This window comes from Anolis sagrei, chromosome Y (genome assembly GCF_037176765.1).
Source record: "Anolis sagrei isolate rAnoSag1 chromosome Y, rAnoSag1.mat, whole genome shotgun sequence".
Lineage (NCBI taxonomy): Eukaryota > Metazoa > Chordata > Lepidosauria > Squamata > Dactyloidae > Anolis > Anolis sagrei.
The window spans coordinates 72476668-72592903 of NC_090035.1; the positions used below are offsets into that span (position 1 = coordinate 72476668).

Genomic DNA, 116236 nt, shown 5'->3' on the forward strand with positions numbered 1-116236 from the left:
TACTCATGTTGCTGTTTTCGAACTGCTAGGTAGGCGGAAGCTGGGCTAAAGGCCAGGAGCTCACCTTGACCCAAGCTTCAAACTGTCAACCTTTTGATTGGCAAGATTTACTGCAGCTGGCGGTTAACCCAGCCATATACCAGTCACCATCTGCTTACGCATAGAAAATCATGATACCTATATCTAAGAAATTAGAGTGGTTGCTGTCTATCCAATGCAATTTTCCAAATCAGTGCCCCAAATAACCCCAGAAGCGGGCCTAAAAACCAAGAAAAAGGTGATTGTTGGGCTGTGTTTTCAAACTTTGGCAGACTGATCAGAGATGATGGAATATGTCGTTCAAAATCAGCTGAAGGCCCATCATTGTGCATCTGTGTCTTAAACTGCATGGGACAAATAAAGTAGACTCACACGTCGGACACTTCCTAGGTGTCTAGGACTGTGTGATGTATTGGCAAATAATGCATGCAGATCCCAATAAGGTGGCCTTCTGCAGCTGGTGGATGGTAATTTTGTCAGTGCCAATTGTGTTTAAGTGCAGGCCAAGGTCTTGAGGCACTGCACCCAGTGTGCCGATCACCATTGGGGCCACCTTGAGTGGCTTGTGCCATAGTCTTTGCAGTTCGATCTTTAAATCCTCATATCGTGTCAACTTTTCCAGTTGCAACACTGACTATCCATACTTTGTTTTTTAACATGATTATGAGGTCAGGAGTATATTATTATTATTATTATTATTATTATTATTATTGGGACTAAAAAGAGTATTCCAGCGGAAATGTATTCATTTTTAAAATAAAATATAATTATAGATAACCACAAAAGCATTTTTTGCAGGTCCATGCTACACATACCTATAAAAATATGCTCTTACTTTTTGCACCATCAAATGTACATGGACTCCAATAAGAGCTGTCTTTATTACTGAATTATAACGATGCTTTGAAACGCGTGGTTTCACCTGTATGCACTATAACCACACGCTGTTCTTTCTGGTGCTAGCATTTTATTGTAGTCACTGGTTTTGCTAAATTTTGTGGTATTTTAGATACAATATTGTGATTGGTCTGGTATGGGAGGAGGTCCATTGGAGTGGCATCATGAATTACTACTCTGACCACAACGCTAGACTGGTTGTATCATTTCCATAGAAATACATCCTGAGAAATATGACTAGACTGCTCAGAGTAACCAAAGTATTTCCTGAAGAAGAAGGGCAACCTCATATTTCCCCACACACTTCCTCAATTCTGAAATGTTTCCATATATATGCATAATGGGATATCTTGGAGGTGGGATCGACTCCAACCACAAAACTCATTTATGTTTCATAGTCATCGTACACATTTCCTAAAGGCAATTGTATACAATAAATAATTATTTTGTGTGCGAAACAACGTGTATGTACATTGAACCATCAAAAAGCAAACATGTCTCTCGCTCAACTACTCATGTGGACAATTAAGGATTTTAGAATATTTCATATTTCTGAACACTTAACTTGGGAAGCTGTTCAGGATCTCAGTTGTATTGTTTTATTCTCTTTGTTGTTGTTGTTGTTGTTTTGGTCTCCCCATTAGTCAGTACTTTATGACCATTGCTTTTTGGGAGCCACCCTACCCCTTCAGGGCTTTCCCTCCACCTATATTTCTGCAAACCTAGAAGTTCCCGTATCTGTCTTGTGCATTCATGTGAATGGATAATATAATTTATATTCACATCCTAAAGAATGGATAAATCATGGAAGAATTACATACTTACTTAGGCGATCTCTCATTGTCCCAAGTATGATGTCCTTCCAAACATAGCGTCTTGGCGGTGAATACGTGGGTGACTCTGGAGCCCTATTCTAGACCCAACATGTTTTTCCACAGTGAGGGCATCAGTTTCCAAGTGGAAGTTGATCATGGTCAAGATTGGCTTGACACGCCTTCCTCTTGGCACGTTTCTCCCTTTTGCCTTCCATTTGTGCCTCTTTCAATTCTGCAGCAGTGCTGGTCACAGCTGACCTCCAGTTTGAGTGCTCAAGGTCCAGGGCTTCCCAGTTCTCTGTGTCTATGCCACAGATTTTAAAATTGGCTTTAATTACTTACTAGGTGATCCCTCGTTGTCCAAGTAGGATTCAGACAACGTGGCCAGTCCAGCAGAGTTGATGGCGTAAGAGCATCACTTCAATGCTGGTGGTCTTTGATTCTTCCAGCACGCTGACATTTGTCCGCCTGTCTTCCCAAGAGATTTGCAGGATTTTTCAGAGGCAATGATGATGGAATCATTCCAGGAGTTGAGTGTAACATCTGTAGATGGAGAAACGCAACCAAGGATGACCTGAATATTTAAGATCTATTGAGAATGAGTTGACTTGGAGGTTGAGCGTGATGTCTGTAGACAGTGCATGTTTCGCAGGCATTGTTGCACTCCAGGACAGGAAAAGCTCTCTGATTTTAGAAACACTATACCGTTGGAAAACAATCCTTTTATTGAAGATAATTAGAAATCATCAAGTAAAAAGCACTTAAAAGAGATAGGTAAATCCAATTAGGTAAGAAGATAAGCAGGAGCAAAAATAGTCCAGGGTAAAGTTCAGCAAAGTCTATAAAAACAAAGTCTACACTTCTCTAATATAATTCAGAAAAACAGGAAACATTAATCCAAGGCATGAGTAGGCATTCATACCTTCCAAGAGTCCAAACCATGAACAAGAAATACTTAGACAAGAATCCGCCAAGCAAAGCTTCCATGAAACAAAGGACGAGAACTTCACTTGATTCCAACAATGCTTCATCTGTATTGTCGAAGGCTTTCATGGCTGGAATCACTGGGTTGTTGTAGGTTTTTTCGGGCTATATGGCCATGTTCTAGAGGCATTATCTCCTGACGTTTCGCCTGCATCTATGGCAAGCATCCTCAGAGGTTGTGAGGTCTGATGCTTCATCTGACCATATTTCCCAAACATTGAACTTTTATCCCCTCGTTAAGCTATTCCACGCACTCAGGAATTGTTTTTGTTTTACTTGAAATCCCCTTATCTTTTTCTGTCGAAGTCTGGCAGACCGCCGAAGGCACTGTTCGACCTGTCTGTTTTGACTAATTTCCTCTCGCCTATCTATTTGCTCATTAAGTCTCACAGCTTGGCCAGGTGCTCAGTTGTTTTCAAGCCCCAAATCCTGGGACCCCTCTGGTAGCAATTCAGGGAGTATATTATCTGTTGCACTCCCTTCAGGGACATTCTCATAGGAAACTACACTTTGCACAGGGGTCTCCTGGTCCTTCTCTGCATCCGTATCATTGACCAAACCATTACCATCTTGAAATTCATTGACATCAGTTCCCACATCCAAAGCACCCTGTTCCTGAAACACAATCACAGGCTGAACTCCAACAGGTGTATAACAAGATTCGGAAGACAATAGCTTTAACAACAAGCACCTTGTTGTCTCTACCAATGTCCTGATCCGCAAGCACTCCGTGCTTCATTTGGAAGAATGCTGCACTCGCAGAGCTCAGGCGCTGTTGTATTTCAGTGTCAATGGTGACTTTTGTGGGAGGTGGCTGCCAAGGGAGTGGAAATGGTCAACATTTTCTAACGTTACACCATCAAGCTGTATTTCTGGCATTGCAAAGGGATTGGCTGGATGGAATGATTAATTATAATGAATTAGAATAGATCCCAGTCAGCAGATTGACTGTCTTATCCCAAGACAATGGAATAAACAAAACTGTTAATGGTAATGGTCACTAAAATATTTTTTAAATCCATATTAGCCTTGCCAAAGAAATACCTTCAATATCTAAGTAATTTTGCCCTTGAGAAGCTGGTATAACATCGAAAAGCTACATCAGGATTGGGAACTTGTGAACCTCTAGAAATTGTTAAACTAAAACTTAGATAGTTAATCTCTATTGGCTATATATCTATATACGGTAGATATGCTATATTTGTACCTGAGTGCAATTTCTGCAATTCTCAGATTCTATAATCAACATGATTCTGGAGGCAATAGATAGAAAGAGCAACATTTCCAAGTTCAGAACGTCTGCATCGAAAAGTCAACTCTATGTTAATTCTATTCAGTGCAAATTACATACTTGCAGGCATTATAATGCTTCTCTCTAGGCATTACAAATAATAATTAGAGTCTCGCTGTAATCCATAATGTATTCACAGAGGAAAAGTGGTGGCCCCAGGTGGGGATAAACATCTCCTGCTTTGTATCAGAAGAGAGATCAAACTAACCACAAACAAGCTTAAGTCAGCATCACTATATGGATGTGAATTCATATTCGCAGCCAAAGCAGCAACATGAGTACAAAGCTGATTTATACATACAAATCTCTTTTGATGGATCAGCACTGCATACCATCCAATTGTCCTGATTTGGCAGGGACAGACCCAATTCAATGTGTTGTTGGAGGCTTTCGTGGCTGGAATCACTGGGTTGCTGTGAGTTTTCCAGGCTGTATAGCCATGTTCCAGAAGCATTCTCTCCTGATATTTCACCCACACCTATGGCAGTCATCCTCAGAGGTTGTGAGGTCTGTTGAAAACTAGGTAAGTGTATTCCCCATCAGACAGGAAGCAGCCAGGCTTTGAAGTTGCAAGGCTATTCAATGCTAATTAAGGTGGCTAATTGTGTGGGAATTTATAAGAAGGCACCATGATGAAATGGGTTTTTTTGTTTTGTTTTTGTTTGTTTGTTTTTTGGTCATGTCAGGAGCGACTTGAGAAACTGCAAGTCACTTCTGGTGTGAGAGAATTGGCCGTCTGCAAGGACGTTGCCCAGGGGATGCCCAGATGTTTTGATGTTTTATCATCCTCGTGAAAAGCTCATGTCCCCACATGAGGAGCTGGAGCTGATAGAGGGAGCTCATCCCACTGTCCCCGGATTCAAACCTGTGACCTGTCGGTCTTCAGTCCTGCCGGCACAGGGCTTTAACCCACTGTAATGCTGGGGGCTCCTATGAAAGAGTTTGACTGGAAAGGTATGTGTTGGCAGCTGATTGGCTGATCATGCCAGGAGTCAGAATTCTGATTGGCTACTGTCTCTGGTTTGCTTATGAGACAAATGGTTTTAACTGCCACTTTCACCTCGGAGAGTGAAGAGAGCGCTGACTGAAAACAGTCGTAAAGGAAATGGCTGCCAACTCTCCGAAGCCTGGTTATTTATAAAGCAAATGAAGAATATTTCAAGACTGTTAAAAGGGACTACTTATTCCCTCTGTTCTCTGTGTGAACTCAGAGAAAATGCTGTATATATTGTTGCCCTGTTTGAAATAGAAAATATGTTAGCACCCAAGAAATGTGCACAGTCCTATATAGAATGGAGTGTGCATTTACTATTTGCAAAAAGAACAAAAAGAAAAAAATGTTGGTAGTAATATATGCATTTACAAACAGAAATCATTTATCTCCATTGGAAACAGTATGTCCTTTCTTTTTGGATTTTTAAAGTAGAAAGTAAAGATACTGTTAAAGTAGAAAGTAAAGATACTGTTACTTGTTGCACAAGCCCGAGTGAGACTTTTATTATACTGCAGGGTATATTTTGGTTCAGAAACTGTGGTAAAGCTTCTATTTATTTACATTTACAACTTCCAACAAATTGCAGCATTCGCACTTGCCGCCAGCAGCCAAGAGCTCTTTCTCCCACCCTGGACATCATTCCACAGATATATAAACCTCACTTGCCTAGTTTCCAACAGACCTCACAACCTCCGAGGATACCTGCCATAGATGTGGGCAAAACGTCAGGAGAGAATGCTTCTGGAACATGGCCATACAGTATGGAAAACTCACAGGAACCCAAACAAAGACCTGTTTATTTTGACTTTTCATTAGTTGTGGCAAAAAGGATTCCATGGGATATTTATCCTTACTGTTTTAAACATGTTTTTAATGGCTCTATATTCATTTTGGATGGGATTATTTCATTTTTTTTTAAAAAAATCCATACTATGTAATTGAGTTTTGCTTTAAGCTACACAGTGAGCAACTTTGAGCATCCTATTGGATGAAAAGTAGGATATGACAGGTAAATAAATACATATGGACTGGGCTGTGTCTGAGTCCACAGTCATATATTCCAGTTCAAAGCAAATAATGTGGTTAGTTAAATAAAGCTAGTTAGGAGCTGCATTAAATCACTACTGACCGAGAGGTCATGAGTTCAAAGCCAGCCTGGGTCGGAGTGAGCTCCTGACCATTAATAGTCTAGCTTGCTGTTGACCTATGCAATCTGAAAGACAGTTGCATCTGACCTCTGCCATCCCACCTTTTCAGCTGCTTTACAAATGTCCCGGTGTCTCTTTCCTCCTTCCACTTTCTGTCTTTATCTTCAGTCTACTTCAATTGCTGCAAATGGGGCAATTACTGAAGAAAGTCACTGAAGAAAGTGCAAAGGCAGGTTTGCAGTTGAAGGTTAAGAAAACAAAAATAATGATAACGGATGGGTTACATAACTTTAAAGTAGGTGATTAAGACATTAAGATTTCCCATTCTTTGACTCAGTCATTAATTAGAATGATGACTGCAATCAAGGGCTGGGGAGGACACCACTGGAGGAACCAGACAAGCTCTTGATATGTAAAGAAGATAAATCATTGAACACTACAGTTAGGATTGTCCGTGTCATTGTATTTCCCATCCCTATATATGGTTGTGAAAGCTGGTCAGTAAAGAAAGTAAATAGAATGGAAATTAAATTTATAATATTATAATGTAATGCAATATACTAATAATAATAATAATAATAATAATAATAATAATAATAATAATAATACATTATAATTATATATTTATATTACACTAGCCGTCCTCTGCCACGCGCTGCTGTGGCCCATATGGGGGTTCTGTGTGGGAGGTTTGGCCCAATTCTATCGTTGGTGGGGTTTAGAATGCTCTGTGATTGTAGGTGAACTATAAATCCCAGCAACTACCACTACCAAATGTCAAGATTCTATTTTCCCCAGACTCCACCAGTGTTCACATTTGGGCATATTGAGTATTCGTGTAGAGTTTGGTCCAGATCCATCATTGTTTGAGTCCACAGTGATCTCTCAATGTAGGTGAACTACAACTCCAAAACCAAAGGACACTGCCCACCAAACCCTTCCAGTATTTTCTGTTGGTCATGGGAGAACTGTGTGCCAAGTTTGGTTCAATTCCATCGTTGGTGGGGTTCAGAATGTAGGTGATTGTAGGTGAACTATAAATCCCAGCAACTACAACTCCCAAATGAGAAAATCATTTTTTTTTAGTGAAGGACATACATTGGGTTGTTAGGTGTCTTGTGTCCAAATTTGGTGTTAATTCGTCTAGTGGTTTCTGAGTTTTGTTAATCCCACAAACGAACATTATACTTTATTTATATAGATAGATGTAATATTACTAATAATATTACAATATAATGTTATGGTACACTATAGTAATATTTAATACTGATATTGTACTATGCTAATAATATAATATATTGTATGTATATATATCTCGTAAGCCACTCGGAGTCCCCTTCGGGGTGAGAAGGGCAGCATATAAATGCCACAAATAAATAAATAAATAAATAGTTAATTAACTGGAGAAGAGTAGTTTGTTAAAAAGACCAACACATGGGCCTTGGGACAAATGGCGCCTGAGCTCTCCCTAAAATCCAATGTGATGAAACTGAGCTGTTGTAGGGTTGCTGTAAGTTTTTTGGGCTGTATGGCCATGTTCCAGAAGCATTCTCTCCTGACCTTTGACCTGCATCTATGGCAGGGATCCTTGGAGGTTGATCCAGATAACCTCACAACCTCTGAAGAAGCCTGCCATAGATGCAGGCGAAACATCAGGAGAGAATGCTTCTGGAACATGGCCATACAGCCCAGAAAACTTACAGCAACCCAGTGATCCCGGCAATGAAAGCCTTCAACAATACATTGACATGTTGTACAATGTACTTTGGCCATATAAGAAGACAGGTTCACTAGCAAAGACAATGACAAAGGTAGAAGGAAAAGAGGAAGATCTCATCCCAGATGAAGAGACTCCACCAAGGAGGACCTGAATATTTAAGATCTTACTAACTTAATTAGACGATCCCTCATTGTCCGAGTATGATGGCCTTCCAAGTGTAGTATCTTGGTGATGGGTTCATAGGTGACTGTGGAGCCCTATTCTTGATTCACATGTTCTTCCACAATGAGGACATCGGTTTCCAGATGGAAGGTGGTCCCGGTCAGGGTTGGCATGACATGCCATCCCCTTGACACATTTCTTCCTTTCATCCTCCATTCAAGCCTCTTCGAATTCTGCAGCACTGCTGGTCACAGCTGACCTCCAGTTAGAGCGCTCGAAGACCAGGGCTTCTGAGAGGTGTCTATGCCACAATTTTTAAGGTTGGCTTTCAGACCATCTTTAAATCTCTTTTCCTGTCCACCAACATTACCTTTCCCATTCTTGAGTTGGGAATATAATAACTGCTTTGGGGGATGGTGATTGAGCATTCAGACAACATGGTCAGTCCAGCGGAGTTGGTGACGGAGGAGCATTGCTTCAATGCTGGTGGTTTTTGCTTCTTCCAGCGCGCTAACATTTGTCTGCCTGTTCTCCCAAGAGATTTGTAGGATTTTTTGGAGGCAATGCTGTTGGAATCATTCCAAGAGTTGAGTGTGATATCTGTAGATGGAGAAACTCAACCAAGGATGACCTGAATATTTAAGATCTATTGAGAACAAGTTGACTTGGAGGTTGAGTGCGATGTCTGTAGACAGTCCACGTTTCGCAGGGTTGGGAGGAAAATAGCTTTACCAACAAGCACCTTGGTTTCCCTATCCTCAAACACTCTCTGCTTCATTCGGAAAAAATGCTACCCTCGCAGAGCTCCGACGGTGTTGTATTTCAGTGTCAATGTTGACTTTTGTGGAGAAGTGATTGCCAAGGGAACAGAAATGGTCAACATTTTCTAAAGCTACACCATTAAGCTGTATTTCTGGGATTGCAGAGGGATTGCCTGGTGACTGCCAGAAGAGCACTTTGGTTTTCTCGATGTTCAATGAGAAGCTGAGCTTCTTGTATTCTTCTGCAATGATGTTTAGAGTGGCTCGTAGGCCTTTTTCGGAATGTGCACAGACTACGTTATCACCAGCATATTGGAGTTCTATAAAAAATAAAAAAATAAAAGTTTATTTATATACCGCTCTATTTCTCCGGTGGGATTCAGGGCGGTTTCAAAACATCCAGGCGTCCTTTGGGCAACATCCTTGCAGACGGCCAATTCTCTCACACCAGAAGCGACTTGCAGTTTCTCAAGTCACTCCTGACATGAAAAAAAAAGACCTCTACTAAATTGTGCATTGCCGCAATTCTGTTTCCAACATACATAAGAAGCCCAGGGTTCAACCAAGATGTGGATGACTTTCAATGTTTCACTCTTTGGAATGGTACAAATGGGATGCAAAGGAAAATGTGATTAGGAAGGGAAGACTTCTTATTTGGGGGGTGGATAACAAGTTCATTGTTTACTCCAGCAGCTTCACCTCTTGCAGCATTTAGCAAAGCCTGGCTTTCTGTTTCCTGATATTCTGACTTCATGGGATTCAAATGAGCCTCGTGTTTTCTGACTTGCAAAGATGAGGTGCCTGTAATGTCCGCCTCCACGTTCCCCTTCTCTTTCGCAACCCCGTCTAAGAAAACAGGTCAGGGGAGCTCATGTAATGTTCAGTAGCGATAGAAGAGGGGTGGAGGCCCTGGAGCAGGAATGTTCCCCAACTGCCTCCTTCAACAGCAAAAGGAGCGATCCTGGGAGAAATAAAGCACGTTGGGTCCCTCCCAGAACGGGAAAGGTAATATCTGGGACAGAGATACCAAGTTGGGCGATGGTTTGCAAACCATTTGGTGCCAGAGTGGGATGCAGAAGGAATTGTGTCACAAGGAAGTTGTTGGCTCAGTCTGTTCCAAAGGGCTACTTATTTGACCTGCGGTAAGTGCCTTTATCTTTTGGGGCTTTGGTGATTGGGAAAGACTGAATATATCAACTCGAAGCTACATGTATCCTTCCCAAGTTTGAAACACTGGGGTTTTTTGGTTCTAGAACTCACAGAAACTCTAAGTCCAAATGACCTGTGACCACATTGGCTACAGGATTTCGTGGCATGTCCAAAAAAAGTTGCAGAAATAAGATGCAGAAATGGCCAGTGATCGCAATGGCTGATGGATTAGGGGAGTTGCATTTACAAAAAAGTAACTTTTTCCAAGTTCTGTCTCTGCAAGTGGATCTCTTCCAAAGCATAGGTTTGGTACATGGTGAATATTACTATTTGGTAGCTGGCTTTGGAGTACCATTCAAGAGCATCATTGTATAATTATTGTGTTTATTATTCATAGGTAGACTAGATAAATGGATGGATGGATGAATGGATGGATGGATGGATGGATGGATGGATGGATGGATGGATGGATGGATAAATGTACGCACAGGCAGACAGATTGTGGATAGATGGATGGATAAATGTACGGAAAAACAGACAAATGGTGGATGGATGGATGGATGGATGGATGGATGGACAGACAGACAAATGGTGGATGGATGGATGGCTGGATGCATGGATGGATGGATAAATGTACGGACAGACAGACAAATCGTGGACGGATGGATAAATGTACGGACAGACAGACAAATGGTGGGTGGGTGGATGCATGGATGGATAAATGTATGGACAGACAGACAAATGGTGGATGATGGATGGATGGATAAATGTATGGACAGAAAGACAGATGATGGAAGGATAGATGGATGGATAAATGTACAGATAGACAGACTGATAGTGGATGGATAAATGTATGGGCAGACAGACAAATGGTGGATGGATGGATAAATGTATGGGCAGACAGACAAATAGTGGATGGATGGATAAATGTACGGACAGACAGACAAATGGTGGATGGATGGATGGATGGATGGATAAATGTATGGACAGACAGACAAATGGTGGATGGATAGATGGATAAATGTATGGACAAACAGACAAATGGTGGATGGATGGATGGATGGATGGATGGATAAATGTACGGACAGAAAGACAGATGATGGATTGATTGATCCGTTGCAACGAATTTTGATGACTAAAGGATTGGTAATCATGGACGACGAATTTTGGATTGCGATTCCAGTTACGAGATGCATAGGATTATTATTGGTGGCCCAATAATTTGTATTGTATATGTGTTTTATATTTTTAAATTGAATACTGTTTTTTAAGTGTTGTAAACCGCAATGAGTCACCGACTTAGGCTGAGATATTAGCGGTATACAAGCGTATAAATAAATAAATAAATAAATGATAGATGGATGGATAAATGTACAGATAGACAGACTGATGGTGGATGGATAAATGTATGGACAGACAGACAAATAGTGGATGGATGGATGGATGGATGGATGGATGGATGGATGGATGGATGGATAAATGTACGGACAGACAAACAAATGGTGGATGGATGGATGGATGGATGGATGGATGGATGGATGGATAAATGTATGGACAGACGGATGGACAGAGGGACTGATGATAAATGAATGGAAAGATAGATAGATAGATAGATAGATAGATAGATAGATAGGCAGAAAGACAGACAGATGTTAGCACACTATCTTTGACTCTTAGGATGAGCACCAAAATGTCTTAGGCAAGCTAGTTGTTTGGCCATCTTGTCTTGGCAAGCTTTGGCCACGGGCCTGTTCACACTACAGAATTATAGTGTTAAGATTCCACTTTAATTGCCACAACTATGGAATCCTGTGACTTGTAGTTTGTTGGGGACGTAGAACTCATCACCCAAGAATTCCAAATGCCTCTCCCTAAATTGCAAATCCCAAAATCCGATAGGAGATTGCCATGACAGTTAAAGTGCCGGCTTTGTACTTGGCTATCCATATTATCTTCTCATTTTGCGGTGACCTCCTTCCTCGCCAGGTGAGGGAGTTGTTATAGGCAAAATGACACCTTGTACGGGCTGCTCATTGTGAGAATAGCATATTCTTTCAATTGCAGTTATACTGGAGAGGAGGAGCACAAATGAATAAAGAACTTGCAGAATGATGTTGAGATATTCTCCCACCACGTTGGTCTCTTCATATCAGGGGTAGAGTTACCTCAGGGAGTAAATGAGAACGTTGCCCCATCAAATGGGAATTCTATTTCCTAATCAATTTTTCTGTAGTGTCCCCATTATTATCATTGGAGAGAGTAAGACATGGAAAATAGTTCACACTTGTTACTCTTCTTTTTACTATGTGTTAATATTCCTTTTGTCCCTTTCCTTTGGGTGCCTAAACTGCATTTTGAGATGCTTAACTAAACTTTTAAGTGACTGCAATGCTAAAAACATTATCATAGGAAGACAGAATTCTTATCTAAGAGGGCAATGTTAGGCGTTGTGCCTGTAATTTGAGAAACAGCAAGTTGCTTCTGATGTGAAAGAATTGGCCGTCTGCAGGGACATTGCCCAGAGGACACCCAGTTGGAAGCTGGAGCTGACAGATGGGAGCTCACCCTGCTCCCCGGATTCGAACTGATGACCTTTCAGTCAGCAGTCCTGCTGGCATTACCATTTAACCCATTGTGCCACTGGAGGCTCCTAACGTTTTCAACAGAAAGAACACTTAAACTTCTCCAGGAATCTCTAGGTCAACATTTCTCAACCTTGGGGTCGGGACCCCTGGGAGGGTCACAAGGGAAGTGTCTGAGGGGTCACCAAAGACCATCGGAAAACACAGCATTTCCTGTTGGTCATGGGGGTTCTATGAGGGAAGTTTGGCCCAATTCTATCATTGGTGGGGTTCAGAAAGCTCTTTGAGTGTAGGTGAACTATAAATCCCAGCAACTACAACTCCCAAATGTCAAGGTCTATTTTTCCCAAACTCCACCAGTGTTCGCATTTGGGCATATTGAATATTTGTGCCAAGTTTGGTCCAGATCCATCATTGTTTGAGTCCACAGTGCTCTCTGGATGTAGGTGAACTACAATTCCCAAACTCAAGGTCAACACCCACCAAACTCTTCCAGTATTTCATGTTAATCAAATATTAACATTAAACAAATCAATGAATAATTAAATCCACAGCAGCTAAATCCACAAATGTGGAGGTCCAACAGTACAGAGCTGGTTGGACCAGAGATTGGGAAGAGAGATCATGAGCATAGATGAGATAAGAGATTAGAATTACAGAGAAAGCCTGTATTTATTAATGTTACCCAAGTTCTTTGCATGTCCTGTTCGGACAAAGCTAGTATATGTTATCACTATTAAAATGAGATCACTATGGGAGGGAACTAACCACAACAAATTACAGGCATCCTACAGTTTGGAATTGTTCTTTCTGTGGAATATTACTTGCACAATCCCACAGAAAAGCAATGAGAGCTGTAGTCCCCAAAAGGAACGTTTCCAAAGCTCCGATTCCAGGCTCCGAAAGTCATAAAGAACATGTCTCTATTTGTTTCCAAGTTTACAAACAGGACAGCATTATCTCTCCCTGTGTTTATGTATTTTGGAAGGCTCCTTCCTATATCAAACACAACAATGTTTCTTCTTGGGTTTCTCAAACCGCTGGGCCAGGAGCCAGAAATTGTGTGGTTTGGCAAGACATGCAGAGCCTTCTGAGAAAATAAACAGTGCTCACCCCACACCTGCATTTCCTTCTAACCAGATACCTTACTGTCTTAAATGGAACAGTACTTAGAGCAGCATTTCTCAACCTGGAGGTGACAAGGGGGTGCCAGAGGGATCACCAAAAACCATCAGAAAACACTATTTTCCGTTGGTCGTGGGGGTTCTCTATGGGAAGTTTGGCCCAATTCTATCGTTGATGGGGTTCAGAATGCTCTTTGATTGTAGGTGAACTATAAATCCCAGCAACTACAACTCCCAAATGTCAAGGTCTATTTTCCCCAAACTCCACCAGTGTTCACACTTCGGCATATTGATTATTCATTTCAAATTTGGGCCAGATCCATCATTGTTGGAGTCTACAGTTCTCTCTGGATGTAGGTGAACTAAAACTCCAGAACTCAAGGTCAGTGCCCACCAAACCCTTTCAGTATTTTCTGTTGGTCATGGGACAACTGTGTGCCAAGTTTGGTAAAATTCCATCATTGGTGGAGTTCAGAATGGTCTTTGATTGTAGGTGAACTATAAATCCCAGTGACTACAACTCTCAAATGACAAAAGCAATCCTCCCCCACAACCACACCAGTATTCAAATTTGAGTGTATCAAGTATTAGTGCCAAATTTGTTCCAGAGAATGAAAATACATCCTGCATATCAGATATTTACATTATGATTCATAACAGTAGCAAAATTACAGTTATGAAGTAGCAACAAAAATATTTTTTTCCATTAGAGACCCCGGTGGCGCAATGCGTTAAACTCTTGTACTGGCAGGACTCCTACAGGTCAGAGGTTTGAATCCGAGGATGAGCTGCAGATGAGCTCCCTCTGTCAGCTCCAGCTCCCCATGCAGGGACATGAGAGAAGCCTTCCACAAGGATGGAAAAACATCAAAACATCTAGGTGTCCCCTGGGCAACGTTCTTGCAGACGGCCAATTCTCTCACACCAGAAGCAACCTGCAGTTTCTCAAGTCACCCCTGACACAAAAAAGTTCTTTAATATCTTCATTTCACCAAATATCCCTTATTCAAGTTTCAATTGAGAGGATAAACAATAGTAGGAAAAGTGAGCAGCCTTGTCTTGTTCCTGTCTGGATTTTGCACGAGTTTGTTAAATCTCACTTTACTATGATTTTTGCATATTGAATGTTGTAAATTGAAATCCATCTTTTGTATTATGGACATAAAGATTTCCCAATTCAATTTATCAAAAGCTTTTTCAGCATCCAGGGAGATTGACATTGGATGCTTTGGTGTTCTAAATATTCTAAGACTATTACTCAGCCAAATCTATAATAGTAGTAGTAATAATAATAATAATAATAATAATAACAACAACAACAACAACAACACAAACAATAATAAACATTTTATATACTGCCCTATCTCCTCAAGAGGACTCAGTGCAGTTTCCAACATAAGGGAAAACATTCAATTGCCAGAAAGGAAAAGCATACAAACAAATCAAAATAACATCATAAAACATAAACATAAAATCCTGCTAAAACAAACACAAAAATTTAAAAACCAGTTTCATTATAACTCCATTAGGCGGGTTTGAAATACCAATGGCCAGAATTACAAAATGGACATGACCAACTATGAAAAGGCTGGGCAAGGCAAGGCTGGACAAATCTATTTCAGTGTTGCTTTCCTCCTCTGTTAGATCAAGACTGGGAATTATATAGCCCTCGAAGTATTTTTTGGACTGCCGCTCCTATCATTCCCTGACTGTTCACTGCACTAGCTTAGGCTGATGGGCACTACAGTCCAATAACACCATCATCCATTGCATTTTTGCCTGTCCTCTTGCTTCTGTTTAGAAGTGCAAGGAATCTGTGCAAGTAACGGAGCAAGTCCCATCAGATGTTTAAATAAACTGTTTTATGTATAGATCCACAGCCTTTTAAAATTGCTTTTGAACTACATTGTAAGTAGAATAGGTCGGGAGGATATATAATAACCGGAAATTCCTTCGTAATCAATAATCATAATGAGTATCTTGGCAGCACTTACTGGCTGTCAAAACAAAGCTGTCTCCTCTATAGTCTTAGTCACGCTCTGCTTTTCAAGGCTGGCTTGCTTCTTGCTTTTCCTAGTATTGTGCTCCTGGGCGGGAACATTTTCATCTGGCTGAATTGCCATTGTGACGTTGCATCCATTTACATTTCCAGAAGCTGTTTGGGCTTGCTTGTAACAGTATATTGTGTACGCATTAGAAGAACCCGGCTGGATCAGACAGAAGCTGTTAAACCCTGTATCCTGTTTCCAACCGTGGCCAGCAAGTTTATTATCATGATTGATTTTTCAACTTAAAGAATATGGAGCCATGGAGGTGCAATGGGTTAAATCCTTGTGTTGGCTGGACTGCTGACCTGAAGGTTGCCGGTTCAAATCTGAGAGACGGGGTGAGCTCCCGTCTGTCAGCTCTAGCTTGCAGGGACATGAGAGAAGTCTCCCAGCAGGATGGTAACACATCCGGGCATCTCCTGGGTAACGTCTCTGTAGGTGGCTAATTCTCTCACACCAGAAGCAACTTTCAGTATGTTCTGAAGTCGCTTCTGACACAATAAAGAGTTTTATCAATCTTGCCTTTGCTAAAGAAAATGCACAAAAAGGGTTACAGTTAACTTGAGAAAGAATGCTACCAATAAACAAGTGCAAGCTACTGATGGAAACGAGGAGGAAGTCATAAATCAAATCCAATATATATCAAATTAATGCAGTTTGACACCTCTTGAACTACCGTTGCTCAGTGCTATGGAATCCTGGAAGTTGTAGTTTTACAAGAATTTTTGTCTTCTTTGCCAAAGAGTACTAGTGCTATGTATTGTCGAAGGCTTTCATGGCCGGAATCACTGGGTTGTTGTAGGTTTTTTCGGGCTGTATGGCCATGGTCTAGAGGCATTCTCTCCTGACGTTTCGCCTGCATCTATGGCAAGCATCCTCAGAGGTAGTGAGGTCTGTTGGAACTATGAAAAAGGGTTTATATATCTGTGGAATGACCAGGGTGGGACAAAGGACTCTTGTCTGCTGGAGCTAGGTGTGAATGTTTCAACTGACCACCTTGATTAGCATATGATGGTCTGACAGTGCCTGGAGCAATATTTTGTTGAGAGGTGATTAGATGTCCCTGACTAGGAAAAAGGGTTTATATATCTGTGGAATGACCAGGATGAGACAAAGGACCCTTTTTCCTAGTTCCAACAGACCTCACTACCTCTGAGGATTCTTGCCATAGATGCAGGCGAAACATCAAGAGAGAATGCCTCTAGACCATGGCCATACAGCTCACCAAACTACATTTCCCATTATTCCATAGCTTTGACTCACAGTAGCAAAAGCAGTGTCACTAATTCTACTGAGTAGATGCACCAAGAATGGTAGATAAGGTGACATCTCAACATCCTTTTGGAGGGCTACCACCAAAATGCCATGGAGAGACACATTCCACCCCAGTTTTTTTATTTAGCCTTTGCTTGTTTCCATATGCTGCCCATCGTCTTTCTCAAAAGAACTATGTGCCTTTGTGAATAAACAGATCTCCGCAAAACTCCGTAAGACTCGAAGGCCTGGAAAGGAAGCCAGCCCTAGGAAGAAGAGCCTGGGGAAAGGGGAAGACCAGAACTCCAGAAGTTTGCAGACTTGGCCATTAGTAGGCAAGGCTTGGGCTCACATTGCCATACTATATGCAGTATACTATCCTATCCTTCCCTGAAATTCAGGTATATCATGTCTTCTCACTCAAGCATTCCATGGTTTCTGACTTGTTTTTTGAATCATACTGTAGGTTCATCTTCATGATGGTGTTTGTACTTCACTGGTGACAACACGAAGAACAAAATGCTATTTTCTAAAGCAATGTTTACCAAACTTTGGGCTCCCTGGTGTTTTGGACTTCAGCTCCCAGAATCCCAGATCATTGTCCAAGGCAGATGAATCTTCTGGGACCTGAAGTCCCCAAAACCTAGAGCAGTGGTTCCCAGCCTGTGGTCTGAGGACCACCAGTGGTCTGCAAAAATGAAAATAGCCTCTCCATTACTACACCTCAAAACCACATGGTAATGAGAGCAACCGATCTCACGAAACCTTCTCAACGGGGATTTCGGGAAGGGAGAAGCTGACTATCCACAAAGCATTACTACTACCACATCAGCTCTAGATTATAAATATGGTTTTCTGTGGGCAAGCAGATGGCAACTACTGGATGGCATATGTTCTGTGTCAGAAACTAGAGCTGATGTGGTCTATCCAATGCAGTTTCATGAATCAGCACCCCAAATAACCAAACTGAATCTAAAGTTTACCAAAAACTGATTCGTAACCCTTTTGGTACTAATGTTGAAAAGTGGTGCCTGGTCAAAGTGGTCCCTATTCAAGTGGTCCTTGGTCTAAGTAGTCCCTGGTCAATGGTTCCTGGTCAAAAAAAAAGGTTGGCAACCACTGACCTAGAGGATTAGAGTTTGGGAATCACTGGTCTAAAGAAAAGGTTAGGAACGTCATGTGCTCCAGATGTTTAGACTACAACTCCAACCATGCCTTATAACTGACTTGGTCAACTGGGACTTCTAGAAGTTGAAGGCCAAAACATCTGGTGGCTGAGAGAGTGACATCTTTGCTTTCTGATGGTTTCATATCCACAAGTATTATTTGTGAGACAGAAAATCATAAAAATATATAATGACCTTCGGGCGATGTGTATGAGTTGTATATGAAACATAAATGGGTTTAAACTTCAGTCCTATCTCCCAAACATCTCATTATGTATATTCAAATATTTAAAACTTTTTTAAAATCCCAAATCCAATGGTCTTAAGTATTCTGGAGAAGAAAAGCTCAACCTGTATCCATAGAGCCGTTGTCAAAGGCTTTCAAGGCCGGAATCACTGGATAGCTGTGAGTTTTCCGGGCTGTATGGCCATGTTCCAGAAGCATTCTCTCCTGACATTTCAGCCACATATATGACAGGCATCCTCAGAGATTGTGAGGTCTGTCGGAAACTAGGAAAGTGGGGTTGTCACAGATATATAAACCCCACTTGCCTAGTTTCCAACAAACCTCACAACCTTTGAGGATGCCTGCCATAGATGTGGGTGAAGAGTCAGGAGAGAATGCTTCTGGACCATGGACATACAGCCCAGAAAACTCACAGCAACCCAATAGAGGTGTTGGAAAGAAATAATGATCCCAACCTTCCAAGTAGCTTTACAAACATTAGCAATCTCTCATTTTCCAAATCATTTCCCGCTCTGCTGTTTCTGTTGTTAAAGCAACACTGACATAGTTTTGTTGCAGTTTCTCAGAATGTGCCAGAGTTCCTCTTTGTTCTTTTGGCTTTTCAGTGAATGCCTGGGCAGATTTGGATAAGTTATTACAGGAATGCAAATTCAGGCCTTGGCTTCTCCCAAGTTCCTGCCTGGAACAATTCACCTCAAACTTCCCCAAGGAATTTCCATCATGCAAAGCTATACCATAGAAATGTCTTTATTCAAACACCGTTTTCCTCAAATTATTATTATTATTTAAATTCCTAATATTTCAGTCACGTTACGCAGGTTTTTCCCCTTGAAAGTTAAAGTGCCATGATTTCCCAGCCTTTGGTCCTCCATATGCATTGAACACTAATTCATAGAAAACCTAGAAGTGCATCCAATTGTTTAAAATCATTAGACCTGAAGTCAAGGATATCTAGAGGACCAAAAGTAGAGAAACAGTACTTAAAAAATAAAGGTTTCCCCTTGACATTAAGTCTAGTTGGGTCCGACTCTGGCGAGTGGTGCTCATCTCCAATTCTAAGCCAAAGAACCGGCATTATCCATAGACACCTCCAAGGTCATGTGGCCAGCATGACTGCATGGAGCACTGTTACCTTGCTGGCCAAAGATTCCTTGGACAAGTGCTGGTGGCTCTCAGCCAGACACTCCACCTCGCCAAAGCGGAACCTATTGTTCTACTCACATTTGCATGTTTTTGAACTACAAGGTTGACAGAAGCTGGAGCTAACAACGGGAGCTCACTCTGTCTTGCGGATTCGAACTGCCAACGTTCCAGTCAGCAAGTTCAGCAGCTTAGCGGTTTAACCCGCTGCTCCAAGGCGGCCCCAACAGTGCTTTAGTATATTACAAAAATAACATTTTCCCTCAACTTCAGAGCTAGGCAAAATAGGGAAGAATTATTGACCCCTAGAACTGCTACTAAAAATTAAAATAAATGAATGTAGAACTCCATCAATTGCATTGAAAAAGATACATTAAGCATTTAATGGTGCAAGAAGGGCTTGCAGCCTATTTAAAATGTGAATCACAGAGCCTTGGTACATGGTCCAGGCTGCCAAAGTAATTAATGCTGAACAGCTCACAAAGCTGAAGAGGGTACAGCTGTTTACTTTTGCCAGATTCCCTTCCTCTCCTTTTGCTGAGTTCCAAAATTGCTTTGGCATTTAGAACTCGGTTTGCAAGGAGTCCCCAGTGGCATAATGGGTTAAACTCTTGTGCCGGCAGGACTGAAGACTGACAGGTCAGAGGTTCGAATATGAAGACAGCGTGAATGAGCTCCCTCTGTCAGCTCCAGCTCCCCAAGCGGGGACATGAGAGAAGCCTCTCACAAGGATGGTAAAATATCAAAAACATCCAGGCGTCCTGTGGGCAACGTCCTTACAGACAGCCGATTCTCTCACACCAGAAGCGACTTGTAGTTTCTCAAGTCGCAACTGACACAAAAAAACCCACCTCATTTTCCAGTGTTTTAAACTTTTTAATCCTTGCTACCGGCCCTGCCCACTGTGATTTATTTTCTGTGTTTAAGTTATTGTGATTTTAGATTGTTTGATGTGCTTATTTACCGTATATACTCGAGTATAAGCCGATCCGAATATAAGCCGAGTTACTTAATTTTACCACAAAAACTAGGAAAATGGATTGACTCAAGTATAAGCCGAGGGTGAGAAATTCAGAAGCTACTGGTACATTTCAAAATGAAAATAGATACCAATAAAATTACATTAATTGAGGCATCAGTAGGTTAAATGTTTTGGAATATTTATATAAAATTGTAATTTAAGATAAGACTGCCCTAACCTTCAATGTAAATGTGCTTATGTATCCTTCCAATAATAATAAAGTAAAATAAGAAATGGAATAATAATAATATAGAGTGAAATAATAAATGTAATAATAACAATCATAGAGTAAAATAACAAATTTAATGATAAAACTTATAAAATAAAATAATAAATGTAATAATAATAAAGTAAAATGGTAACTATAATAATAATAATAATAATAATAATAATGACAGAGTAAAATAATAAATGACCTTGACTCGAGTATAAGCTGAGGGGGACTTTTTCAGCCTAAAACAAGGGTTGAAAAATTAGGCTTATACTTGAGTATATACGGGGGTCCCCGGTGGTGCAGTGGGTTAAAGCACTGAGCTGCTGAGCTTGTTGACCAAAAGGTCACAGGGAGCGGCGTGAGCTTCCCCTGTCAGCCCTAGCTTCTGCCAACCTAGCAGTTCGAAAACATGCAAATGTGAGTAGATCAATAGGTACCGCTCCGGCGGGAAGGTAACGGCACTCCATGCGGTCATGCTGGCCACATGACCTTGGAGGTGTCTATGGACAACGCTGGCTCTTCGGCTTAGAAATGATGAGCACCTCACCCCAGAGTCAGACATGACTGGACTTAATGTCAGGGGACTACCTTTACCTTTACCTGAGTATATATAGTATATTGTTTCTTGTATTTTATTTTTATATTTTATTGTCATTGTATGTTGTTTATTTACATGGCTGTATTGTTGGGCTTGGCCTCATGTAAGCTGCCCCGAGTCCCTTTGGGGAGATGGTGGCAGGGTATAAATAAAGTTGTTATTATTATTATTATTATTATTGATATAAGCCAAGGACAAGTGGTAGAAAGAGAGAGAAATTGGGATAGTTGTAAAACTTTTTGGGACAGCAGAGGATTAATCACACCATGTAATTCAACTCGCACTCAAGGTGCAGAAAGACTTTCAGCCTCTCTGATTCAGCCCGCCTTTGTAGCATTCCCGGCTCTTTAAGATCCAGGCAACACCCATTCGATACGCCACCGAGTCATTATCTTCCTCAAGTGGTTGAAATATTTGTCCTGCATATTACTCACGTTGGTATGCAGACCCAGATTTCAAACTCGTTTGAATTTGCCACACCTCTCAGGTTTGGGATGTTTTCGTTTTTACCTTGGCTCGGCCGAGGATGTTTGGTTGTCACTTCTGTTTCTTCGCCACTCGAGAAAAAAGGTACCTGTTTTGTTTGGCTCTCTGACAGCATGATATGAAGTTTGAGATGGGGAACAGGGGGTGGGTTACAGCCGTACGGAGATGTCTATGAAATACAAATTTGGTGTCATGGGAAGTTGAGCTGTCAAATCTCAAACGTGATGGAAAAGACTGTGCTTGTTTATGTGTTTTCTCTTCTTGTAGGGTCCCACCTGCTTGGGAACTCTTGTCGAAGGTGGCCCGGTGCCGGTGCTGATGACTCCTACCGATGAGGAGATCACTCGGTTGCATTCCAGCGAGGAAAACCATGACGCCCGGTGCATATGCTCAAGAGAGTTTGACCGCATCCCAAATGAGGAAGGCCTCAATAGAAACGGTAAGATTGGTCGCACGGATCCAAGACCACAAATTCGTAAATGCGGAGGCCTGAAAACAAGACATGGTGTTTTGTTGTGAGACAGCGAAATCGTACAATAGCGCAACACCGGGAGAGAATTTTGAAAGAGATTAGGGACGAAGAGGTTTGGAGAAGTAAATCTGGTTAGGGATGAAGTGGTTCGGAGGAGTAGCCACCCTGACTCCCCCCTCCCCCAGGGTTGAGATGGGTGAGGTAGAAATATCTGAAAAAAATAAATAAATCCGTGGCAGTGCGGTAAGATATACAGTGTTCCCCCTCACTTATCGTGGGTGTTACGTTCCAGGACCACCCGCGAAAAGTGAAAATCCGCAAAGTAGGGACACTTGGTCAGACCCAGGGGCGGCTCAACCCATTACGCAAAGTAAGCATTTGCAGTATAGTTGATTTTGCCCAGGGGCGCTCTTGAGGCACTCTTGGGGGAAAATAGAACTTGACATATGCGAGTTGTAGTTACTGGGATGTATAGTTCACCTACAATCAAAGAGGATTTTGAACTCCACCAATGATGGAATTGAACCAAATATGGCACACAGAACTTCCACGACGAACAGAAAATATATATCAGTGATTGGTTTGGGGGGGTGGGGCAAAATACTGTTTGCTTACCATTGAAAATTACCTAGGGCCGCTTCTGGTCAGACCACACCTGGAATATTGTTTCCAGTTCTGGGCACCACAATTGAAGAGAGATATTGACAAGCTGGAATGTGTTCAGAGGAGGGTGACTAAAATGATTAAGAGTATGGAGAAGAAGCCCTATGAGGAGCGGCTTAAAGAGCTGGGCATGTTTACCTTCAGAAGAGAAAGCTGAGAGGAGACATGATAGCCATGTATAAATATGTGAGAGGAAGTCATAGGGAGGAGGGAGTAAGATTGTTCTCTGCTGCCCTGGAGACTAGGACGCGGAACAATGGCTTCAAACTACAAGAAAGGAGATTCCATCTGAACATAAGGAAGAACTTCCTGACTGTGAGAGTTGTTCAGCAGTGGAACTCTCTGCCCCGGAGTGTGGTAGAGGCTCCTTCTTTGGAAGCTTTTAAACAGAGGCTGGACAGATGGCCATCTGTCGGGGGTGCTTTGAATGCAATATTCCTGATTCTTGGCAGGGGGTTGGACTGGATGGCCCATGAGCTCTCTTCCAACTCTATGATTCTATATATGTATATCAAGTTCTGAGGGTGAGGCAGAAGTGAGGAGAGATTGAAAGGAACTGTGCACCTTTTTATTTTTTGCTAGCTATCTCTGCTTTGCTTTACAATCTCTCTTGATTGGCTGCCTCTCTTCTGAGAGGGGTGTGAATCCCCTTTCCACATTCCATCATTCTCAGAAGGCGGTATTAGAACACCATTCTGGGCAACAGCAACCATTCATAAACTGGGAGGCAAAAACCCGCGAAACAGTGAGTCTGCAAAAAGCGAACCGCAAAGTAGTGATAGAACACTGTACATGCGAAAGATCATTGAATACAGTCATACAATGAGGAGAGTGGCTATTCAGCCCTCCTCTAGAGCTGTATTATGACAGATTTGCAAGAACTCGTTTTCAGAGCTATCTGGACAAAAAAGAGAAAAGAAAGGCTTTCACAACCAGTCTTTAAAAAAAAACTATACAGTACAATTCCTACATTCATATGGGATATGTTTCAAGACCACCACCATCCTATGGATACCTGGAAACATGGATAATAACAAACCTTATATTTTGACTATGCTTGGACTAAAACATATGATAGGATCACACTCGAGCAGCGTTTCCTAACCTTTTCCGAATCGCAACCCTATTTGATTAAGGCAAAGTGACTCCCTACCCCAATACATTACAAATAGGCTTTTAATAAGGTCAAGTGAAACACATTGAAAGTAGATTTTTCAGTATAACACAACATATGTAATGTGATGGTTAAAATAGCACTAATTAAGAAGCTTAAAAATTCACGGTTGAGTTTTCGTTAATGCCGTCTCCATGTCATTCTCAAGATTTAATCTGTTTCTTGTTTTGGTTTGCAATTGAAGAAGCGTTTAAAATCTGCTCTCACTGAGATATGTAGAAACAAAGGGGTGTGAAACTCGAAATGCCAAGTATGGTGACATTTGGATACGACCGATACATAACACGTCAGAATAGTTCCGCGGATCCTGTGCAAAGACACGATGGGGTGATTTTTTTTTGTTTTCCCTTAAAAAAAAAATCATCATTTCAACTGCTGCCTGGTGACCCCACAGAAAACCTTTCATGACCCATGGGTTGGGAACCACTGCACTGGAGGATCTAGAGAGGGCCACAAACATTTCGAGTGGTGGGATTTTTTTTAGAGTAAGTCAATGAAAGCAGAAATATTAAGTGCGTGGATCAGAGGGCCATACTATAGCAGCTCCCAGTGGTGCAGAGGGTTAAACCCTTGTGCTGGCAGGACTGATGACTGACAGGTCAAAGGTTCGAATCCGGGGATAGCGCAGATGAGCTCCCTCTGTCAGCTTCAGCTCCCCATGCGGGGACATGAGAGAAGCCTCCCTCAAGGATGGTAAAACATCAAAACATCCGGGTATCCCCTGGGCAACATCCTTGAAGACAGCCAATTCTCTCACACCAGAAGCGGCTTGCAGTTTCTCAAGTCGCTCCTGACACACACAAAAATTGATTTTTGGAATTTGTGTAATACAAGAATGCAAAACATACCAAATATTCAAGGAAGGAAGGAAGGAAGGAAGGAAGGAAGGAAGGAAAGAAGGAAGGAAGGAAGGAAGGAAGGAAGGAAGGAAGGAAGGAGAGAGGAAAGAAAGAAAGAAAGAAAGAAAGAAGAGGAAGGAAGGAAGGAAGGAAGGAAGGAAGGAAGGAACGAAGGAGAGAGGAAAGAAAGAAAGGAAGAAAGAAAGGAAGAAAGCAAAAGAGGAAGGAAGGAAGAAGAGAGGAAAGAAAAAAGGAAGGAAGGAAGGAAGGAAGGAGGAAGGAAGGAAGGAAGAAGGAAGGAAGGAGGAAGGAAGGAAGGAAGGAGGAAAGGAAGGAGGAAAGGAAGGAAGGAAGGAAGGAGAGAGGAAAAAAGAAAGAAAGAAAGAAAGAAAGGAAAGAAAGAGGAAGGAAGGAAGGAAGGAAGGAAGGAAGGAAGGAAGGAAGGAAGGAAGGAGAGAGGAAAGAAAGAAAGAAAGAAAGAAAGAAAGAAAGAAAGAAGAAAAGAAAGAAAGGAGGAAGGAAGGAAGGAAGGAAGGAAGGAAGGAAGGAAGGAAGGAAGGAAGGAAGGTGAAACAAGGGAAAGTGAAAGAAAGAAAATAAAACATTTTTAAAAATGGAAACACATATAGTAATATACTTTGTTTATATTCCGCTCTGTCTCCCCGGGGTGACTCAGGGAGGATTACAGAACGCATATATGGCAAACATTCAATGCCGTTATACAATTAACAAGGACAGACAATACATAAACAGAGGTATATAGGCTTTCTCATCTTTTCCCATCTTCGGCATCTGGGGGCTGTGCTCGACTCCGGCCACGAGGTTTGCTGTCTCTCCATCTTCCATGCGGGGGAGGCTTCTTTGTCCATAGATGTCTTTCCAATTGAATCTCCAGCACATGGGTGCCTTTTTATTACCTTCCTGCTAAAAGTGGTACCTATTTATCTACCGGCTGTTAGGAATTGTGGGAGTTGAAGTCCAAAACACCTGGAGGGCTGAAGTTTGCCCATGCCCGTCTTAGACTATCACTAGTTACGACGTATTCTTAGGAGACTATGCAAGAATAGTTTCCCATATTATTTTCTCTATCTCGTTATTGAATGGGAAAATAATGAGACTGTTTTCACTGGATTGAGAAAAAGGGATGTGACCTAAATACTTCCTTCAGCTCCGTAGAAAGAATAAAGCATACATTATACAAAGTAATGAGGTTTAACTGTAAGGTATAATAATTTTTATTACATCTCATAAACAGTGCCTGTAAGTGGGAAACTAATTGGCTCCTTCCAGCCCTTGTTTAAATAATACATAGTTCTTTCATTCATTTGAAAGTCTTGCCACCCTGTACTAATCGGTCCTTTGTGTTACAACTTTTCCCTTTTTCATCTCCTTTGCGACTTATAATTAAAGTCCATGTCCTAATTGATACGTTTCCATCTCTCAGGTTCCTTAAGACTATTTGTTTTCGCCGTAACAGAGTGGAAACTGTAATTGTTATCAAGTTACAGGCTGAATTGTTGTTTTGATTACTGATGTCACTGTTTATGTTACTCAAGAAAGGAACTTAAGGACTGATTACTCAATCTAGCTGTGTTGTCATCAATAATGAATTTATTTTTTTGGAGAACTTGGGAATGACTTTTATACTACCTCATTACTTGGGATTTTCAATAATTTCTCGTGCATTGGCCAAATTATTATTTGATCTAACAAGGAAATTTATCATCACTCTGTGTCAGAGAATATTGCTCTGAGTTTTCCGGGCTGTATGGCCATGTTCCAGAAGCATTCTCTCCTGACGTGTCACCCACATCTATGGCAGGCATACTCAGAGGTTGTGAGGTCTGTTGGAAACTAGGCAAGTGGGGTTTATATATATAGGCGGGGGAAAGAACTCATATCTGTTTGAGGTAGGTGTGAACATTGCACTACTGTTCACCTCAATTAGTATTTAATGGTCTAGCAGTTTCAAGGTCTGGCTTCTTACTGCCTCGCTCTAACAACTACCATTTCAGACTACAGAAAGAAGCCATTGTAATTGGCCACCTTAATTAGCATGGAATGGCCTTGTAGCGCTGAAGCCTGGCTGCTTCCTGCCTGGGGAAATCTTTTATTGGGAGGTGTTGGCAGGCCTGATTTCTGGCCCAGAAAGGAGGAAGCCATGAAAATGAACAAAATCTGGCTATCAGAAGCCTACTATGTCAGCCACTCATGGAGAAGATTTAGGATTTCCGGAGAAGGGATGCTCAACCTGTATTGCCACTGGATTTTGAACTCCACGTCACCTGCCCACATCCTACGCTCAATCATTCCTTCATTGTTTGTTTGCTTTGGATGAATGTTCAACTCCACCCACCTTATCTCAACCTAATTATTATGTTATTCTTCATGCTGTCTTACTGCAAGGAAAAACAAAGACGGGGACTTTCCCCCTCCCTTTGAAGCTCACCTCAGCCCTTGAATATATAAACAGAGTGACTGATGGTGTTGCCTGCTCTTCTTTGACCCAGCTGTCAGGAGTCGTCCCCGTTAATCCTCTGTCATCCCACTTTTCCAGCTGCTTTTAAAGTTTCCCGGTTTCATTTTCATCCATTCACCTTTTTATTCTATTTTACTTCAATGGCTGTAAACTGAGTTCAAAGTATTGTCGATGGCTTTCAAGGCCGGAATCACTGGGTTGTTGTAGGTTTTTTCGGGCTGAACCACCTCAACTGGGCTCTCCAGGCCAATGGAGACTCCACCTCAGACATCAGAAGAGCTGCAAGACTGAGAACAAGCCACGAGAATAAAGACGAAGATCCACCCAGAGGAAAAGTGTTCTTGCCAGACATCTGACTGCACAGGGAAGCTGATGAAGAAACACAATCTACAAACTATCTACAGACCCACCAAGAAAATCCAACAAATTCTTTGTTCAGCAAAGGACAAGAGGGATCCTCTCGCTTCTGCAGGAGTCTACCATATACCATGCAGCTGTGGACAAGAAGTCTACAGAGGGACCACCAAACGCAGCAGCATTGCCCAAACACGAATCAAGGAACATGAAAGGCACTGCAGACTACTTCAGCCAGAGAAATCAGCCATAGCAGAGCACCTGAGGAACCAACCTGGACACAGCATATTATTTGAGAACACAGAAATGCTGGACCACACCAACAACCACCATGTCAGACTACACAGAGAAGCCATTGAAATACCCAAGCATGTGGACAATTTCAACAGAAAGGAAGAGACCATGAAAATGAACAAAATCTGGCTACCAGTATTTAAAAAATTCTAAAATTAAAACAAATCAGCAGAGAGGAAACAAACAAGGACATCTCATCACCTCTCAACAAAATATTGCTCCAGGCACTGTCAAGCCATTATATGCTAATCAACATGGTCAGTTGAAACATTCACACATAGCTCCAGCGGACAAGAGTCCTTTGTCCCACCCTGGTCATTCCACAGATATATAAACCCTTTTTCCTAGTTCCAACAGACCTCACTACCTCTGAGTATGCTTGCCATAGATGCAGGCGAAACGTCAGGGGAGAATGCCTCTAGAGCATGGCCATGTAGCCCAAAAAAACCTACAACAACCCTGAGTTCAAAGTGCCAAAGATGCAGTCAAAGTAAGTAGGATTCCCAGTATGCTCGAGCAAAAGCAAACTGCTGCATCCTCTCCTATTTTGTTTCTCCTTTCGAATAACTCTGATGTTGCTTGGCCATGTGTCCTAGTTGTCATATGTGAAATATGAAAATATATGATGCGGTGGCAAAAAACAAGCCAATGAGATTTTGGCCTGCATAAATAGGAGTGTAGTGTCCAGATCCAGGGAAGTCATGCTACCCCTCTATTCTGCCTTGGTCAGAACACACCTAGAATATTGTCTCCAATTCTGGGCACCACAACTGAAGAGTGCAATTTACAAGCTGGAATGTGTCCAGAGGAGGGCAACTAAAACAATCAAGGGTCTGGAGAACAAGCCCTATAAGGAGCCTTGGTCCTTTCATTATTGGCTGCTACTTCCCGGCGGATGTCAGTTGGTGCGAAAACAGCTAAACAATAAAATTTCCCCAGTGGTGTACATCCTCTGATAATCATAGAATCATAGAATCAAAGAGTTGGAAGAGACCTCATGGGCCATCCAGTCCAACCCCCTGCCAAGAAGCAGGAATGTTGCATTCAAATCACCCCTGATAGATGGCCATCCAGCCTCTGTTTAAAAACTTCCAAAGAAGGAGCCTCCACCACACTCCGGGGCAGAGAGTTCCACTGCTGAACGGCTCTCACACTCAGGAAGTTCTTCCTCATGTTCAGATGGAATCTCCTCTCTTGTAGTTTGAAGCCATTGTTCCGTGTCCTAGTCTCCAAGGAAGCAGAAAACAAGCTTGCTCCCTCCTCCTTGTGGCTTCCTCTCACATATTTATACATGGCTATCATATCTCCTCTCAGCCTTCTCTTCTTCAGGCTAAACATGCCCAGCTTCTTAAGCCGCTCCTCATAGGTCTTGTTCTCCAGACCTTTTATCATTTTAGTCGCTCTCCTCTGGACACATTCCAGCTTGTCAATATCTCTCTTGAATTGTGGTGCCCAGAATTGGACACAATATTCCAGGTGTGGTCTAACCAAAGTGGAATAGAGGGGTAGCATGACTTCCCTAGATCTAGACACTATGCTCCTATTGATGCAGGCCAAAATCCCATTGGCTTTTTTTGCCACCACATCACATTGTTGGCTCATGTTTAACTTGTTGTCCACGAAGACTCCAAGATCTTTTTCACACGTACTGCTCTCGAGCCAGGTCTTGTCCCCCATTCTGTACCTTTGCATTTCGTTTTTCCTGCCAAAGTGGAGTATCTTGCATTTGTCTCTGTTGAACTTCATTTTGTTAATTTTGGCCCATCTCTCTAATGCGACATGTCTCATTAGAATGGTGAGATGTGTTCCATACTGGGCATGTGTACCCAGCAGTAATAATGGATAGTGTGTAATTGTGTAGTTTTGGAAACTTTATATAGCTAAAGAAACTCGCTTGTATGTTTTATTCTGCCTTTTTCTTTAATATTTTTAAAGCCCACCATAGCTGAATAAAAGCTTTACATTCTATTAGACCCGGGGTCCTCAAACTCTTTAAACAGAAGGCCAGGTCACAATCTCTCAAACTGTTGGAGGGCCGGATTATAATTGAAAAAAACATGAATGAATTCCTATGCACGCTGCACATATCTTATTTGTAGTTCAAAAAACACTTAAAAACAATACAATAATTAAAATGGAGAAAGATTTGAACAAAAATAAAACTATTAGTATTTCAATGGGAAGTGTGGGCCTACTTTTGGCTGATGAGATAGGATTGTTGTTATTGTTGTGTGCTTTCAAGTCATTTCAGACTTAGGTTGACCCTGAGCGAGGGCCGGGTAAATTACCTTGGAGGGTCGTATCCAGCCCCCGGGCCTTAGTTTGAGGACCCCTGGATTAGACAATTGAAAACATCTTTCTTATACACAATGAGAGTTACAGCTCAACATATTTGGAAGATGCTTCTAACAGGTCACTGAACTGTGTATTTCTCCATTTGCAACTAAATTGGGCTTTGGTTTATGGAATGTCTTTTCCTTTCCCCAGATATCTTGACAGAAGACGACATTTACTGCTGCAGCCTCTCCAAGACATTATGCCATACTTCCACCCCGGTCACAGTGGGCTTCTATTCGCCCTGTGGAGCCCGTGCCCATTCACTACTTGATCAGATCGCAGGTCAGTCTGGAGCAGAAGGGATTGACTGGGTCAGGCCTCCGGGAAAAGTGGGAGAACCTAAATAAAAATGGCTATATTTTTAACCTGAAAGAAAACTTCTGTAGGAATTTCTAGTCTGGGGGTTGGGATCCTGGGGGGGGGGGGGGTCATGAGGGGATGTCAGAGGGGTCGCCAAAGACCATTACAAAATACAGTATTTTCTGTTGGTCATGGGAGTTCCGTGTGGGAAGTTTGGCCCAATTCTATCGTTGGTGGGGTTCAGAATGCTCCTTGACTGTAGGTGAACCATAAATCCCAGCAACTACAACTCCCAAATATCAAGGTCTATTTTCCCCAAACTCCACCAGTGTTCACATTTGGGCATATTGAGTATTCACGCCAAGTTTGGTCCTGATCCATCATTGTTTGAGTCCACAGTGCTCTCTGGATGTAAGAGAACTACAACTCCAAAATTCAAGGTCAATGCCCACCAAACCCTTCCAGTATTTTCTCTTGGTCATGGGAGTTCAGTGTGCCAAGTTTGATTCAGTTCCATTGATGGTGGAGTTCAGAATGCTCTTTGATGGTAGGTGAACTATAAATCCCAGCAACTACAACTCCCAAATGACAAATCCAGTCCCCCTCCCAACTCCACCAGTATTCAAATTTGGGCTTATGGGGTATTTTTGCCAAATTTGGTCCAGTGAATGAAAATACATCCTACATATCAGATATTTACATTATGATAACAGTAGCAAAATGGCAGTTATGAAGTAGCAATGAAAATAATTTTATGGTTGAAGGGTCACCACAACATGAGGAACTGTGTTAAGGGGTCATGGCATTAGGAAAGTTGAGAACCACTGGTCTAACGAATCTTTCTTCTGCCATCTCTTTTGATGGCCATTTTGTTAATTATTTAATTATTTTGGAAAACTGCGCACTGCATTCCAATAGGGAAACACGTATATCATCATCAAACACAAAATAGAAAATGGTAATGAGTGAAATACAGGGGACAAAGGGCTGGGAACTTGAGAACAGGAGACAAAGGATCCTATTTTCATATTGTCAATCCTTCACTACTTTTGTTTTTGAAGGAATCAAAACGTCATTCTGGTGGTTTTCTTCTTTCTGCAAGGAACTCACAGTGTGTAATTCAAGAATAGTTTGATGCAAAATTAGGACACGATTTTGTGCAAAAAAAAAACAACACTTTCATTGCAAAGAGCAGCTCTGTTTTCTGCTCAAAAACTACTGTTTTCTGCAACGAAAATGCTCTTTTCCATGCAACTGTGTGCAAATTTTGCATGGCGTAAGTTCTGAACTGTGAAGATTCACTTCATACCAGTATTTTTGTTAGGATTTCTCAACAAATACCTTTTAAAGCATATTTTCAAATTCCTTCCATATGTAATCCTCCCTTTTTGTGAGCAGTGAAAAGTTGGCATATTTGCACCTGATGTTGCTGCTTTTTCCTCTTTTTGCAGAATGCATGCATAAAGAATCCGTGCGGAGAGAAGAGAATGAGTTCCGGAAGACTCACCAGAGGCCTAGGCAGCCAGAAGGCTGGAACTACTTCACCCTCCTTTGGTACTTGGTCTTCTATGAACCGATCATCACAGAGGTCCACCTCAGGAGAAAGAACATCGAATTCCTCTTCGTAAGATTCAGTGCCTGGCAGTATGCAGGCAGCGACAAGCTCTGGGCTGGCCTAGTTACCACTTTGTGCGACCATATCCGCCACCACTTCGGTCCTCTGCCTCTCAGCTTCTATCAAGTGGTGGGGAACGCACCACGATATGCCTCTGGGTTCAGCCAAGATGAGTGGCGGGTCAAAAAGAAGGTAGTCTATGGCGCTGGTGGACTAGGGGTCATCTTGATGGCAGGTGCGGCCCTGACTGCCACTGCATTTCTTGTGCCCGGGATCAGAGATGGCAGCTTCTTGAAGATCTTTGGAAGCATCCTCACTGCCATTTCTGGCTCTGGGGCCATAGTGGCCTTGACTCCTGTGATCAAACACCTCCTTGTGAGCCAAAAGAAGAAAATTGAGAGCATGACCAGTGATGGAAAATTCACCAGCCATTTGGGATTCATGAGTGCGGTGAAGAAAGAGATCGAAGTCCTAACTCACTTCGTGTATTACATGGAGATCTTTGAACGGCGGCGGCTGAGAATCGTCTTTGAGATCACCAGTTTGGACATGTGTTACCCGGAAAGGGTGGTCGGGGTCCTGAATGTCATCAATACGCTCCTTTCGGACACGAATGCTCCCTTCATCTTCCTTCTGGTGGTGGACCCTTGCGTCATTGTCTCGTGCTTAGAGCAAGCTGGCTGCATGAAGGGAATGGCTGACAACGGCTACCTCTACCTCAACCGTACCGTGACACTGCCTTTCTCCATCCCGGAGATCAGCACCCGTTGCAAAATGCGGTTCTTGCACGAGGCCTTCCAGACTCGGGAAGATTTGATGTATAGAATCATCACAAGGAATTTGGAACAGGGAGTCCGAAAGGCCAAAAGAAAAGAAGTGGCAGCCTTGACAGATATAGAAGCGTCCATAGAGGTAGACCAACATCAGATCGATTCTCAGGCTGTGCAGTATATTCATGACGCTTTCCACTGCCTCCACAATGAGTACGACTGCCTTTACAAATATGTTCCAGACAGTATTGTCCAGATGAGAAGGATTGTCAATACCATCCCTATCACCCTCAGGTTGATGACCCAACAACATCTCCTACGGCACAACATCTGTCCTCGTTCAGTAGCCGGTTGGGTGGTCCTAGCCAACCAGTGGCCCTGCCGTCTGAGTTGGATTCTGCAATGCATGCAGGACAAGCTGCAGTGTGAACAGCAACTTGACTACAGCAAGGAACTTATGTGGAATGTCTTCACAGAGAATTGCAAGGAATTCTTCTCCAAGCACAAGGACATTGGGAAAATCCTGGCTTTGGACGGTGACCCAGAACTCTTTGAGAAGTTCCTTTCACAGGACTTTCCTTTCACGGTGGAGGAAGGAGAACAGTACCTTAGGTACACAGTCAACCTGGACCATTCCCTCAGGTGTCAAATGGGGCAGCTACGCTCGCTAGATTCCTTGGAAAAGTACTGCAGCAAAAAGGAAGAACCAGCTGAAAAGGATCAAGATGGTTGATTTCCATTTGTGCTTTTGGGGAGGGTGAAATGAGGAGTATCATAGTAATGTTGGACAGTTTCAAATCTTTTGTGTTACCCCATAAAAAGCTGTGTTGGGCACATTCCAGGGCATTCTCTCTGCACAGTGGTGGTATGTGAAAGCTCAAGAAATATCTATGTGAATTGAGAATGCACTTTGAATACTTCTCAGAATCCTCTGGAAAACCAGGTTCCATAACATGCAAGGGAATATGGGGTGGGTTACCTGAATTCTGGACAAAGTCTGTAAAACATTTCCTCCAAATGGGGAACACGCCACAATTTGCACCAAGGAATGGATGATAATAGATGTGGGGCATTTTAATGATTGGTTTTAAATTGCACGTTTTGACCTTTTTTTTGTTAGATGTTTAATTTATCAATGCTGTGAATATGAGAAAGCGAGGGAGAGGATGAGATACTGAAAGAGATACTGAAATTGCACACTATTGCCAAAGTAGGTTTTGTGTTGGGAAATGAGAGAGGGGAAGGAAAAATGAAGTCGGGGAAATGGGAGAAAAGAGTCAGTATTAGTAGAACCAATTGCACAAACAGAATGTTGGCTTTTGTCTGCTCCATTATGTCTCTTATGTTTTGATGTTCTTAATTCTGTGATAGCTGACCAAGAAAATGATGCTGATTTTTTAAAAAATCCACCAATGAAGAAGAAAAGGTGTGCCTAAAAAGACTTTGCAAAAGGAGCTTGTTTGTCAAAATAAGCCTGTGTGTACACCACTTTTAAGAAAAACTAGCTGTCCCCTGCCACGTGTTGCTGTGGCCGTCTGTTGATATGGAAAATAAAGGGAATGAGAAAATCCTTCTTTATGGGTCCTTTTCAAATCTATGATACTATATCTGTGTGTGCGTGAATCATATCTGTCTGTCTGTCTGTCTGTCTATATCTATGGCTGGATGGCTCTTTGTCAGGAGGGCTTTGATTACGTTTTCTTGCCCTGATGAAGGGAGTTGGATAGGATGGTCTTAAGTATTTTCTGTTGGTCATGGGGGTTCTGTGTGGAAAGTTTGCCCCGACTGTCATTCGTGGCATTCTGAATGCTCTTTGATTGTAGGTGAACTGTGAATCCCAGCGATTACAACTCCCAAATGTCAAGGTCTATTTCCCCCAAACTCCATCCGTGTTCATATTTGGGCGTATTGAGTGCTTGTGCCAAGTTTGGTCCAGATCCATCATTGTTTGAGTCCACAGTGCTCTCTGGATGTAGGTGCACTACAACTTCCAAACTCAAGATCAATGCCCACCAAACCCTTCCAATATTTTCTGTTGGTCATGGCAGTTCTGTGTGCCAAGTTTGGTTCAATTCCATCATTGATGGAGTTCAGAATGCTCTTTGATTGTAGGTGAACTATAAATCCCAGCAACTACAACTCCCAAATGACTAATTCATAATTTTTTTTAGTGATGGTCACTCCTTGTGTTGTGAGACGTTTTGTTACCAAATTCGGTGTGATTTCATTCATTGGTTCTTTTGTTTTTAAGGCACCATTATGCACAGAGCATTTATACATATATAGATAGATAAGATTCTCTATGTGGCATTTGTTTATTAGCCGAAAGCAAAGGCCCATCAGATCTCACAAGGGAAGAGTGTTTGAATCCTCTTTCCAACATTACTGTAAGGAAAGACCGGCAGAAAGGTTTGCCCTAAGGAATGTGAAGAGGTAAAGAAACTAACAGGCAAAACAATTCCTAACAGTAGTGGCACCGATTTAGTAATATGGTAGAAAGAATTAGACAGAAGCTGTTGAGAACTTAGCCTGCCTCATTGTTTATCTTGTTTCAAGACTCTATGATGATCATAATGTGAAAAGAAGCTGTAACAAAATTTGTGCAACAAAACGAAGTCTTGACATAAAGGGACACTGTTGTTGCTTTTGCACTAACACTGTGACAGTGTATTATTGGTCCTAATAAAAGTGTTGCCTACCTTTGATATTGTCTTACAAATCTGTTAAGTGTTCAAACATCCCAGGTATCATACTATAGTAGAGTCTTGCTTATCCAACATAAATGGGCCGGCAGAATGATGGATAAGCGAAAACGTTGGATAATAAGGATTAAGGAAAAGCCTATTAAGCGTCAAATTACGTTATGATTTTACAAATTAAGCACCAAAACATGTTTTTCAAGAAATCAACATAAAAGTTCAATACACTATGTTATGTAGCAATTACTGTATTTACGGATTTTGCACCAAAATATTGCAATGTATTGAAACAGGTGTGGATCCAAGTGGGAGGTGGACTGTGTTGGATAATAGAGAACGTTGGATGAGCGAAGGTTGGATAAGCGAGACTATGCTGTATCTACTGTTTCATAAAGGTCTTCCTGCCAAAGAATCCACTGCTGCCATCCAGTGGATTCCTACAGAATTGTTTCTTCTTAAAGGCTCTTAAGCAGTGGTTACCAATCTGTTTTTGACCAGGGACCACTTGACCAGGAACCACACACCAACATTAGTCACAAATCAGTTTTTTGACTTCAGATTCAACTTGGTTATTTGGGGTGATCAGAAAAGTGCATTGAATAGACCACATCAGCTCTGATTTCTGATACATAACATATGCCATCCAGTAGTCGCCATCTGCTTACCCACAGAAAACCATATTTAATAAGCTTCAGCACTAGAAGAGGGCTTCGCGAGACCAGTTACTCTTGTTGCAACAGTGTAGTAATGGTGAGACCACAGACCATGTTTTAGTTCTTGCGGACCACTGGTGGTCCACGGACCACGGGTTGTGAACCACTGCTTTTAAGGCAGTGGTTCCCAACCTTTATTTGACCAGGGACCATTTTGACCAGGGACCACTCTCCAACATTAGCACCAAAAGGGTTACAAAGCAGGTTTTGGTCAACTTTAGATTTTGTTTAGGTGCTGATTCAGAAAATTGCATTGGATAGACCACATCAGCTCTAGTTTCTGATACAGAACATATGTCATGGTCAGCAACAGGGAAGGAGTGGCAGGTGGTGCAAAAGGAACAGAAATAAAATAAACATATAATAAAAAGGAGGCTCGCAGCGCAGATTTTCATCCTCGTGGCCCACTGGTTGTCCATGGCCCACAGTTAAAGAACCACTGTCTTAAGGGTATACCTATACTAGAAGTCATGCAGTTTAACATGTTTAAATGCCATGGCTCATTTTCCATTTTGCCAAGTCCGTGAGGAAGGGGTTTCCAGGATGTGTATGAGAAGGAACACAATTTCAGATCCATCCGATTGATACATGTAAGGTGCCCACTCTTCTCTGTCTTGGGAAGAATACTGGATATCGTATTGTCGAAGGCTTTCATGGCTGGAATAACTGGGTTGTTGTAGGTTTTTTCGGGCTATATGGCCATGGTCTAGAGGCAGGAGAGAATGCCTCTAGACCCGTGATGGTGAACCTATGACATGCGTGTCAGCACTGACACGCATGGCTATTTTTGATGACATGTGGCCACATGCGGCCGCATACAGAGAAGTACACCTTATAAGAGCCAATCTAATTCCATCCTTAAATTTGTAAAAGTCTGCACGTTTGAGCATTGTTCACTCCATAACTCAGCATGGAATATACATTTTTCTTATTTAAACTATAAATATTGCAAGATTATGGGGTTTTTTTTCTCAAAGTTGACACCCCACCCAAGTTATGCTCAGATTTTTGGCAAATTTTGACACACCAAGCTCAAAAGGTTGCCCATCACTGCTCTAGACCATGGCCATATAGCCCGAAAAAACCTACAACAACCCAATACTGGATATTCTTCCAACCCAGCCTAACCCTCCAAAAAGAGATGGGAAGAAGCCATGTAATGAATGCAGCTTTTCATTTAATAGAAGACAGTTTCTCAACAAAAATAAAACTCCACACACAACAGAAAGGAATGACAAACGTTAGCTCAAAAAAAAGGGGGAAAGGAAAAAAAAAGAACACAAAATCAAACTGGCGCCATCTTTTCTTTTCTGTAAATGTAGTGTTCACGCAGCAGAAACTCTTTGTATCAGTATGTGTGTATATATCTCAATTGGTTGTGTTATGTGTGTTTTTGTGTGTTGAAAGAGAGAATCATGGATAAGCAAGATGAAGGGCACACTGTTGTGTTCCTGCCTCTCCAGCCTGAAATCTCCATGCAGCGAAAAGTGCCCTCTCCAGCTCCCTGATAAAAGATTTTATTGCACTTAAGAAAAAAAATTAATAAAGTAAAAAGCTCTGAAATTCTACATCTACCCAACAGCCGACTCCCCCTACTTTTTTGTTGTTTTTTTTGGGGGGGGGGAGGGGAGGAGAGGCCTTTCCCTCTGTCCATGGAGGGAAAAAAGAGACTCCTCGTTCTTTATTCAATGACGGGATTAGTACCATAAATCTCCCGCTGAGATTTTGCTTTATATAGAGAGGGGCAATGAAGTCAGTCGCAGACTACAAGTTGGAGTATTGTGATGGGAGAAGAAACAAAGGGAGGAGACTGCAAAGGGATTTCAAGAGCTCAAAGAGCACCTGTGTTTCCTGTCATTTGTTTAGAATCAAAGGGGTGGTCCTTTCCTTGAAACCCCTTCAGCTAACACAGGCCTCACTCTTCTGCCCTAAGTCCCTCCCTGGTGAGATTTCACTCCCACACATTTTGGGGGGGAAATATTTTAGCCTCTGCTGCTGCTACCCGAGAGGTCATTTGGACCTAGGCTTTCCAAGCTTTCTGTAACAAACCTCTCTTATTGAGCCCAAATGTATCACAGAAGTGAAAGAGGGAAAGGAGAGACCTCGCAGGCAAGCTCCACCAACTATGCTCACAGTCCTTGGTATTTTGGCTTATCTCTTGAGGGCAAGAGCACGACACCCCAGGGAAGTGGGGCTGCTGCAAAAAGCCCTTCCCTGAGAAATTAAAAAAGGATCCACCCCACCCCTGTACGCCGCATACACTTTTTGGCAGAAGCTGCATCTTCCATCTTCCAAACACGGCTGATGGAGCCTACCTTGCAGTCACTAATCTTGGAGCCTCTCCCCATGAGGAACAAAATGGGGGTAGGGAGAGTTCATGTTTTAAACTGGGGACACAATGCTCCTTTCCCTCCCATCCTAACCCCTGCCCCAGATTCCCAAAGGAAGGACAACCAATTTTGGTAGTGAAAGATTTCAGCCTGGTTCCAGGACAGTTGTAATCTGTGGCCAAGTGAAGGGAGAGCCGGCTGCCTGTCGCTGAAGCTACATTCTCACTCACTGTTGCTACAGACATGGTGCAACATGGTGTTCGGATCAGAAACAGTGGGGAGACTCCCAGACCAGCAGCATCCTCATGTTTTTCATGTCGGTTTTATGGCAAAGGGGAGGGATGAAGACCCAAACAACCTTGGCCTCTCCTGCTACGACAGCTTTACCGTCAGTTTTACTGTATTTGCAAATGCCCCATATGCACTTTCTCCCCCATTGTCCAAACGTTAGTCATGGTATGGCTTTGCAGGGGGCGGGAGAGAGCTTTTCCTTGGAAGTGCAGGAACTTGCCTTGTTTTCCCCGCCCACTAAAAATGAAGAGAAGCCAAAGCGGCTTAAACGACAGCAGCTTGCCCGTTCATAGGCAAAAGTCACCCGTCAATGCAGAAGAAGGCTTCCCTACCCATTCCTCACTCCCGCTGCTGCCCTCTCTCTCCATGTCCCATCACCGGCCCCCCACTATGCCCACAGTTTCCCTCCCATTAATGTTATTCCTTTTTTTGCAAAGTAAAAACAGTTCTTTTTCCCCATGGAAAGAGGCAAGTGGCTCTCCAAAAACGTGGACGAAGGCCCCGTCAGTCTGAAAGGATTGCCGTTCAAAGGTAAAACTGTTCCCATTCCATTATAAATAGACACCAAATCAAAGACGAACAAACAAGGAGGTGCCACTAAGAAGGAGGGAAACTTGGGGGAGGGAATGAAAATGAAAATAAATAGTAGTCTGTGCTGTGGGCCGGCAGCCTCAGTAGTCTTTGCCTGGTTGAGAGATCTCTCTCCACGAGGTGGGCTGCGAACGCAATAATGCTTTATCGTCTTGATCCAGGAAAGTTGCCCTTCTCTCTTAGTGTTTGTGGGAAACGGTTGCACGTCTAATGCAGAGACAGCTGAAACACAGGCCCGGTCCACATCTTGGGTTTCCTCTCCTTTTAAGCTGGAAAGAGGATTCCAGCCTGTCAAACCAAAGTCTGGAAGTCTCCTCGTGGCTACCTTTGGAAGAGTCATCCCAGCAATAAAAAAACATGCCACAAGTGCTCCAGCTTGCGTTTTGGAGCGAGAAACCCAAAGCAGGTGAAGTGTCAAGAGTCTGTAGGACAATTCTTCTCAATCCTTTCGAATCCTGATCAGCTGGGCTGTACAGCCTCTCTTCTCAGTGGGAAGACATCAAGAATGTGAAGGTGAGGGAGGGAATGAAGTCTGGAAAGTGGGTTGCATTGCCTCTGTGTTGCAGAGTCAGTTTTTTTTTTATCCTCAGAGTCACATGGTGCAGGGAGGGAATAAAGCTAGACAGTCACTTCCCAAACCGAACCTATTTGACACAGAAGGGCCCAGAACTGGAAGAAAAGGAGAAAAGGGGAAAAAAGAGTTATTATTATTATTATTATTATTATTATTATTATTATTGTTTACAGTATTTATATTCCGCTCTTCTCACCCCACAGGGGACTCAGGGCGGATCACAATGTACACATATATGGCAAACATTCAATGCCAAAGACACACAACAGATATAGACAGACAGACAGAGGCTATTTAACTTTTTCTGGTCACCAGGGGAGGTGTCACTTTCATCGTCCATCTGCGACACTGATGAAGTACTTCCGCATTCCCCACATGCTTTTGCTGGAGTGCTTTGCTGGAGTCTTTTATATGGCCTTGTAAATTTTGTTAAATTAGCCTCCCCACACATAGGTGGTACCTAATTTTCCTACTTGACAGATGCAACTGTCTTTCGGGTTGCAAAGGTCGAAAACAAGCTACACAATTGGTCGGAAGCTCACTCCGACCTGGGCTGGCTTCGAACTCATGACCTTGTGGTCAGAAGTTATCTTAATGCAACTGACACTCAGACAGCTGCGCCACAGTCCCGGTGCAGAGGATCACAGCCACCAAATTGGCAAGTCATCTGCTTTGCAGCAATATATGTTTGCACAATACCTATATACAGTGGAGTCTGGCTTATCCAACATAAACAGTCCAGCAAAACAATGGATATGCAAGAAGGTTAGATAACAAAGAGGGATTAAGGAAAAGCCTATTAAATGTCAAATTACACTATGGTTTTTACAAATTAAGCACCAAAACAGGTTTTACAACAAATCGTCAGAAAAAGCAGTTCAATACATGGCAACATTTTGTAGTAATTAATGTAGTTACGAATTTAGCACCAAAACATCGCAATGTATTGAAACAGCTGTGGCTCCGGATGGGAGGTAGACTGCATTGGATAATACAGAACATTGGATGAGCAAAGGTTGGATAAGCGAAATTCTACTGTATGTGTATGTTGCCCCAAGTATAGAGCTATTTGCATTTATAATCTACTCGCTTTGAAAATATATCCCAAACTACACATTTTTCATTTATTGTTTATTTACTACTTATATACAGTAGTCTTGGTTATCCAACATAAATGGGCCAGCAGAATGTCAGATAAACAAAAATGTCAGTTAATATGGAGTCTCCAGGTGTTACCCGCCCAATGCTAGGCACCTATAATACTAACAACAGGGTCTCAAAGGGTTAAGGCAAGGCAACACCTCGGGGCCAGAAGGAAGTGCCTGGATGAAAATCACAGAAGGAAGGGAAGAGGGTGTTTCTACTTCCTGTCCTGCCTCTTTTCCCCCTTTCTTCCCTCCTCCTCCTTGTCTAGCCTTTTTCACTTATTGGGAATGGAGAGAGACTTGGGGAGTGCTCCTTTAATTGGAGAACGAGAAGGAGCCGGAGGAAAAGGAGAGCATCGGATAAGAGCGTTGGATCAGACGGGATGTCGGATAAGCGAAGGTCAGATAAGCGAGACTCTACTGTACCACTTTTCCCACCCCGTGGGGGACTCAAAGCGGTTTACAACAAATAATGACAAAATTCAATGCCCCACATCCATAAAAACCAAATCATAAATCTACACAAAACATATAACTATGCATAAATTCAATACGACAACCTTCCCAACACACTCCCAAATGTGGTAAGATCCGTTCCCTCCCTCCTGGCTTTTAGGAAAAAATTAAAATCATGGTTTTGGGACCAGGCCTTCGGGCAGTAGAAGTAAATGAATGCAGCATTTCGGAAAGACTATGACTAGAACGGCAACTCGATGGATGAGACTGTTTTATTGTTTTAATGATTGTTTTATTGCTTATGGGTGTATTGTTTTAAATTTGATTTATGTTTAATTGTAGTGTATAATTGCAATTATTTGTACTGACATTGAATTTCTGCCATTACTTGTGTGTTAACCGCTTTGAGTCCCCCTAGGGGTGAGAAAAGCGGTATACAAATACTGTAAATAAATAAATAAACCCTAAGATAAAACAACATTTAGACATGAAAACATAAAAATTAAAAACCACCTAATATAAACATTAGAATCACATGATCCAAATTCGTATTCTTATTATCACCATCCCTTGCTTCTGACATGCCAAATGAAAATATCCCTCCTTGACTCAAGCATCAGCATTTCTCAGCTTTTCCACATGGGAACCAATATTTTTTGACAATGTTGAGACCTGGAGACTTGACTTTCAGAAAATAAGGCATGTGCACATTCCAAAGTCAGATTCTGAACTTTCAGCCTAAAGCCTATCTATGACAAAGTAAATGCCCAGTGAACCCAATGAGGCTGCCTCACACTTTTAGAAAGCGTCTTTCAGATCAGGCCTTCTTCAGTGAAGTTACTTCAACAATCAACTGCCTGTGCTGTAATGGGTTGAGTCAACCTTTTGTATCCTCCTTTGAGAAGACAGGATTCTCCCTTTGTAAATGCCTTACCTAAAGTGTCACATTGGTTCCTGTCCCATTTCTAGGCTCGCTTCCAAGAGTAATTCCTCCAGCTCCTTCTCGTTCTTGGAACAGTTCAGCTCTGGAAAAAAGGCAGAGGGAAGAATCTGAGAGTCAGTCATGTCTTGAGAGTGTGAAAATCCTATGGTAGGCAATCTGGTGTCCAGAGGATGGTGATACCCAATTTTCTCTGACCATTGGCCATGCTGGCTGGGTCTTATGTGAGTTGTGGTCCAAAGATTATTGGGAGAACTAGACTTACCTCCAGCACTGACACTAAATTGTCTTTTCTTGCTATACATAAATCTTGAGACATCTACATCGAACTTGTGTGTTTAGTTTGATTCACATGGGAAACTCCACATATAATTCAGCCATTCCAATCAGCCACCCCAGATTTGGCCGTCCCTGTGCCCAAAATACATGTGATGGGATTGTGGGGCCACTTCCCTCTTTGCTTTCTCTCATACATTGTTGGGTGTACACCTCCAAGTTATTTCTGAGTTATGGTAATCCTAAGGTAAGGGTTTTCTTTCTTTCTTTCTTTCTTTCTGTTTTTGCAGTATTTGTTCAGAAGGGGTTGGTCTTTGTCTTCCTCTGGGGCCGAAAAAGTGTGTTTCCACAGATGAGTGGCAATATAATATAATATATTGTATATTCATATAATATTTATAATATTATAATGTAATATAATACTAATAATAATAATACATTATAATTATATATATTACATGAAATATTACTAATAATATTACAATATAATGGTATAGTACAATATAGTAATATATACTGTAATACTGATATTGTGCTATGCTAATAATATAATATATTGTATGTATATATATCTTGTAAGCCGCTCTGAGTCCCCTTCGGGGTGACAAGGGCAGCATATAAATGCTGTAAATAAATAAATAAATAAATTCAAAACCAGAGTCCTAACTCACCACTTTTACTACTACACTACGGTGTGCGTGTCTCTCTCTAAAGCACAAGCACACATTCATATGCATTATAGATGTATAAATTACATCAGGGATTCTTAATCAGGGTTACCTGGAACTCTAGGGTTCCACAAAGGATTACAAGGGGTTTTTATGAGAGTTCATGGCAGATGTGGATTTACTGAGCTATAGAAATAATTTGTATTTTCTTTTTTAAAAAAACCTATTTCAAGAGTTCTTCCAGAACAGTGATGACCAAATTCTGTGTTTTGGATTCCTTCCAGCTGTTGTGGACAACTATCAGGGATTCTGTGAGCTAGAGCCCAAAACACCAGGATGACTAGTTTGGGAAATATTCCTCTAGAGCAGGTGTACACAATTTGGCAGTTGCAAAGGGCCTCTATACACACACACACACAACGCACACACAAACACATACTTCGACAGGCCACTCATCCCTTCCTCCACGTTTAATTGTGATTGCCTGGAACTCATCACGTGACCAGAAGTTTGCCTTGTCCCTTCTCTGACTCCCCAAGGCTGGCAAAGTCTAGACATAAAGTCATCTCAATTTCTGAGCCAAAGAGTCAGCGTTGTGCATAGACACCTCCAAGGTCATGTGGCCAGAATAACTGCATGAAGCACCATTACCTTCCCACAGAAGCATTACTTATTCATCTACTCACATTTGCATGTTTTCAAACTGCTAGATTGGCAGAAGCTGGACCTAACAGCAGGAGCTCACCCCACTCCCTGAATTCTAACCACCAACCTTTCAGTCAGCAAGTTCAGCAACACAGTGGTTTAACCCCCTGTGCCACCAGGGGGACCATGTATATGTGTGTGTAAAACATATATTTATTTATTTATTTCTCAGCCCTCAGGTGTGTTTGTGTGTGTGTGTATATACTCCGCTCTGAGTCCCCTTCGGGGTGAGAAGGCCGGGAATATAAATGTTTTAAATATATATATATATATACACACATACACACACACACACACACATATATATATGAGAATGAATGATTACTTAAGCAACATGTATATGTGTGTATCTTATCTTACACACATTATAGATAACCCCCTCTCTTCTAATACAAAGCTTTCATATCCTCTTACCATGTTCTATCGCACAACTGGCAATTTTCCCCTCACGCCCTAAGGATGTGTCTGGTAGTGCATGGAGAAACTCTGTCTTTAGTCCATTGGGCAACAGAGTGTGATGAGACGTCCTCTCACATGGCCCAGAGTCCATCTTTTCCAACCCTGAATCAGAGCTTGGGGTAGAAGGAGATGTTTCAGAGTTGGCCCTCAACTCAGACACAGGCCCACTGCTTTGCCCATCTGAGTTTTCAGTTTTTGTGGGCTGAGATTGGGCTGGGGGCTTATTCTGCTTTGGGGGAACTCCCTGGAGAGTGACAGAGTTCTCTGGCCGTGCGTTGGTCTCGTCCTTTTTCTCAGGCAGGCTCTCTACACGCGTCACAACGAAGATTTTATGGCCTCGCCCAGGACTAGAGACTGCTATTCGCCTCTCATTGCCAGGAGGAGTGGCTGGCGATGGAGGCACGTTTCCCACAACCCCCCTAGATTCACATTTGATTTCCCCAGGAACATTCAAGGGGGTAACTGTGTTTTCAGAGCTATGAGCCTCCTTAGTCTTTTCGGGCAAAGGTAGCTTGGGCGACTCATCAATATGATTTAGACTGCTGTGCTTCTGAGAACGAGAAAGATCCTTAATCTCTAGTCTGTCCTCCTCCTCTTCCTCGGTGTCTGAATCTGAATCAGATGACTTGTCGTTATTTACAGTGACTTTCTCCTCTGCTGCCCCATTCTCTTGGGATGTTAATGTTTCCCCAACGTCCTCCCCTTCTTCTGGGGTGGATGCCAGGTTCCCATTCTGCCCCTCATCTTCCACCGGTCCTTCTTCCAAGGGCGCTGTCACCGTGATTTCGGGCATGGAAGCAGACTGCTGGAGTTTTTGCTCCTTCTCTTCCTTCTCTTTGGCTAGAACAAAGTTGCGCTTGCAGCCATTTTGGATCTCCGTCAGGAGGGCTTTCTGTGTCTCAATAAAGCTCTTCACCTGCAGAAGAGACCAAGATAAGAGGATGAATCATACAAGGGAGCATAGCTGGAGAAAGAGAAAAAGAGGTGCCCAGTTCATTGAAAGGGAGCTTATTCTGTCCCCGAATCTGGGTTTGGTTGCTGGGTCGAAAATATAACACACGTACCCATACCTATACACACACAGCCATTAAAATATACCTCACTGGAGAAAAAAGTTGCTTCCTGGAAGCTTTTCCTTACAAAGAACTTGGCCTCATTTGCTCCCTGGAAAATGTACATCAGAAAGGCAGCACAGTGACCAGCTAGCTGCTTCGTTACAGCCAATACCGCATCAAGGAGCCAACCTTTTGTGAAGGAAACCTGAGACTACAGGTATCAAGTGATTTGGACAAAGCCTTCTGCACCTTGGATGGAATAGAATTACTGCCTTGCAATATAGGAAAGATTTTAAAAAGCACCTTTTCAAGTGAGCACAACCAAACAACAATACTCCACTAAAGCTGAATTATGCTATCACCAAGGTTGAATCTACCAATCTAACCTACCTCTTGAACACATACGTTTTTGTTTAAGGAAAAATTGCAGTGGTAGGAAAGAAAAACAAGAAGATATTAAACAATTCTGAGAACACATTGATAGTTCCAATTATGCTTTCTGCAAAATGAACTTGGGAAAACTATTATTTATTAACTATATTTATATATTTCAAGGAACATGAAAGGCCCTGCAGACTACTTCAACCAGAGAAGTCAGCCATAGCAGAGCACACAGAAATGCTGGACCACTCTCACAACCACCATGTCAGGCTGCACAGTGAAGCCATTGAAATCCACAAGCATGTGGACAACTGCAACAGAAAGGAGGAAACCATGAAAATGAACAAAATCTGGCTACTAGTACTAAAAAACTCTAAAATTAGAACAGCAAAACAACAGAGAGGAAACAAACAAGGACATCTAATCACCTCTCAACAAAGGTTTGCTCCAGGCACTGTCAGGCCATTAAATGCTAATCAAGGTGGTCAGTTGAAACATTCACACCTAGCTCCAGCAGACAAGAGTCCTTTGTCCCACCCTGGTCGTTCCACAGATATATAAACCCTTTTTCCTAGTTCCAACAGACCTCACTACCTCTGAGGATGCTTGCCATAGATGCAGGCGAAATGTCAGGAGAGAATGCCTCTAGACCATGGCCATATAGCTCGAAAAACTTACAACAACCAACTATATTTATAAACCGCCTTTCTCAGCCCGAAGGCGACTTAGGGCGGTTTACAAATGGCACAATTCGATGCCTACAAAACAAAGAACAATTAAAACATTTAGCATGGGAGATGCTATTAAAAGATGACATCTCCCAGTAGTTTCATGTAGATGTTGAAAAGCATGGGAGATAGAATGGAACCTTGCTGGACCCACAGGTGATCTCTCAATGTAGGTGAACTACAACTCCAAAACCAAAGGACACTGTCCACCAAACCCTTCCAGTATTTTCTGTTGGTCATGGGAGAACTGTGTGCCAAGTTTGGTTCAATTCCATCATTGGTGGGGTTCAGAATGCTCTATGATTGTAGGTGAACTATAAATCCCAGCAACTACATTTCTCAAATGACAACATCATTTTTTTTAGTGAAGGACATACATTGGGTTGTTAGGTGTCTTGTGTCCAAATTTGGTGTCAATTCGTCCAGTGGTTTTTGCATTCTGTTAATCCCACAAACGAACATTACATTTTTATTTATATAGATTACATGTAATATTACTAATAATATTACAATATAGTGGTACGGTGCAATATAGCAATGTTTAATGATGATATTGTACTATGCCAATAATATAATATATTGTATGTAATATATACCTTGTAAGCCGGGGTGAGAATTACGGTATATAAATGTTGTAAATAAATAAATAAATAAATTTCTGTTGCACGGCCAAAGCTTCTAAGTATCCTTCCTTTAGTCTGCAGTACAAGCACAAGATGGAAGATTCATTCCACACAAGCAGGCCAAAACAGGGACATACCGATTCCTTCTTGGGCTCCCTGTCGAGGTCCAACCGGAGCAAGGAGTGGTTGACCTTCAGGGCCAAAGACAAGGCCATGAGTCCCCCTGTCTTGATCTCATTCTCCCGCAGGTCCAGCCGAAGCAGGCGAGGGCTCTCCGCAATGAATTCTGCTACCGCCACGGCTCCTGAACAACAAAGGACACTCAATGAACTCTAAACCCACAGAGAGTTTGCTTGCAGGGGTATCCATGCCACTGGGAAATGGGGTGGCTTAGGGAAGAATGGCTTACCCTCACAGGTCAGCTTCGTTGAAGCCAGACCCAGCCTGAGCACCGAGCGGTTGCCGATGAGCCCATTCTTCAGGTTGCGGACACCTTCGTTGCCAATGGGGTTGTGCCCCAGGTTGAGGGTCTCAAGGCTCTGGGTATGAGGCTGAGAATACAAACAGGGAATGCTGTGGGTTACTGTGTTCACAGTTCAAACATTGCTCAAGAGATTAAAAGTTTATATTTGCTGACAGAAGGAAAACGTTACATTAATAGAGAAACCGATAAAAGAGAAGCTGGAAATCCACTTTTAAAACTAATTTATGTTTATATACTCGAGTATAAGCCTAGTTTTTCAGCCCCTTTTTTAGGCTGAAAAAGCCCCCCTCGGCTTATAATCGAGCCAAGGTTATTTATTATTTTACTCTGTTATTAGTATTATTTTTATTATATTTATTTTATTACTCTATTTATTATTATTTTATTACATTTATTATTTTACTCTACTATTATGGATGTTATTACATTTACATTGTTTTACTCTATTATTTTTATTACATTTATTATTTTACACTATATATCAATGTTGTTATTACATTTCTTATTTTGCTCTCTTTATTATGATTGGAAGGATATGTAAGCACATTTACATTGAAGGAGGCTAGAATAATGGTTTTATCAGAGTTGGACAGTCTTAAATTACAGTTTTATGTAAATACTAGAGGTCCGCTGTCACGCATTACTGTGGCTCGGTCTGGTGATCTCGAAAATAAAATAATGAGAAAGTGTTGGTTTCTAATATATGTAATTTCTTTCTGCTTGTGGGTAAACAGTATTTCTTGCTGTTTCTTTGCCAGTGTTGATGTGGAGATTGTCTGGTTTGCCTACTCTGGAACATGCAACATATCAATGTACTTCTTTAGGGGTCCCTTTCAAATCTTTGATACTGCATCTGTCATATATGTATATATGTGTGTGTGGGAATGGCTGGATGGACTTTTGTCAGGAGGGCTTTAATTATGTTTTCTTGCCCTGGTGAAGGGAGTTGGACTGGATGGCCTTAAGGCAGCATTTCTCAACCTGGGAAGTCTAGACCCAGGGGGGGAGGGGGGAAGTCACCAGGGCGGTGTCAGAAGGGTCACTAAAGACCACCAGAAAACACAGTATTTTCTGTTGGTCATGGGGGTTCTGTGTGGGATGTTTGGCCCAATTCCATCGTTGGTGAGGTTCGGAATGCTCTTTGATTGTAGGTAAACTATACATCCTAATAACTACAACTTCCAAATGTCAAGGTCTATTTCCCCAACACTCCATCTATGTTCACATTTGGGCATATTGAGTATTTCTGTCAAGTTTGGTCCAGATCCATCATTGTTTGAGTCCACAGTGTTCTCTGAATGGAGGTGAACTACAATTCCAAAATTCAAGGTCAATGCCCACCAAATACTTCTAGTATTTTCTGTTAGTCATGGGAGTTCTGTGTGCCAAGTTTGGTTCAATTCCATTGTTGGTGGAGTTCAGAATGCTCTTTGATTATGGGTGAACTATAAATCCCAGCAACTACAACTCCCAAATGACAAAATCATAATTTTTGAGTGATGGTCACTCCTTGTGTTGTGAGACATTTTGTTGCCAAATTTGGTGTGATTTCGTTCATTGGTTGTTTTTAATGTACTCATTATGCTAAGAGCATTTAGATATATATACAGATTAAAAAACATTGAACCACCTGAGGCCTCAATTAATGTAATTTTATTGGTATCTCTTTTTATTTTTAAATTGACCAGTAGAGGCTGCATTTCCCACTCTCGGTTTATACTCGAGTCAATATGTTTTCCCATTTTTTGTGGTAAAATTAGGTGCCTCTGCTTATATTCAGGTCGGCTTATATCTGAGTATATACGGTAATTACTTTAGTCAGGGGAAGGTAGTTTTCCACAGACAGGGTACCAGAACAGAGGGTGCTTTGATTCCAAAGGTCTCAAGTTCAATCTCAGGCATTTCCAGTTAAAAGGGCCAAAGGTCCATGACGATCTCCTCTTGATACCCTGGGGATTCGATGATTTAAACATCCGAAAGGCCTGACTCAGTGTAAGCAGGTGGCTATGTTTTGTTAACAAAGGCTATCACAGCATCTGGTTTTCGGTCAGCGGATGACTCACCAGTGTCATTCCCATGTAGGCCATGCCAGTGTGAGTCAGCTGGTTGTTCCACAGCACCAGCGTGACAAGGCCTTTCCGCTGCTCTTTCAGCCCCTCGCAGATGTACGCCAATCCTGGGAACCAAACAACAAAACAGCTGAGCAGAGACAGAGGAGATACCAGTGCAGATGTTCAAATACTTTACAGACACAGGCACTAAAATTTCAACAGACAGGTTTAATATAAACCTAGCTGTCCCCTGCCACGCATTGCTGTGGCCCAGTCTGTGTATATGTGTTTTGTGTGTGTATGTATGTGTGTATATGAGTATACTGTAAATACTAGAGTATAAGCCTAGTTTTTCAGCCCTTTTTTTAGGCTGAAAAAGTCCCCCTCGGCTTATACTCAAGTCAAAGTTATTTATTATTTTATTCTGTTATTATTATTACTATTATTATTATTCATTTCATTAATTATTTTATTCTATTTATTATTATTACATTTATCATTTTACTCTATTATTACACATTTATTATTTTACTGTATAATTGTTGTTATTGCTACATTCATTATTTTACTCTTTTTATTATTGCTATTATTACGTTTGTTATGTTACTCTCTTTATTATAATTGGAAGGATACGTAAGCACATTTACATTGAATAATAATAATTTAATCACAGTTGGACAGTCTTATCTTAAATTACCATGTTTTGTAAATATTCAAAAATATATAATCTGATTCCTCAATTAATGTAATTTAATTGGTATCTATTTTTATTCTGCAATTTACCAATAGCTGCTGCATTTCCCACCCTCGGCTTATACTCGAGTCAATCTGTTTTCTCAGTTTTTTTGTGGTAAAATTAGGTGCCTCGGTTTATATTCAGGTTGGCTTATACTCGAGTATATATGTGCATAAGTTGTAATGTATTTTTTTTTAATTTTTTCGCTTTTAAAGTCACTTTCGCTGTGTTTTTCAGTGTTTTTATGAGTGACGGTCACTTATTGGCCTGATAGGTGTCTTGTGTCCAAATTTGGTTTCTATTCATCCAGTGGTTTTTGAGTTATGTTAATCCCACAAAAAAAATTACATTTTTATTTATATAGATTTAACAAGTTCATCAATTAATTAACAAACAATTCTATTCTTCCAGATTACAATAATTTCTTGTAATCCGGAATAAAATAAAATAGGATAATAACTGAAACTCATGCATATTGACATGAGAATCAGCTGTCAGTTACATACTGAATATGACTTCAATAGTTTCAAGAATAGACCACTGAGCAAATTGTTAGAGCTCAAAAAATACCTGAAGAATTTCTTTAAATTACTTTCATTTTATTTCAGTTCCAAAATACCGTAGTTTTGTTTCAGAGTGACATCCCATTATATTTCACAAGGTAGCAACAACTAAATGTAACACACAAAAAGCAGCTTCCTTTGTATAAATGTGTTCAAGTCACAGGATTTGATCATCTCACCTGAGTCCAGAATGTGGTTGTTCCTCAGGTCCAGGATCTGAATGTAACAGTTGAATTTTAAGAGGTTGCCAAGCTGCGCTGAGTCCTGAAGGCTGTTCAGCTTATTGTCAGCCAGGTAAAGCTCCCGTAAGTTCATGTTCATTTTCAGGGCCGTCGCTTAAAAAGAAAGAAATTTGCAAAGATAAGCATAGAATCAGAGTTGGAAGAGACCTCATAGGCTATCCACTACAAACCCCTTGCCACGTAGCAGGAAAATCACATTCAAAGCATCCTGACAGATGGCCATCCATCGAGTCACTGTTTGAAAGCCTCCAAAAAAGGAGCCTCCACCACATTCCGGGGCAGGGAGTTCCACTGCTGAATAGCTCTCACAGTTGGAAGTTCTTCCTAATGTTCAGATGGAATCTCCTTTCTTGTACTTTGAAGCCATTGTTCCGTGTCCTAGTCTCCAGGGCAGCAGAAAACAAGCTTGCTCCCTCCTCCCTATGACTTCCTCTCACATATTTATACATGGCCCTCATCATGTCTCCTCTCAGCCTTCTCTTCTTCAAGCTAAACCTGCCCAGCTCTTTAAGCCACTCCTCATAGGGCTTGTTCTCCAGACCCTTAATAATTTTAGTCGCCCTCCTCTGCATACATTTCAGCATAGAGTCAACATCTCCCTTCAATTGGACACACGTGTGATTCCAGGTGTGGTCTACAAGACAGAATAGAGGAGTAGCATGACTTCCCTGATTCTAGACACTATATTCCTATAAGGAACCACAAAATCAATTTGAAATATGTACTTCACCTCTCTGGAGGCCAGCCATCTGCCTTTCCAATTTGTGAGTGACTCTGTCTAAACAGAAAAGCTTGGAAACGTTCTTGGGTTTTGATTTTGCTTGTTTCACTTTGTTTTGGAACACAATTCCTACCTACACAGCTCATTTGACAGTGGAGGCAAGCAAGCAAGGATAGAGAAACTGCTTCCATATTTTGGCCGTACCTTAAATTGGTCCACCAGATAAATGATTTAGCTCTATTGAGCATTGGCCTAGATTTCTCAACAAGCTAAACAATGAAAGCTGTCTTCTTTTTTTTCCTCTTCCTGGGCACTATATTTATTGCATACAGAGGGAGGGAAGCCAATCCCACTGAAGAAGCATCGCCAGGAGGAAGAAAAAGAATATGCTCCTTCCAAAATGTCCATTTTATTTCTCTCGCCATCTCTTCATTCCCAGCAGAAACAAGCGATGGTAGGGATAATAATCGAAAGATGACTGATGCTCCACAAAAATGACAGCCATGACTAGAGGAAGTGGACTGAGAAAAAACTGTTTGACCCTAAATCAAGATAGGCAAAATGTAGCTAATGGGTCACACATAGCTCCTAAGGCTGCGTTTCTCAACCTAGGGTTAGGGACCCCGGGGGGGGGGGGGGTTGCAAAGTTGGTGTCAGAGGGGTCACCAAAGACAATCAGAAAATAAATTATTTTCTGTTGGTCATGGGGGTTCTGTGTGGGAAGTCTGGCCCAATTCTATTGTTGGAGGGGTTCAGAATGCTCTTTGATTGCAGGTGAACTATACATCCCGGCAACCACAACTTCCAAATGTCAATGTCTACTTTCCCCAAACTCCACCAGTGTTTACATTTGAGCATTATGAGTATTTGTGCCAAGTTTGGTCCGAATCCATGATTCTTTGAGAGTCCACAGTGCTTTCTGATGTAGGTAAACTACAACTCCCAAACTCAAGGTCAGTGCCCACCCAACACTTCCAATATTTTCTGTAGGTCATGGGAGTTCTGTGTGCCAAGTTTGGTTCAATGCCATCGTTGGTGGAGTTCAGAATGCTCTTTGATTGTAGGTTAACTATAAATCCCAGCAACTACAACTCCCAAATGACATGATCATCAACCCCAAAACGACAAAACAAATCCCTCCAACTCCACCAGTATTCAAATTTGGGCATATCGGGTATTTGTGACAAATGTCGTCCAGTGATTGAAAATACATCCTGCATATCAGATACGGTAATTACATTACGATTCATAACAGTAACAAAATTACAGTTGTGAAGTAGCAATAAAAATAATGTTATGGTTGGGGGTCACCACAACATGAGGAACTGTATTAAGGGGTCGTGGCATTAGGAAAGTTGAGAACCACTGCCCTAAGGACATTTCTAATTCCCAAGGGTTGAATTATATTTCCCTAAAATGCCACCCAGGAGATCTGGATGCTCCCCCCCCCCCCCATATTTTAAAAGGGGGTGGGGTGGTTAGGCCATTTTATGGTTAAGTAAGTCCCTCTCCTGGGTCTAAAATGGCAAAAATAATAAGATCATCTGGAGACACTTTTTTCCAGTTTTTACTAATGGGGGTATAGCCCATGCAAATGTCCTTTAACCTCCCACAGTTGCCCACATCTCCTCACAGTAGACACATTCAAGGCTTTGTGTGCCATGCACTGAAGCAGAACTTTCTGGTGAAGAGTAAAAAGAAAGTGGAAGGAGAAGACTAAGAACACACTAGTAAAGTATTGAGACCTCTGTTCTGCTCAATTGTAGATACTCAGAACAAAAAAAAAATATCACAAGGTCAAATGGAGTGTGGAGTTTGTCCTTGAGCTCACAGGACGCAGCAGCCGTAACCAAAGGAGACTCGCTTTCAAACTTCATTCATTATTGCTACAGGTCTGCATTTTATAGTTTCCTGAGGCTGGTTCCAATTCATTATTAAAGCTCTCAGCCAGAATGCAGAAATTTAGCCACTGTAAGTTTACTACTGCCTCTTAGCACCTCGCACCAGCCTTAAGAGGCACAAAAGACCTCTTTCAGAGCTAAAATCCAATATTAATCATCATACTTGGTTTCATACTTGAAAGAACAAACATGCAGAGGCTGGTCAGGGCTCTTAGCTAGTAGTTCCCTCCAGTCAAAAAGAAACATAAGTATACGCACCATCTATATACATAAAAATGTAATGTTCGTTTGTGGGATTAACACAACTCAAAAACCACTGAACAAACTGCCACCAAATTTGGACACAATACACCTACTACCCTAAGGAGTGACCATCGCTCAAAAAATTGATTTTGTCTTTTGGGATTTGCAGTTCACCTACAATCAAAGAGCATTCTGAACTCCACCAATGATGGAATTGAACCAAACTTGGCACATAGGACTCCCACAACTAACAGAAAATTCTGGGTTTGGTGGGCATTGACCTTGAGTTTGGGAGTTGTAGTTCAACTATATCCAGAGAGCACTGTGGACTCAAACAATGATGGATCTGGACCAAATTGGCACAAATACTCAATATGCCCAAATGTGAACACAGGTGGAGTTTGGGGAAAATAGACCTTGACATTTGGGATGTAGTAACTGGGATTTATAGATCACCTACAGTCAAAGAGCATTCTGAACCCCACCAACGATAGAATTGAACCAAATTTTCCACACAGAACCCCCATGACCAACAGAAAATTCTGTGTTTTCTGATGGTTTCGGTGACTTTTCTGATACCACTTTATGACTTCTGCAGGGGTCCCAACCCCCAGGTTGAAAAATGCTGTTTTAAGGCCATCCAGTCCAACTCTCTTCACCAGGTCAAGAAAACACCAGAGCAAGAAAACCAAAGCCCTCCTGACAAAGAGCCATCCAGCCACAGATACAGATAGATAGATATGATTCACACACACGTGTGTGTGTATGACAGATAGTATCACAGATTTCAAATGGACCCTTAAAGAAGGACACTTATATGTTGCATGTTCCAGAGTAAGCAAACCAGACAATCTCTACATCAACACAGAAAAAAGAAACAAGAAGAAATACTGTTTACCCACAAGCAGAAAGAAATTACATATATTAGAAACCAACACTTGGGTGTTCTGATCTGTTATTATTGTTTACTAGCCATCCCCTGCCACACGTTGCTGTGGCCCAGTCCGGTGATCTGGAAATTTAAGTAATGAGAAAGTGTTGGTTTCTAATATATGTAATTAGACTAGGCCAGGCATGGGAAAATTTCGGCCCTCCAGGTGTTTTGAACTTCAACTCCCACAATTCCTGGCCTCAGACCTCTTCCTTTCCCCCCTCAGCTGCTTAAGCACCATGAGATACTGAGCCAACCTTAAGAAATGGAGCTACAAAGTGGAATCCACGACATGCGAGTGTGGAGAAGAGCAAACTACAGACCACCTGCTGCAATGCAACCTGAGCCCTGCTACATGCACAATGGAGGACCTTCTTATAGTAACACCAGAGGCACTCCAAGTGGCCAGCTACTGGTCAAAGGACATTTAACCAACTACCAAGCTTGCAAACTTTGTGTTTTGTTTGTTTGTTTGTTAAAAAAATGCAGTACAACTGTTTGTTCTGCTCCTGACAAGATAAATAAATACACTTTGGGGTACTACTAGACTTCTCCAGCCAGTTGCAGTCCAAAAGAATAATTTTTACAAGCTCTGGCTATGTCAAATATCAACTGTGCATCCTTATACTGCTCTAAATCCACCATCAAAGAAACAACCTGCCTGCAAGTCAACTGCATTCACCATGCTAGGGCAGGATACAACTACAGTTAAAGGTAAAGAGACAAAGGAAAGAAGAAATAAACTACCACACTGAGAGAGAAATGCCAATTCAATATATTCACCTAGCAACATGAGGGGACGTCCTGAAAGGCTTGCATTCTCCAAGTGCAGGACAGTCAGGCTGTTGCTGATGCGCAAAGCGCGAGCCACAAACGGTGCAGAGTGATCCAGCAGCGGCGTATTACGGGCATCCAAGTACTGGAGACAGTTTGTCTGCAAGAAAACGCAAAAGTCAGGAAGGGTCATGCCTGCGTCACTTCTTTTTCAAAACAGTATGATGGTAGAAGTATTGTAAACACATTTGTTCGGCTCGGGACTCATCAGGTGTCTGTTGCCAAACTAATGTTTTGAAACATGTAGTCATGTTACTGAGTCATTAGTTGTTATCATTAGGTGCTTTCAAGTCGGCTCTGACTTATGACAACCCTATCGCAACATTTTCTTGGCAGGATTTGTCCAGAGGGGATTTGCCACTGCCTTTCTCTTAGACCAGTGATTCTCAACCTTCCGAATGCCACAACCCCTTAATACAGTCCCTCATGTTGTGGTGACCTCCAACCATTTTTGTTGCTACTTCATAACTGTAATTTTGCTACTGTTATGAACCATCATGTAAATATCTAATATGCAGGATGTATTTTCATTCAATGGACCAAATTTGGCATAAATACCCAATACACCCAAATGTGAATACTGGTGGGTTGCGGGGTGGGGATTAATTTTGTCATTTGGGAGTTGTAGTTACTGGGATTCATAGTTCACCAACAATCAAATACCATTCTGAACTCCACCAACGATGGAATTGAACCAAAGTTGACATACAGAACTCCCATGACCAGCAAAAAATACTGGAAGGGCTTGGTGGTTGGTGAGAACTGAGCTTGAGTTTTGGAGTTGTAGTTTGCCTATATCCAGAGAGCACTGTGGACTCAATGATAGATCTGGACCAAACTTGGCACGAATACTCAATATGCCCAAATGTGAAATAGTAGTTGCTGAGATTTATAGTTCACCCTACAATCAAAGAGCATTCTGAACCCCACCAATGATAAAATTAGGCCAAACTTCCCACACAGAACCCTCATGACCAACAAAAATTATTATTTTTTGATAGTCTTTGGTGACCCCCTTTGTGACCCCCCCCCCCCCCCGGGGTCCCAACCCCCAGATTGAGCAATGCTGTCTTAGACTAAAGGAGTGCAACTTGTTCAGAGCCCCACAAGTGTTTTTTCATGGCTGAATGGATATCTGAACCCTGGTCTCCCAGAGAATTGGTCCCACAGTCAAGCCACTAAACAACACTGATTTCCACTGGATCATTAGGACGTTCCTAATGCAGAGGTGTACAATGTGGCAGTGGAGTCCTCCCTATATTGTTGGCAGTGTAACTGGCATGGGCTTCATTGTTAGCTGCACTGTCTAGGGCTGATGAGAGCTACAATCTGACAGCGTCTAAGAACTGAGCTTCACCCATCTCCACCCACTCATGGTGAGATGGAACTACACTAACAGATAGGGCAGTGAGTCAAAGTTTGAAAACCTGTGACAAAGGGAGAAGAGGACGCTCTTTTAGTTTCATCTCAAAATAGTTTTCCTGAAACTACTGACCTGTGTTAGACTTGCACCAGATAGAAACAAGCTCTCCAATGGTCTTGGAGACAGTTCCATTGTGGGGCATCTGCTCTGTAAACACACAGTCCTAGGCTCATTTCCTGATATCTCAAAGAACAGGTCTACCAAGGACTCCTGCCACAGATCCTCCAGACGTGCCAGATTAGTCAGAATTGACAGTAACAGGCCCAATAATCTCACTCATTGCATGGTAGCCTTCTACCAGTGGTTCTCAACCTGTAGGTCCCCAGGTGTTTTGGCATAGAACTCCCAGAAATCCCAGCCAGTTTACCAGCTGTTAGGATTTCTGGGAGTTGAAGGCCAAAACATCTGGGGGACCACAGGTTGTGAACCACTGCCTTATACAGAGAGATCTGTGAGCCAGCATAATGGAGTGTTGGACTAGGGATCCAGGAGACCAAGGTTCAAATCCCCAACTTGGACACATACCAGGTGACCATGGTCAAATTATTTTGGGAGAAGTCAACGGTGGCAATCCTTCTCAGAATAAGTCTTGCCAAGAAAGCCATCGTAACTTGGAAACGACTTGAAAGCAGGAAAAGCAAACCTCATCTCAAATCTCAAGTGTTCAGATCCACAAAAACAAATGAAAGAAATATCTAGCCAGGTTGTGGGAATGTTCGTTTGAGGTAGATATAGATATATATATATTTCCACGTATTCTCGAGTTGGTCCAAATCCGTGCAACAGAAAGAATAGCATTTGCAGGATTAGCCCTCACCCCACAATTCCTCTTGGTCGGGACTAACTTTTCAGTGGCGGAAGGGAAAAATATTTCACCAACAGCTAGAAAAAAGCAAGAGCAATAAGCTTGTTAACGCCAGAGATTACTAAATTCCTGAATGGTCAGAGAATGGCAAAGAGGTTTATCCTCCCGGCAAGGGGGCTGGGTCCCACTGGGGTCCCGATGTCTGTAACAGACAGAGCGGCGCAAATGAGTCTGCATTCCTCTCACAAGGCCAGACGACGAGTGTGTGTGTTGTGTGTGTATGGGTAGATTTGCTGCTCACTAGGCCCATGAAATTGTGGAGAACCTGCCAAATTTCTGCCTTAAAACAAAGAGCTTCCCTTTCCCGCTTCCTAAAAATATTCTGTAGAAAAAAGGGAATTTAAGACCTTTTGCAGCATTGCCTGGCACTGGTGATAGTAGTTTGATAATAAAGCTTGGGCTAAGCATGGAAGTTGCAGCTCTCCTATGCCGTCTGCAAGCAATGCACTTAAAGATGGTGGGACATTTCAATACAAACCTTCCTCATCATGTGCGCAGCAGCTTGCCAACCTCGAGTGCCAATGTGTTTGTTAAAGGAAATGTTGAGGTGTGTGGCTGACTCATAGTATTCAATCATATCAAACAGTGCTGAGGCACCCTGGCAAAGACAAAAGAGGGGGATGGAGACAGAAAAAAACATCAACATCAAGGCAGAAGTCTACTGACAAAAGACATAACACTTTATTTAGGTCAGGCGCAAAATGTCCATGTGGAATTATGTGCAAGTTCTCTTTGATGTGAAGAAAGATTGGCAGGACAGTTAACCAAAAGCAAGTCTCCTCTTTCTCAAGGCATACTGCCCAAACTCTGTGCATATCCTGCCTTGTCTGATGGGGCACAATGCACAGTTATAGCATCCTGATTCCATACTTTCTGAGATTTGTAGTTTAGCAAGTGATACTTAGAATTATCTGCCAAAAAATGATCCCAGATAGATATGCACAAAACCAGTTCACACCAACCAAAACACTGCCCTCACAACTCCTTATTGAGCCTGGTCTGCACTGTGTTTACTGAGATATGTATAAAAAAACCTCTAAAATCAGGACAATAAAGAGCAACACTAAAAAAACAGGGGAATTCGAGACAAGAAACAATCAGGCCAGTTAACATCTCCCAACAAAGGATTCGCCCAGGCAGGACACAGCCAGGTTTTGCTGTGAACAAGGCCATTCAATGCTAATCAAGGTGGCCAATTAATAATAATAATAATACTTTATTTATATACCGCTCCATCTCACCAAGTAATATAAACATACAGAGTAAAAACAACATAACCATAAGATTAACAAACAAAATATAAACATAAAAATTGTCACCATAAAACACATATATTAAAAGTAATTCTGCCTGTTCAAGGCAATTAATCTGGGTAACTGGTAGGAAGAATAAGGCCGTATTAGACAATGTGTTGGCCTGAGTTAGAACTGGTCATTTTCAAAGGCTTATTGAAACCACCAGGTCTTCAAGCTCTTACGAAAGGAGGGGAGGGATGGGGCCTGCCTTATTTCCCTTGGAAGGGCGTTCCAGAGACGGGGGGCCACCACCGAGAAGGTCCTCTTTCTCATCCCCACTAACCGCGCTTGAGACAGTAGTGGGACCGAGAGGAGGGCCTCCCCAGAAGATCTTAGAGCTCGTGCCGGTTCATAGGAGGAGATGTGAATGCGGAGATAGGCAGGGCCCGAACCGTTTAGGGCTTTATAGGTGATGACCTGCACCTTGAATTTGGCTCGGCAACTTATTGGCAGCCAATGAAGCTGCAACGTTCACATCTGCCTACAACAGACAAGAGTTCTTTCTCCCACCATGGACACTATACAACAGATATATAAACCCCACTTGCCTAGTTTCCAACAGACATGACCTCTGAGAATGCCTTCCATAGATGTGGGCAAAACATCAGGAGAGAATGTTTCTGAAACATGACTACACAGCCCAGAAAACTCACAACAACCCAGTCTGCACTGAGTCGAAGAATTTAGATAGCTGCAAAGACTGAAAGGTTACATCTATTAAAAGAACTGTAATAATTCTTGTTCTTATTCCAGCTCAGAAATTTATGTATGTAAGCACATCAATCTTGTCCCAGATGTTTGTGTACTTTTGAGAGCTGGGTTTGTCTTTACTGACTTATTTCTGTATGTAAGCACTTTCATTTATATGATGATATAAAATGAAATTATTAGCGTTTCCATTAAAATATTATCTTAACCTAAAATTTACATAATTCCAATTTGATAACGGAATGATTCATAGAGGTACCACCCACTATAAAGCAGAAATACCTGGATTTTATTAAGTCAGTTCTTAATTGCTTTTCCCATTCAAGTGTTTCATATTACTGTGTAACAGAAACTATTAAAATGAGATATTCCAGATGATTCCTTTATTTCATTTATGAGCTGCCAGATTCAGGTAAGGAGAAAACAGAATTGGGAAATGGCCCCAGGCAATGGAATAACTAGTCCTGGCCCTGAAAAACCAGTAAGGCAAGGCAAGGTAAGGCAAAGCAAAGCAACAACTCAGGGCAGCTTTTCACCACATCAAAACAAAACCAAAAAAAATTATTTTGCAAGGTTGGGTCTACCCTCCTCAATGAACCTGTTGATAGAATGTACCAAATCATAATGTTATATTTAGGCAAGATTGACATAATTTGTATGAAGGGGCAGCTAGATCCTTCTGTACTGCCACAAATGAGATGAATTACATTTTTTGTGTGATATAAACAACATAGAGTTTGAAGCTGACAGTGAGCTTAGAAGTAAGTAAATTCAGAGCCCTGTCCCGCATCCAGCCTTACAACGAAAGCTCTTTACAATCAAAGTCTCAAGGCTAAACTGTATATGGTAGTATGGGATTCTTTCAGGTGTCGCGTGAAATATTCAGAAGGACATGGGCCAGGGACATAAATGTTTATTATACAGGTACATATGTTACATACGTCTTCATCTAGGTTCGTTTGCTCCAAATCTACTATTTTGAACTGGAGGCGTTTAAATATCTCTTCCAGGGCCTCGCAAGCCTTGTAATCCAACTTCTCCCCTGGAAAAATAAAAGTATAAATGTTAAGTTTGCAAGAACTTAGAAACATACTTTTTTGGATTAAGTCTCCCAGAATCCCCCAGTCAGCATGAATATTTTGGAAATTAAAAAAAGAAAATAGAATTCTTCTTGAGAAGAGAAGGCTGAGAGGAGACATGATGGCCATGTATAAATATATGAGAGGAAGTCATAGGGAGGAGGGAGAAAGCTTGTTTTCTGCTGCCCTGGAGACTAGGATGCTTCAAAGCACAGGAAAGGAGATTCCACCTGAACTAAAATGATCAAAGGTCTGGAAAACAAGCCCTATGAGGTGCAGCTTAAAGAGCTGGGCATGTTTATCCCGAAGAAGAGAAGGCTGAGAGGAGACACGATAGCCATGAATAAATATATGAGGGGAAATCATAGAGAGGAGGGAGCGAGCTTGTTTTCTGCTGCCCTGAAGACTAGGGCATAGAACAATGGCTTCAAACTAGAAGAAGGGAGATTCCACTTGAACACTGAGAGCTGTTCAGCAGTGGAACTCTCTGCCATGGAGTGTGGTGGAGGCTTCTTTTTTGGAGGCTTTTAAACAGAGGCTGGATGGTCATCTGTTGGGGGTGCTTTGAATGCGATTTTCCTGCTTCTTGGCAGAATGGGGATGGACTGGATGGCCCACGAGGTCTCCTCCAACTCTATGATTCTATGATTTTCTTGAAATATACAGAACAAGCGAACTTAAATCTCATTTTTCCTGTACTACAACACAGATTTCTAACTGTACAATTAGGATTATGTTTTTAACAGTTTTAACAGTGTTATTGTATTTATTTGATTTATGTATTTATTGATGTATGTATTTATATGATGTATTTAGACACTGTGTTTGCAATGTGGCACTAAAGCCACTCTGAGTCCCCTTCAGGGTGAGAAGAGCTGGGTAGAAGCACAATAAATAAATAAATAAATAAATAAATAAATAAATAAATAAATAAAATGGAGATGAAGAAAGTTTAGAGGTCTAGCCTCCATTCCTGTCACAGAGCCAAATAACCTGAAGCGGCTGCTGGTTCTCCTCCTCCTGCCCCATCACATACCATCTGCTCAGCTGTCATGTGCACTCTCCTGCTTTTCTGCTCCAATGGAGTCGCCACCCTCCCAGGCCTGAGGCTCTGGCAATTTGTCTGCCCTACCCACTAGATCCATGCTCTCTTTGGCAACTGAGACTTTACAAGCGAAGTCAGTACACATACCCACCCTGAAGTCAGCAACCTGTCTCTGCGACACAAACAGGATGTCCACTGATGTGTTTTTAAGGAAGGAGGGAGTTTGCAGTTATGAAACAACAGTTATGGCATAGAACAGGCATAGGCAGACTTGGGCCCTCCAGGTGTTTTGGACTTCAACTCCCACAATTCCTAACAGCCTCAGGTCCTTTCCGCTTAAACGACTGAGGGGGGAAAGGAAGAGACCTGAGCTGTTAGGAATTGTGGGAGTTTAAGTCCAAAACACCTGGGGGGGGGGGTCCAAGTTTGCATATCCCTGGTATAGCATCATCGACTTTGAAAAAGTTGTGGCTTTCTTAACCAATTAATTGCTATGCAGTGAGACACAACTAAAGTACCCCTGACAGGATTTCACCCAATCTCTGTCAGGGGATTCTCTGTCTACTATCATCCAGAGGCAGAAAACAAGCTCATTTCATCTTCTACAAGACACCCCTTCAAATATTTAAAGATGGCTATCATGTTCACCTCTCAGTCTTCTCTTCTCCACGTCAAATGACTCCACGTAGCTCCAATCAAGGTTGTGTGTGTGTCTGCCTGCCTCACGTTGCAAAGATTGTATCTATGCCTGCAATGTGATTGTTTGCATGTGCCAACATTGTTACACAATCTGGTGTGCTTCCAAAAATTTGCAAGCTTTTTTTTAAAAAACCAGAAAAAAGAATGAAAAGATGGAGGAAGGAATACTGGCAGATTGGCAAAAGTCTGTGCCAGCTTTTGGCGCACCATATTTCACAATCTCACCAGCCAAAACAAGACCTCTGAGTTCGCCAATTTGCATACTATGTCTTAAATAGTTCCAGAATAAGCAACCCTAATCATTCAATCCCCACACCACAGTTTGTTGTTCCCAAAGGTGATTATTTTCAAATGCAGATAAATGGAATGAAATCCTGAGAAAGAAATTTGGGAGATCACACCCAGAGATGAATACCCACAGGAGGCAAGAAATTATAATCTCCACTATATCAGGAGGAGGCTTGGGAACCTACCTTTCAGATCCAGGCAATCTATCCTGGGTGTCAGGTCCTTAAATTCCTGTAACAGAGCAGAAGTTTAGTACACACAGAAAAGAATTGGTTTAAGATAGGGAAGCAAAGAAAGCAGTTTATTAATCTCCATGTTTCCAAAGACCTAAACGTGGCAAGTGACATCTAACTTTCACTCTGATTCAAAAAATTATTCAGGAACCATCCTAGATCCTGAATTATCTCAAAGTCTAGTTTCAGGAAGACCCGCAAACATGGCTGACTCCCCTGGAGTAGATCATTCTCAGTTCTAGATTCAATTTTTAGAAATTAATCTGCACTATGATTCTGTTTGGGACAGTGCTTTCTTTTCATATGGAACCACACATTCTCAAAGGAATAGCTGTGCATTTTGAGGTGAAGGAGGGACATAAAAGCTCACTTCTGCTCTTACCAGACTTGCAATTGCTGTATTTGTTTCCCAGGATGCCTGGAATGAAGCTACATCTATAGCATTGATTCAGGCATTCTAGGGTAATAGATATAGGGCCCGGAAACCCAACAGGAGAGTTGGTGAGTTTAGCCCCTTGTCAACAGCAGCATTCCAAACTTGTGGGGATCATGAAAAGGGAAGGAGATGTTTTCATTTAGCACTAATTGTTTCAGTCTCAGCTTGAAAGTCTGAATCTAACAGACGGAAGCCATAATACTAACAAAAACAACAACAACAACAGCTGATTGGGAAGTGTTCGATTTGTGAAAAATCAGAAGTGATACAAAATCCAGCATATATATCTCATTTGCTGTGACATACTGTGTTTTAGTGTCAATAATAATAATAATAATAATAATAATAACAGCTTTATTTATATCCCACCACCATCTTCCAGAAGGGACTCGGGGTGGCTTACATGGCAATAAAAGTGCAATATAGAACACAAAAACACTTCATTATTCTAAATAAAAGATCTGTTATTTCTCCTTGCACCAGATGCAAGGCATATAGCATTCTTCTAAGAAAATACTGATCACGCTCCCTTTTGATAAGTGCCTAGGAATTAGTTCTCTAGAACAAAAAGCACAGACCTTCCCATTCTTATATTTTGAAATGCTTCTCCCAAGGTTCGGGTACTGCCTGCAAAAACTGCAATCTCAAGCATATTAGTGATTGTAGTCCCAACATATAATTAGTGTGTGGTCCCCCAAGAGAGGAGCCCCCAGTGGCGCAGTGGGTTAAAGCATAGAGATGCTGAACGTGTTGACCGAAAGGTCGCAGGTTCGAATTCGGGGAGAGGTGTGAGCTCCTGCTATTAGCCCCAGCTTCTGCCAACCTAGCAGTTTTAAAACATGCAAATGTGAGGAGATCAATAAGTACTGCTCCGGTGGGAGGGAAACAGAGCTCCATGCAGTCATGCTGGCCATATGACCTTGGAGGAGTCTATGGACAATGCCAGCTCTTCAGCTTAGAAATGGAGATGAGCACCAACCCCCAGAGTCAGACACAACTGGACTTAATGTAAGGGGAAACCCTTTACCTTACCCCCAAGATTATCTTTGAAACTGAATTTAGCCCTGGAGTTTTAAAAAATCCCCATCTAGTAGCTCATCCTGTTTCTAAGGTCTGTTCCACCATTTTTTCTCAAGTGGACAAAGGTGCTCTAGGAACAATGCAAAGACCTGACTCACTCTGCATTTATCAGGTGAATGTAATGGGATTTGAGGGGGGGGGACACTATCATGGAAGAGCATATGGCACGCGTGTAAATAATCCTAGGTTGATTCCTAGTGCAGGTGGAGGGGATAATCAAGTAGATCTAGGAAGATCTAGAACCCACAGGAGTGCTGCCTGTCTGCCAGAAAGGACAACACCAAGCTAGATAGAGCAGTGTCTTGACCCAAAATAGAAGACAGTTTTGCCTATTTCTCATTAGCTAAACCCACCCAAAATAACCCCCAATGGAGGCCTGTGATTCAGTCCCAAGAGAAGACCACGGCTTTTGAGCCAGCCTTTGTTTGATCATTGCTGCCTTCAGTTCCAGCTGCAACCAGCTCTTTGTGGCATTTCTGACAACCCACCTTCTTGTTTTCACAGCCAGATCTGATCAATGTTTGTCCTGTACACTGAAGGGAATGCACGTACCTGGATCTGCTTCAGGAGTTTGGGTATCTGCTTGCAGTTTAATTTCTGACAGGCCTGCTTGTAGGCAGTGAGAATTTCTTCTACCGTCACATTTTGAGCTGAAATGGAGATGGAAAGGAAGAATGAAATCAATAGCTACATGTCCATTTCATTCAGGCCAAAGCACTTTCAAGAGTACAGGACTGCAAGTCCCATTTTCACTCATCTTACAGAGACAACAGTAAGATGAGTGAAAATGACACTTAAAGGTGCACAAACATAATACAACCAGGAAAAGTCAGGACTACCACTCCCAGAATCCCCTAGCCGACATTCTAAGAGTGGTGGTCCTAAAGGAAACCTTGCCATGTTCTGAAATATAATTGCAAGACTGGTGTTAAATAAATTAAGTACTACTTTTAACTTTTATCTTAGAAGAAGGGATGCTTTAAAAACACACACACACACAAACAATTCCAAATCTCTAGTGCCAGCCTTCGGTTTCTAGGATTTTTCCAGCCCTGTCAGGAAGGCGAAGGTTTTTGCTGTTGTTAGCAGATGTTGCATAAGCGGGTGATTTGCCAGAATTCTGACAGACGCCACAAAGGGTTGTTCATCGAGGCAGGGAATTGGGCACTTGAGGCCCACATCACCAAATCAGGGCCAGGTGCACGAAGCAGCAATTCAACACAAGCCACTGGATTCTCATTGCTGAAGCACTCCTTGTGTACAAAGCAGCGGCAATATTTTTCCCCTTAGTGCCCACAAAGTGCACTTCGCTTCAGGTGTTCAGAGCTGCATCACAGGCACTTTTCAGAACGTCTTACAAAAACAACATAATATGGGGGCAGTTAATCGCTTACAGGTTTGAGAGAGTTTTAACTAAGGCTACTTTAGTTGTGCTCATGAGGACTTGGCATTGCCAAAGATGTTCTAGGTCTTTGGATAGTGGAAGTGTGCTATAATTTTAGAAGTTTTTTTCAATACTGGTAGCCAGATTTTGTTCATTTTCACTCTAACAACTACCATGTCAGGCTACACAGAGAAGCCACTGAACAATCAATATATATTGATTGTTTTAATTGTTATAACTGTTTAACTGCTGTTTTTATACTTTTTTGGATTATTGTGTAGGCATCAAATTGTGCCTTTTTGTAAGCTGCCTGAGTCCCCCCTCGGAGGTTGAGAAAGGCGGGGTAGAAGTACACGAAATAAATAAATAAATAAAATCCACAAGCATGTGGGCAATTTCAACAGAAAGGAAGAAACCATGAAAATGAACAAAATCTGGCTACCAGTATTTTAAAAACTCTAAAATTATAACTGTAAATAAAGATCAGCACTCAAACTCCAGACTGAGGAACTCCAGACAAAAACCAATCAGGGACAGCTAATCACATCTCAACAAAGGATTCCCCCTGGCAGTAACAAGTCACACCTAAAAACTGTTAGGCCATCAAATACTAATCAAGGTGGCCAATTGAAACATTCACACCTAGCTCCAACAGACAAAGAGTTCTTTCTCCCACCCCGGACTTTCCGCAGATATATAAACCAAATTTTCCTAGCTTCCAACAGACCTCACAATCTCTGAGGATGCCTGCCATAGATGCAGGTGAAATGTCAGGAGAGAATGCTTCTACAGGGTGAGGTAGCATAACTTCCTTTTTAAAAATGCACGCCATTCAGTCAGTTGAAGACGTTGCAGAGCGCTAGTGGTCTTGTTCGAGAGGCGGGAGTATAAAGTTTTGTCCAGACACAGTTCAGTCGCCATCATGCGTTGGAACAGTGAGGAGCGCGTTTTTGCCTGTCCCTACTTTTTGAGTGGATTTGGAGTGGCCGGCCCGCTCTCCAGATTTGGTCCCTTGTGATTTTTTTCTATGGGGTTTTGTGAAATCCCGTGTTTATGTGAACCGTCCAAGGACCCTACAAGATTTGAAGACCAACATCCAGGAAGAAATTGCTAACATAACGCCTGCTATGCTGGCAAGAGTCATGAAAAACACCAGAAATCGGTTTACTCAGTGTATGGAGAATGGGGGACGTCACCTACCTAATTTGATTTTCAAAACTACGTAAAACAAAACTTTAGGTATGTGCCTACATTATAAAAAAAATTCTGATTCATACAATGGGTTTTATTAAGTTTTGAAAAAAGGAAGTTATGCTGCCTCGCCCTGTAGATCATGGTCATACAGCCTGAAAAACCTACAACAACCCAGTGATTCTGGCCATGAAAGCCTTCGACAATACAGGTTCAAATCCTCAATCTGAGCATATCTAGACTGTTAGAAAATCCAAGGTTTCATTCCTGTTCTTTCCTATTTTAGTTTGGAGATCCATACACATTTTGATAATCTCAAAATAGATACTGTTAGTTCTCCATAGGATCAGTGTCTTTTTATATCAACTCCACAACTGAGTTTATTCCCATCCTGAATACAATCAGAAAGAACAGCAACAAAATCTGAGACTGTTTGACCAGTCTGGATGTTCTCTTAGGTATGAACAAAGCTGACATTTTGATGGAGAATTTTTCAGGAGATACAATGACCTAAGACACTGGCAACAAGGGTATGAAACTCTACTTGACCATGGAAACCTGCTGATGACCACAGAAAAGTCACAGTCTCAAGAGGAATGGATAGGCAACCCGTTTTTGAACAAATATTACAACAACAACAAAAACCAAATATATGACAGGTTCATCTTGTGATCACAATAAACTGAGAAGACTCGAAGGAACACAACAACAATGGAATATCCTGAATAGTTTTATCATTACTGGTAATCGCTTAAGCTGCCCTAGGTGCCTGTCTGCTCTCTCACCTCCACTGACCTCCTCTTCTTTACAAAAGGAGGCATTTCTTGGGTAGACAGCAATTATGGGTATATTCTTAAGGCAACAGTTCTTGGCAGCCTGTGAAAGCTGCCTTCGGAGCAACTTTCTGCACAAACATTCTCAGGATTAAGCAGCAACAGCTTGTGGTTTAAGTCTGAAGCCTTGTATTGGCATGTAGAGAGAGAAAAGTCATTCAACAGACACAAACATCGGGCAACTTTGAAGGCTCCAGGAACTGGCTCTTGAATGAACAACAGGCTCTGCATCACAAAAAAAAAAAAGGCGCATGTTGTACAGAGATCCAATTACAAGGTTGTAGTCTGGCCTGGGATTAGTGAAGCAGAACAAACCATCCACCCGCACCCTACGCCCAGGTTGGGAAAGGATCATTCTGCTCCTCATGTAATTATTGTGAAAGACCAGAAATTTCCACGTGGCTGCAGCTGCTCCACACCTCCATTTTAATTACATTTATGTGCAAAAGGGGGGGGAAAAAAGAACTCTTTTGTTTTGTTTTGCATTTGTAGCTTTCACAAATTCTAAGTGTAGTATATTTTATGCCAAGAGTCCGGAAATCTTTCCAATAAAGTCCAATTCTAAATGTGCAACTTACTGTTTATGCTTTCTTACATTTCAGTGCAGATTGAAAGTTGTTTACTACAGCCATAATTTATTTTAAAGGAAATCCCAAGAAGGAGCATAGTTCAAAGTATACTGGTGGTGCAAAATAGACAGACCAAGGAGGTTAAAAACAGTGCTTCCAAACAGAGCAGCTTTTGTCATCTAAAAATAACAAACAGCAACCAGGGGAATATGGAATATTAGATCTTGTTGAACCTTTTCCAGCCCATCTTTGCTTCTCTGGGAAGCTGCCTCACATCACATCAGCAAATACAGGATAAACTGAAGTTACCAGTTTTTAAAGACATTCCAGTGAACAGAGATTTTATGCAGACTGGCTATTGGCACTATGAGTAAACTCAATTTTGGAATAGCACAGCATACTGCTGAATGAAGGAAGGGGACAGGGCTTTCCATAAAATAGGAACAGAAAGTGCACATAAGCACATACTGAGCATTTTTCCAGTTAACAGACAACAGTGGAGCAATAATTACTGGGGACAAGGGAGGAGATGAACTAGGGAGGAATTCTGGTAGGCTTCATTCCAGAACTCGAAAGCAATGTTTACTGCAACCTCTTATTCTCAACAAGTCTTAGTGGCACAGAAACCTCACAACATACTGTATTCAGACAATTCTAGCTGCATAACATTAGCTGCAGCTTTTCAAAAACTACCTTTTGCAAAAACAAAAAAGGGGGAAGGGGACTCAAAGAATTTATATATGATGTTCAGTGTGTCAAGAAACAATTAAGGAAAGTTTGATTGTGTTTTACTTTTTGGGTATCATTTCTGACTATTTACATCAGGGGGTGAGCTAAGTGCAGGTTTGGAGCCATACGTGTTTAAGGCTATTTTGCCTCATTTAGCTCCTCTTTGGAGCCCCTGGTGGCACAATGGGTTAAACCCTTGTGACAGCTGAACTGCTGACCTAAAGGTCAGCAGTTTGAACCCAGGGAGAGTTTGAGAGAATTGGCCATCTGCAAGGACGTTGCCCAGGGGACGCCCGGATGATTTGATGTTTTTATCATCCTTGTGGGAGGCTTCTCTCATGTCCCCGCATGAGGAGCTGGAGCTGATAGAGGGAGCTCATCTGCCTCTCCCTGGATTTGAACCTGCAACCTGTCGGTCTTCAGTCCTGCCGGCACAGGGGTTTAACCCACTGCGCCACCAGGGGCTCATGGGAGCGAGGTGAGCTCTCATCTGTCATCTCCAGCTTCCCATGCGGGGACATGAGAGAAGCCTCCCACAAGGATGATAAAAACATCAAATCATCCGGGCGTCCCCTGATGATTTGTCTCCCACAGGATGGTAAAACATTTATGCGTCCCCTGGGCAACATTCCTGCAGACGGCCAATTCTCTCACACCAGAAGCGACTTGCAATTTCTTGAGTCGCTCCTGACATGAAAAAAGGGCCTTCTTTGCCCAGGGAGGGAGGAATGAGGTTACTGACCCCAAATAAGACTCCCTCCTCTTCCCATGAAAATCCAAATCTATGGCATTGCAATCAACTAAAACTTCAGAAATGGCTTTAGACATCCAAATTAAAGTAGAAGGCCAAGTGAGCAGTGCAATGCAAATGCAGCATGTAGAAGAATTCTGTCTCGCTCTCTGCAATGCTAGAAATTTGAGGATGAAAGGAAAATCTCTTTCAGGTAGAATTCTTATCTTCATTTTGCTTGCACACATACATCCATATATGACAGCCATACCCCTGATGAACTGCTGATGCTAGAAACCTCCAAAAGCAGCCATTCATCTTTGCAAAAGTTTAGTGTGTGTGTGTGTGTGCATCATTTAACATTTTGGGGAAAAAATGAATTTGATTTCCAGCCAACTCTTTTTTGGTTTATTGCAGGCTATGAGCCCACCAGAGTTTTGGGAGCGAAAATCAGGGCACAGACCTGCCACAGCTTCCCACCTCAGCATGTACATCTTTCTCTCAAACACAGACGCACAAACCCCTCACAACTCTATTCAATCAAAAATGGTTTGAAGTCTGTGGGCAGTTTTCTTCTTTAACGCTGAGTCACTTGTTCCCAACTTAGATAGATATTTTTACTCCTTGGAGTCTCCACATTTCCAGGCCTTGTTTTCATCTTAAGGAGAAGAGAATTTCTTCAAGCACACTGACACATAAGGCACACAATGCTCTGTGAAGTATAAATTGGGAGATTTCCGGTTTCAGAACAAAGCTCAGAAGTTGCTGATAAGTAGATAACCTTTGCTCCAACAATGTGAGAAAAACAGAACTCTCTTCCGACCCTATACACTTTCATAGGAAACATTTACGCAGTCAGGAATAGCAAATCTAAGTGGTGACACCATCATCCCCTATCTTCTCCTCATTGTGTCCCTGAGCCTCCTTTAGTCAGTCTACATGCACATATAAATAAATCACCACTGATGTGACCAAACATACTTCTGAAGATATTAGTTTCCTTTTAATTTCTTATCAAGCTCCTTAAAATACATATATCATGTTTTACATACAGGAATTATTCCTCTTGACAAGACTTGAGGAAGCTTAAAAGAAAATCTAGCTGTAAAGTGTTGAAGTCACACTGAAGAACTAACAACACAAAGCTTGTTGTCCTTTAAAAACTTCAAAAAGTCACAACCTGAGGCAGCTGCTTAATTCCAGCTCGCAGTGAAGTTGAACCGACATTTACTCTCTACTTTCAATGACACAGAAGACTTGTCAATATCTTCATGCACTTCATTACCCACAGGACAGTGTAAAATCGGTCCCCAAGTACTAATTTATGGCTGGAGAACTGAAATTATATATATATACACACACACACACAGCTTGATTAAAGTCACGCACCAGCCCCAAAATACATAAAAGTAGACCTTCATTCAAATCCAGTGTCTATTTTGTTCGTTTTCTTGTAACCTGAGCTCTCACACACAAACACGGCCAAGCTCTTTTGAGCACAATGGCACCCTGGCAGCAGGCAGCAACAGCAGTACTAAGTCTCTTTCCAGGCACAGTTCTGGAGAGAGAAAGTGCCTGTACACTATTCTGATATGGCAGTCATAATGCTGGTTTAAAAACTGTATACAGCCATATGTCAGTCAAACTCATGTATAAGTCGAGGGCAGTTTTGGGGGCCAATTTTTATGGAACCTGTCATGATCCAAGGATAAGTTAAGGGTCATTCCACACAGAAGGGAAAGGATCAATGCTGACTTAGAGGGGCAAGGCATTCAAAAAGGTGAGAAGTGGCTCCATGGTGGAGAGAATAGATGAGGCTGGTGCTTCTTTTAGTTTCTACCAGGACAGAGCTCTTACCTGGAGAGATCAGGAAAGCCCCTTCACTAGAAATGTTTAAAAAGAACCTTAAAACCTGGCTCTTCCGCTGCGCCTTTGGTGAGTAGGTGCACACCATGACTTTTTGCACCCCTCAACGTTTTTGTGACTGGAGCTCGCGCCCCCCAAATGGGAAGTTAAGCCTCACAACTCTATGTGTTTTATGAGTTCCCTGTAAATGTCCTCCTCCTATTTTATCTCATTACAGTCTTTTAATTGTTTTATCCTGTATATGCGGCCTGCCCATTGTTATCATTATCGCGATTGTGTTTATTAGAATGTTATTTTATGACTACATTTTAATGTAATTTTGATGATGTTGTTTGTTGTTCATGCTTTGATTTTATTGCTGTAATATGTTGTACGGGCTTGGCCCCATGTAAGCTGCTCCGAGTCCCCACTGGGGAGATGGTGGCGGGGTATAAATAAAGGTTGTTATTGTTGTTGTTGTTGTTGTTGTTGTTATTATTATTATTATTATTGCCTTTTGCCACTCTACTCAGAGAAGGGGATGGTTCCTTTTTTGACAGGGGTTAAGGCACAATTCTCGCACTGATCTGCAGAAAAGGCAACTCAAGTTTTGGTAAGGCTGGCTAAAATTTCTAGACATATACATAAATATAGGGTACTACAGGTCATGCTGTGAACTACCCTGATTTGTAGTTTGAACTTTGAAGTTCAAACTACACCATTCTGTAGGATGGAGCCATGACTGCTAAAGTGGGGGTAATAATAATCATCCTCCTCCTCTTTATTTATACCCCGCCACCTTCTCCCCAAAGGGGACTTGGAGAGGCTTACATGAGGCCAAGCCCAGCGATACATTACAGCAACATAAAATATAAACAACAAATTAACATCACAATAAAATAAATAAACCAATCAAGTAAAATAAACAGTACAAAGTAACATAATGGAAAATAAAACAGTGGGTGGGCCAAATGCGTGACATAAAATGATAAAACACTGAATGAGATAGCAATGAAAAGGTACATTTGTGGGGGAGGAGCTCATAGGGGACGCAACAGTGGTATTAGACTTTCAATAAGGTGGGGGAAAGTGCAATATGAGGGAAACAGTGCAGGTGAAACAACAGGATTGGAATATATGTTCACTCTCCAAAGGCACATCATAAAAGCCAAGTCTTTATAATCTTTCTGCTGTACCTATCAACTTCTATACCTATGTAGACCTCTGGCCTAAACCAAAACAGTAATAGAGGCTCAGGCAGAGCTCTGCCTTCATCTGCCTCTCACTTCCATCCCTTTCTCTTGTCAGGTTTTGAGGTTTCACACCTGGGTGGAGAGGGAGAGGCATGTTTGCACAAGCAAGATAGTGCAGCGGCACAGCTATGGCAGCAATAGGTGGGGAGATCTGAAAAGAACGATATTCCCCCCGCTGCACTTTGGGTCAGCCCCTGAAATGATTGTCCAGGAAGTGTTTGGGCTATTTAGCCCATGAAAAGATAAACAGAGCTTAGATTAAAATTCCCAGAATCCCAGGATCAACATGGTTGTTGGCCACATTGGCTGATAGAGTCTAGAACAAGTAGTCTTGGAAGAAAACTTTCCCAAAGTTCTTCTGGCACAGACTTTGGTTAGGAAAGGCGTTTCGAACAGGGACGTCAGCTGGTTCAGGAACATAATGAACCTAGCTCTATTTATGGTAGGGGTCCTCAAACTTTTTAAACAGAGGGCCAGGTCACAGTCCTCAAACTGTTGGAGGACCAGATAATAATTTGAAGGAAAAAAATGAATGAATTTCTGAGCACACTGTACATATCTTATTTGCAATGCCAAAAATCCACTTAAAAACAATACAATAATTAAAATGAATAATTTTAACAAATATAAACTTATTAGTATTTCAATGGGAAGTGTGGATCTTTTGGCTGATGAGATAGGATTGTTGTTGTTGTTGTTGTGTGCTTTCAAGTCATTTCAGACTTAGGTTGACCCTGAGCAAGGGCCGGATAAATGACCTTGGAGGGCCGTATCTGGCCCACGGGCCTTGGTTTGAGGACCCCTGATTTATGGAGCAACCTCAATAAATTCAGTGAGGCACCTCCCCCCCCCCACTTCCCGGCAAAAAAAATATGTTCACACAACTGCATAATGAGCTGGTGGCAAAATGCCTTGCCCCACCAATTTGTTTTGACAAGTTAATATGCATTTATGAAGGGTACGAAACGTAGAATCATAGAGGAGTTGAAGGTTTACTATCTCAACTCCACAGTCTTGGTGAGAGGCCAGACAGACTTCCCTTTGGTTCCAGTAATGTTCAATAGCCGATGGGATGGTTACAAAAGGGATTGGGGGGGGGGGGGGGGGAGGACAGATCCGCTTACTGTAGTCGTCTGTACCTGGCAGCCAGCCCACATCAGCTCAGCAATACAAAGCTTGCACTGAGGTTGAGAGCAAAAGTGGATATTCCTCTCCCGCCACTGCCCTCCGGAGCTTAAACCCTTGCCATATATCCTTTTATGTCTGAAAGGCAGTAGGGTTTGGGGACAGGGTTGTTTTTTTGGCAGGATCCACTAGAAAATATACAAAATGTCTAGAAGAGATGGTTGAGTTTAAAACATAAGAGGTTTTCAGTGGGAAAGAAAAAAGAGAAAATCCTGTCTGGGACCCTGCAGCCACAATCCAACTGAAGGGAAAGAGACAAGAATTCACACTTTGAAAGGACTAGAAAATCAGAGGTGAAAAGAGATATTTAGAAAACAAACAGGCAGTATAGCATGTTGGCTTCGGCTTCTGTAACAGAGATCGGGAGGTTTGTGGGAAATTGAAGTCTTTGTGAGAAGGGATGCTACTGCAAAGTCTCCTCACAACAGTGAGCAAAGCCAACACAGAAAATTTGTTAAGGGTCAAGAATAGCACGAGATATTTCCCTGACCTACTGGCACAAGAAAGCTTTCCTGATATGCCTCTTTGATTTCTCCATAGTTTCCATATGGTAAACCCCATCACACACCAAAAAAATCCTATACTTCTTTTTGCCTCTCTTGCTTAATACACTCAGCCACTGCCAACCGATATTCACATACAATCCTCAATCAGTGATATTCACTTCCAGCCTGGTACTCAAAAGCCTTTGCTAGCAAAAACTTGTTGCAAGAAAAAAAAAGGCTTCCAGCTGCTATGCAGTCATGCAGTGTCAACAGATGGCTTCTTCCTGTTTTGATTCTAAGCATCTGATGTTTAGTTGTGTATTGTGTACAAAATATGAAGTTTGACTATTTCCGGTGCCATTAAAGCTGATGTGATATCATCCCACTTTTCCCCTAAAAAGAAAAGTAAAAATTGGGGGAAAAATGAAACAAAAATTCTAACTCAGAGGTAAAATTAATGTTACAACATCAGCTAGCTAGTGAATTAAGCACACTGTAAATGCATCTATTAAGTAGGGAAGAAATAAAAACAGTTATCTTGAGCTATTCAAAGCCCATTCCTTCTAATCAGCCATTCAAAGTATCTACTAGATTTTTAAAAGTCTTCACTTCCTATTGACTACAGGAAAAGATGTATCCAGGCTAACCTGCCTGGGAGCAGCCACTGAAAGCCAGCATACTATAGTGGATTGAGTGCTTAACTTGCATAGACCAAGGTTCAAATCCCTGTTCAGTCATAGAAAATTGCATGGGGTTCACCTAGGGTTTGCCTTATCTATATAAATAAAAATGTAATGTTCGTTGGTGGGATTAACATAACTCAAAAACCACTGGATGAATTGACACCAAATTTGGACACAAGACACCTCTCAGGCCAATGAGTGACCATCACTCATAAAAACACTGAAAAGCAGAAGATAAATAAAAAGGCAAAAATTAAAAATTGTGGTTTTGCACAATTCATGTGCGAGACCACATATACACACACACATATATATAACAAAACACATATACACAGAGTGGGGCACAGCAACGCGTGGCAGGGGATGGCTAGTGGTCCCCATAAATTGGAAATGATTTGAAGGTGCAACAACATTGCTTGTGGTGGTGGTACTGGAAGAAGAGCTTTCCTCAAGGCTCATGCAGGGTTCTATGGCAAAACAATGGTCAGAAGAAACTTATTTCCCAGGGAGTTCAAATGAAATTCTTCAGGAAGCCATGCCATCTGAGGATACCATGTAAGCACTGTGCTATGGGGAAGCCTGAGTACAGCTGATCACTGCCTGGATGGGAAACTGGCTGGAAATTTCACATACACAGTATCAAATTAGGTAAAGGTAAAGTTTTTCCCCTGACACTAAGTCCAGTTATGTACAATTCTGGGGGGAGGGGGGTGCTCATCTCCATTTCTAAGCCAAAGAGCCGGTGTTGTCCATCGACATCTCCAAGGTCATGTGGCTGGCATGACTGCATGGAGTGCCATTACTTTCTTACTAGAGCGGTACCTATTGATCTACTGACATTTGCATGTTTTCGAACTGCTAGGTTGGCAGAAGCTGGGACTAATAGCGGGAGTCACGCCACTCCCTGGATTCAAACCTGCAATCTTTCGGTTAGCAAGGTCAGCAGCTCAGCGGTTTAATTCACTGTGCCACCGGGGGCTCCTTATTCAATTATTCAATCGGAAAAAGCATAACAGACATTTAAGTAAACAATTCTCCCCATGTGGTTTGCAAGAGAGTACAGGGAAACATGGAATTTTATTTATTTATTTATTTATTTATTTATTTATTATTTAAACTTATATGCCGCCACTCCCCTGGGGCTCGGAGCGGCTTACAAGACTAGCTAATGGGATGAGAAGCATAAAAAGCTGTCTCATACTGTGCTAGAGCACTGATCCGTTTTACCCAGGATCTGTCAATCTGGACCAGCAGCAATGGCCTTCCAGGGTTTCAGGCAGGATTGTTTCCCAGCCCATCCTTGGAAATCTCTTGTAGAAGCAAGCAGCCTCAGGTTTGCTTAGCCTTCAAAATCAGGTGAGATCAGCTGAGTTCAGGACGGAACCAGGCTAGTGGAATTTAATCTTGATCATGTGAGTGCAGGCCAGCCTTTAGCAGCAATGGCATGACAGAAGGAAGAATGAATAATAGTCTGTGCCAGAACCTGTGAGAAATGATGTTCATTAGGTATCCTTTTCCACAAATGCTGATGACACTACAAATGCTGAAGTGCCAGGCAACAAAGAAAAGCTGCAAGCAAAACTAGCCACTGCCTTTTGTCTGCAGTCTCGCTTGATTTGCAGAGCATTCCAACTCACAGTCCCTGGGTCCTTACCCACAAGTTTGGCTCTTTACCATTTCAGCTCTCCCGCCCGGGTAAAAAATATTGTTTGTTCCTGCACAAAGCAAACTGATTTTCCATCTGGGATTTCAGCCAAGAGTCATGACCCAGACATTAACTCCTTCTCAGTTCCCAGCTATGCTAAGTCTGCCAAGAGTTGCCTTTCACAAGCAAACAAAACCATGAGAGCAAATAAAAGCACTAGCCACTGAGCAGACCCACAGGCCTGACCCAAAAGTTGAAGAGTCGTTGAGAGAAGAAAGAGAGAAAATGGAAACAGTTAGATCAAATGTGGGGAGGACGTATCCCATCTCCTGAGTACTGTTAGGAAAAAGGGAAAAGAAAAGTCAATACCGAGCAGAGCTCTACACACAAGGGCCAAAATCCTGTTGGTAAACTGCACCAGTATAACCTCCAGTTGCATCACAGTAAATACTTTTTCTGAATTTCACAAAGAGGTATCCACTATCTAAATACAGAAAAGCCTTTACTCAGCAATGCAGCAGTAATGGGACAGCAACTGTATTGCCTGAGTTGGCAATCCTTTGGATGACTTTGGGCATGTTACATTCTCTCAGCCTCAAAAAATGTGAAGTCAACCCCCGTCTGAACAAATCTTGCCAAGAAAATCCTGTGACAGGTTTGCCTTAGGCTGGAAATGACTTGATGACACACAACAGCAAATGTTCTCACAATAAGACAATTCCATTCACCTAGTACAGTTAATAGTGTTGGAACAGACATAACCTTTAAAAAATGACAAAACTAGATGAAACAAGGAATTGACTTCAGAACATAGGTATCTAATTTCTGTACAAAACAAGAAGGGAAGCCCAGGACTAGGTTCAGCAAGCAAGCACTGCTAGGCAGCAATCTTGTTGTTCTTGGCAGCTGGAGTTGAATCCTTTCAGTATTTGGTGCCCAAGAGGCAGGCGAGGGTGCAGCCCTGGGCAAGTCCCTTCCCTCTTGCCTAAGCCTACGTGACCGTCTTATAACAGAACTCTACTGTCAAATTCTACTCCTGGGAGGAAGGGTGGGTTGGAAACATAACAAATAAATAATTTAGGGCTGTCAGTCAACTACAGGAACCTTAGTAAACTGTTTTTTTTTATTCTGCATGCAGGTAGAACCAGTAATTTTGAAGAAAGTGCAGCAACTTCTTCAGCCAGCATGTAGCTACACTTGTAGAATTCACTGCCACAAAAAGTAGTGACAGCAGCCTGCTTGGATGGCTTTAAATGGATGGTGGTAGATACATTCATGAAAGGTAGGGCTATCAGTAGTTGCTAAGCAGGATGGCTGTGCTACCTCCGGCATCAAAAGAGGCTATGCCTCTCGGGGTTATCAGCTGCCAAAGGCTAATTTGAGGACTGGACTAAAAAACTATGAAATGAAGTGGGTTGTTTTAAGTTTTTCAGGTTATATGGTCATGTTCTAGAGGCATTCTCTCCTGATGTTTTGCCTGCATCTATGGCAAACAGCCTTAGAGGATGTGACCTCACAACCTCCGAGGCTGCTTGCCATAGATGCAAGCAAAACGTCAGGACAGAATGCCTCTAGAACATGGCCATATAGCCCAAAAAAACCTACAACAACCCAGTGATTCTGGCCATGAAAGCCTTTGACAATACACATGAAATAAAGGTTTGAATCCCCATTCTGCTATAGTATTAAGGTCCTTGGCCTTTTACACTCCTTCAGCCTGAGAAGGTGGCAATAACAAACCTCCTCCGAACAAATCTTGCCAGGAAAATTCTATGATCGGGTCACCATAAGTTCGAGTCAACATGAGGGCACACAACAGCAAATCTATTGCTGGGCATTGCAAGATGGAGGGCATAACTGTGCAGCTGCCATTGTGACCTGCTGGCAGATATTCCATGGACACTGTGTAAAGAGAACAACACTGGACTAAATAAGTTCGTGGTGTGATCCAAAACAGCACTCCATGTTTATATTCATTGTTAGAGTAATGATACTCATATGCATCACCAATAAATGAAGGAAAAGGGAATGCTAAGACAGTGAGTACCAGCTCCAGGATTCTGACTTTTTTCAGTGTCAATACAGTATTTTGAATACGCTCTTTAAATCCACTGCTCAGCTAATTCAGAGAAAGCTTCCAGCTCAGCCTTCAACAATATGCCCCTCCTCCCCCTGATATGTTGGGATTACAAGCTTCATCCCCCCCCCCCAAAAAAAACCCCTATGAACAAGCTCTTAGTTGATTAATGCATGATTACATCACTCGTCTAGCTAATTGAATGCTGCAGACTTATCATCCCATGCCTTTGAGTCACACAGAGTATAAAAGAGCTATAACATTTAAAAAAAACCTTTTAAAATTCTAATTCTGAAAGTCGCACCTATACAACCAGTAAACTTAACAGATGGAGGCGGGAGCAAAGACAATAGCATAACTTTCCAAGTTCTCAATCTCATCAATAATGCACAGGGATTTCCAAAACCTTTTTTTAAAAAAAAGAACGAAAACAAAACAGCAAAACTTGTACAGAGTTGGTTCTGCTCAGACTCTACAGCTCTTCCACGTTGAGCAAGTTGGGAGCTGCGTGCTTACACAAGGCATCCCAGGGAAAACATTAACCATCATGACCAGACATGACTCAGCTGAGGTTTGGAAGGCAGAAAGTTCTCTGGAAAGGCAAATGCTTCAACTCACGCCAACACAGTGAACAAAACCACACTGTTATACGCGCCATAGCAGACAAGACTCTCACACAGCCACCAAGCAGAGGAAGATACTAATTGGGAGAGTGTGCTTTTGGAGGTGTAGGTTTCTACACTCTGAAGCCAACCTTCACAATTAGGTCCCATTATTCACAAACAAAACTAGCTTCTTGGTAGCCAATTCTGAAGGCCAGGTTTTGATTCTTAAGCCTAGGAGAAGTTAGGATGAATCATGCTTACCTAAGTTAGTGCTTGCAGAACCTCTGACCAGCAAATTGCCTCAACTAACCCTCCCTTTTGCCTGAGGCTGCCAATATTGGAAGGAGGGACATTGTTAAGTCCCTGAACGCATTTGCTTTTGGCACTATATGTGAGAGGTTGGATAGGGCTGCTCTAGACTCACCTTCCAATCTTCCTATATCTCATCTATCTACCCACCTCTTCTCCAAATCCCTCAGGCCCATGTCTCATTCAAAGAGACATGTCCCAATTCTCCACTAGCTGGAAACACTCTGGAATCACTGAAATTCAACTAATAGATCATGCGATGCAAGGAGGTTACACTGCCTTGACTGACAGTGCGTCATTCCATCCGTCATAATTTTCTTGGCTGACAAATATTTGTTTTTCAAAAGAATACTATGAGAGGTAAAGATGAAAGAAAAGAAACAACCCTCTATTTTTTAAAAAAAGGTAAAACAGGTTCCCATATTGAAAGAGTTCAAATAACAGTGGGAATCACAGGTCTCTCCAGGCAGTCGGTCTCAAGTCCCAACAACTAATATACCCAAATGATGAAAAATGCTCCCGTTGAGAAATATCTAATGGCCAACATGATTGGTGTAAAATAATTTAAATCCTGCCTGTACAGAAAAGACAACAGTTACAGCAAACAGGGAAACATGAAATTGCCATTATGCTACCTAGTCCTGCCAAAAATGTTTCTTAACCAGTTGGACCAGTTCAAAGTACTGCCAAAATGCTTTTTGTGAAAAGATCTACTTTCTTTTCTTCCTTTGCTTAAAGGCTAGGCAAACTATGCAAGTTTACTCTTGGCAGGAAGCAAGCAAAATAATCCAAATAACCACCCCCCACCTCCGACCTTTGATCAAAGAAACATGTCCTTGTACAGATTCTGCTTATCAAAAGTGAGCCATTTCTCCAGTAGACCAGTGCCTGGCAGCCAAGCAAATTTCCTCGCTTTGGGCAAAATGCAGGGAGAGCAGCAAGAACCTGCAGAGTCACACCCAAGGGCGGGAGACAAATGTACCCACTTTCAGGTAATATCAAGCTGGAACATTGCAGGAGCTCAAAAGGTAGGCACAGAACACCAACCATTCATCTACAAATTCACTTTAAAGTGAAGACTGTTGTTGTTGTTCATTCATTCAGTCGTTTCTGACTCTTCGTGACCTCATGAACCAGCCCACGCCAGAACTCCCAGTCGGCCGTCACCATCGCCCAGCTCCTTCAAGGTCAAGCCAGTCACTTCAAGGATGCCATCCATCCATCTTGCCCTTGGTCGCTCCTCTTCCTTTTTCCTTCTGTTTTCCCCAGCATCGTCTTCTCTAGGCTTTCCTTTCTCCTCACAATGTGGCCAAAGTACTTCATCTTGGCCTCTACTATCCTTCCTTTCAATGAGCAATCGGGCTTTATTTTCTGAAGTATGGATTGGATGGATCTTCTGGCAGTCCGAGGAACTCTCAGAACTTTTCTCCAAAACCACAGTTCAAAAGCATCTATCTTCCTTCGCTCAGCCTTCCCTATGGTCTAGCTCTAACATCCGTAGGTGACTATAGGGAATACCATTGCTTTAACTATGTGGATCTTCGTTGCCAGTGTGATGTCTCTACTCTTCACTATTTTATTGAGACTGGTCATTGCTCTCCTCCTAAGAAGTAAGCATCTCCTGATTTCCTGGCTGCAGTCTGCATCTGCAGTAATCTTTGCACCTAGAAATACAAAGACTGTCACTGCTTCCACGACTACCACTAACATAATGACACTCGTGGTGGAAGACACAGGAGTAAAAGAAGCATATCTTAACTACAAAATCAGTCCTTAACATTGACTTCCAAGCCCAAGTTGATATGTTATCAGCATATCAAGAAAGACATTTTCCCCACCAGTGTAATGAAATACTAATTCTATGCTAAAAGTATTCTTCTCTATCAATTAGATCAAACAAGTTTCAGTGGGGGGAAAAACAGTAACATTGGAAGTTTTAGCCAGGAATGGTTGAACTTTTCTTAATCGATATAAAAGTACTAGTCTTTAGCATTTTTTTTTTTTACATTTTTTTTTCTGAAGTTCTTTATAGGTAGCAGCAAATCACTCAATTGAATTAAGGAACCTCTTCGACCCAGTCAAAGGCCACCAGATGTGAAGAACAAATGTTGAGTGGGTGGAACATGATGCACACAAGTGAGTTATGTCTTGGTCTTCGGCTTAACCCTTGGTTTACAATGCCAACAACCATCCTTTTATGCTAGCAAACATTTTATGTTGACATACTGTTTTTCTTGTCATAGGGGAGTGTCTATCTTTCTAAAGGATACGATATGCTGTAATTGCTATGTGCAATAGAAAAAAACTGTCACATACATTTGTTTGAAGAGAGCAGTTATAGATGCTGAATTTCCTTCTACTAAGCAATCAATGGAATTTGCCACAATGGGATGTGGCACTATTTTTATGGTCTACTATAGCAAAGATGATTTCACAAAATGGTCAGAGCAATGCCAATTATTATCAGCAGAAACCAGTTACGTGGGGTAGGCTGTTGCCTTCATGGGGTGTAATGGACTACTTTTGGAAAAGAACTACTCTCAAAAACAGAATACAAAACTAAACAGACCTTTATTCAGATCCAGTAGTTCACGTTTTTATAGGGTACAGTTGTGTGCCTTCAAATCAATTCGGACTTATGCCAATCCCTCATGGAGTTCTCTTAGCAAAATTGGCTCTTAGGTGATTGTTTTTACCTCCTTCTGAGACTTTATGTAACTCAATGGAATCCTGGATTTATCACACTACACTGCTCAAATCACTACTCCACACTGGCTTTCGTTTCACCAAAAAAGACAAAGATGTACAGTAACAAAACTGGAATAAGAAGGGCCCCAATAATATAGACTGGAGTTAAAATAAAGGTCCTTCCACTTGAATGCTTGAAGACCATTAGGTGACAGACTGAGGTATTACCAACATTATGATGGAATCATCACCTTTCCTTTTTTGACCTTGGCATAGTCTGATTCAGACCCTATCACCAAAGTCGTCATACAGCAAATGAACTCATGTATTTCTTTGTCCAGACCTGCATAGCATGTGATCCACCTGACCTAGCCTAACACAACCCACTGGACACACTGGGAAGCTCATGAGACTGTCACCTTGTGTTATCTGACTGGGACTGCAGAGGAGGGATGGGGACTGTTAGGCAACCCAGAAGGCCTTAAGGCCTAGGCGACCACTTTTGTTCCCGTCGGTCGCAAGCTAGCTAGGTCAAGTAAAATATGATGTCACATAAGTAACAGTAGCCAAGTTCATTTTTTTTTTGTCGTGTCAGGAGTAACTTGAGAAACTCCAAGTCACTTCTGGTGTGAGAGAATTGGCCGTCTGCAAGGACGTTGCCCAGAGGACACCTGGATGATTTTTTGATGTTTTATCATCCTTGTGGGAGGCTTCTCTCATGTCCCCGCATGAGGAGCTGGAGCTGATAGAGGGAGCTCATCCGCCTCTCCCCAGATTCGAACCTGCGACCTGTCGGTCTTCAGTCCTGCCGGCACAGGGGTTTAACCCACTGCGCCACCGGGGGTTCAATGAAAATCTAGCAATTGACAGAAAATCATTAATATTAAGGGAAAAAAATCTGTGTTTGTTCTTTCTCATATATAACAAGCTAGATTAGCGTTAAGATCCCTTTTGAATCAACTGTGGTGCAAAAAAGACATTTTCCAGCTCAGACAAGTCACTGAAGGTTTAGGGATGGGAAACTATTATCTTGCTAACAGGGCCTGACAGGTGTCAAGAAAAACAGGAACCAGAACAGTATGGGCAAGACACACCACGGATGCAATTGGAAGAAGCAGAAGGAAAACACAGCAGTCATGGAAATGTCTACATAATGTCTGGGTAAAAAAACTGGTCACTGAAACATCCAAGAAACCTGAGGAGACTAAATTGATGACAGCTTTGCAAGGAAATAAGAGTCTTATTAATGACTGAATGTAGGAAATTTAAAATATGCTTTGATGGTTGCGTTCTAAAAATCTTGAAATAAATAGACAGATTGAATGAGGTGGAACTATCCCACAGATTTCTGGATACACTTTGCCTTGGCCAAGAGAGGCAAATTGAAAATGTAATGATTTCTTCTTCTTCCTTGTCATCGATCACTCCCATAGAACACGAACCCACTCTGTCATAATGCCGAAAGCAACTAAAAGGTGTGGGAGTGTGAGAAGAAGGTTTGTCTTATAATAGCAAATGGTGAAAATTCATCTTGAAGATGGTATAGTTTTCCCCCCAAATCATTTTGCATTCATGACTTGATGCCACAGCTCACCTTTGCAAGTTAGTTTGCCAGGGACAACCACCTACACTTTAGTCCTGACCACCTTTCACTCCCTTCTCCCATTCCTCAATGTCAGAAGAGAAGAAACCAAGGTCGCAAAAATATGCATGTGTTGCTATGTTAAATGTAAAACAACTGCCTGTATATTTAGTTAGATGTCATGAGCACAAAATCCATTATAAAGTTACACCTTCTGTAAAACTAAAAACATACATTGATATGTTAGTAACTTGTCAACCATGCTATACAGCTTTCAAATAATACTCAAGCAGGCACAGCACTTACACTGAGCCAGAAAAGAGATGGGAAATTAGTATTCTTTAAGATCTGTGAAACTGAAATCATAAGGTTGCAAATAACAGCATAACATTTACTAGTCCACAGGCTTTCCTTTCTCACATAGCAATGTTAAGCATGTGGGCTGCATCTATATCCCAAAAATGAAATTAGGGATTGGGGTAGAGAAGAACCTGCTCTACCCACCTACAGAAGTTTTCCAACCTTGGGGAATTCTTATTTGTTTCAAGGAAATGGTCACAGTTGGAAGCTCTTTCTTCTAGATCCCACCAACACTTTTACTGCAATAATTTGCAAAGTGTGCTCCTACACATGTTCCTGGATTAAAACTCCTTGAGCTTCACCAGCAGAATCATGAATGGAGGGAATTGCTGCCCAACTCATCTGGCTACAATTTGCTTCCCTCTGCACTGCTGTGTAGCACCTGCTGTTTCATTACATTTTCAGGATGTGGATGTCCATTACTGAGAACTAATAGTATCATGTCTAGAAGGCTTAATATTTGATAGCAGTGAGGACAGGAGAAAAAGATGAGTAAAGGAAGCATAGACCAGACTTGAGCAAGCCAGAGAGCTAGGTCATGTCCCCAAAAGCAAATATCAGTGTACTGTGGACCTTGAATGTCCCAAGTTCAAGACTTGACTCAACAAAGAATGAAGTCCTGTCTTTCCCAACCTGGTGATTTCTGAGTGTTTTGGACTTCAGCTTCCATCAGTACCAGCTAGTGTGATTGCCATTCAATAATACTGTGAGTTTGAGACCAAAACATCAAGAGGATACCAAGTTAAGGAAGAATGTACTTAGGCGTGTTCATAATCAAGGTTCTCTCGACCACAGAGCTTTTTTTGCCACATCTAGGTGTTGATTACTTGACAGAATTGTCATTTTGTTAGATACTGAAGCACTTTGAACATTCTAATGTACTTCATAAGGTTACAAGATGCCTACACTTCAACAGAATAAACAGCAAGGTCGAAGTTTGCTTTTTGTGTCCCCACCCTACCCTCGGAATATTTTAAAGCGATGGCTAGTTGAACCTGTGGATGCAGAACCACGAATATGGAGAAACAACTCTATAGTAATTGATAGACCTTTCCCCCCAAATCCCATTCTCATTTTAAGTTTTCAGAGACTGAAGCTAAAAATCAGTGAACGAAAAGCATGTGGTCTATTCCCCACCACTTAGATGACATCACTCTATATATTTTGAAGGTACCTGAATACCTAAATGCACCAGATCCTATCTGATCTTGAAAAATAAGTAGGGCCATTCCTAATTTGGGAGTCACCAACGAATATCAGGTGTTGTAATCTAGATTTCAGGAGCAGGAACCAGAAAAACAAACCCTGAGTATTTATTGCATATGAAACCCCTATGAAACTCCTGAAACAGCAATAAACCAATAGCTAACTTGAAGCCACACACACACATACACCTGTTATGGGATTTTCTATGAAAGTTTGTCATAATGATATGTGCATGATTATTCCCATGAGAAAGACACCCATTGATGTTCAGTTCCTTCAAGCCATTTCTAACTTATAGCAATTCTATCACAAGGTTTCAGGGCTGAAGTTGTCCGGGTGGGGGGGTTGCCTCTGCTTTCATCTGAGGCTGAGAAAGTGTGGCTTGCCATATCAGAGGAGGGATTCAAACCCTGGTTTTCCAGGAGTCCTAATCTAATACTGAACGCCACTGTGCCATGCTGACTACTGGTCTGTTTCACTCTTGCTGTTGTTATGTTTAAATAAAACATAATCATACATATTAATTAAAGCTAAATGAAACTAATTCAACCACCTTCACAGTGTTGAGGAAAGGGGGAATAAAAAGCATTCCACAAGAACAGATTGTGCACATTTTGTTCTGCCTCATGGAAAGAATACTATTCTGGTTTTCAGCAAGGCAATGCAGAATCCTTTGGAGAGCTTAGCCCCAAATTCCCACAGTGAACAAAACAGGCAAAGCATTTTTCACAAGGTATTCTGAAATGCCATCGTGCTGAGAGAAGGCGAAACACAAATGCTGCATGTACACAGCCTACAATTGTCTGATTATTAAGGGCATTAAAAACTTGAAAGAGAAACTGAACCTTATCTACATGGACTTTTTAAATCATTGCACTGAGAGATTTCTAGGGTATTTTCTGACCTCATGGGAATTCCAATGAACCTCAGTTAAAAATGCCCACAAGAATAGAGGGTTTTTGCAGTATCCAAACAACCAGTACTTGAAAACACAGAGCAGTATCACTTCTTAATAGCCAGCAGACTACTTTTATAATTTCAATGCCCTAAAATACAACTGCTGTTAATGCCAACTGGAAAAAAGATGCTGTGAACCCCAAAGTTAGGAACTATATATACGGCCTAAAGGAAGACAGCTTTTTATTTATTTAGAGGAAAGTATTAATCACATTGTGGGTAACGGTGTACTAAAATAATGAAGTAGTTCCAGATGAAGAAAATGTCCTTTGTAACAGACATGTAGCTGGGGGGGGGGGGGGGGGGGGGGGGGTTTGAGGGGCTTAAACCCCCCCCCCCCCAAAATTCTCAGGGTGGTCCACGAGAAGGCCTTACTGGTACATTATTTAAACTGTTATGTTTATTCATATCATGATCTGATCACCATGCTTAATATACCCCATATGCATGGGGGTATTGGGGTAACAACAGAAAAGATTTGCTAGGATAGATCCTCAGCCCCCCACCAAATCAAAATCCTGGCTAAGGGCCTGTTTGTAACAGTCACTGTACAAAAAGTTAGGTCATCCAGATACTTCAGCAGCCCTTACAGATTGTCCACCTTCTAGTTTTTTACATCCATTGCCCTTATTGCTGATATGTGCCTTCAAACTATATTGTGAAGACCCACACAATCTGATTGGGCCCAGGCCATCAGTGGTTTTCCATAGCTGAGCAGGCTTCAAATCCTAGTCTCCTAGAGCCCTTGATCCAAAACTCAAATCAGTATGACAACAACATATCTAACGTATTTGGTTAGCAGACCTTCTGCCAATCCTAAACGAGTGAAAACATAATCTTTTGTCACAGCAACTAGCTCTGCTGCCACACTGTAATCAATCTGGGATTCCCATAGCACCAAGTTTCAATATGCTTTAATTATGCAACAAAACAAGACTTTGGATACTAAAACATATCACTGAGTATAGTGAAAGTCAATAGAACGAACAGCTTTCAACATCTACTTAGGAATTTTCAATGACGAAGCAACTTTCATGGGATTCCTATTTCAATATATATGCATATCATAAAGAAACAGTAAATCACAGAATATGGACATGTAACATAAACACTGTCCCTGATAATCAATTTTGTCAGTTCCCTGGTATATCCACAAGATACATTTTCTAAAGTCAGATTTCTTTTCTCTTCAGAGTGGAAGAAAAGTGCATCCTGTCTTTCCACCTGTTCAATCTTTAATTTGAAAAATAAACTAAAAAAAGGCCCATAACAATAATTGCTCTATTTCCACAACTAAATTATTTTGCAAAAATAGTTGGGTGGACAGTGTGAGGTAGGTTCACATCAGGTAAAGCAAACCACATTCTATGAGAAGGAAACAAAAAATATCCGCTTGGTCATTGGCCAGTTACCTGACAGACAATTGTTCCCTCTCCAAACTATTTGCACATGCCTTTGGAGTTCAGAACAAAACAAATGTACATAGAAAAGTTCTTGATGAACTCCTTGATGATGAACATGAATCAATATATTTCAAGTGACCTTTCAAACTCCCCTAAGCTCAAGATAAAAAAAAAATCTGTCAAACTGGGAAAAAAAATATTGCATAACCTCAAAGTACTGTTTTTATCGAGGGCATTGAATTGTTGCCAACACTGTGAACCGCCCTGAGTTGGGGTTGAGAAGGGCAGTATACAAATATCGCAAATACTGCTGGCAATGCCAACAAGATACCTCTTTTCTTATAAATCAGTCACCAGCACAGAAAGCCTCAAAAATGTAACTTACTGTATATACTCAAGTATAAGCCTAGTTTTTCAGTCTTTTTTTCTAAGCTGAAAAGTCTCCCCCAGCTTATACTCGAGTCAAGGTTATTTATTATTTTACTTTGTTGTTGTTATTTTACTTTATTATTATTGTTATTACATTTATTATTTTACTCTGTTATTGTTACATTTATTATTTTATTCTATTATTATTATTACTATTATTATTATTTTATTTTATTTATTATTATTATTGGAAGGATACATAAGCATATTTACATTGAAGGTTAGAATAATGGTTGAATCAGAGTTGGACAGTCTTATGCTGAATTACAGTTTTATGTAAATATTCAAAAACATTTAACCAATTGATGCCTCAATTAATGTAATTTTATTAGCATCTATTTTTATTTTGAAATTTACCAGTGCTGCTGCATTTCCCACACTCGGCTTATATTCGAGTCAATCCATTTCCCCAGTTTTTTGTGGTAAAATTAGGTGTCTCGGCTTATATTCGGGTCGGCTTATACTCGAGTATATATCTGAAGGCTGTATTACCTGAGATCATTTTGCAACTGTCAGAAAAGAAATGGTTGACTTTAAGAGGGTATTAAGTGTTCCAGCTGCAAAGATTAGAGGAACCAAAAACAACAAACACCCTAAAGGTGGATACAAAACACCTAAACAAAACAAAAAATCATTTTGAAAGCATCTGAACACCATGTCCCTCTGCAACACAGTTTATTTACCATGATTCATAACATAACACTTGCAAAACGGAGAGTATCCACTTTCCCAAGGACCCATGTACTAACTATAAGAAATGCCAGAACCAGGCTTTCAGATCATCCCATGAAAGGTGTTTTTTTTTTGTTAAAACAATGTATGTAACAGGATATGAGCCAGTATGGCTTAGTGGCCTGAATGTTGGTTTAAATCTCTTCTTGCAAAAAAAAAACAAAAAAAAAAAAAACAAAAAACAAAAAACCACTGGCTGATTCCGGGAGACCAGTGTACAAATCATCCATCTCAGCCAAAGAAACCTAATGGGTGATGTTGGCAATTCATTCTCTCTCAGCCTTACAGAAAGGCAACAGAAAAGTCCTATAAATACATCTTGACAAGAAAACTCCAACCCATGACAGGTTCAATGCAAGTCCAAATCCATTTCAAACTTTACAATAAACAAGATAGGCATCATCAGTGATGCCAGAAAACTCTTGTCACCAGAACAGTATTTTTATCACCCCGATTTCCAGGACTTTTCAAGACTTGTGCATAATACTGGAAAGATTATGGTTCAACGATTATGTGTTTTTCATTTAAATTAATTCCTAACATTGCCTGACTAGAGACAATTTTTTTTTTGCCAAACTGCAACAGAGGAAAAAAAATATTAAGAGACATGTAAGTAGGACAACTTTGAATATAGCATTACATATGAGCCTTTGATTCAAGCCCATGATCAGCTACAGACACACCACACTGAAATTCCTCGGCTATCAGACATTATCAGCATTTGTCAGAGATGTACATGTGCTGTGGTTTTGTAAACCCTGGACCCACTAATAATAATGTAACCATGACAACTTGGGAAATATGTTCCATTTATGAATTTGATAACTATACACTAATTTGTTCAGGAAGAGCAAAATATACAAAAACACAAAGGGGGAAGAAAATTCCAAACTGTGGAAGGAAAACTAGTCAAAACGCAAGAGAAAAGAAAAGAATAGGGAAACCACAAAGAGAACTAAAACTTTTTATTTCAAAATATTTGGCAGAAACATTCTGCTGGGGATCTTTTCTCAATGAACTCTCTCATGTGAGAACAAGGAATAATTTAGCGTCATGGGGCTTCATCACATGTTAGTCCTAACCAGAATGGAAAATCCAAAAATGTAGGTACCTCAGCTAGGGACTGAAATCATAGTGCCCTCTGTATGGTGTCAGACTGAAATTCTTAATAGTCGTAGCCAGTGCAACAACGATGAGGAATGTCGCCGGGAGTTACAGTCTATGGCATCTGGGAAAACTGTATGATCCCCATTCTCATTGCAACTATTTCCACAGGTTTCTCAGGTCCACTCGAGTCAAAAAGTAACATGATGCCAACCCCTCAGCACCCCAGATGCTGCTTAACTGCAACAGAACTACAGTTCATCAACATTTCGAAGGCTGCAAAATTCTCACCTTATGTGAAAGATTTTCATCTTTTTTTTCTGACATTCATTTACATAAAACAATATCAACTATGTATTGTCGAAGGCTTTCATGGCCGGAATCACTCCGTTCTTGTGGGTTTTTTCGGGCTATATGGCCATGTTCTAGAGGCATTTCTCCTGACGTTTCCATAGATGCAGGCGAAACGTCAGGAGAAATGCCTCTAGAACATGGCCATATAGCCCGAAAAAACCCACAAGAACGGAATATCAACTATACCCTTGTGAGTCACAAACAAGGTAGCTTTCTATAGGAGAACCATCTGGAATTTCCATTATTTTCAGCAGGTTCAGATGCAGTTGCCAACTTTTTAGTTGGCTAAATTCTAGTCCCAACCACAGTAGGCCTAGTAAAATTGACTGGCCTCACCTACAGTAAACATTGATTCCTAATTGCATCTCTTGCAGTGAGTCTCCTGCAGTTTAGACTAAAACGGCATTTAGCCCGGTGAATTGAAGGCTTCAGAATGGGAAGTTGAAGTGATGTAGGTTACCACAGTTTACATGGAAGTCAATCCCCTGAAACTCCAGTCTGTATGTTCGAAGAAGTCCCCTATGCACACTTCTTACACAAAGCAATAAACTCATTTCACATTCCCAGCTGAAGAAGTGCAATCTATAAAATCACCAAGTCAGATTTTCTCTATTGGGGTACATGTACTGTGCAATATTTTGTAGTGGAAGGTCCAAAAAGATATCTATATAAATAAAAATGTAATGTTCGTTTAACAGAACTCAAAAACCACTGGACGAATTGACACCAAATTTGGACACAAGACACCTAACAACCAAATGTATGTCCCTCATTTAAAAAAATGATTTTGTCATTTGGGAGTTGTACTTGCTGGGATTTATAGTTCACCTACACTCAAAGTTCTCCCATGACCAACAGAAAATACTGGAAGGGTTTGGTGGGCAGTGTCCTTTGGTTTTGGAGTTGTAGTTCACCTACATCCAAAGATGACTGTGGACTCAAACAATGATGGATCTGGACCAAACTCTCCCAAGAATACTCAATATGCCCAAATGTGAACACTGGTGGAGTTTGGGGAAAATAGAATCTTGACATTTGGGAGTTGTAGTTGCTGGGATTTATAGTTCACCTACAGTCAAAGAGCATTCTGAACCCCACCAACCATAGAACTGGGCCAAACCTACCACAAAGAACCCCCATGTGGGCCACAGAAACGCGTGGCAAGGGACGGCTAGTCTCATTGTAAAACTTACTCTGACAACTAAAAGGCTTCACTGTTCATAACAGCCTACCATACCTATTGATTGGTGGTTTCCTAATTACCTGCATTTATATTTGCTTTGGGGATTCAAATGGTGTTTATTTAACAGGATTTGATTGCTCTGCATTTTCATCCCTTGTTCCTAAAATGCTTTGGAGAAGTTTAAGACTGAGAAAGTCTAATACAAACAGAGGTCTCACACTACAAACAAATAACCAAGCCTGTGGATAAGGTCAGCAGGCCTCGCCTAGTGTAATCCAGGCTCACAGAAAGGAGAAGTGCCTTAACTGGCGCTGATGTTTGCTTACCATGCCGCCATGGATCTTTGGGCTCCACAGCACCAGAGACTATGTCCTCGTCTGAAGGAAACGTGACATGCTTTGCCCCAGGCTTGAGTTTGTCATCTTCAGTCGGTGGAGAACCTTGGCTGTTTTGGTCATCTTCTGGATTGTCTCCACTTGTTCCTTCTATGCCTAAACAACAGTTCTGAGAAGGGGAAACCAATTTTTCTGGCAAATGGTTGTTTTGCTGAGTAGATTTTTCACTGTCCTTAAGGCATTCTCGGACATTTGTAATGGACTCTGCCACCAAAGGAAGGTTACTACAAGATCCCTGGCTCACCGGTGACTCTTCCTGCAGCGGGTGGCTCAGAGTCTCTTTCCCCAATGGTTGCGACTGCTCTTCTGCTCCATCACAACTTACAGTCTTTTTCAAATCCTCCTTCAACAAACATGCAGTGCACTGGTCCACCATCTCTCTGCCAGAAGAACTTCTCAGAATGGTAGGATTGTGCTGGGAGTGAAGACTTTCAGCATTGTCAGGGTGTTGCAAACCATCTGAAGCATCTTGAAGCTGCACACAAGCTTGACTGCTGTCTGTCTGGGTGGCAGCCCAGGGGTCTGAACCCTGCAACATGACTTCCTCTTCCTTTTGCACTGCAGGAGGTGGCAGTAACAGCAAGAGCCGGTCCCCATCAGCAGCTTTTCCTTGCTGTTGCTGCTGCTGCATGGGAGAAACCTGCACGCATTCCATGGTTAGATCTGCAAGGTGTGTGGATGTTAGTGGGGCAGGTCCTTCTTCTCTTCTCATATGCCCTTTAGAGGCATTACTTAAGAGATGAAACACACCCCTCCCTCCAGTCCTTCCCTAGCTCCCTTCAATGGGAAAGAAAAGGCTCCCCAAATTTCCAGGCCTGTCCCCCTCCAGCAAAAATGCAAGGAGAACAGGCTCTTGATGGACCAATGAAGGTGCCTGTATGGACCATGAAGAATAAAGGATAGGACAGGGGAAACAATTGTTGTTGTCTCTATAGGAAGGAAAGTAAACACAACCTGTGTTGGAATTACAGAAAAGATGCTTTAATGAGTCAATTTCTGGGGGAAAAGGGAGAATCAACAAAACCTCTCTCAATTTGGAGAATAACAAACACTCCCCTGCTGTGCAGTTTCCCCCTGTAAAAATAGATAAAGAGGTCACAGTATAAGATAGGAATTGACAGGAATTAACACCCAGAGGATTTATAGGGTGCACTATTAAGTGGATAAGTAAAATTAGGGTTACAGTTGCTTGTGGGCAGGAAAACTTTAAAATCCCCTTTTAAAAGCTGGGGCAATTGTAATGATTTGGGCAGGGAAGATCATGTGCACATGGACCAGCACATGCAGAATGGAAAGCAATAAAAACAAACTGGTGGCAAGACTTGTGTGGAAACACGGAACACCTCCATCGGTCCTTTACAAGCCTGGATGCACACATCAGGGAGAGAACTGGGGTAGAATTAATACCTGCAACGTAGGACTTGGGCGAGGGAAGGTGTTTTTTAAAAAAAGAGCCATTGATTTACAAACATTACAGGCTCAGGGGGAAAAGAATGAATACATAAAGGGGCTCTGTTGGTGTGGGAGAGAGTTGAGAAAATGGGTGTCAAGTGGGTGAGGGACGAGAAGGAAATCGATATTAGGTGAGGAGAAATGCTCAAATGGTTTCTCTCTTATAGGGGAAAGGAAGGCATCAGGCTTTTAAAAAATACCTGAGGTGTAGAAGGGGCCAAAGTGTTATTTCGGGTAAAAAAATAGGGGCAGGGAGCCTTTCTTAACCCTACTGAAGGAGGAAAGAAAGTGCCCTTTGATTGGCATTTGGTGAGGAAGGAAGAATGGAAAGACAAAAAGAAGGGAAGAATAAAGGAAGGAATGGAGGGAGGAAGAAATAAAGGAAGGAATAGTGGGAGGAAGAAATGGAGGGAGGGAGGAAGAAATAAAGGAAAGAACAGAGGAAGGGTGGAATAAAGGAAGGGATAGAAGAAGGAAGAAATGGGGGAAGGAATAGAGGGAGGGAGGATTAGAGGAAGGAATAGAGGAAGGAAGGAACGGAGGAAGGAATAGAGAAAGGAATGAAGGAATGGAAGAAGGGATGGAGGAAGGAAGGAATGGAGGATGGAAGGAAAGAATAGAGGAAGGAAGGAACGGAAGAAGGAATAGAGGAAGGAAGGAACAGAAGAAAGAATAGAGGAAGAAAGGAATGGAGGAAGGAATAGAGGAACGAAGGAGTAGAGGACAGAAGGAATGGAGGAAGGAATAGAGGAAGGAAGGAATAAAGGAAAGAAGAGAGGAAGGAATGAAAGTAGGAATAGAGGAAGGAAGGAACAGAGGAAGGAATAGAGGACAGAACAGAGGAAGGAAGGAATGGAGGAAGGAATAGAGGAAGGAATAAAGGAAAGAGCAGAGGGAGGAATGGAAGTTGGAATAGAGGGAGGGAGGAATAGAGAAAGAATGAAGGAATGGAGGAAGGGATAAATGAAGGATGAAATGGAGAAAGGAAGGAATAGAGGAAGGAATAAAGGAAAGAAGGAATAGAGGAAGGAACAGAGGGAGGAAGGAATAAAGGAAAGAAGAGAGGAAGGAATGAAAGTGGGAATAGAGGAAGGAAGGAATGGAGGACGGAATGGAGGAAGAAATAAAGGAAAGAGCAGAGGGAGGAATGGAAGTTGGAATAGAGGGAGGGAGGAATGGAGGAATAGAGAAAGGAAGAAATAAAGGTTAGGAATAGAGGAAGGAAAGAAGTACTAGAGGAAGGATAGAATAGAGGAAGAGAAGGAGAAAGAAAGGAGGGAATTAGGCAGGGAAATGGGAGGAGGAGAAGAGGGCAGAGAGGGAAATACGCACCCAAAGGGGGAGAGGGTGGTGAGGGCGGGAGAGACGGAGGAAGGGAAGGGATAACGGGATCAGGCCGTCGCCTCAGCTGGAGGCGGGCCCGAAAGAAGCCGAGGCCTTCGCCACCAGCGCCGCCGCCTCTTCGTCGTGGTCGAGGTCGTAGTGAGGGCTGGAGTGCGCCAGCGGCCTGCTCCTCCTTCGCGGCGCTTCCTTTCCGGGCCTGCCTGCCTGGAGGCCTCTCTCCTCCTCCTCCTCAGCCTGGAGGCCCCTCCCTCCCCCGCCCGCAGCCCGTCCACTCTCCTCCGTCATAAACACCTCGCCCTCCCTCTTCTCCCCCCGCCCCGCTTTCCCTCACAGGTCACGTGCCCCGACCCCTGAGCTGCCATTGGCCAATCCGGGCGAGGAAGGGTTCTTTTCCCTCTTGAATCCCTTCCCTTTTACACAACTCTCCTCCTTGACTGGTTCCAGCTCCGCACTTTCGACAGGAATAAAGGCATAGCAATCATTTTTTTTCATTTTTTTTAAAATAGCTTTTGACACAGCTTTCAAACCTAACATCGTGGAAGTAGACATTGTTGTTGTATTATTATTTTTTTTAGAGAATAAAATTAAAAGTGTCGAATGTGCAGATGGCGAGTAGCGGCTTGAGGGGGGAAAAAAGGAGAGCCGCCTGATCATGACGTAACGATCACGCGCTTCCCTTTCATCTTCGCCGAAGAAAAGAGAAAAGGGGAGGGACATCCTGCGCATGCGCAGTGGTCACAAGCTCAATCTCCGCCTCAGGGCTGCTCCTTGGCGTAGGCCATAAAGTGCTGGTGGCTCCTCTTCCTAGAGAGGAAAAAGATTGGAGGAGAAAAGGGAGATTAATGTATTTCCGGGTAGAAAGGTCACAACTTCCGGTCTATATCCCTTCTGGACGTTGCTGCTTCCCCGTTGAGGCCCCAACTTCGGATTTGGAGGTTGCCATGGCGACCTGAAGTGGAGAAAGGCCGGCTTGTGCGGATTCGTTCACGGGAATTCAAATATTGTAAGGTGAGGAGGCAAAATTCGTGGCTGCAGGATATTATATTATATTCATGTGTATATCTCGCTTTTTCTCCTTGTAGGAATCCATTTCTTTCCACAATGAAATAAAATACATATTTAGGAATTCAGTTACTGCCATATAATCCACATTATCAAAGTAGATAATCCACATTTTCTGTTTAGAGCTGGAATATCTGAGTCCACACAGCCATATAATCCAATTCAAAGCAAATAATGTGGATTTTATATGGCAGTGTAGATCCAGCCTGCGGGGCCTTCTACACTGCGATATAATTTATTATTATTATTATTATTAACTTAATTTGTACCCCGCTAGCATCTCCCGAAGGACTCGATGCGGCTTACAAAGGCCAAGGCCTCAATAAAGCAACAATATAACAAATACACATAAACCATAAAGCAAATCAAAACGTTAAAGCAATAACTGTAAACAGTAAAAACAGTACACCACAACACAGTAAAACTAGGCCGGGCCAAGTTTCCCTCCAGTTACCGCCCAGTTTCAAATCTCTCGTTCCTGGGCAAGGTGATTGAGAGGGCAGCAGCGGAGCAGTTGCAGCAATTCCTAGACGACACAGCCGGACTAGATCCCTTCCAGTCCGGCTTCTGTGCAGGGCACGGGACGGAGACTGTGCTGGTCTCCATCACGGATCACCTTCGATTCCAGCTTGACCAGGGCAGGTCAGCGCTGCTTGTGTTATTGGATCTCACAGCAGCATTTGACACAGTCGACCCCAATCTCTTGACCCACCGCCTTGCTGTTGCTGGAGTCAGGGGGACAGCTTTAAACTGGCTGTCCTCCTTTCTTCACAACCGTGGACAGCGAGTGCAGAGGGGAGGCCTGGTCTCTGAGAGGTCCCCTCTATCTTGTGGGGTTCCTCAGGGGGCCATTCTCTCCCCTCTGTTGTTTAACATCTATATGCAACCACTTGCTCAGCTGGTTCAAGGTTTTGGGCTTGAGTGTTACCAGTACGCCGATGACACTCAGCTGGTGCTGAAGATGGAAGGCCGACTGGACTCTGTACCCGATTGTTTCCATCAGTGCCTCGAGGCCGTTACTGGATGGCTGCATGCCAGCAGGTTGAGGGTGAATCCAGCAAAGACGGAGATCCTATGGCTGGGTCGACCGGGCAGTGGGGATATCCAGCTGCCTACCCTGGATGGCAAGGTGTTATGCCCGTCATCATTGGTAAAGAGTCTGGGAGTCCTTTTGGACCCTCTGCTGACGATGGAGGCCTAGGTCTCCGCCATTAGCAGAACCGCCTTTTTTCACCTGCAGCAGGCTAGACGGCTGGCCCCCTCCCTGTCCAGGGACGACCTAGCTACGGTGATCCAGGCCACAGTCATCTCAAGACTGGACTACTGTAATGCCCTCTACATTGGCCTTCCTCTGTCGGTGATCCGGAAGCTCAAGTTGGTACAAAATGCAACTGCTCGGCTTCTTGCGGGAATTCCGATGAGATGCCACATAACCCCAATCTTACTACAGCTGCATTGGTTACCAATTGAGCATCGGATCACTTTCAAAGTGATGGTACTCACCTTTAAAGCCTTGCATGGTCTGGGGCCGATGTATCTGAGAGACCGCCTCACCCCCTACCAACCCCAGAGATCCCTCCGTTCTGAGGACCAAGATCTATTGGAAATTCCCAGTGTCAAGACCTTGCGACTAACAGCAACCAGACGCAGAGCCTTCACAGCAATGGCACCATCACTCTGGAATACTCTGCCACCTGAAGTCCGTGCCTTGCGGGACTTACCAGCTTTCTGCAGGGCATGTAAGACATACCTGTTTCGGCAGGCTTTTAATGTTTGATATTGCTGGTTTTAAATTGTTTTAAATTGCTTTTAAATTTTGTTGGATTTTGTTCTTGTAAGCCGCTCCGAGCCCCAGGGGAGTGGCGGCATATAAGTTCAAATAAATAAATAAATAAATAAGTGGGTACAGATTAAAAAGTGCTGAGTATGACAGTGGAATATAGGACATTTGGGTAAGTGCAGTGTGTGGACAATTTTAAATCTCTAATGAAGTGCTTCTGGGTCGTGTTGCTGGAGTTTCCTATTCTGGGAAGGCACACTGGAATAGCCAAGTCTTCAAGCTCTTAAAGACTGCCAATGTAGGGGCTTGTCTGATGTCCTTAGGAAGGGTGTTCCAGAGTTGGGGGGCCACCACAGAGAAGGCTCTGTCCCTTGTCCCCACCAACCGCACTTGCAAAGCCGGTGGGACTGTGAGTAGAGCCTCTCCTGATGAACGAAGGGAGTGTGCAGGTTCGTAAACGGAGATGCGGTCACGTAGGTAGGCAGGTCCCAAACCGTTTAGGGCTTTGTAGGTGAGCACCTTCACCTTGAATTGGGCCCGGAAAATGAACGGCAGCCAATGTAGCTCCTTGAACAAGAGGGTTGACTTCTCTCTGAAAGGAGCACCGAATTATCAAGGCAGATAATCCACATTATCTCTTTAGAGCTGGAATATCTGAGTCTACACAGCCATATAATCCAGTTCAAAGCAGATCATCTGGATTTTATATGGCAGTGTAGATCCAGCCTGCGGAGCCTTCTACACTGCAATATAATCCAGATTATCAAGGCAGATAATCCACATTATCTTCTTTGAACTTGCTTATCTGAGTCTACACTGCCATATAATCCAGCTCAAAGCAGGTAATCTGGATTTTCTATAGCAGTGTAGATCCAGCCAGGCAGACCGTACATGCCTTTCTCTCACTTTCAAAAAACTAAAAGGTTTATTATGCAGAAATCCTTTTTAAATAATTTATTTAGAGTTTTGTTTTTTTTACCCCACTCTTCAGCCACAATTTACAAAATGTTGACTTGCCCTCACACTTACAATCTACATAAGGTAAGGTTCACTGTGCTGTCGAAGGCCTTCATGGCTGGAATTCACTGGGTTGCTGTGAGTTTTCCGGGCTTTCTGGCCCTGTTCCAGAAGCATTCTCTCCTGACGTTTTGTCCACATCTATGGCAGACATCCTTAGAGGTTGTGAGGTCTGTTTGGAAACTAGGCAAGTGAGGAATGTCCAGGGTGGGAGAAAGAACTCTAGTCTGTTTGAGGCAGGTGTGAATGTTGCAAATGGCCACCTTGATTAGCATTGAATGGCCTAATTTCCATCAGACTTCACAACCTCTGAGGATGCCTGTCATAGATGTGGGAGAACCATCAGGAGATAATGCTTCATAAGGTTCATTGTCCGTATGCCTAATGGTGATAGTGCAGGCTGTCCCCATGTTACAAACAAGATAGATTATATAGGTTTGTTCTTAAGGTGAATTTGTCTGTAAATCGGAACGAGTACATTTTTAAAGTGTAGCTCCAGCTAAATATATATATAGATATATTAGCTTTGTATAGCATAGGGTTTACACCTCTGTGCGGTTTGTCTTGCCCCTCTTCATAAGATATAGCTTCTGTGAACATTGGATTTTGAAAAACTTGGCTTGTTGCAGAAACAAGGGTTGGAGATAAAGCTTCAGTGGAAACCCCTTTTCCCCATGGTAATAACTCTTTCAGGAGTGAATTTCCCTTCTGAGGAATAGATTTCTCTCACTTCCTGTTATCTCAGGGCCCTTCCACACAGCCCTATATACCAGAATATCAAGGCAGAAAATCCCACATTATCTGAGTGTGGACTTAGATGACCCAGTTCAAAGCAGATATTGTGGGATCTTCTGCTTTGATATCCTGGGATATAGGGCTGTGTGGAAGGGCCCTCAGAGCTAGAAATGACACAAAGACTTGAAGAGTCAGAAATGACTTGATGAGTTAACAATGACTTGAGGACACACCACAAAAACACCAAAATTGTACGTGGCCCTTCTGCCCTTTTGTGTTACTCCCTTCCTGCTTTCTCTCCCTCACATTTATATATTTTTCATCACCTCCAACTAGTTTCATGTCCACAAAATAGCATCCTATTTGTAAGCTGGTGTCCTATGTCTGATACATCCCGAGGCGCAAGTTTTTATTTTAGAGGACAATTAGCACCTTTCATTTACCTAAATACCCTGAAGGTATCACATCCTATTTGACCTTGGAAGTCAAGCAAAGTCAGGGCAGGTTAGTACCAGGAAAGGAGGGTGCCCTGGAATACCAAGTGCTGTAGCCAATAATCAGAAAAGGGGCTTGGCATGCATTGACAGGCAACTTGAAGGCACACTTGAGTAAGTTCATTTAACCAAATGCATACATTTGCACAGAAATACAACATAACCTTCAGTCAGCTGCCAAACAGGTGCTACCTTTTCAGAAAACTGAGCAGAAAGCAAGTCTGGGATACTTTATTTACTTCACTGACCATAATTTTCAAAAAGAGAGGGTATGATGGCAGACGTATCCCCCCTGTATGTGGAACGTGTGGAAGGTAGGCAAAAAAGATCTACATAGCCTCCAGGTGCCATTGCTTCATTGACTCTAAACAGTATATTAAAATGATGTGGATTGTGACACAGCAACATCTGGATGACTGCACTTTCTCCATCTTTACTGTGCAGAATAATTAATATTGTTTCACCACGTGAAGAATTTGGTTGATATGATTGCTTTGATGGACTGGATGAGTTGTTAGATGCTTATTGGTCAATTAAAGTTCATCACAAATTAAATTACCTGTAAATACAAGATTTCCTGGGGAAAGTAATATTTGTTCATATGATTTCATAAAAATAAAATAATTTCTTGCAGGATCAGACCAAGGTCCAACTATGTCCAGTTGTAGCCAGTTAGATATCTTTGGAAGAGCATCATAACAATAGTTTTTGCTTATTACTTATATTCAGAGGTATATTCCTGTGTACAAGTTGCCCGCAGCTATATAAATTTGTTGATCCTTATCTCTTGAGGTTATGCCCTGTATGAAACTTGTACTTCTAACAGTCCTAAGTCTGCTGTTCCTAACTCTTGTTGAGTGACCCCAGGCTCTTAGTACTGACAGAGAGAGTGTCCCTGCTTCATCTCTCTTACCGGCACCCACAGCCCTCCACCACCATATCCTGATAGGTCTTAAGGACCACCATGTCATGTTGATCCAGATAGAGCATAGCTATGGGACTGAGGTCTGTAGGAACACAAGATGGCTTAGGTACTTTGGAGTTCACAGAATTCAACATTGTCTGCACCACAGCATGACTGGAGGAATTCATGTGGTCGGCCAGTGGGAACCTGCACTCCCCAGAGCAGTAGAATGCGTGGTAGCCACTGGGAGCAACTATCCAATCGTTCCAACCAACTTCTTTGAAATCTACAAAGAGGCGGTGCCTTCTGCACTTGGTACTGGTTTTGGTCTTTGCCTTTAGGCTCTTGAGTTTGTTCTTGGAGACTGTACCTTTTGTAGGTTTTCTGCCTCCTTTCTGGGTTAGTGCATTTGACAGACTTTTGCTGTGTCTTTTTCCACGTGTCAGGGGTTGCCCTCTTTGGTTATGGCTATAAGTGACTAGTAAAGGCCTCTCCAGAGCCCACTGAGCTGCCTCCTCTCCAAGAGACCGTCTTGCACGAAGGAGTGTGTGGTGCTCTTGAAGGTTATAGCTTTTGTTTGGGTGCTCCACCTCAACAAGAAACCCAAGATGAAGCTTCTGGTCCTTGGTCATCTTATAGGCAGGAGTCACATCAAAGCTCTCCCACTTGGGCTGGTTTGGAGCCAAGAATTTGCGGGCCAGAAGTCTGCTCTTGTTTCTGGAAATGGGTGGGGAATCCATTGTGTGGTAGACGTTGATGTGAAAACCCATGCTTTCCCTGTCTTTGTGGTAGAGGCGCAACTCAAGGGCGGTCAGCTCCTCCTCTGCAGGAAGCAAGGTGAGGTTGAACAAGAAGTAAAATGCATTTCCCACAAGTTCAGGAAAGTAATCTGGATCCTCTAGAAGTGGAACAGAATAAAGATTAATGAGGAATTTGAGACTGAGCTTCAAATTTGCAGAACTATGTAGCTGTATCCAACCAAGAACCCCTCTATTCATGTTTCCCACAACAACTGGCCAGATGTCTGAGAGGCTCCCAAACATCCCATGACAACAATGGCCTTTTGGAAAGCAATGGAGCCCAAGAGGTATATATTGCCCCTGAAATGGAAATGTAACTTGGACATTCAAGGTTGGATCCAGTCTTAGTTGTACCTGGGACTTGTGATAGTCATGATTAATTTTAAGCCCTTATAGTTTCAATAGGTCTGCTCTTCTGTCCAAGTATTAAAAGACCTGGCCCTGCATTATTTATGTCATGGGGTGGAACTGAGTAGTAGCAGTAGGCATCAGTGAACATACTGGAAGTACAACTAAGTTTCATTCCAAGCCCCATCCTTCATCACTTTGTCCATTTGAATTAGTTATGAAGACAGGTAGGTTTTCAGAACTTCTGCACTAATCCATAAATTATTTGTTTATTTTACTAGTTTGGAGCTCTGAAAAGTGAATTGCACTTGTGATTTTATTCCTAGATTTGATGTAAAAAAAACCTTACTTATGCTATGCTATTTTTCTCTGAAATGGCTCTATGGATGACACAGTGTAAGGTCAATTAGCTTCGGCGACTGCTTAAAAAAAACTTCCTCTTAGCTTACCTTTCCCCTATATTATGCTATCCAGATGCTTTGTACCTAAATGTATCCTCAATGAGTGTAGCCATTTATCAGGAATCTTAGGAGCTGATCCAGAACATTTGGAGAGTCCCAGGTTCAAATGGCCAGTCTAAGCTATGACACAATTACCCTCCGTATTCTGTAGGTGGCACTGCAGCCAAGGCAAACGCAAGAATGAGCATCTCACATTGAATACGATTCAGGAACACAATTGCCAGGAAGCATCCTAAAAGTTTTTTAACTTTGGAGAGTTCTGCTTTCTTTCCTTTTGAAATGAAGTGTGCTTAATCTTTGGAGATGGATAGGTCTATATAACAATAGGCAAAACTGCTGGGTGGCAGGCGTTTATTCACACTGTAGTAAGAGCAACTTCATACTCCTTGGCATGACTCCATTCTATGGAATCCTGGGTTTTGTAGTCCATGAGACACAATTCTATGCCAAAGGATTCGGGTCCAGGAGAGTGCAGCAGAGGATTATAGGACTTTTATCAAACGATAAGTCCCAGGTTAATATAAAAGTAAAGGTAACGGTTGTCCCCTGACATTAAGTCCAGTCATGTCTGACTCTGGGGGGTGGTGCTCATCTCCATTTCTAAGCTGTCCATAGACACCTCCAAGGTCATGTGGCCAGCATGACTGCATGGAGAGCTGTTACCTTCCCACTGGAGCAGTACCTATTGATCTACTCACATTTGCATGTTTTCGAACTGCTAGGTTGGCGGAACTGCTAGATTAACATAAGATAGTGGAATCCTATAGCTATAATTGGATTCTGCATATATAACTGACCATCTGGCAAGTGTTGTACCCTTGGTTTGTACTATTGAGCACTCTGCCTTTGAAGCCTTTGTATCACCTGATCCTTTCAACTGGAGACCCTGGGCATTATCCCTTGGATTTCCTGCCTGTGTTCTTTCCATGGCACTATAGTTCCTCTTCTTTAAGCAATGCAATCAGTGTGAGCACTACTTAATTCTTGACTTTTCCTATGTGCCTCTACTCATGTTCAGGTCCCCTTTCCCCTTTGTTAACCCATCCATCCCCTCTCAATTCGGCTACTCTTATACAACAGACCCAGACTTTCTGCAGAAGGGTGAGCAAAATATTCAAAGGGATGGCCTCACCGACATGATGAAACGTGCGCACAGTGTTGGCTCTTCCTGCCTGTTCCTCCAAGAAAGATAGATCCGTTCCCTGGAAGGAGGGAGGAGCCCTTCCTAAGGCAAATTGGTACAAATCCAGAAGGTACTGGGGGACCACGTGGCCTGGTTTTGGTTCTGGCCGCCTTTGCAAGCCTAGACGCCTTAACAGGATAGTATGGAGGGCCTGGATTGGCAGTTCCTTGGGGTCATGCTTGTTGGTTCCAGGTGATGCTCCCTGGGGGGCTTCAGATCCCCAGAAGGCAAGTGATACAAAAAGCATCGACAGAACAGTCAAGTTACCAGACACCATTGTGGAACTGGGGTAGAGAAAAAGAAAAGGGAAAGTATAGTTAGTTAATGTGGCATGTGGTTAGATGCTCTGCTCTCTTGCCCAGCCACCCACAAACCAACCATACAAAACCCAATATATATTACTGTACAGGCAGTTCCTGAATTGCAAACAAAGAATGGAGGTGAAACAACAGGAATTTCCCCTCAGAAAATTCACTCCTGAAAGAGTTATCATGGGGGAAAGGTCTCCACTTGTTTCTACAACAAGCCAAATTTTTCAAAATTCAATGACCACAGGGACAGAAAGTGGAGTGAAATCTTCTGAACTGGGGCAGAGACAGCAAACAAACACCACAGGAGTTTAATGACAGCCCTGGCCCAATTTACCTGTCCGAACACATCTCCCCCCCTATGAACTGCCGCGAAAATTAAGATCTTCTGCGGAGGCCCTGCTCTTGGTCCTACCACCATCACAGGTGCGTTTGGCGGGGATGAGAGACAGGGCCTTCTCAGTAATTGCCCCTCAGCTATGGAACTCCCTTCCTAATGAGATCAGGTCAGCCCCCTCCCTCTTGGCCTTTAGAAGGATGATAAAAACGTGGCTGTGGGACCGAGTCTTTGGGACTGTGCAATGAGGCAGTGATAGGAACCCTTAGTATGCCAACCAAATTCGATATGGTTGTTGAGACAGTTTTAACTAGTGGATTTTAACGTCGAGATATATGATTTTAATGCTTTTGTATGTGTATGGTATAATATGTTTCGGCATTGAATGTTTGCCATTTATATGTTGTGCTCCACCCTGACTCCCCTTCGGAGTGAGAAGGGCAGAATATAAATGCTTTAAATAAATAAATAAATGATTCCCTATGCCAGGGGTCCTCAAACTATGGCCCAGGGGCTGGATACGGCCCTCCAAGGTCATTTACCCGGCCCTCACTCAGGGTCAACCTAAGTCTGAAACGACGTGAAAGTACACACAACAACAACTATCTCATCAGCCAAAAGCAGACCCACACTTCCCACTAAAATACTAATAAGTTTATATTTGTTAAAATTGTTCTTCATTTTAATTATTGTATTATTTTTAAGTGTTTTTGCACTACAAATAAAATATGTGCAGTGTGCATAGGAATTCATTCATGTTTTGTTTTGCTTTTTCATATTATAATCCGGCCTTCCATTAGTTTGAGGGACTGTGACCCCTGCCATATGCTATGAAAAGCTGTGTGTGTGTGTGTATTCCTACTTACATACCTATTCCAACTTACATAGAAAATAAACTTGGGAACCTATCTTGTTCATAACTTGGGGACTAACTGTACTAATACACCTATTACTATTGAGAAGTCAGTGTGCTTTTAAAAAAATCACACAGCAGAAAAATAGCATCCCCTATTGATGGTCCCAAGACATGGCCCTTACACTGAATGTTTCATTCAGTGCTGTTCCTTGCACCAATTTGCCCTTGCATTTCACCTCAGCTTGAGTGCCTTTTAAAAATATCTTCCAGACACCATTAAAGATCCAGCAGGAAGAACTTTGCTGGCAGAAGTTATAACTGAACCTTTCATTAGCCTTCAGATTCACTATGAAAAGACGGAGGTAAAACCCCAGGGATGTCCAAATACATTTCCTCCATCAGAATACTGTTTTGGCTTTGCAAAATGATTTCAGTGTTGAAAATGGGTTCTGGCAAGTTAGGCATCCCATCTTTTAAGTGGAGTGTTACCTTAGCGATTGAGCATTTCCCCCTCGTTTTGAGCTGGATTGCTGTCCCTGAGGGGACCTTTATGCCTGGTATACAAGATGTCATAGCCTCTTTTGACAATCTGGCATCCTTTTCTGCTCTTCATCATTGTTCATATGTGAAGATTTCTCACCCAACCTCTTCCCAAGGCTTGAGGGAATCATCTCCTGTGTTATTCACCCTCCCAAGAGGACATTTTGCAGGTGGACAAATGGAGCCACAGAGGGCTTGCCAAATACTATACACAAACATGTTGTATTCTTGGATCTTTAAGGAAAGCAAGCAGATTGAGTGGGGATTGTTCCCAATTGCATCTTTGGAAGAGGAAGCTCGTTCTTTGGCTTTCACAAATAGGTTTGATAATGTAAATAGCCTTCCCTCGCACCCATCTAATAACACTGTGTAACACAATTTTTGTTCCTGTGTTATAAATGTAATTTCCTAATTGGTTATATCATAAAAACATGGGGAAAGTTTATTAAACTTCAAAAACTTTGTTTTTGCGGTCTGTACAAAGTTTTAAAATGGCATATTTTCATTAATGAATTTTGCAAATGAAGTGTTTAGACTGAAGGAAATAACACTACTACCCTCAGCCATAAAAACAAAGTTTCTGGAGTAAAACAACTAGTTTCAAAAGTAAGTGCCACGCAATTAAGTAGGACAAAACACTTTCAAACCAGGACCAGAATTTTTTTCAAATGTTGTTACATAGTGTAACCCACAGTGGTCGGGAAGGAGGAGCAGGTGAACTACTCTCTCTCTCTCTCTCTCTCTATCTATCTATCTATCTATCTATATATATATATATATATATATATATACACACACACACACACATATACATACATATATATACACACACACACACACATATACGCACACATTTATACACACACACACATATACGCACACATTTATACACACACATGCACACACAGAGTAGAGTCTTGCTTATCCAACATAAACGGGCCTGCACAATGTTGGATAAGCGAAAATGTTGGATAATAAGGAGAAACTAAGGAAAAACCTATTAAACGTCAAATTACGTTATGATTACGTTATGATTTTACAAATTCAGCACCAAAAATCATGTTTTACAACAAATCAACAGGAGAAGCAGTTCAATACACAGTAATGTTATGTAGTAATTAGTGTATTGACGAATTTAGTACCAAAAGAGACAAGGATTCTTTCTTTCTCCTACCCTGGACTGCGTTGGATAATACAGCATGTTGGATATGAGAAGGTTGGATAAGCGAGACTCTGCTGTACACACACACACACAGATAGATAGATTTCTTTTCTTTGACGTGGCATTGTGCACCAGGTTGGACTAAACTGGGCATGGCTTCTTTTGTAAGTGGAGCTCCATGCGAGGGAACGCCTCAGTGCTGGAGTGTTTGAACCACCCCCATTCTCCAAGCTCCACACCTTCTGCAAAGTATTAAGTTTTCCCCAGGCAGTTAGTAATTACTACTATTACATATGTCTAAATACACAAGGTGGGCATGGTAGATGAAAAGGGTACCACCCAGTGCCCCTTAAATCTCAGGAAACCACCTTGCGCAAGCAAAGCATTGTGGTTCTCTGTGTGAGTGTTCTGTATTTCCCCTGCTTCCTCTCAGAAGTACTTACTTGCAAGAGTAGAGGTTGTTGGCGAGAATCCATGTTTTTCTCCTCTTTGCAGATCCAGTGACCTTTCCTTCCGCTTCTATCCTTCAAGCCTCTCCCAACCAGGCTGGCTGTTTGGGGTCATCCATGCCAAGCAAGAGCCCTCACTGCCTTATGGGCATACCCAGTCCTTCTTGGCAGCCTCCGTCCCCTTTCCTTCCTCACTCAGCAAATGAGAGAGGCCGTCTCCCAGCTCTTCACCAGAGTGTCGGGCTCAGCCCGCCCTGCCTGTGGAGGTGCCGTTCTTACGGCATTCAGGATGTGATGTCAACCAGGCGAGGGGCCTGAGCCAGAACAAACAAGTTGTTGTGAGTTTGTTGCCTCTTCACTTGCCAAAGTAGCACAGTGGCCCTTTTGGACTTGGCTGCATCCTTGGGTCCTACAAGGAAAGTAAGAGGACTGGGTCCCCAGATGGGGAATGGGAGCCATTATCAACTCCGCTCCATTAAATATCAGACATTTGTTGTGTCCATGTTGCACTAGGGCTAAGTGTATAAGGTGGTTCCCAGTCATTAGGTACAAGGTCTTTACCCTATCCAGCCTTGGCTCCTGTGTGCAGTATCTAGATCTGAATCTGTTGTGCCCCTCACCAAGCTTCACATATATATGTTGATCCCTCCCAAATCAGAATTTTGCCCCACCAAACAACAAAAGAAATGTATTCAAAAAGGGGTGTAGTTATTGGTGGGGGGGGAACGGGACCATAGAGTCTCCCCCCACGCAATGTAGGTATTGCATCTCAAACCCAGGGGACCTTTTCATCGGCCACCCAACGACTGTGGAATGACCTGCCGGAAGAGCTCCAACAATTAAACAAAGTGTCGGAATGTAAAATGCAATTGAAGAGCCATCTCTTCCAGCAGGCCTACCCACTCAACTTCCAATAATGAGTTTGATTTACATTCTGTTGCCACTAGATGTCAATTCTGTAGCTGTGTTTGGTATAAGGTTTCATGAGTGTGTGTGTGTTTATGTATGTAATTTAGTAATTTGTTGTATTTTTGTGTTTACTTGTTTTTGAACTTCTTGTACCCTGCCTTGAGCCATCAGGAGAGGCAGATAATGAAAATGTATTATTATTATTATTATTATTATTATTATTATTAAATAACACTGTCTCACTGAAAGCAATTTTTCTTTAGACCCCAGCCAACTTTCAATAACGAGTTTCAATTTACATTCTGTTGCCACTATGTGTCAATTCTGTAGCTGTGTTTGGTATAAGGTTTCATGAGTGTGTGTGTGTTTATGTATGTCATTTAGTAATTTGTTGTATTTTTGTGTTCACTTGTTTTTGAACTTCTTGTACACTGCCTTGAGCGATCAGAAGAGACAGATAATAAAATGTATTATTATTATTATTATTATTATTATTAAATAATAACAACACTGTCTCACTGAAAGCAATTTTTCTTTAGTCCCCAGCCAACTTTCAATAACGAGTTTCAATTTACATTCTGTTGCCACTATGTGTATAAGTTTTCATGAGTGTGTGTGTGTTTATGTTTGTAATTTAGTAATTTATTGTATTTTATGTTCATTTGTTTTGAACTTCTTGTATCCTGCCTCAAGCCACCAGAAGAGGCAGATAATAAATAATGAATTATTATTATTATTTGAAAAACAACAAGATTAGTACACAGCAAACAAGATCACTCTGCTGGCTGTTGTATTGAATCACACGTCGGACACTTCCCAAGTGTCTAGGACTATGTGATATATCGGCTATTATTATTAATAATAATAAATAAGGACACTGTCTCACTGAAAGCAATTTTTCTTTAGTCAGCAGATTTCCATAAAGACACTGAAAATCATTTGCACCTTAAGAACTCTTTGTATTTGCTCTGTTCCTGTTTCCTAGGTCAGTGTGCCTGGTCGTTTTCTTTGATGCTTAAGTCATATATTTAGATATCAGAGTTTTAAATGACTGGAGTTCTCAACATTTGGGGACTGAAGGAAATTCATTTAGGAGGATAGAATATTTGGGGGTCCCCTCTGACTCTATTGTTTATGACGTACCCCTTATGCTGATAATTACCAACCCCACCAAAAAAGATGATTCTGCTGACCTCTCAAAAGAGTGCCTGAAGTCCTCACGATGGGGGCTTGATTAATAAATTTTTGTTGGCCCAAATCTGACAGCTGGGAATATTTGTGTACCTACAAAGTCAATGGTGGCTTTTGTGTTTAGTGCCTTTGCTGCTTTCTTCACCCTGCTTTTCTTTACAGCATCATGTATGACTCTTCCCGGGTCATGTTTATACAGAAGCCTGTGCCTTAGCCTAGCTGGAAAAAACAAGTCCCCGGTGTCATGCCCAAGAGTGCACCGGGTGGAGGCCAAGTCCTTATCAGCCCAGCTGGAGCGGGCTTCTAGGGGCCGGTGCTTCCTCCAGCGCCAGACAGCACGCGTCAGGAATGAGCCGTCTGTGGAAAGAGCACATAAACAGGCCTGCAGAGGAAACTTTGCGGTCATCATCCAGGCTTTAGGAACAAACACACCGCATAGGAATGTGGCCCAATCAGCAGAATGGAAAGCAGGGTTGGTGGGGAGAAGGTAATCTCCACTAAGGCTGAAACCTGTGGCATTTCCGCCCAGAAGCTCCACTATAGTGGCAAAGCAGAAGCTGAAAAAGGCAACTAATAGGCTACGTTAAGTCTGGCCACCAATGCTAAGAAATCACCTCTCCCTCCCAGAGGGAGATGTGGCAAGGCCCCCCAATAAGAATTCTCACCCCTCCTGAAATTTTCCTCCACCTCCCATGGTGTAGTGTAGTGGCATTCTTAAATCTTAACTTGGGCATTTAGAACTATAATTAGCCTTCAATATCTGTTAGGATTAGGAGTGGCCTGGTTCTGGTAGCTGGTTTCTGGGACACCGTTTCTCAATCTAGGGGTCGCAAGGGGGTGTCAGAGGGGTCGCCAAAGACCATCAGAAAACACAATATTTTCTGTTGGTTATAGGGGTTCCTTGTGGGAAGTTTGGTCCAATTCTCTTGTTGGTGGGGTTCAGAATGCTCTTTGATTGTACATGAACTATAAATCCCAGCAACTCCAACTCCCAAATGTCAAGTTTATTTTCCCCAAACTCCACCAGTGCTCACATTTGGGCACGTTGAGCATTCATTTCAAGCTTGGTCCAGATCCAACATTGCTTGAGTCCACACTGTTCTCTGAATGTAGGTAAACTACAACTCCAAAACTCAAGATTAATCCCCACCAAACCCTTCCAATATTTTCTGTTGGGTCATGGAAGTTCTGTGTGCCAAGTTTGGTTCAATTCCATCATTGGTGGAGTTCGGAATGTTCTTTGATTGTGGCTTAACTATAAATCCCAGCAACTACAGCTCCCAAATGACAAAATCAATTTCCAACCCCACCAGTATTCAAGTTTGGGCGTATTGGATATTTGTGCCAAATATGGTCCAGTGAATGAAAATACATCCTGCATATCAGATATTTACATTACGATTAATAACAGTAGCAAAATTACAGTGATGAACCCTTGTTTTGATGGTAAAACATCAAAACAATCACTCCATAATGGATATTTGTGCCAAATTAGATACTGAATATTTGTGCCAAATTTGGTCCAGTGAATGAAAATATATCCTGCATATCAGATATTTACATTATGATTCATAACAGGAGCAAAATTACAGTGATGAACCCTTGTTTTGATGGTAAAACATCCAAGCATCCCCAGGGTAACATCCTTGCAAACAGCCAATTCTCTCACACCAAAAGCGACTTGCAGTTTCTCAAATCACTCCTGACATGGAAAAAAAATCCCTCCATAATGGTTTTCTCTTCAGCCACAAACTATGTGAATTCTAGTTTGAAGTGTTAAGGTTGTCTGGCTGCACCTTCTGCAAATTAAAAGTTCTACTCCTATCCATTGGATTAGTATTAGGACATCTTCGTTAGTAGATGGAACTGTATAGGCAAATCCACTATGATTTGTGTCCCGTTTCTGCCATGAGCCAGCCCCACTTGCTTTCCTTTCTGTGCTGGAGTTATCCTTGGCTATAGCAGGCGATTTCTTCGGCTGGCTGTGGAAAACATCCTCTTTGCTGCTGACCCTCAGCTTGGCCGCCAGCCAGAAGGGATGTTGGCACAGCAAGGGAGCGTCAAGTTGGTGCCGCCACTGTCCAAAGGGGAAAATCAGCCGTCCTCGCACAACACTTCCTGTTTACAGGTCCTGCAAGCCTGTGTTAACCCTCCTGTTGCTGAGATGTCCAGCCTTTGCCATGTTAGTAGGCAAGAATGGTCTTCCAGTCTAGTATAGTTTGACATGCCTCAAATCCTTGGCAAAGTCCAACATTCTTGCCATAGTGGCTCATACGCTGCCAGTCTTCCCTCATCCTTCTACATCCATTTGCCAACATAGGACAACTGTGTGTGAAATGTGTGGGATCTTGAATGCAACTATTAAAAGGTTATTAACTATGAAGTCTTAAAAATTGTGTGAGGCATGTTAAGAACTGCTTTAGTACTTTCACATGTTTATCCTGCGGTAGGTTTTACTTTATGTAGCATTGGAATACGGCCTCTTATTTCTAAATAGTACCTTAACAGAGCCAAGATCTACAGAAAAGTAAAGCCACATGGTTACATCTTCCTTTTTTCTTCTTGTACCACCAGTTTAAAATGAAAGTTCCCGTTGCTGTTATTCGTCTGCCCCGTGGACCTGATGGGTCAAGCCGTGGCTTTGACCCCAACTCTCTTCGTTTCCAGGAGCTGGGCCCTACCAGCCTCTCCTCCATGGGTCGTGGGAATACGGCAGACCTGGAATTGGAGCAGCAGAGCCGAGTGGCGTTGCGGGAACGCTACCTGCGCAGCCTCTTGGCTATGGCTGGGCAGCCTGTCCAGTTCACCTTGCATGAGAGGGTGAGCGTCACTGCCTTGTTTAGAGCCTCAGACATTGACATCCTGAACTTCCAGGTTTCTGAACTGCAGACTCCGCTGGGGATACAGAAGGAAGCCCTCCTCCGCTGCTCGGACATCATTGCTTACTCTTTTGAGCTGTGAAGGCTGCCCCATCCCAGTTGCCTTTTTTAATAATAAAAGCATTGGTGAAAATCAAGTGTGTGGTCCTCTGAGAGTTGCAGAAAGCAAACCGGGATGTGCTTGGGTCAGTAATCACAACACAGTGTGCTATGTGCAAGTGGCATTGGTCAGTTTAGAAATAGTATTTCCCAAACTGCGGTTTTCCAGGTGCTCTGGGCATCAGTTCCCAGAATCTCTGGCTGTTGGTCAAAGCAGTTGAGGCTTCCAAGAGTTGAAGTCCAAAATATCAGGAAGACTAGACTTTGGGAACTACTAGTTTTAGATCTTTCTTGCTTAAAGGTATTTTTGTTGCACTGCAAAGCTTAGGCTCTTTCAAAGATTACTGAATACTAGTCATGGGCCCGATTCATTTTGATTCATTTTTCTGTTTTGTTCCGTCTATTCAAATGGCACGAAACTGAAAGGCCCCTCCTGGAACGAAAACACAACTAAAATTACAACAGCAAAACAGCAGAGAGGAAACAACCAGGCACATCTTAACACCTCTCAACAAAAGATTTTCCCAGGCTCAGCCAGGCCTTCAAATGCTAATGAAGGTGGTCAGTTGAAACATTCACACCTAGCTCCAGCAGAGACGAACTCTTTGCCCCACCCCAGCCATTCCACAGATATATAAACCCATTGTCCTAATTCCAACAGACCCCACTACCTCTGAGGATGCTTGCCATAGATGCAGGCAAAACGTCAGGAGAAATTCCTCTAGAACATGGCCCTATAGCCCGAAAAAACCCACAAGAACCTAGTGACTCCAGCCATGAAAGCCTTCGACAATACAGAAAACACAATCGATACGAAAGGTAGATGGGAGCAGATGCTGACTCCAAGTCTGCTTTTCGGATTGATTGCCTGAGGTCTAGCAGGACCTGCTGCTGAGCGCTGAGTAAGGAGCATTCTTTACTCAGGTGCAGACTTTGGACCTGTGCAGGGACTGCAAACAAGCACTGAGTAAGGAGCGCTCCTTAATTGGTGCTCAGCTGCAGGCACCCTGGTGCTTTGAGCCTACACACCCAGACCTGGCAGGGCCTCCAGCTGAGCACCGAGTAAGGAGCATTCCTTACTCAGTGCTTGTTTGCAGTCCCTGCCAGGCCTGAGCACGTAGGCCCAAAGCACAGGAGTGTCTGCAGCTGAGCACCAAGTAAGAAGTGCTTGGCTGCAGGACCTGCGAGACCTCTGCGCATAGGCCAAAGTGTTGGGCCTACAGGCAAAGCCACCCCCGCCAATAATGGGCCGAAAGAAAATTGATATTTTGGCGCCCAAAACAAAAAGTAAATATCTGACCTCCCAATTTCGGGAGGATCAGACAAAAACAGATTGAGACCCCCACCAAAAGCCAGGACACAAAACAGATAAAGTTAAGTCCTGAATGCACATGGCTACTGAATATCTGCCTCATGTGCATATGCTATTTTGGTCATAGAAGAGATGGTGCAGAGTTTTTGCACTGGAAGGGAAGAGAATGGTTCCCTTTATGTGCCTGAATTGTATGAGTGGGTTTTTAATTCCTCTCTCCAGCATATGTAAGCAGCCTCCAGAATCTGACCATTGAAGCTGTCATCAGACAAATTATTTTTTGTTGAGGAAAGACTGTGGAACATATTACTTCATCTCCTCTCATTTTATGACCAACACCCAAGTTACGAACAAGATCGGTTTTATAGGTTCGTTCTTAAGCTGAATTTCTATGTAAGTCAAAACAGGTACTTTTTGAAGTGTAATTTCACACACACACACATATATATACACTAGCCGTCCCCTGCCACGCTGTAGCCCTCATGGGGGTTCTGTGTGGGAGGTTTGGCCCAATTCTATCATTGGTGGGGTTTAGAGTGCTTTGTGATTGTAGGTGAACTATAAATCCCAGCAACTACAACTCCCAAATGTCAAGATTCCATTTTCCCCAAACTCCACCAGTGTTCACATTTGGGCATATTGAGTATTCGTGTAGAGTTTGGTCCAGATCCATCATTGTTTGAGTCCACAGTGATCTCTGGATGTAGGTGAACTACAACTCCAAAACCAAAGGACATTGCCCACCAAACCCTTCCAGTATTTTCTGTTGGTCATGGGAGAACTGTGTGCCAAGTTTGGTTCAATTCCATCATTGGTGGGGTGCAGAATGCTCTTTGATTGTAGGTGAACTATAAATCCCAGCAACTACAACTCCCAAATGACAAAATCAATTTTTGAGTGAAGGACATACATTTGGTTGTTAGGTGTCTTCTGTCAAAATTTGGTGTCAATTAGTCCAGTGGTTTTTCACCTCACTTCTTTACCCCAGTGACAACTGGATTTTGAAACATTTGGCTTGTTGTAGAAACAAGTATTGGGGATAAAACTTCAATGGAGCCCCCTTTTCCCCA

The 116236-nt window shown here is 42.2% G+C and overlaps 4 protein-coding genes across 5 annotated transcripts; 2 read left to right on the top strand and 2 right to left on the bottom strand.

Moving 5' to 3' along the window:
• Nucleotides 1–21858: 21858 nt before the first annotated feature.
• Nucleotides 21859–34545, top strand: LOC132780064 (NTPase KAP family P-loop domain-containing protein 1). The gene is made up of 4 exons (XM_060783594.2): nt 21859–21924; nt 22108–22279; nt 30603–30734; nt 32204–34545. Exons 2-4 carry the CDS (start codon nt 22159–22161, stop codon nt 33868–33870), a joined length of 1920 nt encoding a protein of 639 aa, XP_060639577.2. The 5' UTR covers nt 21859–21924; nt 22108–22158; the 3' UTR covers nt 33871–34545.
• Nucleotides 34546–37709: 3164 nt separating this feature from the next.
• On the bottom strand, nt 37710–95509 carry LOC137095382 (protein phosphatase 1 regulatory subunit 37-like). Its single transcript, XM_067461983.1, has 13 exons — nt 93476–95509; nt 66181–66278; nt 64065–64110; nt 61710–61810; nt 59244–59363; nt 56427–56577; nt 51785–51940; nt 50319–50431; nt 48181–48322; nt 47909–48075; nt 44940–45900; nt 42871–42961; nt 37710–40430 (listed from the first exon to the last, which is right to left on the bottom strand). The coding sequence occupies exons 1-12, from the start codon at nt 94254–94256 to the stop codon at nt 42879–42881; spliced, it is 2919 nt and encodes a 972-aa protein (XP_067318084.1). The 5' UTR covers nt 94257–95509; the 3' UTR covers nt 37710–40430; nt 42871–42878.
• Nucleotides 95510–97091: 1582 nt separating this feature from the next.
• Nucleotides 97092–113892, top strand: LOC132780802 (gem-associated protein 7). Of its 2 annotated transcripts, XM_067461984.1 has the most exons (4): nt 97092–97348; nt 108823–108872; nt 109148–109196; nt 113451–113892. In XM_067461984.1, the coding sequence occupies exon 4, from the start codon at nt 113457–113459 to the stop codon at nt 113835–113837; it is 381 nt and encodes a 126-aa protein (XP_067318085.1). In that variant the 5' UTR covers nt 97092–97348; nt 108823–108872; nt 109148–109196; nt 113451–113456; the 3' UTR covers nt 113838–113892. The 2 variants fall into 2 exon arrangements, with proteins under 2 accessions (XP_067318085.1, XP_060640577.2); XM_060784594.2 differs by lacking the exons at nt 108823–108872; nt 109148–109196 and having other exon boundaries at nt 97097–97348.
• LOC132780062 (bone morphogenetic protein 2-like) lies at nt 101644–108985 on the bottom strand. The gene is made up of 3 exons (XM_060783592.2): nt 108771–108985; nt 105074–105408; nt 101644–103230 (listed from the first exon to the last, which is right to left on the bottom strand). The coding sequence occupies exons 2-3, from the start codon at nt 105399–105401 to the stop codon at nt 102338–102340; spliced, it is 1221 nt and encodes a 406-aa protein (XP_060639575.2). The 5' UTR covers nt 105402–105408; nt 108771–108985; the 3' UTR covers nt 101644–102337.
• Nucleotides 113893–116236: the final 2344 nt, after the last annotated feature.

Coding starts and splice junctions, on each gene's coding strand:
- LOC132780802 (XM_067461984.1), top strand. CDS start 113,457: ATGAAAGTTCCCGTTGCTGTTATTCGTCTGCCCCGTGGACCTGATGGG.
- LOC137095382 (XM_067461983.1), bottom strand. CDS start 94,256: ATGAGAAGAGAAGAAGGACCTGCCCCACTAACATCCACACACCTTGCA. Junction 64,111..66,180: donor AACTCCTGAAGCAGATCCAG/GTACGTGCATTC, acceptor GCTCTGTTACAG/GAATTTAAGGACCTGACACC. Junction 45,901..47,908: donor GGGAGCCCAAGAAGGAATCG/GTATGTCCCTGT, acceptor TCTCTTCTGCAG/GTGAAGAGCTTTATTGAGAC.
- LOC132780064 (XM_060783594.2), top strand. CDS start 22,159: ATGACTCCTACCGATGAGGAGATCACTCGGTTGCATTCCAGCGAGGAA. Junction 22,280..30,602: donor GGAAGGCCTCAATAGAAACG/GTAAGATTGGTC, acceptor TCCTTTCCCCAG/ATATCTTGACAGAAGACGAC. Junction 30,735..32,203: donor ACTACTTGATCAGATCGCAG/GTCAGTCTGGAG, acceptor CTCTTTTTGCAG/AATGCATGCATAAAGAATCC.
- LOC132780062 (XM_060783592.2), bottom strand. CDS start 105,401: ATGGTGTCTGGTAACTTGACTGTTCTGTCGATGCTTTTTGTATCACTT. Junction 103,231..105,073: donor GCGCACGTTTCATCATGTCG/GTGAGGCCATCC, acceptor TTCCACTTCTAG/AGGATCCAGATTACTTTCCT.